The sequence below is a fragment of the Lepisosteus oculatus genome, chromosome 2 (assembly GCF_040954835.1).
Source record: "Lepisosteus oculatus isolate fLepOcu1 chromosome 2, fLepOcu1.hap2, whole genome shotgun sequence".
Lineage (NCBI taxonomy): Eukaryota > Metazoa > Chordata > Actinopteri > Semionotiformes > Lepisosteidae > Lepisosteus > Lepisosteus oculatus.
Window position 1 is genome coordinate 5,448,642 of NC_090697.1, and position 120,672 is coordinate 5,569,313.

At 43.2% G+C, this 120,672-nt stretch overlaps 2 protein-coding genes across 5 annotated transcripts; both read right to left on the reverse strand.

Moving 5' to 3' along the window:
* Positions 1-2,809: 2,809 nt before the first annotated feature.
* Positions 2,810-90,277, reverse strand: fynb (FYN proto-oncogene, Src family tyrosine kinase b). Of its 4 annotated transcripts, XM_015354186.2 has the most exons (14): positions 90,068-90,275; positions 69,576-69,681; positions 68,231-68,297; positions 26,977-27,233; positions 24,337-24,433; positions 19,498-19,596; positions 17,168-17,271; positions 16,226-16,375; positions 12,979-13,143; positions 10,666-10,845; positions 8,882-8,958; positions 7,907-8,060; positions 7,175-7,306; positions 2,810-4,508 (listed from the first exon to the last, which is right to left on the reverse strand). In XM_015354186.2, the coding sequence occupies exons 4-14, from the start codon at positions 27,221-27,223 to the stop codon at positions 4,300-4,302; spliced, it is 1,614 nt and encodes a 537-aa protein (XP_015209672.1). In that variant the 5' UTR covers positions 27,224-27,233; positions 68,231-68,297; positions 69,576-69,681; positions 90,068-90,275; the 3' UTR covers positions 2,810-4,299. The 4 variants fall into 4 exon arrangements, with proteins under 4 accessions (XP_015209672.1, XP_069052332.1, XP_015209682.1 ...); XM_069196231.1 differs by lacking the exons at positions 12,979-13,143; positions 69,576-69,681 and adding an exon at positions 12,322-12,477 and having other exon boundaries at positions 90,068-90,277; XM_015354196.2 differs by lacking the exon at positions 69,576-69,681.
* Positions 90,278-101,202: 10,925 nt separating this feature from the next.
* On the reverse strand, positions 101,203-111,710 carry LOC102693133 (organic cation transporter protein). The gene is made up of 10 exons (XM_006626236.3): positions 111,143-111,710; positions 110,675-110,778; positions 109,016-109,170; positions 108,244-108,412; positions 107,711-107,834; positions 106,914-107,023; positions 106,400-106,611; positions 105,936-106,044; positions 103,684-103,896; positions 101,203-101,671 (listed from the first exon to the last, which is right to left on the reverse strand). Exons 1-10 carry the CDS (start codon positions 111,518-111,520, stop codon positions 101,614-101,616), a joined length of 1,632 nt encoding a protein of 543 aa, XP_006626299.2. The 5' UTR covers positions 111,521-111,710; the 3' UTR covers positions 101,203-101,613.
* Between the last annotated feature and the right edge of the window lie 8,962 nt (positions 111,711-120,672).

The following is a 120,672-nucleotide window of genomic DNA, read 5'->3' on the forward strand; positions in this document are numbered from 1 at the left end:
GCCAGTACTTCACTGTAATTCAACAGCATTTTCTTTTTTTCAGGACAGCAGCATGTGGGTACTCTGGACCACAAGGTTGGGATGTGGGCTTGTTTCTGTTGTACCACTGAGCAAAGAACTTCACTTATATTAATCCAGAAAATGTCTTGCTGGGAAAAAAATGGGTCACAAGGTTGTCATATTAAATTACAGGAACTGTAAATGAGAAGTTAATTGGCTTACCTGGTAAAATACATGAATTACAATTAACAGTGATCTAGATGCTGGTATTTAGTAAACTGTCAAGTCTGTAGACAACATCAAAGAAGGAGAAATAGCAAATGCAGTAGAAAGTATACAGGAAATTCAAAGGAAAATTCAAAGATTTAAATAGAATGAAAGGCTGTTAAGACATCTGGCAGACAATATTTAATGTTGACAGGAAAAGAGTGCTACATGTAGGAAGCAGAAACTATAAATATAAGTGGGAACCTGAGCTTTAAGGAACCAATTAAGAAAGACTGAGATATCTATTGCATGTGGGCATCGATTTTTGTCTTCTACAGAATGTGAAAAGGACAAGAAATAGTAAGTGTGGAATCAAGAATATAAGTGATATTGTATTTAATATTCTGCTAGTGGATTATAAGGCCATTCATCATCCTCCCAGATATCAATTTAATAAATGTTAAGAAAACGTTTGAAACAATTAATACTTCAGTGATTACACCATACAAGGTGTAAGATGATTCACAATACATAAGCTAGCAGATCAGACTCAAATGATCCAGGTAACAGATTAATTAATGGTTAATCACAGTATATTACAAAACAAATCAAGCTCCAATATCAGTACGGGGTTAGTGTTTTTACTTCTTTCAGATTCCTCTGTACACAGCCACTGCATGCTGTTTTAGGCTTGACGTATCCAAGAAAAAGAGCTTAAGGGGCTCACTGAACCAAGGAAAGCAATTTTAGTTCGTAACAGAATTCAGTTTTATGTAGCCCTGAGCATACTGCGAAAACAGCCTTAAGTATCATCACGACAATGGGGACACTCCATCTAGCACAAAACAATTACGTGTCTCGTAGCACCTCTGTGATTGTACTAGCAATACAAAAAAACGTGTTTCGGCTGTAGGTTGTGCTCTATAACAGTGTGGCCTGGCTAAATCATTTCAATGGGATAAAAACTGAGAGGTGAGAATTGAGGTCTTGTATCTGTCTGTCAGTCATCATCAGGGGTGGCTGTCATCTTGGTTTGCTCTGACTAATTGCTTGTTTTGAGCGTGCGGAGTGAGGGTTCCTATCAGTGCAGCCCACTAGGTGCTGTAACTCCCAGTGGGCTGCCTGTACGAGATGAATGCATCTGAAAGTAAGAGCGATGTTTTGAAAGAGCATCTGAAAGAGTACTTTTGCTTTGATAATCCTTTCAAAATCCCGGTGATGCTGTCACAGATGCTCCTCCCCATGAGAGGAGATGTACGGGCCCATGAAGCCGATGCTCAGTAAAGCTTCAGGCTGCGCGACGCCTTCTTTAAACTCCGGGTCACGCAAGGCTCTGCTTCTTCCAGGTGGCCGAAGGAAACCTTTTACAGGACTGTAACTATTAACTGAAAACACACTCGGCATCCCACTGAATTTGAGATCCATGAATCTCGACTAGAAGAGGAACAGGGGGCACTGCCACAGGATCAAGCAGAAGGAAAGGCAAATTGTGAGTTTTAGGGAGGTAAAGAATGTAACAAAGGTTATAGGCAATAGGAGGCCTTCTGACCCGCTGCGTAGTAGTTAATAGGTCAAAGCATCTCATCATCTCATCTTCTCATCTCAGCATCTCATCTTGTCAAAACATTATGGAATGGGTTCAACAGCATGGTTGGGCAGCTTGCTCCAGGCTCCCACCACTCTTTGTGTAAAGAAGCACCTCCTGCTCTTGGTTTTTAATGGACATCCACCTTCAAGCTTGTGTGTCACTGTTTAACCAGCAACCACACGACCCTGCAGCTCACAGCTGGCAGCCCACTGAAGCCCAGCAGGTGTGAGCCTGGCCAGTACCTGGATGGTAGACTCCTGAACTAAGGTTGCTGCTGGAAGTGGTGTTAGTGGGGTCAGCAGGGGGCGCTCACCCTGCGATATTTGTGGGTCCTAATGCCCCAGTATAGTGACAGGGATACTAGACTGTCTGTGCTTAAGATGAGATATAAAACTGTCTCTCTTTGGTCATTATAATCCCGGGGTGTTTCTAAAAAAAAGTAGGAGTGTTACCCTGGCGTCCCGGTCAAATTTCCCCCTGTTTACCAATCATGGCCTCTTTATAATCTCCATCTCTGAACTGGCTTCATTACTCAGCTCTCCTCCCCACTGATAGCTGGTGTGTGGGGAGAGTACTGGTGCACTATGGCTGCTGTCACATCATCCAGGTGGGGCTGCACACTGGTGGTGGTGAAGGGGATCCCCATTATTGTAAAGAGCTCTAAGTGGAGTGTCCAGAAAAGTGCTACAGTATATCAGTGTACGGTATTATTATTATCCTGTTTATCCGTTAGTGGCGGTCAGTGGGGGCTCTCGCCAGCACGAGGTGAGGGACGCGCCTCTCGCTCTGTCGCTGCCGAGGCCCCAGCGGGCGCAAACAGAGCTGCAGGGTGGGGGATCACTATTCCATAATAACCACACAGCCAGGCCGAGGCCTGTTCCCAAGTAAAACTTTGTCTTGCTATGTATTCGATATTTCAGCAAGCCTCTGAGAAAGTGAGGAGGCCTCCCTTCCATTTTTGAGTCGCACAGGAAATGCCCTGTACTGGAAAAACAAATTAATAATAAAATTGGAAACAATGTAAAATGTTTATTGTTCTTATTTTTAAATGACAGTAACCGTGTTATCGAAGGTTAAAAATGAAAAAAGAAACAACATGGCCATAATGGATACCCCGATACCCCTGTGTGTGGGACTGAAAAACAAACCGACAAAGAAAGCAAAACAGTGTAAGAACAAAACTGTGCTCCCTAGAAATGTCAGATTCGGTTAAATGTGTATAATGTAACAAAATTTAGATTTGATATCCATGGTCAGTGAAGCAAAAGAAAGTCTGATGAAGGAGTGCATAGTACTGTAACTCAACGAGAAACAGGATGGCTGAGGTGCACAGCAAAGAGAACCCACTGCCTACAGCAGGAGACATTATTTGTAAACACTTCTCTTTTTTACATCGTTATGCTTAAAATTAAGTAAACAAGGACGTAAGACAAGTTGGAATGACTCTAAATGTTACTCTGTATACAAGGTAAAATAAGACCATTAAACTGTAATAATACATTATTTTAAATAAACCACATGTCATTTCAGTCTACATGACTGTTGCAGGAAGCAATCTTCCATCATTCCAGTTAAAATGGTGGCCATTTTACCAGCCAGGCTGTGTTTAACCTTCTAAGAGAGATATGTTTAAAAGAATCATTCTTGCACATTTGGCTGCTATTACAAAATGTAACATACATTATTTGTAAAATAACTTTGTTACAGCATTAGCCTAACACCTATGACTTTAAGAAGTAACAGCAATTCAACAAAAACAAAACGACAACAAAAAAACAGATCTTAGCTTCTTAAAGGCAGTGCAAAACGAGGGGAGGGCGTGGGCATGCTTGGCCGGGGTCTGCGCCAGCGAGTGTGAGCGGCGGCCGAAGGAGAAGCAGACGCGACAGGGAAAACCCGTGCAGCACGGCAACAAAGCTTAACGGGGGAAAAAGGGTACTTTCTGTTCTGTGAAAATGCAGCATTATTATTTTTGAACCAAAGCGACACCCACCCCCGCCGCTCGGGAAGGACACGAGGGTGGCTACAAGCCGAGGAAGAGCACTGGGTCTGACTCGCCCCAGGACTGTGGGTCTCCCAGAGGACTGCAGGCGCATTATTTTAAAATTATTATTATTAAAAAAAAAAGACAGGAAAAAAAACACAAGGGATAAGTAAACAAGCAATTAATATTTACACTGAATACAGGCATCTTGTCATCCCCATCACTGCCGTCCTTCCTCCCCTCCCTCGAACGCACCTCAAGCACCTCGCGATCCCAGTGTTTTTTAAGTCAGTCTCGTCGGAACAGAATGGGTCGGGTGTCTCCGGACAGTGGCAATGGTGTGTGTGTGTGTGTGACACTGGAAGCTGCGCACGTCCGATACACAGGCAGTCACTGTACAGGCAGCCCTCCCTGCTGGGGACGGTCCATCACGGCCCCGCCAAGCGACACGATGCACCTGGAGCCCACGGCTCCGGGGCCCAGCCAGGGGGGCGTGGGGAGGGGGGTCGCGGGGGGGGGCTCAGAGGTTGTCCCCGGGCTGGTACTGGGGCTCGGTGGCTGTGAAGTAATCCTCCAGGAAGGCCTGCAGGTACTCGAAGGTGGGGCGCTCCTCGGGGTCCTTCTTCCAGCACTGCACCATGAGCTCGTGCAGGGAGCTGGGGCAGTCCTGCGGGCAGGGCATCCTGTAGCCACGCTCCACCTGCTCCAGCACCTCCCGGTTGTTCATGCCTGCGCACAGGGGAGCAGGAGAGCTTTTTCAACAGCCGCCCAAGCTACAGGGAAAGGCCACGTGTATTGAGACTCGGCCGACCCGCCCCCCCCCCCCCGACGCGCCAGCCTGTCGCCCTGCCCTGCCGGAGGCACCTCTCTTGCTTATGCCCGGCTTGTGCTCCGGCCTGACATACCTTTCAAAGCTCCCGCTGCACGCAGGGAAATCCGCTGCGCGAGAAACACAGTGCTGAAGACAGAATCCGCCCATAAAGGCACTTGCAAAAACCAGTACTGGGACAAAACACATGATTTCATTCAATAATGAACCAAGAAAATAAAATAAAAGAGACAATCGGTCTGGCAATAAATCGTAGTGAAAAAAATATTACTGACTTTGCTTTGAAGTTTCTGTTGTCATTTAAATTTAACCCACGAAAGTGTTGAGTTTCAGAGGTTGTGATAATCCAACCGTTTTCTAACTGCTTTATCCAATTCGGGCTGGGGGGGGAACTGACGTCAAGGCAGGCAAGCAACAGACAAACACAGAGACACACACAGACACACACACACAAACACACAGACACACAGACACACCAGGGCCAATGATAACCACTGCACCACCTTACTGCCCCTTTAAGCATTCAAGTTCTGATTATTTCATGTTATAAATATCAATATGTTACAAATGTTATGCTTGAAGTTGCCGTTTCATCAATAACTAATGCCCAGCTTAGACAGCCTTCTCCAATTAATCTGAGCTCAAACCAGCAATCTCTGGGCTATAGTCTTCTCCTGAATTGAAGATACTGCCCTGCTCGCTGGGGTATGTAAATCCACACTGAACAAACTACAGTCTGTCCAGAATCCCGACCAGGTCTAGTGCAATTCCTTCTGTACTGGAGTCCCTGCACTTCCTATCAGATTTCATGTCGACTTCAAACCCTCATGGTCCTCTATCAGGCTCCGCGTGGCTCAGCGCCTCAGTACCTGTCTGAGTTACAGTTGCCCTACTCCCCACCTCACAACCGTTGTTCATCTGACTCTGGTCTCCTGTCTGTGCCCCATGCCCGTCTACACTCGACGGGTGACTGGGATTCTCCTGCTGTGCTCCAGAGCTCTGGAGTCCTATCCCTAGGGATATCAGAGAGTCGCCTACCTGGGGCTCTTCAAATCCAGACTCCAACCCTTCTGCTTTAGAAGAGCTTTTACTGAACTGGTTCTGTATCCGCCCTTTTGCTTTCCTACTGTATTCCAAACACTCACTGTAACTGTGTGATTCTGTCTCCTCTCATGGTATATTGTTTTCTGTAAAGCTCTTTGAGGTCCAGTTTTAAATGTGCTATATGAAATAAAGTTTATATTATTATTTTATTACACAGCCCAGCCTGAGCTTGAGCAAGAGCCACTGAGACATGCAGGAGCCCCCAGATCAGTTTACTTTGACTGATTAGGCGTATACAGTATATGATATAGGTTCTGTGGCTCAGGATCTGCGCCTGTGGCTGGAAGGCTGCCAGTTCAAATCCCGCAGCCAGCAGAGGAATCCTACTCCTTTGGGCCCCTGAGCAAGGCCCTTAACCCCAGCTGCTCCAGGGGCGCTGTACAATGGCTGACCCTGTGCTCTGAACCCCAGGCCTCTCTCCCTGTCTGTGTCTCATGGAGAGCAAGCTGGGGTATGCGAAAAGACGAATTCCTAATGCAAGAAATTGTATAGGGCTAATAAAGTGATGTTATGTTATGTTATGTTATGTTATGTTATGTTATGTTATGTTATGAAAAACAAGCACACAACTTAAATAGTCTAACCCTAAAAGTAATATACAAGCTCGGGTAATTTATGGCTTAGCAGAATATGTATCAGAGAGAGTGAGCAAAGAGAGACAGAAAGCATCTTACGACTGAAAGACATGAGGGTATTTTTAAAGGATTCCTCCAGAGCACTTTCTAAAGAGGACTACTCAGAGGAGAGGTTTATTAGCTCAGTAGGAGTTAAGTATTATAAAATCAAATGCAGAAGTCAGGAAAAAATGTGCATGTCTCAGTCTGTTAGCTTAATCTTTCAGGTCCATTGGAAGCTCTTACAGGTGTCTAATATACTATTTCTATCAAACTACATATTTGAAAAATAAGTTTAAAAGTGCCTATATTTAGAGTTCACTATCAAGGACATCAGCTCTGTATCTGAAGGTAAGTATTCCTGCTGGTGTCTCACACTCATAGACACCTCCATGGCCGAATCGTTGTTTTCTTTCTTACTTACTTTCTTACTTGTTCAATGATAAAATACAAGACAATCCCCAAAAACTATTAAATTTACTTTTTTGGGAAATAGCCATTTATACTGCCACAAAACATTAGACTATGATATATACACATTTAATACATCCAATAAAAAATGCTACAATCTATGTAACCTTTTAAACTGTCCACATGTCTTTGGATTGTGGGTGGAAACCGGAGCATTCAGAGGAAACACACATGAACACGGGAAGAACATGCAGACTCCACACAGACAGCACCCCAGGCCCAGGATTGAACCCTGGGCCCCAGCGCTGCAAGGCAGTAGTGCTCACCACTGCACCACTGTGCCGCCCGGAGGGGAGATGCGTTTTATCTAGCGATTCGGATGTATTGCAGCTGCTCTGCAGCACCACACAGAGAAAAGCAGACACTTTGATGCCCACCTGGGTAGGGGACTCGTCCCTTTGTCACCAGCTCTGTCAGCAGGATCCCAAAGGACCACACGTCCGATTTGATTGTGAACTTCCCATACAGCGCAGCTTCTGGGGCCGTCCATTTTATTGGGAACTTTGCCCCTAGAATAAACACAGGGAGCGTCAGAGGTGCAATCAGTAAACCAGGGGGAGACGTGGAAACAGTCCCATGTAAAACACACTTCGAGAGCTTGAATTAGCAATCAATCACTAGAAGACAGTGGGCTTCCACTTTGTGTTCTAATGCAGTCTGTTAATTCAAGAGCCTTGTCCGCTAACGAGGCTGATTGTGAAGATAAATTCAATTTGGTTTTGCGATGATGACATAACCTTGAATAACGATGCAAGCCAAATAAAATTCTAATGGCATTTTTACACAGAAGTCTGGAGATCCATTCTCAGTTAATCACAGAAGTTCATCCAAAGCTGGAGTCTTCATGGCTCTGCAGTGTGCACAGTACATAACTATACAGTAGAATTACATGAAAATACACAGAGATAAGACTACAAACTCCATCTTAATTAGTCTTAAGATTTGATTGTCTAATAGAATTAGAATCTTAGTATTATAGTTTGCGAATATTCACATTTCATTAATAGACAGCACCAAGACGTAGATGAATGTCTCCAACAGCACGTAGCAGAGCACACAACTGACTCAGATACCCGCGTTTGGCTGAGAATGAAAAGCACGACCCTCACCTTGTCGAGCGGTGTATTCATTGTCCTCGATCAGCCTTGCCAAGCCGAAGTCCGCAATTTTACACACCAAGTTGTCCCCTACCAGGATATTGGCTGATCGCAGGTCTCGATGGATGTAATTCATCCTCTCGATGTAAGCCATGCCAGCCGCAACCTGCGTGGGGAAACACATCGGACGCACCACATTACCTCCGGAAATACCGATTATATTTGGAGATCTGAAAAGCCTGCGCTAAACAAGAAGGAAAACTGTGGGAGATCTTAATGTTCCCGCCGCAAGCATTGTGTTAATAAAATCAAGATTGAATAAAATGTACAGTGCAATCTTTCCTGACTGTCACAATGTTGTGCCATGCCTGGAGGTGGGAGAATCTGCAGGAAGGAATACAGAGCACAGAATGAGGTGCTGTCTACAGCACTTTACTCACTAGGTGATCACACATGTTTTCACTTACTGTACACTGTAACGGTGCTTTCACTGTGATTTACAATAGGCAACCGTAAGAAAAGGAACAAGTAAAGGTTTACTCCATGTTGAAAAGATGGTATGGTATACTGTTAAATATGCCAGTCTGTTTTTCTGGCATATTTAACAATGTTAGTGAACTTGATCTTCTTTGGTATCACATCTCCATTGGTATCTATTTCCACATGGGCCACTTCCAAGAAAATATTTAACAGAGTTTGTGCCTAGAATGGTACCTTGACTATAACGCAAGGTGTAAAAGTATTTTGTTGCAAGGGAACAAGTTAAGGTTGCTTCCATCCTGAAAAGAGAAGAAAAGAAACAAAACGTTTCAGCTGTGGAGCCTTCTTCGGGTGTGTCTTTGGGTGTCACGCCCCCGAAGAAGGCTCCACAGCCGAAAGGTTTTGTTTCTTTTCTTCTCTTTTCAGCCTGGAAGAAACCTTTACCTGTTCCTTTGCGGCCTACGCATGCTGATGCAGCTCCCTACTGGAACAGTAAGAAAAGCCCACCTGTGCTGCCATGTCCACAAGGTTTGGCAACTTCAGTGCTCGTCCTTCTCCGTCCTTTAGGAAATCTAGCAAGCTTCCTGAAATTGCACAGGTGTTTTTAAATGATCGCACCAACCTTTCCTTAAAATATGTACTGTTCTGTAGACTGTCTTTGCTATGCATAATATGGTATATTTGTAAAGAAATTTAGCAGTTAAGTTAGACTTATTTGCATGTGCATTTTCGACTCAGTAAAATGTGACAGATCACGAAAATCACTTCAACAGCAGTAAAAAAGCTTAGATTACAATAAGTCTCTGAGCAGAAAGCCCCAGAAACATCTCTATACTGATAACACTGACAGTGACAATAAAGGTGCCTCAGTTTTGAGACCAGCAGAATCACAGCTGCTTAAGCCTGATTTGTTAAAACAGTTATTTTTAACATTAAGTACCACTGTTCATGCACTTCTAGTCAAAAGAATGTAGACATAAATGTCTGCTTCAGTAGCTAGAGGCTTTACTAACCTCTGGTAATTTTGATGTTCAACATCCAGATGCTGCAGAACAATGTGTTCAATGTAAAACATATCAGAGGCAAAACATTTAAATCCCTGAAGGCTGACTTTATTTTTATATATCAGTCTCTAAGTCTCTCATTTAAAAATGTTTTGCAACATAGCACGATAAAAAAACACAGGCCACATACACAGAGATTAGTCGTGCTTGTTACACACTTTATCTGGAATATTCTATTTTGTATCCCACAATATGATCATTCCCAAATGTTTGGTATTACGCCATTCTAAGAATATGAAAAAAAATCACATAAAATTTCCTTCTTCACATGACTGGATTGTAAAGAAATTTAGGAGCCTGAAATTGTTTCAGGCCCGTATATACAGATGCAAAGTATTTTTTCAATCCCAGGTACTTCAACTTTATCAATCTGTACTGGTCATGTCAACATGACACATCTTGCGGTGAAAATGTTTGTCCTTAAAATCATTTTAATTTGTTAGACATGACTAATAGGTACAGTACCTGTTTATAAGATGTTTAATAAAAATCAAGATAACATGGTAGAAAGAGAGGCATTCAAAGATGTATTTTAATTCGCTAAAATACATCTTGGGAAACTCTATGATGTATCCTACACACAGACAGATTGTCTGTGGACAGATACATACAAACAGGTACATACAAAGAGAAAAGGAAATACAAAAAACTAACCTCAATCCTGCTTTTTACACATTCAGCAAATCCAGCAATGAACAAAATGGAAAACTAATATAACATAATAATCAAGAAGAGGGAATAAATTACTGAATTTGAGAAAGTTTTTCAATAGAAAAAGGAAAACAGGGCAGAGGACTAGTTTTGCTCTCGTATCAGGTTTCAGATAAGCTGCAAACCAATTGTTAGTTAAGAAAATTAGACTTGGTTTTTAAAAAAGGCCAGCCCTTTTTCATTTTCTATGGGGTTTTATCCATCTCTCGATTGTGGCACATTATTTACATTATGAGACGTCTACTTTTCTTGACCGTTCTCTTCACAGGACACCCTTACATTTGACATATTTTCTCCCTTGACGCCACGGTAACTCCCCACATTCCCTTTCAGATTAACTGCCATTTTGTCTGCGTTCAGAATCTGGCAGCTGGTCCCCAGGAGCGTGGTGTTTAAGCGGACTGGTGAAGAAACGATCTGCCGTCCTTCGTTTGTCCTGACACAAGTCTCCGCTGTTGTCAGAGCTGCGCGGTCAGGCAGCTGCGCCGCTGACGGCAGGAGCGCCTGCACACTGACCTTTGCCCATGTACTCCGTGACGATGTAGATGGGCTCCTCCGACACCACAGCGTACAGCTGCACCAGCTTGTCGTGTCTCAGCTTCTTCATGATCTGGGCTTCCTCCAAGAACGACTCCGGGGACATCGTGCCGGGCTTCAGCGTCTTCACCGCCACCTTCGTGGTTCCGTTCCACGTCCCTGTCATTCACCACACGTGCAGCGATCAGCCATGCTGATCACACAGTTCGCAAGCCCAACACCACGGCGTTTCATGCTGGACGACTCTGAATTTGCTTGCCTAAGCTTCAGATGCACCATTTCTGGAACACAGTGCTGATAATAGAAAGTCTTAGCTGTTCCAATGAATATGCTGCCCAAGTGTTTGGGTTTAAGTACTGAAACATGAATCATTGCTGTCTTTCTGCACACTGACAGTGTGACTAGATACTGCAGAGTTGACTGTATGTTATGCAACCACACCTCTTTAATTTACGTCTCGGCTCTGAAGTAAAATACCTTCAGAACCGCTCTATACAGCTTTATACAAAGGGATGTGGCAGTGTGGAACAAGCTATCCCGCCAGTTGCCTTGGACTCTTTCAAGAGATGGCTGGATGAAACCCTGGGTTCAAGTAGCTACCAGCTATCAAAGGGGACAGTGGACGGGCTTAATGTCTCATCTTTCTTAAGCGCAAGAAATCTTTCTATGCTATAATCATTCTTTGAATCTAACTGCGATAGGGTAAGAAAAGCATCATTTGACTAGCGCACATTGTTCAGGAAAATAAAAAAACTGCATGCTAAACTTTAAAACTTGTTGGGAGTAAAATATCTCCATCAGATGAATAAATGCAAATAATTAAAAAGCTCCTCCCTGATACAGGGCCGGTATGTACTGTAAATCTGGACAACACTGGCTGGGCTGTAGTGGTACTGTACTGTATGTACAGTAAGACACTTGCTGTGAAGATGAATCTACAACTGACTAAAAATCATTCCTCTGTTTGTTCTCTTTGTTATCCTGTAAGAAAGCTGCATCAGCTCAAACACTATATGATGATATAATCGAGCACTGCATGTTTCATACCATTATAAGCAACTTCTGGTCAGTCCATCTTTAAACTTTTAAAATATCTAATCCCTTAGGCAAGCAAAATCATACGATGGTTTAGATTTAAAAGGAGTTCCTGATGTTTCAATGCAAGGCAGAAGGTTGGTGCGCTAAGAGGACTGAGTCATGTTTTTATTTTGATTTCTACAGAACTGCTGTATCCAGTGTAAAAGTTAAGACTCATTCAAGTCAAAGATCTAACATGTCAGTGACCTTAGCAGGAGGGGCTTCAGAAAGCTAAGCAATTGCTTGCGTTGTGTTAGACTGTGTTTCAATTATGGAACACAGGAGTGATTTGACTCACAGGTTACTAGAAAATGCCAAAAACATCTCTTATTGGGCCTTAATAATAGAATAAGAACAAAAGTGAGAGGAGGACAGATTGCTATGAACTGGGCAAATGACAGTGACAGACAGAAACATTTATAAAAAAAGTGATTAAGAAATATCAGAAAAGGTAACTCGGAGGTGTTCTGACACTGTCAGGTATCTTGCATTTAAACACCGTCATTTAAAAATGTAACAGCAAAATGCTTAGAAAAAAGGAACATTGTTTTGCCTTACCACACCAAACATCAGCAAAACAGCCTGCCCCCAGCTTTGTTTCCAAATTAAGAGATTCCCTGGTGATTTCCCATGCATCTCGAGCCAATCCCGAAATATGTGGCATGTAATTCTCGCAGACTGCAGTTAAATTATAGCACAAACCATCCGCACTTTCTACAGGGAATGAAGGTGAGGTAGAGAGGATTTATGGTCATGACACAGGACATGCGCAGAGGAAGATGGAAGGTGAGTCAGCTCAGGTGCTCGGTGTGCACCCGGTCTAAAGCATTCCCAGCAGCCTTTTCCTCCTGGCAGGATATTCATATTGAGAAATCCCCAATAAAAAAGACCTTCCATTAAAAATGCACTACGCATATTAAAAGCTGAGCTAGTAAAAGTGTTGCTTTGGCAGTGGCTTTTATTTGATCAATTTCAAACCACTGAAGATATATACCCCCACCGGTTAAAAACTGTCGGACAGTTTCATGAGTATTTGCAGACTCTTTATTCGAGTTATTTTGAGTGCTCAAATTCTCCACTGACGAGCTTAACAGTGAAGGCGCTGGGTATGCACAAGCAGCATGGCCCAATTTTCACTTTGTATTTTTTTTCTGAGGTCGCACCACCTTCCATCAAGCCTCTGGTATATTACACAGTCATGGTTTATAGGCATACCCATCCAAACCTCCCCAAACTGCCCGTTCCCGAGCCTTTTGATGAGCTGCAGGGACTCCCTTGGGATTTCCCACACGTCTTTGGTTTTGACAGACAGGTCAGCTAGCCTGGGCATCCCTTTGTGGCAGGGAACCACCAAGCGACAGCACAGACCTGCAGCTCTCTCTGCACAGAAGCACAGTGAAGCACAGAGAGCCTTAGAGGGACAGAAAGGCACAGAGCGAGGCACGCCCCAAGCACAGACAGGAAGACTTCACAGAGACGGTCAGATTCTCCTTTCCCAGCCCGGCCTCGCGCCAGCAGAGCCCGCCGTACGACGCCTGACCAACACTGCAAGTTATTCTTCGGAATCGGCGTTTCTATCCCAGTGCATGACTCTGAATTTGTCTTGGTGAGCTTGGCGCAGACGGCAGGTGTGCAACAGAGAAGATTAAAACGTAAGAAGCAGATATTAAGTCTAAGCAGAAACACCGATGTATTCTTTTGGCCACAATCCTCGGTGCAGATGTAGTTACTGCGATGAGAGTTTCAAATCTGGGCTCTGCACAGGGGGGCACTTAGTGCCAAGAGATCAGGCCCGTGTAGCTATCCCAGTGACAATATCATTTATCACGCCCGACATACAGTAAAATGAAAATCTGTAACAGGGGCTCCAGCTCTACAGCGCTGTCATGATTGATTCAGCCTATTTCATATGTTAACTGAGGTGAAGCTTAGATGGGGGGTTTGGAGTCAACCAGGGGGCAGAGCTAAATCATTCTTTGTTTGGGCAAATCACATGAATTATGTTTTGTAAATTACAGAGATCAGAACAGATATGAAGAGTAGATGAGAGATGATTACTTTTTCCCCTTGCAAATCCTGACCTGTTTTAATTTTACTTTAGTTTTTTTATTAGCTATAGTGCCTCCCTGCTCTGTCTCATCACACCCCCCTTTTCTATAAAGCAATTCACAAATATACTGCACACAAGTCTTCCACACATATGTAGAGTGTGCACTATACTTTGGTAGAGGCACTGCTGTCTTTTCCTTTTTTAAGGTTGTTGAAATTCAAACTGAATTAAGTCCTTTAAACTCAGAGACCCAAAGGAAGCGACGTCTGACCAGGTGGCTCTGTGTTGCAGGAAGGAAAAGACAGCAGCGTGCTGTGTTCAGACTGCAGCAGCAGCCCTCTGAAGCATCGACACATCAACAGTGCGAAGGTAAAGGGAGAGGAAACTGATCAATGCACTTGATCACAAATGGGATTTTACTGGATCAGGGTAGACAAGGGGGAGGTGGGGAAGTGGAGAGGAAGAGGAAGAGGGAGACAAAAGCAATTACACAGTGAAGACATCTCCCCCTGTCAGCTTCACCTTAAGCTGCAAAGCTGCAAATGCAAAGCACCATTCCTGATTTATACAACCCTCTTTCAGAGGAAATCTGGAAATCTTTATCTTGGAGAAGTGCCACGTAGTATAGGAAACGAGTTCAGTTAATTTCTTGAGGAATGTCTGGGAGCTCCTACAGACAGAAATCCTACAGTGCAAAAATGAATGAGGCAGTGGCCTGCTTTTTGGTTTTTAAATGCACTGAGAAACAGACAAGGTCTTTCAAGGTAATATCAGGTATCATTCAGACGGTAATGCATGCTTTGTATTTTTTTTATCTTGTGTGGAGCTGGAAACAAATGAAACAGATGTGGGGGGGGGGAGAAATCAATAGAGATTATTTTCAATCCATTTAGGCATCAGTATGGTAACTGGAACAGTGTAGAGAAAAGTCACGCGTTGTGATTACCTGATCCTTCTGTATGCAGCACTGAAGCATTCAAAGTGAGCCCATTATCCCGCTGTGACAGTGCAGATGCTACTGTACACCATCTACCCACAAATCTACCGGCACACGGGCTCCTCATAAACCGGCACATTAGATATGAAACCAAATAAAAATAGACTTGTTGAAATTCGGGTGAAGCTTATAGCTTTAATGCTCTGCCTTGTATCATATGAAACTTTTAAAATGGTAGTGTTTCCTTTTCAGTCATACAGTTGTTACCTAAGTTGTTCTTCCGGTAGTCTTGGTTATTATTCTGCAGGAGTGAGGAGTGCCCTGCGGTGCAGTGCTGTGGTCATTAGTTACACTGCAATGTCTCCTTTCTGTACCTGAAGCTGTGGGCACTGCCCAGCGCCAGCAGCCCCCCGGCCTGCCTGCGCTCACTGCTCAGAACGGCGCCTTTCTCCGTGTCGGGAGGGCGGTCAGTCCAGCGAGATCCGAGCCACACAGAGCGGAGGACCACACAGCCCACCGAGCAGAACCTCAGCAACAACCCCTCTTCCCACACCCCCAGCTCAGCAAGCAGCAGTGCTGATAAAAATGATGCTTATGTTATACAGGGCCTTTTAAGACCTCCCTGGAGGTGCCTTAAAACAAAACAAGCAAAAAGATTAAAAACTATAATAATAACTTTTACTCTACTCTAGTAAAGACTTTGGGGATCCTTCAAGATGAAAAGCACTTTCTAATTGGGAAAAACTAAGGTTGCTGCTGGAAGAGGTGTTAGTGGGGCCAGCAGGGGGCGCTCGCTCTGTGGTCTGTGTGGGTCCTAATGCCCCAGTATAGTGACGGGGACACTATACTGTAAACAGGCGCCGTCCTTCGGATGAGACGTAAAACCGAGGTCCTCTGTGGTCTTTAAAAATCCCAGGACGTTTCTCATAAAGAGTAGGGGTGTAACCCCGGCGTCCTGGACAAATTTCCCATTGGCCCTTATCAATCATGGCCTCCTAATAATCCCCATCTCTGAACTGGCTTCATCACTCTGCTCTCCTCCCCACTGATAGCTGGTGTGTGGTGAGCGTTCTGGCGCACTATGGCTGCTGTCACATCATCCAGGTGGGGCTGCACACTGGTGGGGGTGGAGGGGATCCCCATTACCTGTAAAGCGCTTTGAGTGGAGTGTCCAGAAAAGCGCTATATAAATGTAAGCAATTATTATTATTATAATTGCAGATCTTCTTCTAAGTTTTAAGATGGGATTTAAAAGCTCTGAGAGGACACAGGCATGTGATCAAGTGGCAAAGTGTCAGCGGAAAGCATAAGCGTGCTTGGACACAGCTGGTATATCTTGCCTCAGCTTTCTTGGGATTTTTATCCCCTTCCTTTGAGCTCCAGTACAATTGATATCATTTTAAGAACAAGAAATCATAAACTGGACGGTCACAAAAAATACAAACTGAAAAACCGAGTAAACTGTGTGAACCTACCTGAATAATGATGCACCAGCTGCTGCAGAGTTTCAAACTGGGCTCGGGTTGTTATATAATACCCTCCACTGTCTAACTTTCTAATTTTATAGTGTTTCACATGGTCTCCTTTAATATCATCCCAGTCCCGTATAGACAGGGAAAAGGCACCTGAAAGACAAATCAACCGAAGAGAGAATCGTGCTCAGAGATTATACGCTCATAATCACAAAACGCAAAGTTGGCGTCTTTCACGTTTTTTTAAAAAATCCTGGGTTGTCTGCATTGCTGCTACTTTATCATCCTAAGCTGGCACTGTTTATCATATGCTGATAGGAGAGATTCCCCTCAGCCTCTCATGTCACACATCTGAGAACACCCTGCTGCAGGGCAGTCTGCACAGAGAACATGAGAGGCATAAAAAAGTACAGACCTGCATTTGTTAATTTTCAATACTGAAACTAACATCACCTTGACTCGATACTACAACTGTCCGAGTGCCATTTTTTTACAGAGTCCCGTTGTAAAGGAAAACAGACCTTTAAACAGTCTGCATGCTGTAATGTGTAGATAAAGCACTTTTATCTGAAGGAAAAAAAAACCTGGCTGTGGAAAAATCCTGGCATATAATTTGGAGAAGAAAATGGGAATGGTAAAAAAAATCTAACGCAAGTAATTCAGAAGTCCACACAATTTCTATTAGTACAGGACCAGCTCTTTACTTTGGGGTTTTAGAGAATGACGTTCTTTGGAAAAGCCAAAAATGTGCAGCTTTGTAAACGTGTTGTTTTTGCAATGTTTGGACATACTGTGACGTGCAGAATTATTTGTTCTGCAACTGGTCAGAGGGGCACCTTTCTCCATAATCTGGACAGATTCTTCCTAATATCCTAATATATGTGTAGGGGTACATTATAGAACCTTGTAGTTTTATTTAATTTACACCTTATGAAAGGATATTACCTTTGGTGGTTTCACTCTCTCGGATCAGGAAGGTACCTCTGGAGTTACCGTTGGACAGAAGCTGTCTCTCGGCATCTTTCCGGCCAAGTTTACCAAAGTACCAACTGCAAATAATAAAGCATTAGCCTTGTTATTCAAGCGCTACACACCTGAAATCTAAAACACGCAAATGGTGTTCGATTTCTAAGGAGGTCCCCTTTACTGCTGCCTGCATTTAGAAAATCCTTTGCTTTTATCTTCTTACGTCACAAAACAGTGCAGCTTGTAATCCAAATATGGCAGACGTCTGCTCACACGTTTCCCCCGAGTGCCTGGATGAATGTTTTCCATCATTTTTTCACTCACACCTACGTTTCCTGTTTCCCGTGAGGGCTGATACAGGACACAGAGCCGTCACAGAGACCTCCGCGCAGCAGAAGACGTGCCTGAGACCTCAGAGTCCCAGAGAAGGGCTGACCTTTCGTCTCGCAGGGCCAGAGGTGCCAGAGTGGCTGGGAGATACAGTACCAGACTAGGGGAAAATGGCTGCCAGCCAGCAGAGACGCTGGGAAGGCGACTGCGTGAGGCAGACCGAGTATCTCCTTCATGCTGTGTTCTTCTGTCACAGATAAGGGTGTGCAGCCCTGTAACTACTCCGCATGATGGAGGAATTACTGGAGACAGATACAATGCTTGTGAGTAAAGACTGCCTGCTTCGTGCCTCATATTTACAACAATTGGTTTTCCAATGAAGTGGCGAAATCAATGTGGGTTAATTTTGATTTAACTTTTTACATTTTTTAACCAAAAGTGAACACATTTCTGAAAATAAAACCCTTTTTCAGAAAAAATGATTAAAAGACAGAAGGTTAAGATGACTTTCATTACAACGCTCAGAATTAAAGAAGATCTGAGGAAGTAAATTACCTTCTATTTTTTACATAAGCTAAATAACTGAGGCAACGGTCTAATTTCTATGCAAATGAACAAAACTTCCTGCAGTGTAAACTCTCTCTAGGTACTGAATTTCCTCTTTGTTCAATCTTTCTCCGTTACTCACATGACATACTGATGTGCTGTGCACCAGGAGAATAATAGTCTTATTTATCACAGCCTTTGACTATGGCATTTCAACAGCACAACATGAACCAAATGAGAAAAAAGGTAACTCCTTTGTGTGTAACATGTGACTAAGACCTCACATAAAATATAGCCTGGGAAATATTCTCATTACACTTTCAGAAATAAATCAACTAATGGCGAATTCATCCAATATTTCACCATCACGCTCTTTTAAAAGCAGCAGTGTAGCCACCCTGTGTCAACAGCAACATTACCGCCTTGAGGCCGGATGGCGTCAGATCTCAGAATGAAACCTAGGCAGGACCGGGTCAGTACTGGGAAGGGTAAATTTAAGGAAAGCCAAGTTCATACTGTAGTGGTGTTGCTGGACCAGTAGGTGGCACTGTTTCCACAGTACTGGAATGTAAGGAACAATAATTCCTTTTACCTATATAGCACTTTTCTGGACAGTCAACTCAAAGCACTTTACAGGTAATGGGGATCCCCTCCACCACCACCGGCGTGCAGAAACATCTGAAGGATGTGACGGCAGCCATAGTGCGCTAGTAAACTCACCCCACACATCAGCTCTCAGTGGGGAGGAGAGCAGACTGATGACAGACCCATGGGACTGTCTGGAAGAGTTTGGGTGTTAACCACAATTGCAGGGCTAAATCCTGCTCTAGGTCAGCACAGTCAGGCTGACCTAAAATTCCTCTTGAATTCAAATGGTGAAGCAATTCACCCTTCGGCATTTGTGTTCTGCTGTGTAATAGGTCTGCTGGTTCACAATGCCTGTTGTGTGTCACCAGGTGGGGGCCGTGGATGAAAGGGGCCCCTTCCTATATGTAAAGCACTCACTCAGGGGTCCTTCAGACTGAAAAGGAGCATATAAATATAAAAAACAACAACCCACCTTGTGCTGCATTGCAGAATTCATAACAGTTAGATTATGCCAAGAATGTATTGGGGATAGTACTAATCTCTACACTATATGACATTTACTAAAAGAGAAAAAAACGTACAGTACTGTTCCCAATTAGAGAGAGAGCCCAACGATCGCCAAGAAATTTCACGGGGGGGAATAAAACAAAGAACGTCAAACAGAATGTCCCTCTATGTTATGTCAAGAGGGTCCATGGAACCAACTGGCTTTCATTATTTTCTAACCAGCCGTTCCATTTGTTATTAGAGCTCAACGAACATCAAAAAAAGCCTCTGGTGTGAGACGTGTGAGATATGCCCCCTGCTTTCACTGAGGGTGGTAACCCTCTGCCAGCACCACTTACTCCTCCGCCTGGATGGAGTCCACAGGAGCCACATAATTACTGGGAATGTAGCCGGTCAGGCCCGTGGACAGTGAGCGGGCCTCCCACCAGTCCCCTTCGCTGAGAGAGGAGCAGAGGGGGAGAGAGGGGAGAGAGGGGGGAGAGGGAGAGGGGAGCGAGAGAGGGGAGAGAGGGGAGAGAAAAGGGGGAAAGAGTGACATTAATATATGCCATACATACATAGGCAGTAAGTGCTACATCAGCAAATAAAAGCAGTCTTTTTCCATATGTTGCCTCCTTTCCTTAAATCACAACAGTCACAAAACAATGGCTCTGGTTTTCCACTGTGGGTTAGCAGCGGGCAGTGTGCCCTCTTAATTCATTTATATGTCTGCCCACAGTGGAAAACAGGGCCCGCTGCGTCTTCAGAACTTCACGGTACAGTACATAGTCCTTTCATTTTTCTGTTCCGAAGAGCAGCATGTGACAGCTTTAATACCCACGAGATAAAACTGATGGAATGTTCTACCAATGTAACAGACACCTACACCTTTCAGGTTTGCAGGTTTATGTCTATAACAAGGCGTATCTATGAGATATGAAAAAATCCTTCATAAAGTTTAAAGTCCTTTTGGTGCCTACCTTTGAAACCCCTCAACATCAGGAGTCCCATATACTTTTATAAAACAGTGTAAAATAGAACACAAATACTCTTTCTGTGCAGAATCTGATCTGGTGACAAAGCAACAATAACACCCCCCTACTTCCACCACTTCATTCACATCTACAGCAGGAAGGACTTACTGCAGTTCTACTGCTGAAACTCCTCTCGTACACTGGCCACACGCTTAGGTTTTCAAGAAAGTAGCCTCCCGCAGTCTATAAAGCCAGTACCGCAGCCAGAACCCTTTGCTGCCTTTGTGCCTCAGCCAGACATATCGCTTACAAAGCTGACCACAATTCACACAGTAAAACACACTGAGGATCATACTGAAGCTGAACAGCTGGATAATATTCTAAAATAAATGCAACTGATTAAGAAATGGTTTAAAGAACCTTCTTCACGCAGATGATGATTCTGACTAAACCGTTAGGTACTTTATATGGAAGGCAATATTCTCATGAAGAAACCTATGGAATTTTTAATTGACAGATACTAGTTGCAGGTCAAAGGTCTCATGATTTTCCACAAATCAATATCATATTGTGCCCTATGATAAAAGATAGCATAGCAGAGAAGCACATACAGTAGCATGTCCTGTCAGACTATTTGAGTTACACTGTTCCCTGTATCACCTGTTTATGTCGTTCTGTACATACAGAGCACTTCCGGCTATGAGTGTAGCCAAATCAGATTGGCCTGTAGTGTCCTACTGTGTACATCACAGTTCCAACAGCCATATGACAGTATTTGCAAAATCCATCAGACAACGTTGATAAAACCCTCCCAGGCAGACGGCAGTATTTCTGAGTTTGTGTCATCTGAGCTTCAAACAGACTGAGAAAGTTAAATGAAAACAGAGTCTTACTGATGGACTAAGAAGAAAAGCCAGCAGTCAGGCTCTAATTGACAAGGAAACAAGCTGGCAAGGGACTACATTTCAGAACATATTGCAATTCCATTGTTGTACAGAAAATGTGTAATTCTTTTGGAAACAAGCCACAGGCTTGAGAAATAATGCAGACTCTACAGCAAAATGATGTAGTCGCAGGCTCTGCTCAGCCATCTACAATGCAGAGATTCTCTCTGCAGAAACACTTTTATTAAGTGTAGGAAAGTATTATAGGTGATATTTATGTTAAAGAACTATATCTATTTAACAATGCACTTTCCATTAAAAGTAGCAATAAAAGAAATCTCATATTCAAAGACATAACATACTTTACATGAACAGTAAAACTTTTTTTTTTAATGGGAAAACAGGCCATATGTACTTAATGAAGCTTTAGGGACAAAAAGACATGTTCTTCATTAAGTTTCTTCTACTGCAAGTTTAAAAATCTTTACTTATAGTTTGGTAAAAGACTTGTGAAAAAAATATCTCCCAGAGATTTCCATGGGTTTCAAGATTTCCCCTCTCATAACACAAATGATTGATAATTATTAACAATTTGGTTCTCAATACTGGTTCTCAGTACTACATATATAACATTAATGAGACAGCTGGCTAATGTAAGTGATATGTGTCCTTGTTCCAGTTATACAATATGAAGGCCGGTGTCTAACAGCACAACTAGCTGTGTCCTTGTGGGAATTATGATATGGAATCGCTTATGTCTCTAGTAAGTACCTTCAGAATGATGCTTTAATTAGTTTTGTACTTTGTTAAAATATCTCAAGACTTATTTCAGTCATATTCTGTGGCATCTTTCCTAGTTACTGTACAGTATTGTGTGACACTGCAACACACTGGGTTAATTCAAAGACGACCGCGTACAACATGTATCGTCACTTGCTTTGTTAAGCGGCTGGGGGCAACCTTGTTGTGAAAGGCGCTATATAAAAATAAATTGAATTGAATTAAATAATATATACTAAAGACTTCCTTTCTTCACAATGCATTTAATAGACTCTGATGTTCTGGGATCTCCAGTAAACTAGGACTGGTGAAAGGACCTGTCAGATCCAGTGAGGCAGGTACTGTAAGTATAGCCCTGCGGTCCTCTGGTTCTCTTCCAACTCTGACTTGATTTGACTACTTATTCACTTAATTAGCACACGCCAACACACTGATCCCGATTCAAATCATTTGTTTTTTATAGCTTCCTGCAAAACCTGACATTTTCTCTAGGATTAGGGATGGAGAGCCTTCGGTAAAGGGCATGCAACACTGCTGTGCACCAGCAGGTGGCCATACATAACTAAAACTGTGCTGCGTTTCCGATTAACTGGGTGGACTGAAGCAGAAACACTGCTTTGTTTCTAGTCTCCTGTGGAAGCCTTTAATTAACTGATAGTCTCCAATGGCATACAAAGTCTCAAATCAGCTGTGAAGGTATTATGGAAATCAAATTTTGAAGTGCTCAGACTTGACACTTCAGAAACCATTCTACTTCAGAGCAAAGCTCCATGTTTCCTCTCAGCAGGACAGAGCAAGGCCTGAGGCAACAGACACAAAACAGCAGCTCTTGTAGCAGCTGTGTAGGAGGTGAGTGACCCAACGCCTACCCCCTCAGAAAACAATTCAGCACAAAACGGTAAAACTGGCTCTGGAAACAGGCATGTTTCACACATCTAAAGTTACCCTTACTAAAATATAAACAAGCAAGCTTTAATTAACAGAGTGATTTTTTTTTACAGGCAAGGTGTGATATTCTCAGACCTTTATGGTAACTCGCATTCCAAAATTAGTTTTTCTGCAGGGCTCTGCAGTTGCTGTTCTTCTGTCATGCTCACCCGGTAAAACTACAGGAAGTCTCACGCTGCCACTTCCTGTCATGATGAAGTGAGCTCCCACTGCTGCTCAGTTCCGGGAAACCAAGACACTCCAGTGAATCATGCGTCTTTGTTTCCATGTGTTGATTTATGTCCTGCGTGGGGCCACTAATAAACCTCGAGTCTCATCTGACTGCACTTCACATTCCTGCGGAGCACGGCTACAGGGCTACAGGACTGCAGGGCTACAGGGCTGCAGGGCTACAAGGCTACAGGGCTGTGTGAGGGCGCGTCGCTTTAGTTTTCACTGTTTTAACAGGGCTGTCCTCTCTGGGATCCCTGATCGAACACGCAGGTTCTCTCTCGGGGAAGACAGCTCGGTCCCTTCATCTCTCCCTCAGATCAGAACCAACACCTGCGCTTCTGTATTTGCTCACGTCACACCCATGGCCTAGTACTCTTCATCCTGACTCTCACTGAGACAATCGCTTTCAAGCAAAGGAACACTGAAGCCTTAAACCTGGCTTAACCCTCAATGCCCAATTTCCAATCTTCACTTTTATAAACACTACAGCATACTGTAACTCTTCATTCCCACTCCTAGCCAAGCTTCATGTCTACATTCACACCAGTGCTCTTCCCCGTCTCTCACTGCAGGGGGCGCCGCTGCTCGTGTGGCCCTGACCCGGCAGCTGCCAGCACGCGGTTTTCTCTCGCGCTTCCTGACCGGCTGACGGCGAGAAACAGGGAGTAGGCAGGATTCAACCGCTGCCTCTCCCACCTATCGTCACCTGGGAAGAGGAAAGTGCGCTGCCGCACTGACGAGACAAGAGCTGCCCCACTGCTGGAGGTCCCAACGCCTCCCAGCAGCCCCTCTTCCTCCGCAGCGCATTTCATCGTCGCCGAGACCCGCAAGCGACCGGCCTCATGGCCGCCCGACCAGCACAGACACGGCTGTGTCGTTCCCAGGACCCCACCCTCGCTGATCCTCAGCCCATTCCTGTGACAACCCCTCCCACATTAAAGCTCTCAGCAGACCTCCCCTGTCAGCCTGGAGTCCACAGTGGCCCTCTTTCTCCTGGCGCCTCTTGCAAGCCTCTCAAATCCCCCAGAGGAGTGGCCCGGGCCTCGCAGAGCCCAGCCCAGGAGCTCCTTTCCCTCACGTGGAATTTCACCCCATCTGAGCGCTGATGACTCTTTCAGACACGCTGCCCACCCTGACACAACTCCCACCCAAACTCGTGTCGCATGGGCCTGCCACCAAGTCATAAGGAACATTTGACTATTAACTCGCAGTACAGTTATCACTGCAAGCACAGGTTAACACAGTACATTTCAGATTTCTAAGAGGTTTTGTAAAACACGAATATATAGGCATCAATGCTGTGGTCTTTAGTATCGCTATTTTAATAAGATGATTATTGCAATAATACAAAACATATCTTATTTTAAGACAAGCGCGGTCCGTGTAACAAAATACTTACGTGCTGTTCAATATCTGAAACTTCTCTCCTTTCCTGAAGTTAAGGTCATCTTCTGTTCTGGCCTCATAGTCATAAAGTGCCACGAACAGCGTAACGCCTGAAGGGAGCACGAGAGTAAAACAGCAGCGGTCAGCAGGGAGCCAAGAATCTCCAGTATGATTTACACTTTCCTCAGGATCAAGCAAGGCCTTTCAGTGCTCTGAACAATGGCTCTGCACTCAGCCTTTCTGCTTTCCAGGCACAAGTGCTAGAAAACCGTAAGACGTGACGAATTCCAGCCACGATGCAGAGTCCCTTGGTCGTGGTCAGACTGGTGTACACTGTTCTGACTATAAACCAAAACATGGAAATAGGAAAGACTGCCTAAATCACTTCACGTCACTAAATTACTTTATTCTGATACAAAAGCTATATGACCAGACCAGAGGTTGTGTCAGATATACTATACACTGAGCGCACCAGTCAGTAATGTCAACATTTCTGGCAGTAGGAGCACAAACTACAGCTTGAACAAGGAAGCTGAAGTACAGACAACACAGACAAATAACACTGCAACAAATATAACAAACACACCAGCAGCTATATCACCCTGCAGCTCACAGCTGGCAGCCCACTGGAGCCCAGCAGGTGTGAGCCTGGTTAGTACCTGGAGGAGAGACCTCCTGGGAAAAACTAAGGTCGATGCTGGAAGAGGTGTTAGTGGGGCCAGTAGGGGGTGCTCACCCTGCAGTCCATGTGGGTCCTAATGTCCCAGTATTTTTACAGGTGTAAAAAGGCACTGTCCTTCAGATGAGACATAAAACTGAACTCTCTGTGGTCATTAAAAATTCCAGGGCATTTCTCAAAAAGAGTAGGGGTGTTACCTCACTGTCCTGGTCAGTACCAGTGGAGTGTCCAGAAAAGTGGTATGCAAGTGTAAGAAATTATTAATTATTATAATTCAATCACCCCCCTAAGGGTGATGTGGGGCTAAGTGATTGATATTCTGCCTTTCCGTCAGACTGAGGTACCCTGCTTGACTGGAAGATGGAGAACAGGGTTCGATTCTCCTTCAGACCTCCATATCCCTGAGCCTAGCTCCCTTTAAGACAGACCTGTCATTTCCCTCAATTCACACCTTCTTGTTTTCCAGGTTACGGAAGACGATCAATCCTTCTGTACCGACATTAAGATCATGCGTGTAGTTTCCCTGAATTTCCTTCGAACCAAAGCTATAAAAATTAACATTCAAACTTCAAACCGCGAAACAGCAGGAACAAAACTCAAAGACATCTATTTGAGTAAAGCCACATAATGCATTTTCCATAAAAATGTCTATTTGTAATTCTGGCTTTAGCATTGTTATTTAGGGTATTCACCCATTGTCAGAAGCTGCTATACCGTCGAAGGGCTATAGTGAGTGGGACTGTGACCTGGCAGGCACAGGGCTGCAGGTGGACTGTCCCCAGACCCACTGTGCCACTGTCACACCCAGCCAATGGAGAACAAGCAAGGCGGCAGTGAAGCTGTGCTGCCCTGGTGGCTGTGCCTCGTGCCACGATCTCACTTCAGCACGTAAACGAGCTGTCTTATCATCCGAGCCGTCTCTTAAAGAGCGATCCCAGAATGGCAGATCTGAGCTGAGATTGTGACAAAAAAAGGCTGAATGCGAAACCGAATATGTTTTACCCACCCAGTGAAAAAGTGTCTGCCCTGAATATATTGAAGAGCTCCAGTCCGGATTTAATACTAGAAGTCCAAGGCTTTAGACAGAGGAAGTTTCTTAATGAAAAACACAATGGAAATGATGAAGCTGCTTCGTTTCAGGTGACGCAAAAGGTGAAATGATGTGGTATCATGTTTCACAGTCGACAGATGAGCAAAACCCTCTGCTGCAGTTTTTTTGTGGCTGGTGACACTGACCAAAAGGAAGGCCTTAATCAGAGCAGAATATGGGAATGTGGTTTATGTACGAAGACTCTGGATAGATGTTTGCACATGATCTGTGTCTTATAGCTCAGTCCCTGGGAAATGGAATGTCTCTTAGCGCTTCCCAAGTGTTAGACAATATTTGTTGGGAAGACTGTCGCATACATTGTGCTGCCATTTTGATAGGATTATTTCTAGTGATGTGCCGTAAATCTTTGGCAGGCCGATTCATTTCCCCAACAGTGCTTTCTTGCTGCACAGCCTTCACCTATTAAACTTCCGTGAAGGCAGTATGCAAAACGGAACATGACAATTGCCTTTCAAAGCCCAGACTTATTGAGGATATTTCAGTGTGGTCTACTCAGAAGGCTGGGAGAATTTCTGCCTATTGAAAAAAAAAACACTAATTGAAATCCATAACAAGATGAGTAGCAATTATATTCTAAAAAGGGAGCCTGCTCCAAATTCACCCAGCGAGAGCAACACGATGCTCTCCAAGTCTTCAATTCTGACATTAATGGTAGTCCCGAGAATCAGACAGCAGTGCTGGATTAATCTTGTAATGAAGCTAAAATGACTTTTACATCGGTTTTCATGGAGGTGAGCTGTGAGTTCAGTGTTTCCTGCAGCACCCAACAGTGATTTGCAGTGTGTAACTGAGCGCGGGGAGAGACGGCGGCCGCCGGCTGCGACCTCCAGCGACTATAGGAAGGCCGCTGTGTGCTCACGTACCTGCTCCGCCCCGGGAGCGCAGGGTCCCAGTCTGAGAAGAAGAGTTGACTCCCCCGAAGACGGTCATCCCCTGACCCCCCGGAGCATGGAAGTTGTTGAAGTTGGGAATGGCAGTGACTCCGAAGTTGGGATAGTGCTGTGGTGTGGGATCTGCCCCATAGCGATAACCCGCGTTCTGGCTTATACTGGCGTCCCGCTCGTCCGTAAGTTTTGCTGCTCCCTTATCCTTGCATTGCACACAGCCCATTCTCTAAATTCTGCAAAGAACGAAGAGGAAACGGTCGGCGTCAGTCAGCGGTGCCTTCTCCTACAACTTCTCCAGTTGACTGATCCCTGAGGCTCAACTGGGTGTCAACAATGATCACCGAGAAACGACATCAGACTTTCTATGCAATTAGGACACTTGAACTTGTAAGTTTTATCCTGTATGTGCGTTTATTCGTTCACTGTGAAGAATCCCACCTCAGTTCACCATGTCCTGGCCCGAGCTGGTTTTACTGTTCACAGTGCAGTGGATGAGAGTTAGCACGGAAAGGAAAGGCTTTCTCATCTAGGACTCACCGAGAGCTACTGTACATATCTGTACACAGACACAATATTTGTCACTGATACCTTTCCCCTCTTCAAGTGTCACAAAAAGTTGCAGAATATGGAAGGGCTTGAACAGAGCAACATAAGAAAAAACAAAATAAGACAGGGCCACTTGGTCCGTTTATCCAGTTTAATAGGTAATGGATCCAAGGATCTCAATGAACTGAAAGAAGCCAGCGTATTGGCTTCAACAACATGGCTGGGGAGCTTGTTCCATCACCCATGGTGCACAGACATGCCCCCTGTTCTCGGTTTTAAACGCATGTTCATGTAGTTCCCATTTGTGCCCTGGAGTTCGCTTGTCACTGTTGATTCTGAAGCACCCCATTGGGCTGCCTGTGTCCATACACCACCGCCATGCTGCCCCTGCAGACTAAAAAGGCTCCGTCCCTCAAGCCCTGGAATGTACAGTATCTGCCTGCAGTTCCCTAGAATGATTCCAGAGAAGCAACATCTCTTTTTATAATATGATATAATTTCCAAACTTGTGCACAATCTTCTAAACTGAGTAGTACAGCAACAACATGTGATTTCAATCTCTGCTTTTAAATATACTGTATATCCTAACATGTTTGTTTGCCCTTTTTATTGATTCCCCTCATTATCTAGAAGATGTAAAAGATGTTGCAACATAAACACCTAAGTCCTTTTCATAAATAGTTCCTTGTAGCTCAGTGATTCTCATTTTGCATTTATACTTTCTGAGTACATAAAGCCTTATCTACGAAGGCATTGGACAAGTTAATTAATGGCTAAAAGACTATCAAGGAAACACCAAAAGGTAATTCTGGTAACTGAAATTTAGGTCAGACAGAAACAGACCACACACAACTTGCTTTGCATTACTGTATGATCACAGAAACATGACCCTGCAGTCCGGGCCTGCTTTTACCACAGACTCAACACCACATGTGTGGAGACGCTTCTTAAGGTCAGTGTGGATTTTCTAGAGTGGGAGGAAGTCATATGCTAGACCAGCTGCTTAGAATTCAGGTGCATCTTATGATTCACGTGGTCATTAGAAATATTAGAAAACGAAGCAACTGAACAATTAAGAAAATGCATAACCGATGCCTCTACCAATGTGATTTGTTTATATAGCCATTCTAATCCAGGCACTCTAGCCAAAAGATAATTATAATCTGATTTTTTCATTTTTTTAACTTTAAAACTTACAGTTTTTTGGGGCTTTTTATTATGATTTATAATTGAAAAACATTTAGACAATTCATATTGCAAGTAAAACCATATCCCAGTGTTTGCCATTAGAATTGTAAATGGCTTGACAAATTAACCAGACTAATTTCAAGCAAAAGTTAAAAGAAATTGCACCAAATATTTTTATTATAACTGGAAAGCATGTTGTATATATCGTTTATATCTGTTTTTAGTACACGGCAGATAAAGGCTACTTTCATTTTTAATAATCAGTATTTAGGTGTTTGAAGTGTGTAATAGGCTTGTGCTGAATATGAAGGTCATACTTGGATGTATCTTCATGTTATTCAGTGTCCTGAATGAAACACTGACTCAGCAGAAGCACGTGTGTGTCCTGTTAGCGTGTCCTACATGAGAAATCATGATGACACACTCCACGTCCTCCTCTCTGCTAGAGCTCTTCAACTGTTTTATAAACTGTTTCATAAACCACAACATCAGCATCTCCCAAGATGTGATGAACTGAAGCTGGATTCTTCACAGTGAAAGAATGTGAAATTCCACTCGCATGTATGTAGGATATCCAACATAACAGAAAATTACAGCCTTCTGCTTGGGATATATTTTGAGAATTCAAGCTATGTAAATGTACCGAGTGTAATTCAACTCCTTTGTGAAGAATGCTGACAAAGCAATTCAGCTTTGTTCTTTTCCATAGTTTGGCTTTTACTTACAGCTTCTTTAGACACATGAATATATTCTTTCACAGTGGCAAAAAGGACACTTGATACTCTCCATACACTCTCGCCTCTTCACCTACTGTTTTATGCTGGACAAGAATAATAGTAACAAAACTTAGTCAGATTGTTGGTTATGGTTATTCTTGTTTTCAGAATGATTTATGTAGTCTTAAAACTTGAATGTTCAAACTGAGGCCTTCCAATTGTAGATACTGAGATAAAAGGGAATGTGTTGACTGCATAAGTATTCCAACACAGGAACTCCATATGTGCTGAAAAAACACCTTTGGCCCCAATTACATCTGCAAGATCATTTTGGCCAAGTCTCTACCAATTCTGCGCACTGCCCTGATGCAGTTATTCCACACCCACAATACTCCAGCTGTTGTTCGAACCGTTTCATAGTTTTAATATTTTCCAGCACTGTCTTGTTCACACGGTGGAGCAGCCCAGTACCCCACCCCAGCAGCGAGACCACTCCGGCAGCCAGTTACTTCATTGTGCTCTTCATCCTCTTTCATCATCTTGTTTGAAACTCGCGACCAGCCTCTTCCAACGGCCTCCCATTCCGACACGTTATTAAATGATGCGTGCACATGTTTCATAAAAAAAACACGAATGCTCAAGCTGAAGATTTCTCGGGGTATGCTGTTACAGTACGTTTCCAAAAACTAAAGAGAAAAACAGAAATGGCGGCTGTGTTCAATTTCAGTCACATGACATTTTGAAGAAGTACCAACTCTGCACACCAGTTTGGTGCAATTGTGGCCCACTCTACTTGACAGATCACCTTGAGATCTCTCCCGCTACACGGGGATTGTTAGTTGGTCAGCAATTTTCAAACCTTTCCAGAGCTTCTCACTAGGATTCATGTCAGTACTGTGACTAGGTCTCTCAAGGACACCGAGCCTTTTCAGTCCTGACCGGAGAAGATTACGAGAGGACATGATTCGTGTGTTCCCAGTACATTCTGGTATCCTTCCATAGAGCTGGGATTATGAGAGAGACCTAGACAGAGCACTCTGCTCAAATGTACAGCAGCAGTTCCCCTACATGGAATTTGAACCCAAAACCCAAACCTAACCACTACACCACAGCCCTCTCCCTGAGCTCCCTTCCCTTGAAGAGACTATGAACATGTGCTGTGGCTTGATTTCTAGATTGCCATTTGTAATATACTGTATGAGCTTTTAAAATTTCTTTCTGACTGGATTAACTGAACCAAATAATTTGCTTTTGAAAATATGATTCAGGGTATTATTGTACTGAATCGCGGAACTAGGGCACATGATGAAATCATGACTTGCTTCAGTCCGGATGCCAGTGTCCTCCAATCCACAAACAATTCAAAAGTGCAGTGAAGTCCATCCATCATCAGGAGGCTGCTGTACTGGTCTGAGAGTCTTGAAAAGCTGATCTTCTGTTGAGGCTGTTCACCTCTGGAAGACCTGGTTAGCACAGAACGCAATGCCCTGATCTATTAAATCACACCAATTAATGCAGCCCAAAGCACTGAAAGCTGAAGTCTTGTAACGTACAGTAATGTGTGATTTGAACTTGTTCTGCTACATTACCATTTTGTTGCGGATCACTGGGTACATGTGATTGAGTTCATATTAAAAAAAAGTTTATTTTACTCAAATCAGTAGGCAGCCACAGGCAGAATATGGCCACTGTAAACCTCGCAGCTATCAGAGGCAATGTTAGAGGCTACCTGCTTTAGGTCGCACAAATTATAACCACCGGCTTCAAAATTTTTTGGGACATTTCAGTTTTAATTCACAACAGAATAACTAAGACGCAAACAACCAGGTGTGTTGGAAGTATCCTTTGAACAGGTGTGTCCTTTTTCCAGGTGTGTTGGAAATAACTGGAGATTTTCACTGTGAATTACCATATGCAGTTTTATCCTGAAGACAAAGTCTAGAACTAAATCATACAGAAAAGAGCAAGTTGTATGAAAACAGCTATAGGAAGACTAACAACAAACACTCTGTCCGAAATGAATACAAATATTGAAGACACCAATGTGGAGCAGTAGTTAGGACTCTGTATACCAGAACCACTCCAGTCATTAGTCCAGATCCGAGGCAGGAAGCTGTTCTTATACCCCTGAGTAAGAGACTTCACTTCGTAAACTCCCTGCTGGAGAAATGGGTACTTTCCAGGTCATCAGCACAAATGAGACAAATTAATTATTTTAATCTGCAGCAACGGGGCTGTAGGTAGTTTTCAAATACTGACTGTATTTTTTCTACTGTTTCAGTTTAACCTTGACAACTTCGTTAAAATATTGATCCACAATTAGGACAACTTGCATAGCACAAGGCTCGCTGAACCGCTGGTGTCTGCAGGACGGCACAGTTAAAATGCTTTTATATATCAACCATGCTTAAGTAGTAGTCTGAATCTAAGTTCTAAAACACAGGTATAATTTTACAGTAATAGTAAAAAAAAACAAGAATATATAAATGTATATATAAACAGTAGAATACACACGCTCTGTAATATTCTAAAACAAATTACTGTACATGTTCCCAGTGATATGTACGAATTTGCGACTTGCTACTGCAAAGTCGATCATTCTCAAGATCTTTTGACCCATTTCTTCAACCCATTATAAGGTATTCTGGTGCATTCTGTATCCTTGTAGTAGTGGAACGGAGCATTTTGCATTTTAAATGGGACCAATTAACTCAGGCTACAGTCTGTGGAAGGCATGCTGGTAACTTGTCCCAGATCAAGACACTGAACTCCAATTCTTGTGTTTCGCAACCTAGCACAGCTTATTTACAACTGCAGAGAAAGAAACAGGGCGGATGGGACTGTACTGAAATACCACAAAGACCCCTGCCTTCCAGGACACTGACGAGTCTGAGGCCGAGAACAAGGTGACACTCTGTAAACTCCCCAGGGTCTCTGTGGATGGACAGATCAGGCCAGATAGATGGAGTCTGTTAATTAATACTTCCTTTGAACCTCTCACACAGAGGCCTTTTCATCTCTCTCGCTCGCTCGGCATTAATTATTCCTCCCTAATTAAACACAAAAACATAAAAAAACAGGAGCCTGTTGCCATCAGAACATTTTTGTAAAACCTCTTGTGGTAAAAACAGGAGTTTAAGGCCAGCAGCCATATCACCCTGCAACTCACAACTGGCAGCCCACTGAAGCTCAGCAGGTGTGAGCCTGGTCAGTACCTGGATGAGAGACCTCCTGGGAAAAACTAAGGCTGCTGCTGGAAGAGGTGTTAGTGGGACCAGTTGGGGGCGCTCAACCTGCGGTTCATGTGGGTCCTAATGCCCCAGTATAGTGACGGGGACACTATACTGTAAACAGGCGCCGTCCTTCGGATGAGACGTAAAACTGAGGTCCTGACTCTCTGTGGTCATTAAAAATCCCAGGGTGTTTCTTGAAAAGAGTAGGGGTGTAACCCCGGTGTCCTGGCCAAATTTCCCATTGGCTTTTACCAATCATGGCCTCCTAATAATCCCCATCTCTGAACTGGCTTCATTACTCTGCTCTCCTCCCCACTGAGAGCTGGTGTGTGGGGAGCGTTCTGGCGCACTATGGCTGCCGTCGCATCATCCAGGTGGGGCTGCACACTGGTGGTGGTGGAGGGGATCCCCATTACCTGTAAAACGTTTTGAGTGGAGTGTCCAGAAAAGCGCTATATAAGTGTAAGAAATTATTAAATTATTATCATTAAGGAGACATGTCGGCATGGAACTTAATTGGGTTTGATAACCTTTCTGCTCGGGAGAGAACCACAATGAACCGCAGAAACAGAGGGACAGGCTTTGGGGAGAAACCGCCAGATCATTCCTTTTGCGACCTCAGAGTTCCACGTCAGGCAACAGTGAAAACCCTGCGCACAGCACTTGCACTTTCTTTGATAAAGCAGTCTATCATGCTATCACCAAATCATCAAAGCAGAAAACACATGACTTTGAACATATCTTTGTGGAATGTGGAAGAGTTTACAACACTACAACGCAAACAGCATAAGACAAAGCTCGACACAGAAGCAGAATCTCATTATACAATAACACAGTACACCATCCTGTAAACCAAAATAGTGTAGAGATAGTGCTTGACAGAGCAGTTAAAAAATGTCAATACCTCAAACAAAAGCTACACAGAAAAGGGGGAAAATAAGTACTTCTTTAAACAAACTTTATGAAGTCCATTCATAATGCTTGGGACCTCTGCAACCCACTGTCTCCCTCAGTTATGCCTCATCAGAATGCTTCGATGGTAAGTTTTGGTTCATCAAATCATCATTAGTCTGCAAATATAGCTGGCTTGCAAGCAGCAGCTAGTTTGCGGTTATAGTTCATATGTGTGACAAGCTAGCCAGTGGAAAAATCGCAGAGGATTAAATTAGCATGTCATCATTTCCACTGTGATTCTCCTCTTTCCATTCTCTGTACTCCACTTGCTATTTATTGCTTTACTCCCTATACAGCACTGCATTTCTATGAACTCCTGTGGATTGCAATACCTGACCAAAATACTAAACAACTTATTTACAGAAGGTTGCATTCATCTCAGACCAGACCCCTGCTTCACCTCAGCCTGCGTTTCATCTCGTCTGCGTGGCACAAACTTTCGGTTGTTTCACTTTCTACTGGTGGAAGAGTTATTTTGATTTTTGTCACCCCAGATATAGATCAAACAATACTACCGGCTATTCCAAACTGTCACCATTTTGATTTGAGCGCAACGATTACTTCTACAAAATAAGCAGACGTTCATTTGCGAAGCAACTTACTGTAGGTGAATTGAAAAACAAAAAAAGGCTTAGGGCCGCGAGGCACACAAAAACAGTGCCCTTCCGAAAGACTTTAGCGACATTAAAAACAAGAAAACAAAAGGCAATTACATTTCCCCGTTGGCCTGAATACGCACAGATAAGTATTGACTGAACAGCTGTGCACTGAAAAGCTAACAAAAACACTGCCTCTGAACTGACAGAAATCCCTAAAAATCAACCCTGCATCTATCTTTGTTCCTGGAGCTACAGTGGCCACAGGTATGGGCAAAATACCACCCTCAGGTATGGTTTGTGGATTCACAGCTTTGCTGACCAGACTGTAGTTCTACTAGTTTTCTGGCCAAGTCTGATCGGTGCTCCTGTCGTCAGGAAACATCCCCTGGAAGGACGGAGAAGGCAACACTCCAGCTGGCGAGGGGTCGGGGCCCTGCCTTCTGCTACAGATGCTGAGGCACCATGTCCTCCAGGCTCTGCCACGCCGTCCTGCGCATGCTTCAGACAAACCAGCCAGGGGTGACCTTCGGGTCCCCCTTTGTTTCCCACGGCCTCCCTTTCAATGCACCGGCGCCGACATCACCACCATGATCTCGCGGCACGAGAAGATGACGAGACGTGCAGCCCCGGAGTCCGCAGAGACGGCTGCATCACAGGGAGTCAACTCCGTCACGCCAGGGAGGAAAACAGACCGGAGCTGGGAGCAGCCTGGGGAGATACGGCAGCTGCTGTGGATACTTCAAGCTTGGGCTGCACAAAACCACACGCTGAAGCAACCTAATGGGTGTCACCTTACTGAGCGGCGCTCTGCTCTGTGCCCAGGCACCTGGCGATGAATCCATCATCAAGGAAAGTCAGGTTCAGCTCCCGCTTCACTCACTGTGACAAAAGCCCTAATGTTTTTTATTCTGGCTTAGAAAAACAGCTCCCAGTCAACTGCACTACAAATGCAGTGTTTATGATCGCTTGCCCTGCGCTTATAAAGGGCCGGGATTCATTTTATTCATTAGCAGCTCGGAGGGAAGTGGAGGACAGGGCTCCATCCGGCCACCGCGCCGCAGGCTGGCCGCGCCGGCCGGGCTCATCTGAGGCGCACTTGTTCTGCCGCGGCTGGCCCTGCGCCTGGGGGTCGCGGGGTCACCTGGCGTGGCGGCGGGGGAGCACTTCCACACAATGCTGCTGCTTGAGCAGGCGTAGTCAAAACCTCCCCCAGCGGGCGCCCTGTGTGGAGAAGCGGAAGGCTCGCCCCTCCGGCCGCCGACAACGGGAACGCTTTGCCGAAGAACAGCCTCTGCCGGACAACACAGCCTTCTCCCCTCCCTGCCTTGTGAAAGTCGGAGCGGAAGAGGGAAAAGGAAAAATGGCAAGCACCGTTCTGTGTCCGGTCAATGTCTCCCAGAGCGGATTCCATTACATCATATTTGTCGATAGGTTAGGTGCCCCGTAGGTAGAAGTCTGGAAAAGGGAAGAGGCCCTTTCTTTACCAGCACTTTAATGAATGATTTACAGCCCATACCTGAGCACCAGCAGCGCTGATTTTCTTTCCAACTCAGCAAGCAGACCCCCTCCAGAGCTTTCAGAGCTCCTGGTCCCTGGAATCAGCTTGATTCCAGGCTCTCGCCCGGTCTGGAGGGAGGACATCTCCGCCTGTGAGATCTGGTGTTTCTGACAACACGCGCCCACTGGGAACCCTGCCGGCTGGCGCTCGGCATTACCTAATTAAAAAGCAAGCGGGGACCATCCTGTTCCCACAACCCAGATTATTCATTCTCCGCCGCTTCCTCCTGGAGCGCGTGTGAGAAATATCCAGCTTAGTGCTGCTCTAGAAGCACACGATGGGAGAAAATTCTGAAAGGGTGTCAAAAACTTGAATCGCTTGTGCTACATATCGTAAATTAGTGATTACAATCTACATATTGCACACAACAGCCTCTAGCAACCTTATGCTATATATAGTACAATGGCTTCTCTAGCTATTGGATATAGTATCATATAGATCTAAGGGCCAAATGCAAACAAACCATTAACAAGCGAATAAGGTTTAAAGGCTTTTTTACCCCAATATGACTAGCAGATTTACAGCATAATGCCAGCAAAACAGGAGTTTGAAGACCGGCTTCTGTAAGAGCTGTCTGCTCCTCATAGAGAATGCAACAGTGTGCAGACATTGATTGGAGTCCCATTCCCCAGAGATCTCTGTGACACAGACAAGTAGGACACCAGAATACGGGAGTCTGAAAGTGAAATTGTACCGTCAGCACTGTCAACCAGGAAAGCGGGTCTTGTGTGTACCATAACCTCCATGTGTGACACCATTATGTCACAACAGCTCAGCGTTGACAGAAGGAGCCGAGTCCTACAGAGAATTGCATCAGCACACTGGCAACAGACAGAGGGGTAAAGTGTTGTTTGCGGAAGGGATCGAACCTCGTGTATTTCAATTTGAAAATGCAGCGCTATTGTTTTCTGAATTCTGTTCAGTAAGGACGCATTCCTTACACAGTAATCAGTTATGCCTTGATGTGTTTTGAATGAGCCTACTGACTCTTTTAATAAATTAATATTGCACTATAAAACTATCATATAAAAAATTGCCCAAATACAGTAAGTCCTTTATCCAAATCTTAAAGAATTAACTGCTGAAACACCAGAAATGATTAATTTTGCTGACACTTTTATCAAAACTGAATTACCACGGTGTATATAATGGGCCCGCATGTATCCTGCTGAAACAAGGTGAGCGATGTACTTTGCAATAGCACAGAACAGACTCATCCAGGATTTGAACCCACAACCTTGCAGTTCTAAATGAAATACTGGTGTAGGCAATAAGCTGTATGCTATCTTTTCCAATGTCTTTGATTATGCACAAGTCAGGGAATTGAATGTGAAGAGATTTACACAAGTCAAACCGATCCAACAGTCCTGGAACTGAGAAGAATTGATAAAGAAACAGAGGAGTGTCTTGTCAACAGGCAGTTCTGTAATTTTGTAGATAATCCTTTTGTTTTTCATCAGGGAGATACGAATCATAGCGAGCTTAACTAGTATTTAAAACAAAAAATAAAACCAAAAGAGAAACAATGACTTGTTATTCATAATGTCCTCTGGATCCAGGGACTGAACAAGTAACCTACTATCTAAGATCCTCCTAGGACGGGATGTAAGTCAGTAGGTTGGAAATTCCCTTCCCAAAGCTTCTGAATCTCCTAAATATTTAACAGATCTGTTGCATACGACAGATTATCAAGAAATCTTTCATACAGGCCTGAAATGTTTCGAAATGTCTCCAGCCCTTCAGTGGAAAGGTGCACCTGAGGGCAAACAAATACAGAACTTCCTCCCCAGACGACACCAGTCCACTTCAGAGACACGCAGGGAAGGGCGGTTTAGGACATCCAACCAAACCTAGCCAGCACGTCTCTGGGGCTGCGATAAAACCAGAGGAGTGAGGAGAGCGCTCCGGCCGCAGCCAGAATCACACCCAGGAGCTCGCCCTGTGGTGCCATCCTGCCACAGCACTGCAGCTCGTTTCAGTCCTGGAACTGAGCTCTTCCAATCAGCAGCACTGGAAGGGCTGGGGGAAGCAGTCTAATTGCTCCAGTCAAGCCAGTAACGAGTGGATTTAGCTGGTTACGTGAAATGAAAATCCTCCGTCACGTGGACGAGAGCTGGACAGTCTTCCTTTAGATGAGTACGTCACTTTAAAAACGCAGGACTGCGTGTCTACACCATGACAACGATGCACGGAAAGGAATGGCTAAAGGCTTATTCCATGCTGAAAGGAAAAACATTTCTGCTGTATGTGCGCACACACCTGAACAAAGCGCCACACCCGCAACGTGTCTTTTTTATTTTCCTTTCAGCATGGAATAAACCTTTACCTGCTCCTTTGCAGCCTGCGGATGCTGACACAGCTCCCTACTGGAACACTGTTGCATGCACATTTTGCATGTACCTCAACAAGATTGTCAAAGTTCAGGTGGGGAGCTGGGTTAGCCTGCATAGGCTGCAAAGGAACATGTAATAGGTTTATTCACTGCTGAAAAGAAAGGAAAGAAAACAAAACGTTTCGGCCGTGGAGCCTTCTTCAGGTGTGAATTTGTAAAGTTGTTTACTTGTGTCAAAAACGTCTTTCTCTATTTCGAATTACAGATTAACTCCACACAATTTTCCAGCACTATACAGAATATAAACACATGTCCAACATATACCGTACACAAACAATGCTGCATATAAAAATGTATTGCATAAGACTATACAATGGCAAAATCAATTGTACTGTGCTTCAGCCTGTGCATGCAAGGACACGTTCTTTGCTTCACTCGTGTTCTCACAGCTCATGGGACTGTGGAATGTTGTTCCAAACGACTGCAGCACTTTGCACCAGGTGTATCTCAGGTGTTTCTCGGATGGTCCACTTTCCCAGTCCCCTCCTCCCGATGCTCATTCCCGGATGTGTCATGTTGGAAGAGCACGTTCCAGAGGGAACGGCGTAATGGATCAGAACCAGCCTGCGCCCAGGCGAGATCAGAGTGAGAGTTTTTCTGAATCTCCAACACCGGATCAGTATTACTTTGCAGCAGACGTTATGCACCGACTGCGATATTGCTCAGCTGTCTCCCTTTAAAGATGTGACCATGGGTTACGGCCGAACAATTCTGACTTGGAACTCGGCACCCTTTTCCAGGTCTGGTCTCCCCGCTATATTGACACTTCTGTTGTCCATCACAGCCTTTTGTTCAGTTGGCTGGCCTCAAGACAAAGTTCGTCTAACTGTGATCCATGTGCCAACAACATATGTTCTAGGAGTACCACTAACATATGTGTCGGCAGGTGGACTGTTCTCAAGATTTCTGCGGCCTTGCTGTTAACAGGCAACGTACCCTGAATTTCTTACCATCCTACTGACACACGGAGTACAATGTGCGATCTGCCACACGGGGTGGCCTTCGCAAGTGAACACTTTGATTTCTACATGGCGTTTGTGTTCTTTGCAGGAGCTACGGTGCCCACTACACTTCACAGACATTTCCACTTTTGACAGAGCATGACAGAGTCACACACCACACGAAAACATTAAACGTATCAAAGCACAGTCATACATTGCTACCTTCGACTGTGATTATTTATTTGTATGTCATATCCATTTTTTCCTGGCTTGCACAATTATTTCCTATACAACATTCAGTATTAGCTGCACTCCTGTTTTCTGTGCTTTCTGTTCTATTATGTTGTATTTGTTCCTTGAAAATCTTACAATAGTACTGGAAAAAAGGGAGACTTGCTTTGAAGCAATAAGCTTTGAAACTCACTTTGCTAACGTCATCATTTAGTTCACTTTTAATACGAAATTATCCAAGGCGATGTCTGAATTACTACTGCTGCGAATGACTGCAGGAAAGAGCAGTGATAAAACCATTCATTCCTCAGTATATAAACACTCCGGGCTAGATGTACTAAAGATGCGTGCCTGCTTTAAGAGTCACAACCGTTTCACAAATAAATCAAACTCGTTGGGCAACATCCTAAACAAGTGCAACAATGACGGTGAGGGTTTGAGAAAGTTGTTGGGGAAGTGATTTGTCTTTGTGGCTGAGCTCTCAATGTTGCTGGGAGTTCCTGTACTGAGCCACAAAAGTCGAGTGATGATAGGAACGAGATTAAAGCTGTTGGAAGAACTGGGATGCTTATAGTTGCGGAACTTTGTTAAGAACTCGGGAAAGGCTTCCGTGACCGGCACAACATTAAACACGGGAATGTGGGAAAAACTCTGTCCCCTAAGCCTGTCCTCTCGAATTAGCAACAAGAGACAGACGCTGCCTTCACCAACAGTGGGCAAACAGCAGGATGAGAAAAGAGAGCGTTCTGTGTCCTCAGTATGCTCACCATCAGTATCCACTCAGTGAGAGAGTCCATCAGGAGGACGTATTGGGTGATCTGAAAGATGAGTGGGACCCTGTCACCCAGAGGCTCCTAGCGATGGTGAAACGATTACGCACCCGCCCGGCTCTCTTCACAAACCTGTACGCAGGAGACCTCCCAGCCCACAGACTCGCTCGCCGTCTGAGCTGGACAGTCGCACAACCAGACTAGAAAGCTCGATTCTGATGAACTCACACACTTCCCTTTCCCCCAGAAGCAGGTGTGACTTGCCTGCCTTGACTGACCAAGCCTTCCTGAGCACATCGCGAGAAGCAGGAAGACAACATCTCTCTGACTGTGCAGCCGGCGTGTGATTCATCTGTAATCATTATTAAAGTCATAGTCACGTATCCCAGGTAAGGTCACAGCTCTTATGGTGACCAACAGCCATACAGTGTGGCCGTTTAACACCAGCTGAGGGAGGAGATGTCAGGAATTTTCAACTCATCAGACAAACTAAACTTTCCTTTTATTAGACTCTGGTTCACTGCTAGTGTTAAGCTGATGACTGGAGATTGGGCCATTTCTCTTGGGCAGTTTTGTTTCTGCTCAGCAGCACGATAGTGAGCTCCAGTATACATGTAAGGCTAAACACTATTTAAATATATATATATTTTCTAATATGTTTGTCTGTCAAATGTGTTGCAACAGATATTTCAATTCAAATATTGTAGCTCTACTCATTAGCATTTTATCTTGGTATACTGGGGGCAGTGTTTACTTTCACACAATCACAAACTGAGGCATGTTTGTGCTGGACTGTGTGACTGTGTCACAACTGGGTCTATCAGCCATGATGCCAAGAAAACAGTATATCACACACAGCAGAGTCTCATTTAATACCAAAAGCAGTTTTAAAATGAAAAGATTAAAACGACTAACAAACAATCCAAATAAATTATGAAACGGACAAAAGGTCCAGTGTCCTGTTGTGATGAAGAACAGAAAGGAACTCCGAACGGCTCAATGTGCTGGATGTTCAAGTCTGAAGCAGGCAGACGGATACAGTTGTTCTTACTGCACACCGACAGGTCCAGTAGGCTGAAGGCTCTGTTCTCACTTTTTAGAACGCTGTGTTCATATGCCTATTTTATGTTAGCTCTAGATGCCTCAAACAACCTCTCAATGTTTTATCCTGAAACAATCGATACATTCATTTTACAAATTTCCACAATTACATAAATTCAGCGTTTGCAAACAGAAGAAAAATGTCAATCTGGTGCCCTGCACCAAGCAGGAGGACAGGGCGCAGGGCTGCGGACATCCACAATGCTGTAGTTCTGCCGGAACACTGCAAAGCATTATGTCAGCAGGTGTAAAACAGGCCCGATCCAGATCTCACAGTGCTTGAAGCCAAGTATGGATTCTTCTACAGTCAAGTTGGAAAAAATATCCAGATCTACTGTAACACCATTTTTACAAAAAAAAAGTTAAATCCAAACCCATTGCTGCAGAAGAACCTGAATGCTTGGAAAGACAGATAAAGACGTTGTGCGATTTATGTACAGTTCAGTACTATTACCAAGGCAGTTCAGTTGAACAGCTGAAAAACGAAGATCTGCTTACAAGCTGTATGAGGGTGACCATCATAAAAGTCTTACGTGATGAGGGTCACAGGATGGTTTTCAGTCAGATACACTACTAATGTGACTCATGCCTCGTGTGCCCTATATTAACCTGAACACAATCAGGCAAATTACCTGGCACACACTGACATAAATATTGCACATGTATCACAGGAATGTTTTTATGGCAATCTTTTTTTGAAACAATATCTTTATTGTTTTTTTCATATTAAATGTGAAATGAGAAAATATGAAGTATGTCCAAACAACAGAAAAGAAAAAAAGAAAAAGGAAGAATGTGATAAAACATCCAGTTTGCATATTTACGAATAACTCATACCATGGCAGTGATTGAAAACACAAGTCACACAGGTGTTTGTTTTTTAACATAAATACATGTTATATACAGGGCTTAAATGTGATACCTTTCATAAAGTAGTTCCCCTAATTAAAGCCTTTACTCTCTAGATGTTACCCCTACGATTCTCTAGAAAATCTAGAAATGAATTCCATATCTCTCTGAATTCCCCCATTTTTGGTTTTAGGAGATAAGTCATCTTTTCCAATGCAAGGCATGACGTCATCCCCTTCAACCACTGTGACACACAAGGACTTTCTTCCTGTCTGCAAACACAGGTATCACTCGTTTCGCTTCTAAAAGGCAGATGGTTACCAATGAACACTCCTTTTTAGTCATCCTAAGCTCTTCTGGGTATATATTAAGAACGCATAACTTAGGGTAAGGAGGCCATGTCTTACCAATAATCTGTGAAACTATATGCAATACCTTCTTCCAAAAACCCTGAACTTTCGGACATTCCCACATGCAGTGAAATAATGTGCCTTTGTTATCTTTGCATTTAATACAGAAGTCAGGAATATTAGGATTGAATTGTTGACATCCATGTGGTGTGATATATAGTCTTCCTATCCACTTATACTGTAAGAGTTTTAAGCTAGTATTCACAGTCTGAGTCTGAGCTTTCAAACAAGTTTCCCTCCACTCTTCCTCAGAGATGTCTTCTTGTATATCTGTCTTCCACGATTGAAGCCTACAGTCAATAATACCCTGTACACTAATGAAACCTGTCCCCTTCCTTTTGAGTATTTTAAGGCATAATTCTCTAAGGTGGATAACGGAGGTTGGTCCAATGAGTGATTCTGTTTTGACAGGATATACCTTCTCAGCTGTAGATACTTAAAAAAGTGGGTTTTTGGAATATTGTAAGTGTTTCTAAGATCCTGAAAAGTCATGTAGTACCCATCGTCAAAGGCAAATTACAGGTGAGATACAAACTTGTTTATGTGTAAAAAAAATACTAAGTTGTCATAAGTTGAAGAGTGCTTGCTTTGATAGAAAAATAAAGTGAAAAAAAAAGTTTTCAATGTTGTATATCACTTTTTACAGGCAGTAGAATCCCAAATGTCAATTATACCTATGTTGAATGTGCTGATATTATAAGGTTATCAAATGAGTATTTTATATAAGGCGTCGTCTGTCTATGCATTATTTTATGACAAAAAATTGGTTAACACTTTGTTCAAGCATGATGAGTGAGAATGATGACTCAAACAGTTCAAAGAAAAAACACTTTATTCAGGTGTGAAACTCAGACTCACACGAATAAAAACTGAAGAAAGGGCATCTTGCATGTGGCAGGGATTCAATCTTTGTGTAATTGCTACACGATTCCCTTCGGGTCCCCCAGGAGGTGACCTCTGGCCGGGGTCCACCTCCAGTTTGCAATATGACTTTGTAGCCCTTCCAGGCCAGAAGCCCAGATTCAGAGTTCACAGACTTCCTGTCCCATCAGGCTGAGGGACTGTATTGGCCTGTGAGTTGTGTTTCAGTTGGAGTTTCCCTCTGGTAGTATTGATCTCCACATTAGCAGATAAGCCCAAAATTGTTCAAGGGGCTGATCTCACGGTCTTGTCACCCGTCATTCCTAGCATAAACTAAGTAACGTTACTTCACAAAGCCAGGCGCTGTGTGGCACTGCCATGTGCAGGCCGCAGATGTCCAGACACCAACTCAGTGGACTCAGAGGACTGAATCTGCTTCCCTCTTTGAGTGCTCAAACCTTGTATGGAACCAGCATGTTGACAAGGTACAAAAAAAACACCTGTCAACTCCAGCAGCTCAACATGCAAAGTACTGTAATAATGCTTCATACAACTGAAGTCACTTAGCACACAATGGTGAACCTACTTTTTTTTGTTAAGCATATGCAATTCAAGCAAAAGCAACAACAGACAGGATGAAACTGCCGGCTGCTTCAGGCGTTAAAGTATTCAAACAATGGCTACAGATTAACACACACATACTGTATTGACAGTGAATGGAGTAAAGTGTTCTACTGATTGGAAACAGAAAACCAGCAGAACCAGCATTTACTCCCTTCAAGGCCCTCTGGCCAAAAACTAGCAGTTGCATGCTACTGTACGTTCCTCCAGCATGGAGAAGTGAGTTAGAAATTCTCTGTATCTTTCAGCGATTCCCAAAAGTACCCAGCTCTTGACTCCACCTCCACTGAAGAGTGGGGTCTAAGTCAAGTCTGCCTGTGTGGCTTGAAATGCAAACGGATTCTTGGTGAAATGGCCATGCCGTCACAGGAAGTTCCACCAGGAAAAGCAGCATTGTTAACACACGGCCGTCATTTCCTTTCTTTTTAGGAAACTAAGGCACACGGACAGCTGTACCTCAGGTTCAGCTAGATCTTACATGAAATGAAAAAGGGTGTTAAGAACAAAACAGGAAAATGGACAAGTAACCTTTCCTTCCAGACGAAACTTACATCTAAATTCGCATGTAAGATAAGATAAGATCACTTTATTGGCCATATCCAATTCCCCGCATTAGGAATTTGTCTTTTCGCAGACCCCAGCTTGCTCTCCAGGAGACACACAGACAAGGAGAGAAGCTTAGGGTCAGAGCACAGGGTCAGCCCTTTACACGGCGCCCCTGGAGCAGTTGGGGTGAAGGGCCTTGCTCAGGGGCCTTGCTCAGGGGCCCAACGGAGTAGGATTCCTCTGCCGGCCGTGGGATACGTACCGGCAACCTTCCAGCCACAGGCGCAGATCCTTAGCCGCGGTGATAACCATTAAAACCTACAGTGCCTTGCGAAAGTATTCGGCCCCCTTGAACTTTTCAACCTTTTGCCACATTTCAGGCTTCAAACATAAAGATATACATTTTTTATTTTATGTGAAGAATCACCAACAAGTGGGACACAATTGTGAAGTGGAACGAAATCTATTGGATTTTTGAATCTTTTTTAACTAATAAAAAAATGAAAAGTGGGGCGTGCAAAATTATTCGGCCCCCTTGCGTTAATACTTTGTAGAGCCACCTTTTGCTGCGATTACAGCTGCAAGTCGCTTGGGGTATGTCTCTATCAGTTTTGCACATCGAGAGACTGAAATTCTTGCCCATTCTTCCTTGCAAAACAGCTCGAGCTCAGTGAGGTTGGATGGAGAGCGTTTGTGAACAGCAGTTTTCAGCTCTTTCCACAGATTCTCGATTGGATTCAGGTCTGGACTTTGACTTGGCCATTCAAACACCTGGATATGTTTATTTGTGAACCATTCCTTTGTAGATTTTGCTGTATGTTTGGGATCATTGTCTTGTTGGAAGATAAATCTCCGTCCCAGTTTCAGGTCTTTTGCAGACTCCAACAGGTTTTCATCCAGAATGGTCCTGTATTTGGCTGCATCCATCTTCCCCTCAATTTTAACCATCTTCCCTGTCCCTGCTGAAGAAAAGCAGGCCCAAACCATGATGCTGCCACCACCATGTTTGACAGTGGGGATGGTGTGTTGAGGGTGATGAGCTGTGTTGCTTTTACGCCAAACATATCGTTTTGCATTGTGGCCAAAAAGTTCGATTTTGGTTTCATCTGACCAGAGCACCTTCTTCCACATGTTTGGGGTGTCTCCCAGGTGGCTTGTGGCAAACTTTAGACGAGACTTTTTATGGATATCTTTGAGAAATGGCTTTCTTCTTGCCACTCTTCCATAAAGGCCAGATTTGTGCAGTGTAAGACTGATTGTTGTCCTATGGACAGACTCTCCCACCTCAGCTGTAGTTCTCTGCAGTTCATCCAGAGTGATCATGGGCCTCTTGGCTGCATCTCTGATCAGTCTTCTCCTTGTCTGAGCTGAAAGTTTAGAGGGACGGCCAGGTCTTGGTAGATTTGCAGTGGTCTGATACTCCTTCCATTTCAAGATGATCGCTTGCACAGTGCTCCTTGGGATGTTTGAAGCTTGGGAAATCTTTTTGTATCCAAATCCGGCTTTAAACTTCTCCACAACAGTATTACGGACCTGCCTGGTGTGTTCCTTGGTCTTCATGATGCTCTCTGCGCTTTCAACAGAACCTTGAGACTATCACAGAGCATGTGCATTTATACAGAGACTTGATTACACACAGGTGGATTCTATTTATCACCATCAGTCATTTAGGACAACATTGGATCATTCAGAGATCCTCGCTGAACTTCTGGAGTGAGTTTGCTGCACTGAAAGTAAAGGGGCCGAATAATTTTGCACGCCCCACTTTTCATTTTTTTATTAGTTAAAAAAGTTTCAAAAATCCAATAGATTTCGTTCCACTTCACAATTGTGTCCCACTTGTTGGTGATTCTTCACATAAAATAAAAAATTTATATCTTTATGTTTGAAGCCTGAAATGTGGCAAAAGGTTGAAAAGTTCAAGGGGGCCGAATACTTTCGCAAGGCACTGTATATGGTGCAATTGTGCCAATGACAGTAGAAAGCCTCCACTGTCTTCCTCTCTGTTTGGGGATACAGGCGGGAGCCCATCGCTGTGGTGAGTCTGGGGCACTGGAACCAGTCGGTCCCGGCAGCAGCCACGCGATTCTCCCAGGGCAAGAGGCGCTATCCCGCCATACTGTAGGTCCTCCTATATCCTTGGCTGAAGGGGACAGAGTCCGGGGTCCTTCCCTCTTCCACCATCCTGCAGGGCGCTCCACGTCCCCCAGCGGCGCTTGCTGTTTTGCGTGCAGCACCACAGCCAGCTGCCTTCTCAGCTCCTCCCAGGGCAAGCCGGGGGGGAGGTGTCCTCCGCCTCTCCTCTCCTTTCCAGGTCAGGGGTCTAGCGTCCTCTTCCAGCAGCCGGTGTCTCCAGGGTCATTCCAAGACCGCCGTGGCCTGTCTCCCCCCCACCTGGGTAGTGACTTTCGCCTCGTGCCTCCGGCGGGGTGCGGGAATGGTCCGGTCTGGCAGGCAGTCATCACCGTCGCTCTCCGCCGGGAGCTCCCGCGACCTGGACCGCGCCTCCTCCCTCACCACAGAGGAAACCGGAGATAGGAGAAACTCTTCCTGACTCACCCCGGGGGGACGCGACCAGTTCCCTTACTTCTAGGGGTCTCGGGCTGCCGGCGGCGGCCCCCTCACCTCCGTGAACGCTGGGGCCGTCAGCTCCCCCCTCTCTGGGAACGGCGGTGTTTTAGGGGCCGGTGATCCCCTGGGTCCTGGCGTCACCAGTTCAGGGGACAGCGGCCCGTTCCCGCCGGTCGGCTCCTCCCATTCCAGCAGCGCTGGGAGCTGCAATGCTCGTCCCGGGGCGCAAGCTTCCTAGCGGATTGCTTCCTCCTCTCCTTATTGGGGGGGGGGTGGATTTCTTTTCTTCCTTTGGCTTTGTAATGAGTTTTAGGGCCTCTGGCAACACTATTAACTCCCTACTGGAGGATATTCTCTCGGAGCCTGGAGTGGATTTCTGTCTTTCAGATCTTGGGTCTACCGGAACCTTATCAAGCCCTCCTTCACGTTGCTGTTTCCATTCTCACAAGGGCGGGCCGATGCATGAGCAATCTGCATTTGTTCTTCTGCTTCCAGTCCCGGACAGCAGGTACGGAACTGGGAGAGCCACAGCCTTCTGGTTTTTAAACTGCCACCTGGTCAGTCCTCAATCTTCTGCAACCGATTGATAAAGGGGGTGACAGGCGTCAGATCGCGCCCCACAGCCACCTGGGGAATGCAGCTGAGGTAAGGACGTCAACCTTGCCTCTGCCCACTACCCTCCTACACTAGATTATTCTGGAAAGATCAAACACAAACCACACGAAGAGAGAGAGAGACAGCACACAGAGTCTGACGTTTTTAACAGCTCACATCAGCCACATTCCGCTTTAAAGAAGAGTCACTGAGCACATCAGCAAGGGCCAAATTAACTCAGACATAGACATTTCATTATCCACAGGAAACAGCTGTATCTCAACTCTGGATCTGAGTTCCAATTTTACATACAAGCGATGTCACATCTCAGAAGAAATGTAACAGAATCAGCTCTACCTACATTAAATGGTCTTCCTCTGCAGCATGAAAAGCCACCAGGATTAATACCACTTTCTCTGCTTTTTTTACTTCTGAAAATCGCAAAGCAGTAGCTTAAAAATGAATCTTAAACAGCAATGAAATATTTGACTTCTGCTCATGAGGACCCAAGTTTTTCACTTTTCAAACAGGGCTAGATTAAGTGAATGTATATACTGTATAATATTCAGTTAAATAATGGTGCTGAATTAAAACAAAATCAGTGCAGCAACCCAAAAGCTAAAAATCAGTAAACAACCCACGGAAAATTATTTTTACACTCCTTGCAGTGCTATTGCTGTCAATTCTTAAAAATACTACTTGAGAAAGCAAACATTTTTCACCTTGAATGAAGCAGAACATGTTGAAATGCCCACCGATACTGAAAACACAGCGGATACTCTTATGAAGCTTCTAGAGAAGAATAGCAGCATCCGAGTGGCTAAATCTTCTCCCAGTATAGCCCATTTCAGTTATCAGAACCACATCCCCTGCAGTAAGAAATCACCTGCTTCCTTTTAATTGTGTCTAACTGTAACACAGAAGCTGACATTACAGCAGCTTCTCCTGTTCAGTACTTCATCCATTTTTTTGCTTAGTCTTTTGCTGCTTTCATGCAACAAAACGGAAGCTGTAAGATGTTTGTATGTTTGCTTAACTGTTAATAAACAGCGGCTGTCTTTTAGGAAAGAGTCATCAGAGATTAGTCACAGGACTGTTTGTCTCTAAAAAGAAACGTTTAAACTCATAAACATTCCCACACTTCGGGTTTCATCCCTGGACTTCCATCCCTGGGAAAAAGTCTCACAGTTAAAATGCACAAAAAATTATGTTCCTAAAAAAATCTAATTAGGCTTAATTGTAAAACAAGTATGACCAGCAACACTTGTAAAACCGAGAAGGCTAATGGTTCAAGTGCCTTTTGTTTTTACACCTGAAGTCAAAAACTGAATTCTGTACTTTGGTAGGCATGACTGTAGCTCTGCCACTGGATGGAGAACCACCTCCTGTTTCACCAGCAGCATCCAACAGAATCATGTGAAATTGTGATTTTACACACATAACTAAAAAAGAGACACATCTAATTTAGCTCAGGTTGGTATACAGTAAGACTTAACAGCCTACGCAGAGAGGATTCTTTAAGCATTAGTTTCCCAGTTTTTACACAATAAATGATTCACACTATGAATGATGGGTCACTATTAGAGTTTCAGTAAAAATGTGAGAAAAGTTAAATACAGAACGCTCTTGTAAGATGAAATCCAGTAATTACACAATTTAAAACAAATCTTTGTAATACAAACCTTTTATTCAGGATTACAAATTGCCTTTTTAAAGAAGAAAAGACAGAAGCACAGTAATGTACATCTTACTAGTATACTAAAAGAAACTGAATCTATTTTTTCAGCATCCTCTTTAAAGTTAGGCAGGCCTTTATTTTTGCATCTGCAAAACAACACCTTTTCTACCCCAGAGCAGCACAATGAGCAGACCTATGGGTATGTCTGAACGAACACTTACTTCAAGAGAGCGCAGGAAGGATGTGGTTAACCTGCCTTCACTGTCGTCCACATTAACTTTCCATTAGCTAATTTTATACCAAATGTCAGTTTGTAATAAAGCAGGAGAAGGCATAACTATGTGGTGAAATATGCAAGGAAAAAGCAGCAAAGAAATCTCAATATATTTTTCAGCTAAACAAATACATTCCCCAAACAAACAAAAAAAAGATCATGGACATGTTTTGACTGACAATGTCCATATGATGACTGATTATTTCAACAAAGACAACAACGTCACAGCTCTTGTGGATTCATTTGGTCTTTGCAAGAACATGGAAAGATTCACGATTAACAATGTCGAACTGCCACTTAACCGTAACAATCATTATAGCCCTAAAACACGAGTGATTTCCACCAAAGCAAGTGCTTGTGTGTGGCAGAAAACATTCTGTACAGTACACGCTCTGTATACATGGCTGCGGACTCCACTTATATTCTTCATTGAAACAATAAACTGAACTTTTGCTTTGGGTTCTCAAACAAGCATGTATAGACTCGCCTTCTCCCGCAGGCCTAAGAGCTCTGGTACTTTGGTGGAAAGCCCGTCAAGAACTCTGGCTGTTTCACTGCAGGATGCTAAGTGGTGCTGAGAAAACATCTAAAGCTAGTTTTTATTTACACTACTGACTGCTATTTAAAAATGTGGCTCTAGAAGCTGTGTGACGGTAATATGAGGTAGGAAAAAAAAACAAAAACTGAATCCCAGTTCAAATGGGCCTTTAAGAGTGGATGCGATTCGAACTGCGTTACAATTAAATACGGTATACAGTACCTGCATGTGTTTCAGAAACTCACAAATAGTGACATTTTGCATGTCACTACTCATGCATTAGTCACCCCCCAATGATAGTGCTTTGATAGTTTAAAGTTACTGAAGCAATTAAAAAATAGGACAGTAAACTCAGGGAGTACCTTATGACTGCTAGGAATCAGAATGAACAGTGATACATAATATTCGCATACTGTGCATATATCAATCTGCCATGATACAAATGACTGCTTAATCGTTTAGGGATTAAAACACAATCACAAGAGGGCTAAAATATGTATCTTATATAATATGTATCTTATATATAAAAAAAACACATAGCACATGGTCCCAGTTCTATGAAGAAGCAATGGTAACCACAGCACAATCATGCTGCCCCTATAATACTCCATATCATACAATTACATCAATACACGTGCAATAGAAAGACAAGTAAATATTCAATTACTGTTAAAGTAAACTAATTCAAGCATAATGCTTGACCAGGCTGCTGTGATGAGTTATGACGTGCCCCATGGGAACTTCTATATCCGGCTGCAGCACGTACAGTCCTTGTCTGCAGCCTTTGTGTCAAAGGATGTCCGGCTGACGCAGGAGAAAAGAGAGCCTCCTGCTGAAGACAGCTCCTCAAACGGAACAAGCACAAGATCTAACTTGGCTCTGGCTGCAAATGTGGCTTTGAAGGGGAGAAGCTAAGTCTACTCGCCTATAGTTTATAGCTGCTACTCTGAACATTCTGCAATATTCAGTGGTGCCAACAAAAGTCCAACTGTATTATTTCACTGACTGGGAAAAATTACAACTGGGAGCCTGTCTGAAAAAATCAGAAGCCTTAGGCAATATTCTGGTACTGTATGTAGGTCTCTCAGCCCAGTGGTTATTCTCAGCCAGTGCAGTTCCAGTTGAAGACAGGACAATGGCGGTTGCCGTTATGCAATTCTTTCTGTTTTCAAGTCGCCAGGACTTCCAAGAGACAGAGCACAAGTCGTGCACAGTTTGAAATTGTGTCTCCAAGGGTGGCGATTGGTAATGATGTTGTCTCCACGCTCCTCAGCGGTGGATCACTTTAGCCCTGTCAGCAGATTTCTGATGAGTGAACTTCATCTGGGGTTCAAATTCGGATGTCTCTCTCTCTTGAAGTGGTAGATGAAGAGGTGTCAAAATGGACAATTCATTATTGAAGGTGTCATAAGTTCAATTTATGATGTCCCAATTCATGTTAACGAGCCAGTATATCTTAATTGGCTCTGAATCTCCCCAGTTCTCCAAAGACACTGACTCAAAGGAGTTAAACAGTGCCAGAATGATTTTCCATCCAAGGCGACAGAAATGGTCTTTCTTTCCTGACATCTCCAATGCCACACCAAACAAGCACAAGCAGAAATGTGAAAAAGTACATATTTATATTTTGGAAGTTTTTTGTTCATTGAATATAGTTTATTCTGTAAAGCTTTGTTTTAAGAGTGAATGAAAAAATCACTCTGCACTAATTCGTGTGTCTGGCAAGTTTTTTGGTGGTACGTCGACCTGGCGAGCTTGTTAACTGCATTGTGTGGGATAACAAGGCTCCATTGTTCCTCTAGTTTAAAAGTGTGTTGGTTCAAACCTTGAGTTCCGTCTGCAAGATTCGGCAGGTCTGTTTTCATGTGGTTTGGAACATTAAGACATCAAGCAGAATTTAAAATATGTATGATTCATTTTAGAAGGTTATTCTTTGAGTATAACAAAGCTTGCAGCACACTTTTACACTACCCTGGCACCTTCTTGCCTGACCTCCCCATCATTTCGTATTGTCCACCATCTAATCTGTGTAACCTTGCTCACAGCTGTCTTATCCACCCACAGCAACCATCCACACCAGGCACTTTCCCCTGCAACAGAGCTCGCTGCATCGCCTGTAAATATATATCCAATACCAAGCTCCTTCAAAACCCCTCTGGACAATTCCAGATCACCCAGGTGAAATCATGTAATTCCAGTAACACCATTTACTGCATCTCATGCAGAAAATGCCCATCCTTTTACATCGGTGAGACAGGAAGGAGACTGGCAGACCAATTTAGGGAATTCTGTCAGAGGTGTGAGGATCAAAGATCTCTCCAAACTGAGAGTTCCCCATTTCAACTTGAATCTTTCTGATCTGTCCACCCGCGTTCTCACAGAGGGGTTTCGGAGCTCCTTTTGCAGAAAGTCATCTGAAACCAAAATTATTCTTCAACTTGGATCACACCCTCCCCCTTCTATCAACGACAGACTCCTGAATCCTCTCTATTCATTCGCAGAATTCAGCTTTTCACACCTCTCCTCCGGCTCTCCCGGAGTTTGGACACTCATCCTCACCTGCGTCATGCCCACTTCCTCCTGGCTCCCCACCCCTTCGTGACTCCCCTGTTTTCCCTCTCCCTCACACCTGTGTTTCTTTACCTTTCAGTGTGGAATAATCCTGTATCTGTTCTTTTGCAGCCTACGCATGCTGATGCAGCTCTTCTTCAGGCCAAAATAATGCTCTTCAGCCTGCGAGGCCCACAATGGCATTAGTTTGTATAAATAATGATACACACCTTATTTCTTTTATACTGTACTACTTTAAATTAAGGTTTTAGTCCCAGAAAACCCGGACATTTCACATGTTTTCTATCACTGCATCAGATCATCTACATTGCAAAGAAATTAAAGCCTCCTTTTTAACAGAGCTATCCAAAACAGAGGTATAGTAAGAGAAACACTATTCCCGTGAGAAACATTAACAATTGGTTGTTCCAAATCCCAAGATAGCAAACGGACTTCAAAACTAGGAAAAACTTTCTTTCCAGTGCTGTGAAAGCAGAATAAATCGGTGAAAAACTTGCCATGACATGGTAGTGTATCTTATTTTCAGGCAACCTGTAAGATGAGGATACTGGAAACTGCTGTATAGTAAAGGAGGAGTCAAAGCAGTCACAAATACAAAGGTAAAAAAAGCCTTTTTCCTCCAACCACTGTAACATCTGTGAATCCTATTTGCTCTCGTTATTTTAATGGGCCAGGTGGTCTCCAGAACAGGTGGCCATTGTAGTAGGCATTTCTGTAAAGGTTAACAGGAGCTAAGCAGAGACACCTCAGCCAGATGCTCTAGTGATCATGGTTTGGATACTGCACTACCTACTCAATCTTGACCCGATTGCTTTCTTTGTCTGCAGGCAACATACTGTGGCAGCTGCTGTCTTCTCCTCCAGCTGCAAGAGACTGGATAGTCTCCGGAGTGGCACAGATACTGCACAGATACTGCAGCATCAGCGAAAGAGATCGGTTCTCTGGGTCCCTGGGGCAACCCACAATAAAAAGCCCCCAATGAGCAAAGCCGGGGTATCTCAATCACGCGAACTCCCTGGTGAGTCACAACAGGAAAAGCCTGGTGTCTGCAGTTGAGATCTGCCAGAAGCCGTTTTCTAGTTTTCCACCTAGCCCTAGATTCTTATTTTACTTCTCTTTAAGGTTTGAAATGCGCACACTTACACATGATGTAACCTAGGACGGGAATCCACAACCTTCAACCTCTGAGCAGAACTCCTACTCAATACTGATGACATTTTTTCATCTGCTTTCAGGTTTTAACTGAAAGTGTCAGATTTAAGAGAGGTAAACCCCAGGAAGATCACGAAATAGCAAAATCAATGAGGCTGCAAGAAACATTAAATCATACCTGCAAGTAGAACAATCACACCCTATGACTCTCAAACAAATACCTATTACTGTAAATATACTCCAGAAACAGACACCTTACATTTGTCATGACAGCCATGCACGTGGAGACGCAATGCTGCAGCCCCAGAATAAACTAAGGACACCATACAGTGCCATGACTCTGGAGAGGAAAACCCTACTTTGCCCTTTGCTTACACACTGGTGCAGCGATTACACTGTCCTGTCAGTCTGAAGAATGCCCAACACTCGTCCAATAGGCACTTGTAACAGTGGAGGACTCTCACCCAACAAGCAGAAAGTTCTTGAAGGGGGATGACCACAAACCAGACATTAACCCAGCTACAAGCACGGTCCAATTAATCAGAAACCAAATTAAGCACAATTACAATAAATGGCCGTTTTAAAACCACATAACCTATGCTATGAGGAGAAAAGAATACTTCCTTATTATGAACACACTGACTTTGGACCACAAGCTCAAAAGTACCTCCACATTGACCACTCTCCCTTATTATGGCAACTGATTAAATGAAGTAGCCCAAAGAGGTTCACCCGTATTTATGGATCAATTTCATATATCCTGTAAATAGAGAGGCGTGCTGCTGCCTCTTACAGCTCAGTGGCCATACAAGGTCTTGGGTTGGATTCTAGACTGGGGTGTTCTTTGAATGAACTTTCCATATCTGTATGTCAGCCAGCAGCCTTATCACCCTGCAACTCACAACTGGCAGCCCACTGAAGCTCAGCAAGTGTGAGCCTGGTCAGCACCTGGATGGGAGACCTCCTGGGAAAAAGTAATTTTGCTGCTTGAAGTGGTGTTAGTGGGGGCCAGCAGGGGACCCTGGCTTCCTGGACAAATTTCCTCCTGGCCTTTACCAGTCATGGCCTCCTAATAATCCCCATCTCTGAACTGGCTTCATTACTCTCCTCCCCACTAATAGCTGGTATGTGGTGAGCATTCTGTCGCACTCTGGCTGCTTGAACTTGAACTTTATTGCCATATGTGACCAGTACATGTACTGGTACAATGGAATTCTTACTTACAGAAAGTCTCAAAACCAGTGTAAAAACACAAAGTGCAGCCAGTGCATCAATACAATATACAAACAAACAGCAGACAATGTACAAGTAAACAGTTTGAATGTAAACAATGCAGACATGTAAACAATGACTGGAGATGTGCAATAAATAAATAAGAAATCATAATGAGGTAGATGGTGTAGGTGTGGTCCGAGGGGCATGGCTAAATGTGTTTCCCAATCTCAATGCTTGTGGGTAGACACTATTGAGGAATCTGGTGGTACAGTAAGTGTCCGTATGCTCTTGTATCCCTTGCCTGAGGGCAGTGGGGTGAAGAGCTCATGCCCGGGGTGGTGACTGTCCTCTGTGATGGACAGAATTCTACCACGGCAGCGGTCCTCATAGAGCTGTTTCATCTCGGTGAGACCACAGCCGATGATCTTCTGGGTCATATTGACCATTCCCTGCAGTGCCTCTCTCTCGAGAAGAGTGTTGCTGTACAACACAGTGATCCCGTTGGTGAGGACGCTCACGATGGTGCAGTGGTAGAAGTTCACCAACACATGTATTGGCATCCCCCAACGCTTGAGGCACCTCAGGAAATAAAGGCGCTGCTGAGCCAGTGTTCACAGTCCAATTTAGATCTTTAGAGATGTGAATTCTCAAAAACCTAAAGCTGGTGACTGTTTCCACTTCCGTTCCATCAATACTGAGTGGGCTGTGAGTGTGTGGCCTGTGTCTCCGAATGTCACAGGCCACATCACCCAGGTGAGGCTGCACTTTGATGGTGGAGGGGATCCCCATTACCTGTAAAGCGCTTTGAGTGGAGTGTCCAGAAAAGCGCTATATAAGTGTAAGGAGTAATTATTATTATTATTGGGTTTGAGACAGCTACTCAGGTTTCCTCCCACTTTCCAAAGGCTAGTTAGGGTCTCCACATTGCATTTTACATCCTTCTAGAGGATGTGCTCCAGGTTGTGTTGTTCCTTACCAGAAACGACCTGTTTTTTTAATAATAGATGAATGCCGGCTACAATTTATTGCTTTAAATAACAGCATTCCTAAATTACCCCAGCACTAGACAAAACAAGTATTTTTTCCTCAGACTATGAAGAATACTGCGATCCGCCAGGTTCTTTTGCTATTTCTAAAGATATGCAGAGAGCAACATTTGCATGCATTATGTGATAGTTGTAAATATGCCAAGAAGGAACACAATTTCAAGTATTTAAATCATGCGTCTCTTGGATGTCTGAAAGACATTTTGGATTTCCTCTGTCCTTTAATTCAATGACTATCACAGCATGCCCAGCCAGTTTTAGATAATAAAGAGGAACTGGTAAGAGCTTTAATACAGATACATGAGTGATCCAGGATTTAAAACAGTTATATCCTTGGCAATAGAGTGTGTAATTTTAAATGTGTTCATAATTTAACTTTTGGTAAAAATCAAAGACCAGGGCATAATTTCAATGGACAACGCCCTCTCTCTGTCGCACGAAAACATTAACAGTCACCTCAGAGATCTTTCAGGCAGTTATGCTCCGGTATACTTTGCTCTGCTCTCATTCCACAGGCTAGCAGAGCAAAAGACCACATGACAACTCCTGTTACACATCTGCATGGAAATTAATAATAATACACTTACACTTACACTTATATAGCGCTTTTTCTGGACACTCCACTCAAAGCGCTTTACAGGTAATGGGGATCCCCTCCACCACCACCAATGTGCAGCCCCACCTGGATGATGCGACAGCAGCCATAGTGCGCCAGAACGCTCACCACACACCAGCTCTCAGTGGGGAGGAGAGCAGAGTAATGAAGCCAATTCATAGGTGGGGATTATTAGGAGGCCATGATTGGTAAGGGCCAATGGGAAATTTGGCCAGGACACCAGGGTTATAGAGTCAGGACCTCGGTTTTACATCTCATCCGAAGGACGGTGCCTGTTTACAGTATAGTGTCCCCTGCTGGCCCCACTAACACCTCTTCCAGCAGCAACCTTAGTTTTTCCCAGGAGGTCTCCCGTCCAGCTACTGACCAGGCTCACACCTGCTGAGCTTCAGTGGGCAGCCAGCTGTGAGTTGCAGGGTGATATGGCTGCTGGCTTGCAGGGTGATATGGCTGCTGGTTATTAGTTGAGAATGGAAGGCATACAATTTTTAGGAAGTACTGAAGGCAATTAAGTAAAACCCAATCAAACAATTACATTATTGTATGCTTCTAGATATATAGACCAGTAACCTGAACATAACATTTTCAAATAAAGATACAGGGGCCTGCAAAAGTATTTGCCCCACTGCAAGGTTTCCACAACAGGACTTCAAATTTCTAACCCATTCCAAACTGAACAAGCTAAACAAAAGCTAATGGAATGGGAATGAGATTCTCAGTTACATACACTAAGTGCTACTCAACCTTTTAAAACATCAAAGGTTAAAAGGTCAAAGAAATATTGTAATGGTCTCCTTGTAATCAAAGTGGCTTAACGTGACTTTATTTACTTGTGCACAGTCAGTCAGAAGAAGACTACAAGAAAAGTGTAACTTATTATTATTAAATACAGAAAACACAAAACATGCAGTAACGAAACTCAACAGTTTCAGTAGCAGATTATATAAAACCAGTGTAAAGCCAAAGAAAAAAATAGAAAATAAAGGGGCCAGTGTGTTATGTTTAGCTTTAGTCTGTGGGTTAACCTGTTTTTTTTTCATGGATTGACACTGCCCATATGAAGAAAGAGCATTCACCGAATTCATATCAACCATCAAATATCATTGAGCCTTTTGTGGTAAGATGGTAAAGAACTTGTCTGCCTCATTCTAAAATTCATCAGAACACAGTCTGCTGCCCTTTTCTTTCGATTCAGATTTACATCTGCCCTTAAAACCCAGAATAGAATCTAACAAAGGTAACCACACCCACAACCACACACCTGATTTGGGTTTTAATGCCCTGACCACCTTGAGAAATTTAGTAGCTGGTTGAAATGAAAAGTACTTTCTTTTTTAATTGACCTTGGCTGAAGGATACAGTTAGTTTCTCAGTAACCTTACTTAAAAGTCTGTTAACTGTGCTGTCTTAGCTGTTCTTCCACTATGTAAATGTTAGGTACTGTATACATTTACTAATTTCACCTTTTTTAGCATGTTTCAGGAGTAACCTTATAAGGCTCAAACCACTTCATCAGGCAGACTCTTAAGTCACATGTCACAATCTGAGAACCATGTTTCCAAAGCCTGTACTTCCTTCAGCACTGTTTGTAGCTCCTTTTACACTACTGTGCTTGGCGAAATGTCCATTTCCACAGTCCTGGGCAGACAACTCTCTCACTGTGAGTGGTATTCTGTAGCAGAACACCAGGTGCACGGCTCAGGAAAGCAGGCTTATTCTTTAAGTGCATCTCTCCGTCACTCTTTAAATGTATTTTCCTGCTTTGACAATGTTTAAAAAACGTTTCACAGTTGCAACAAGCTTGCCAGCTTTCAGGAAGCTATTGACCCATGTATTACTACTGGACAGTATGTATGGGCTACTATGTGGGTACTGCATATCAAACAGAATGGATCGTTCAGCAAGTCAAGAATGTCATTGTATGCCTTGATATTGTAACTGGCAATTAATGGATTTAAAATCCACTTCAAACATATTTAACATTTTTGCCACGCTTTGTGCCTCAAGCTGTAGTTCACAGTGCAGATTAACTCCATCTGCCAGAACTATGAGCAGCTCACCAGCACCTGTCCTAGTAAAACAAAATGCGTAAAACCGACTTCTGTGGGTTTCTCGTGAACCACAGACAGCAGGTGCCCTGACACACATTTTGATCAGGTCACTGATTTTGTTTGATCAGCTTCTTCCAGGGGAATATCAGAGCACACCACTGCCCCTGTCATACTGTGAATAACACTGCGGAGACTCAGGCTTTCTTCTCCCTTGTCTTATCTTTCACTGAGGAGACCTTCACTCCACTGTCAATCTCAAGCTTTTGTTTTGTGAGCTTTGGAGATGCTAAATGGCAGTCTATCTATAAACGTCCCAAAACAATACAAAATGGCCCTAGATTTTTATTTTACTGCTCTTTAAGGTTTGGAAATGGCCACACTTACACATGATGTAACCTAGGACTGGAATCCACAATCTTCAAACTCTGAGTCCAGACCCAATGATACACTGCAGGTGGATATTATTGCACTTGTTCACCCAATTCAAAGGTTTCTAATGCATTTTGTATGTCTGTTTTTTAATTTTTAACTCTTTTCTTTAATTGCATCAATTTTATTCAGTGGTACCGATAATCTCACCATATATAGTTCAGAATTGTCAGATGACTTACAGGTCCACTGTTGATTACCTGCTGACTGCTAAGGTGAGACCGCCTACAAGCATGGCTGGAGAACAACGATTAAACTGTGGGATGGAAGCGCCGAGGGTCACACTCCATCCAGCTAGGGCCCCAGGTCTGGCACTGAACCCAGGGCCCCAGCCCTGCGAGGCAGGCCACGCTAGCCACTGCACCACTGTGCTGCCTGTTCAGTTAATACAGTAGCTAAAAAAAAAGAGACATTTCTTAGTAGTTTTCAAGAAACTTTAAAAATCATCTTTAAAAATTGCAAACAGAAGTGGATAGTAAGATTTGTGAACAAAATATCTTTATGGATTTATGAATTATGTTTATATAAACTGAGATCATCCCTTTTAAAGCATAGACATAATTCAAATCTTTCTTCCTTAACAAAGAAAGTAAATAGCTTGGCTTCCACACTCATTGTTAGCGTCTAAATCAGGGATCTGCACTCACTGAATGTTTAAAAACACATTTTATTATGAGGATAACAGGTCATCAATCTCAAAACAGGCACAAAAGAATAAAAGTCATTTTAAAACCTTCCTGAAAATGTATGGTTGTGCAAGTTGTTTTTTTACATTTGAAAGAAAATGTTATTGTGTAAGGCTAGATTCTTTGCATAACTACATTAAACACCTACTTCTTAGAAAGCAATAGCTACAGTGCTGAATACTATACCTTTGCTTCTAGTTTTGTAGTAAACATGCATAGGAAGCTTTTTAACTTCATTTACACATGGAGTTAATCTAAAATGTAGGATGGTGATGAATTCACCAGAGTGTGTAAATCCAGGGGTGATCACAGGAAGCATACAGTAAAAACAGCCACAAAAAGATTGTATAAAATGGTATTCTGTTTACTTGAAGTACCCTGTGCAGGAAAAATATATCCAAAAGGAGCAAAAGACATTTGACACCCATAAACTGCAGTCTTTCATGGCAAAGTCCAGCTCAAAGTTCAAGAAGATTTAAGCCAACGCCAGGCTGTGTTTCACTCACACAGACAAGGGTAGCACACTCAGTCAAGAGCTCTTTTCCTGGTTCCAGCTGATGGACAAGCAAGACTGCTTTTAACCCAGGGGTGACACCATCTCTCTACCCCCTGACACAATATAGTGGAACAAACAGACAAGGACAAGTCTGTGGATTCAAACCAAGTAAAATAAACACAAGACAACTAATAGAGAGATTAATTTAACTACAATAATTCACACCATACAAAAGTACAAAGATTGACTTTGTTCAGGAATGAGGACAACAGGAGTAAGTGAAAAGGTTTGTGACAGACTCGAGAGAGGTCATATGACAAGGGTATGCACCAGCCCTTCATCACAAGGGTTCTTCACGATCCCCACAAGCACAGCAGCAGCACACAGTGTCATCCTGGAAAATCAACATTGTTTATTATACAATAATCCAAGCTGGACAGCTCACTCAAAGTTTCTGTTTCTTTAAAGATGAATACTAGGTTGAAAAATAAATCCATCTTAACACTAAAAAGTAGATGGAGCAGTTTATTTGCCATATGGGGGAGAACATGCAAACTCCACACAGACAGACCCTCAGGTCCAGAATTGAGCTCCGGACCCTGATGCTGTGTGGCAGCAATGCTCACCACTGAGTCACCACAACGCCCCCGCAACATTTCAACTGAGTGCCACTAAAATGTCTAACAAATACAGCACGCATGCACAGTGAGAAAGAACACATACATCCTGCAGGGTACCAAATTTGCAATAACTAAAGAAACTAAAAGAGGATCATGAAAAGATTTTTAATAACTGGAAGTTAAATGAAGTCATCATAATTAAATGACATTGCAACTACATTTATAAGTGAGGCCTAATACTGTATAAATGAGGCCTAATACATTTCTACACAATTTGGAAAGAAAACCCAAATGAAAGAGCAGAAGCATGTCATTTTTTCCAAAGGCTATTCCACGAATCTGCATTGCACCCTGAAACTAATCATTTCTACTGTAGACACCTCATATTGACTTATAAACTCTTAAGTTTACATTTCAAAACCTGAGATCCAATACCCCTTTTGGGAAAGTCCAACATACAACCATATACAAATCAGGTCCGAATTTCAAAACTCTCGCGTCTTTTCATATCATACAGTTATCAGATACCTCAGCAGCACTTCAGTCTTGGTTTCTGCTGCTTGACCAAAACCAGATGAAGATTCTGCCCATTAATCTGTAAAAAGAACCGCGGGCCCACGCATGGAAGGCTGATCTGCTTTCAAGAAAAGCGTGAGGTGTGAATCTGCCTGCGCTGAGGAAAGGATTATAGTGGATGTCTGACAATGTACCTGTCCCAGAATTCCGCAGGGCTCACAACAGGTCCTGCGGAAAAGGGGGCCAAGCAGTTGTTAACCAGACTTCAGGAATGAGCAAGAACAGCTTTTCACATGAAGTTCTAACCCCATCAGGAACAGACGCTTGAGAGCAATGGGCAAACTGTACTGGTTGTTACAGAAGGTGAAAAGGCATCTGCAGTCCCGTGTGAAAAACGGGTTTTGATAACTGCTCAGCAGTTTTTAGAGGATGATCACACATACCAGTAGAACTGAAAAGCCTTTTTGTCTCAATTGTAGCTTCTTCTCAAAAGCTCATGGATATGAGCAGACATTAGGGTCTTTGTCTGGTCCCTTTTTTTTAACTCGGTCCCAAGGCTCATCAAAGGTCAGGGTCACATATTTAGAGGTAAAATGATTGCCTGAGGCTCCAAGCCATAGATAAGGAGAGGAACATCAGTCTCCATGGGATACGGTAGACTGCCAACACATGATAAAACTACTCGAGTGAAAATATTTGCAAAACATACATTGTGGCAGAAGCACCCTTCTTAAGATGTGGCTTCCTCATTGAGAACAGCATACACTGTGATCTAACTTTTGCATTCTTTAGGAAAACTAAAAAAGGAACAACTGAATTTACATTTCTAGTAAATAGTGTCCAATAATGGACCATGCGGTACAATACACACGAAATAGCAAAAAATGCTTTAAGTGGTAAGGATCAGGTCTGAACTCTAGAAAGAACTCCTCTTCACTGTATCACTTCATCGTTGCCTTGACATCAGTTACTCAAAGGCCTCAAATGAGTCCTATGCTGACATTAATTACCCAACCTGAACAGTGTAATACTTCATCCGCTACTTCATGCTGTAATACAATAAATCAGGCAGAAAAAACAGATTTTTTTTTTGCATCCAGTCCTGTCCACACTAGTTTAAAAGGGTTTCCTGACTAAGTGCTTCATTGCTTGAAGACATCAAGTAACGTTTTTTTCACTAGTCCAATCGAGCGTACAGTCTGCCCCTGGAGAGCCTCAAGGCAAGCGACTGCAGCATCCTGTCCTCCCCTCTGATGTACACTGAGCTGACAGGTTTCAGTAACTAACACGCGTCTACTCTTTCATTCGCTAATGCCTAGTCTGGCCTTCCAGAAGCTCACGCCAGACGCCAGAACAAGAACACCAACGCCGGATTCCCATCAATCCTGGGCACAAACAGCGCGATGACGCCCCGTGCTCAGCATGCATGCCTGGACTGACTCCTGGGGAAATCTTTAAATACCGATTTAAAGGGCAAGGAAAATGCCACATCTAAAAACCGACCTCTGTGACAGTGCCGATTTTCACTCGGAATGGATGACTAGCAGAAGAGAGCCGAGAAAAGCCAGTGGTGTCCAGTCCTGGTCATGGGGAGCCACTGTGTCTGAAGAGCTGGTGAGCTTATCCAAATCGGTCCAATCAAGGTAATAGTGAACTAATTAAGGACCTGAACTCCTGCACTTCTTGATTAGGCAGGCACCAGTAGTTTGAACTTTACTGCCCAGACTTCCAACTTCTAACTCGAAAATAATAAAAATGTAATTAGTCGTTTCATTTTCCATTCATTTCTTTTTCACATTAAAACTGATCTGATGCTGGTAAAATGGAACTAATTGCTTTCAAAGGAGCCACAGTACATAAAGCTCACTCTTCTGTTATTGTGATGAATCGCTAGTGTAATTAATGTGGAAAAGGGATAAGGCAGAGCGAAAAAGTTAACAACAACATATTCTCAAGTGCAATATGTGTGACCTTTAATACTGCATATAATTCATAGGCATGTTGCCACACTACATTACGAACAAGGCAAATCCACAATATACATTAATACTCAAGTGTATTACTCAAAATACTTGTATTACAAAATAATGTATTTCAACCATATTACACACAAAACAAATGTACTGTACATGGAAACACAACTTTATTAAAAAACAATAAATAGGCACGACAACGAAATCTACCAAATAGAAAGACAAGGGTATCAGAAAGATTTCACCATAAAAAATGAAAAAGTTAAATACTTATTCATTTTTTGTAAAATCATTATTTAAACATTTTATGTTTCATTTTATAATGTACGGTATCAGATCACTAGAAAATACGTCATATTTTCCATACTGATAAACTTATACTTAAAAATTGTGTGGCTGTTGTATTATTCTGAGTGCCTTTTTAAAATTCACTGTTGATCACTGACCTAGATAACAGACAAGAAAACATATCTTCTATGCTTTCCATCAGTGTTTGCTTACGCTGTTCTGTTCTGATTAAACTGTCTTCCCACTTAAATCTCAGTTTCAGTAACTGTGTTTAACCACTCAGCACTGGCGTAGTAATAAACACAGGTTAAAAGCAAGGCAGTGAACCCTGGTGCCCCAACACAGGGCCTTACGAAAGTATTCACCCCCATCCGATCAAGTCCTATTTTTTTTAACGTCAATTTTTTTGAGGTGCTGTTTTTAATAATAATAATAATAATAATAATAATAATAATTGCTTACACTTATATGGCGCTTTTCTGGACACTCCACTCAAAGTGCTTTACAGGTAATGGGGATCCCCTCCACCACCACCCGTGTGCAGCCCCACCTGGATGATGCGACGGCAGCCATAGTGCACCAGAACGCTCCCCACACACCAGCTCTCAGTGGGGAGGAGAGCAGAGTAATGAAGCCAATTCATAGAGTTTTAAAGTACTGTCAATATTTTTAAAATTGAAACTTGAAAGAGCACACTGAACACTGCACTTCCCCCCAAAAAAAACACATCTGGCAAACGAAAGCAACAAGGCAGAGGAAGAGACCCACAGAGGGATACGTGTTCCCTTGTGACAATGGCAGTGCACATACCATGGGTACGGACAATACCGTTCTCCACTACAGGGGGCGCAGCGAGCTTCCAAGCCTGAGGTATAAGAATTAAGCGTGTGTCCAGTGTGTATAAAAGCAGTGTCCCTAACAATTAAAATTCACCACTTTTAATCAATTTCAGTTCACAGGCTTCACAGTGAAACACAGACCAGAGGACAAGTGGAAAACATATGGAAGTGCACTTAAATCACAAGAACAAGAGGCACCTTCCTAGGACAAGGTTTTCGGGAGCATGGAATATTCTGCCAAGCCCTGTTGTGGAAGCCGATTTCCTGGCTTTTCTCCAAGACCTGGCTGGATGAGATCTTTAGATCCACTAGCTACTTACTACCACAAGGGCTGGAGGGACCAACTATTAATACAGGACAAGCAAATTACTGAAGAAGGACTTATGAAGAGATCACATACATGAACGGTACATTGTTACGGTTACCCAAGTCAAGAGTCCCCATTATCTGACCCTTTATCAGTCTACTTTTTGCGTTTTCCCGCTAGTTACTGAGGACATTTAGAGCCTGGATCTGGGAAATACTGGACCCTACTCCCATTTCTTCAAAGCAGGCAGTTTAAAACAGTTGACCTCATTGCAGCACTGGACAAGAACTTAAATCCCACGCTGACAGCTATCTGACAATCAGCAAGCAGGTTCTAATCTGGACCATGTCTTACACAAGCAAAGAGCACAAGGCAGTGAAAAGGATAAAAAGCCTAGAGCACAAGGTGAACCTGTGAACCAGATCAAGCCTCAGCTTTCGAGATGCGGGTACTGGAGGGATCAGCACATCATGGTCTGGTGAATCATTCCCCGACACGGCGATCCTTCTGTAGTTGCCAAAACTGGGCACACCAGGGCTTATCAAGGCAGGATGCTCCCCTACACCCTGTGCACTTCTGGAAGCTGCAGTGAGCTCTTGGTCTAGATTCTCCTATGTCCTTTGTGAACACAGCAGGGCATCCTGGGTTCCAGCCTGTGGTTTCTTCTTGGACCACAGCCCTGTGGCAGCCCAGCAGAGAGGCACCCCTGCAGGAGGTGTGGGTCCTGTTCTCCTAAGGAGCCCTGCTGCTTAAAACCACCCCTACAGGTGAATGGGGTCTTGTGCACATCAGTGCACCCATAAACGAAAGAGAACGTCATTTCTCATCGTCACAGGGGAAAGCAGAAAGGAGCATTCTTGTTCTGCACGGGGAGATATCTGTTTAAACTTTCTGTATTACAACAGAATCCTACTGATGTTTTTTTTTCTTTTACAAGCTGGTGCGGTTTTTGTTATTTTGTCTTCAGTGTGGGCTCTTGCATGTTGTTTATTTGCAAGTTACAGTATTGATCTGCCACTTATCTGGAGACAGGCAATGTTCGCGGGCTGGTGGTGAGCATGAGTGTTTTCTGTGTCGGGTTATGGCTTCGACAAGGGGAGAGGGGACAGGAGTTTTACTCTCCTCTCATGCTGTTCTCTTTGGGGGGGGGTGGTCTTGTCCCTGTTTCCGTTGTGCTTGGGATGGGAGAGAGGAGGAGGCAGTGCTACAGTACGCTACAATGGAGACCGGCCTTTACCTCGGCCATTCCACTTTCCTACCTTATTATTTTATACACACACACACACACACAACCCCCACTGGAATGAAAAATAAACAAATTAAAACGACCATAAAAATAAATTATGACTAAGAGGCGACACCTGTGAAGTCTCAGAGGAAATTCTGAATCACTTTTAACCTTCCATTCGTATTCCAATCAGGCAGTGGGAGTGTGGGCATGATCACAGAAACGGCCAGGACAGACTACTGAGTGGTAAATGTGAAATGGGGCCTTTCACTCTTGCGTCTCTTCGCTACCAGAAATGTTCTGAATATAGGTCAAAGACAGAGTGCACCCACTGGAAATGTTATACTGTTACAAGAAAATCTAAACATCTACTGTAACGTAGCCTTTCTTGTACTGAAAACTCCTTAAGGTAAGTTTTTCAGACAAAAAAAAAACACGCCTTAAACAGAACACAAAAAGTGTTGTCAATATTTAAGACTAATTACAATAAACGCCCCCACACAAGTTGAAAGACATTGTGCTCTGTTGTAAAAACATACCGGTATCTCATCGACCAACTTTTTACACGTCAGAAAATAAATGCCGTCAGGTAGCACCGTTTGTTTCCGGAGTCACCATCTCCCTGACTCCAATCTGATCAGCTTGAATTACACTGGGCATTTTTACCTTCTATACCCATCAAGACTCCCACAACAACGTAACCATTGCCTGCGTTATTAACACAGAGGCTCAAATGGTTTAGCAACGTTTTTTGGGAATACATTTCGTCAATGCAAACTGGCGTACAGTACCCCGATGCAAACCTGTGCACTCGTCTGTTCTGTCTGACTGGAACACGAGAAGAATTTCAGACGTTTCAACAAATAAGATTCCAGTGTGCAGTTCCAATATGCAACTTCATGTTATGTGGCCCAAAGTGATCTGGGTGCATGTTGTGCTTTATGATGTCTTAAATGTCTGTTTCAGGCAGAGTACAGTATCTGCACTATGTAACAATGTCTCGCTTTAACTTGCTGCTCGCACAATGTCCAAACCACAGGCCTTTCTCTAATTAATTATCTGTACAAACATTTTAATTTTCAACTGCAAAGTTGTTTCTTGTGCATGAAAATTATTATTTTTTCCAATGTACAGTACATGCATTGTTCTAAACGTAGGCTGAAGACAAGCTGTATAAGGATTAAATACTTTTGTATCAAGGTGCAACAACAGCCGACTGGCTTCAAATGTGCTTCAAATTCTGTAAAATGCAACAGATCTCAACACAGTGACACAAATCAGCGGTTAACAACAATTTTTATTACAACATTCAAGGACACTGTGTGGTGAGAAAATACTTTCACACAAATTAGACTATATCCCCACCTCTACAAATTCATAAACTTGTCTGTACCAAGATTAAGTTGTAATAAAGTGCGTACTGCTTTGCTGATAATCTGATGTTTTAGTTTGCACATCACAAAAAAATATATGAGGTTTACATAAATCTCAAAATAAAATATTGAAATAGTTCACAAGACATGTAAAAGCAAGTGATAAACCAACAATCTGGTAATCTGTCATCATTTTTTTTCCTCTTGAAATATAACGTTCGAAAAGCAATTAACACAAATTTGACTTTTGGACAATGGCAGACTATAACAGAAAGACCAGCCTCAGGTAGAGAAAAGATGAAAATGTCAGCACAAATGAAAACAAGGCCCAGCGAGGTACAAATCAACTCCTCTCCCCTTGTTTTACAGAATTCAAAGAAAACTCCACCCAAGAAACGAAGAAGGGGTTTGAATATTTATGAGCTTTCTTTCATCATCTTTGAACAATACAAACACATGAACGCAAATAAGCCTCAGATATCGTATACTTCTACATTTCATTAGCATTTCACCATACAGAACGTAATGAATTGCAGCCGTTTTTATAAGTAACACAGTTTACGGACCTTAGCAAATTCCTTTCCAGGGTCCCAGCCAAACGAGTGCCACAAAGCCATCAGTGTGCAAACAGTAATTAAACAGGCTGTTCTTACCTGCAGTTTCGATGTATCAGGATCTTATTTGCTCCACATTGCTTTGTGCACAGCAAAAACAGAAGCCCTTTGGGAAGAAAAATATTAAAATATTCATTGAGTTTTGAATAAAATATGAACATCAAAAATGTAGTAGCACCAGAAAGTTACTCTTCTGTCCAGACAGACTCTTTTCTTCCTCCACCCCCCCCCCCCATCTACAACCTTTTCATTTTCACAGCCCCCAGCTTTGCCTCATTTAAACGAGCATCACCAAACACAGCGGAGTGATTCAATTTTCTTCTGAATTTACTCTTTCACACACGGGTACATTTCCTAGGAATTATCACCTTAGTCTTTATTTTAGGAACACGTACAAACAAGCCAGCAATAACCTTAATGAAAGAGGTATACATATAGGACATTTACTTCTTACTGTCAGGACTAGAAATACAGGGATATCTTATATTCAGTTGACCCATGCTAACACGAGTTTTATTAAAAATGCTGGATTTCAAATTAAAGGGCCAGGTATTGAAGTGCATGATTTTTTCCCATCATTAATCACGACCAATCGAGCTGAAGAAAGGCACAGTGGCTGAGTGGATGCAGCGTGGGATGTGACATCGTGTTTTGTTTGTTCTCAAACCAGATCTGAGCAGCGATGAAAACTCATTTCAATCATCTCACACTGCTAAATACAGCAGCATTAAATTTTCGCATCTTAACCAACAGTGGCACGCCCTTGCACAGTGTTCATATTTTGTTGGTTTAAAACTCGCAGTCATGAGTCTTTGAGGAAGAAATGAGCATTTGTTACAGACACAACCTACTCCACACATGTAGTAGTTCAGGTGGGTAGCTGCGTCAGCATACGTAGGCTGCAAAGGAACAAGTAACAGGTTTATTCCAGAAAACACAACGTTTCGGCCGTGGAACCTTCTTCAGGTGTGAGGGTCACACCTCAGCTCACACCTGAAGAAGGCTCCACGGCCGAAACGTTGCATTTTCTTTCTTCTTTTTTTCAGCATGGAATAAACCTATTACTTCTTCCTACTCCACACATTCCAAGCGAAACACAGAAAGAAACTGATAAAGTGAAAGAAAAGTGTAAAAGTCACGATAAGTATTCAAACCCTCAAACGGGTCACTCATTTAGTGGAATGGCCTGTGTATAATAGCAGTGATTCTCACTATATCACAATAAAAATACTCGTCTTTGCGAGATTCTTCGGCCAGGCAGTGAACTTAATTCAAGATCCGTCATTGAAAAGTTCAGAAAAGCAGAAGGGTTAAAAAAATATTCTCTGAATATCCCTGTGAGCACAGTCTACTCAATCATCGAGAAATAGAAGGTGTATCATACTTCCCAGACACTGCCTAGACGAGACTGTCCCTCCACACCGAGCAGCCAGGCGAGGAGGGGACGGGTGAGGGGGGCCACAGCGAGGCCAACGACAACTCTGGAAGAGCTACAGAGTTCAATGGCAGAGATGACAGAGAATGTGCATCAGTCAATGATATCTCAGTCACTCCACAAAGCCAGCCTGTAGAAAAAAAGGCAGAGTGGAAAACACAGCTCGCCCATCTCGCATGGATCTTTCCATTTAGCACCCGAGTGATGCTGCTGAAATGTGGCAGAAAACATTGTAGTCAAATGTGACCAAACTAGAAGCTTTTGGGCTAAGTGCCTGAGCAGACCCAACACTGCACATCTGTCCATCAACACCATCCCTACAGTCAAGCATGCAAGTGGCAGCATCGTGCTTCAGGGTTCCTTCTCCTCAAGGGGGACTGGAAAGCTTATTAGGGCTCAAGTTAACATGAGGAAACGATGGACAGTGTAAAGCACAGACAAATACTAGAGGCAAGCCTGTTTCAGATTGAGAACTGGGGCTAAAAATCACCTCTCAGCAGGACGATGACCCAAAGCTACACTGGAGTGGTGGGTTATACATACAAAAGTTTTTAAAAAAACGCAGCCCTGTCAAAGTCTTGACCTGAATCCTTCTGAGCTGAGCAGATATGCCGTGGCGAACAGGCAAAAACAAGCAGGTGGGCAAGGTTGACAGAGACTCGAAACGACTTGACAGTAATTATAACTGAAGGTGTTTCTACAACATACTGGGTTCATGGGTTTGAACACTTATGCATCAAATATTTTATTTTTTTCTCCTTTAGTTATTGTTGACATTGATTGTAATTTAATCTAAACTTAGAAGTTTTAAGTCTGAGCATTCAGGTTTTCAGTAAAACAATTTATTTTTTTTAATTAATTTGCATCACATTGTAATTTGCTAAAGGTGACACCATAGGAAGGGTCTGAAAACCTCTGCAAGGCTCTCCACGTATTCAGAATTTTACAACACTCAAATTCAAACATGGTTAAAAATTCTGTAGCAAAGACACAAGGGTGCGAATCGAAACCCTTCCGTACTCCAAATGTAAGAGACAACTCAGCTGCATCTCAAAGCTTCATGTGAAACAGGCTTTGCCATTGACGGATTTAACTTAAATTACACCCTGCTGGAGGGTGTAGACCTACTTCCTGCAGCATGTTCGCTTTATAATCATAGGGAATAGTTTCAGGATAGAAACGCTGCCCAGGGCAGGATGTTAAGCAGGCCCATCACTCGGTGAGGCTAGAGGAGCTGCAGGGTGCAGGGAGCACGGAGCACAGAAGCAGGTTGTGGCAGCGTGTCGTTCCTGCTGCTCCTCTTGCTCCTCTTGCTGCTTCAGCTGCTCCAGCTGCTCCTCTTGCTGCTTCAGCTGCTCCAGCTGCTCCAGCTGCTCCTGTCTGGCTTTCTCTTGGCACTCACTCAGCTAAAAACCTGCTCACTCCTTCATTACTGATTCTTCACGCTCAGCTTGCAATCTTCATCCTTGTTGATCTCTCTGCTGCTTTTGACACCATGGATCTTTACTCTCCAGTCGCTGACTGTGACCTGCTCAAAGACGCTGCTCAGACCTGGTTCTTCTCTGGCTCCACTTACTGCACCCATCCGGTCTCCATGGATATATCCTAAGACCATCTCTTAGGTCCCCCAACTATTCTAACTTTAACTCAGATGCTGCTGCTCAAATTTCAAATTTCAAATCTCTCTTCCCTTATCCCCTGCCTGTTTCACAGTCCGCTTCCCCTCTCCTTCCTCTCCCACTCAACATCAACACAGCTCCACGTCTGGCCCCCGTTCTTCCCTTCCTCTTCCCCCATGGACCCTTGACCCCTGGGGTTTGCATGATGACTTTCCTTACAATAACAAACTCTGTGCAGACAGTACGTTAAGACGTTCCAGGTACCAACTACTGCCATGGTGTTCTGGACCATGAACACATTAAGTAAGAAACATGCTACTTTTATTAACATACAGTGGCTTTCAAATGTTTTAGCCCCTTTCAATTCTTACACAACTAAGAAGGAGTTTTGAATTTTTCTGTGCGTTTTTGCTGACATTTAACTTTTGACATTTAACTGACATTTGACATTTAACATTTAACGGCCGTCACTCATAAATGTGTTCCGTCTCAGCAATCGGTTTTTGACAAAAAGTATTCACTTGAAGTAAAGTGGATATGCTATTCGTGATTCACTAACGTGGTATTATATCATTGTAAGGGAGTGAAAACGGTTTCAAATCAACAAAATATAGCAACTTGACATACAGGTCTTTCTTGCTGGACAGGGCTTACTCTCTTGGGAGGAACTGGGAGAGAGGCAGAGCTTTCGGGCTCTGAAGCAATCACACTTTGCTCCTTTACAACAAGATCTCCCAGGAGGAGCTGCGCATGCACATGCCCCTTACTTATCTTGTCAGCTCGCATTTTCATCGGAGTTTTGTCAATGTCGTGCTGACAGTGTTATTACATGGCACTTGCAACCAAGTGAAAAAAATACAATCCTATTATTTGTGTATAGACTGTATGTCGAATGTAATTATTATGGTTTACTGTCGGGAGCTGATCATTCCCCCTCCTCATACCCCTTGTCAAACAGTTAGAGCATAGAATGTTGTTTTTTTCAGTGTAATAACTAAATGCGAAGGCGACACTGAAGTATTCTTCACAAACACGATGCACTTGAAGGTGACAGTTCATTAGGTTTTAAACGGAACAAGGCTTATCAACGACACCTTTCACACCTGTGAAATGATGTGCAATACACAATAAATCTGTATTTTCCACACAAGAGGAGGGTATTTTTGACAGTGAAAAGCAAGGGGCTTACAGGTACACCGTGAAGATGATGTTCCCTCTGAGGTGAGAGCTCCCGCTCCATGCGTGTCACACTTATGTATAAGCAAAAACACTCAAATACCTTTGTGGGAACATATGTTTCCAAAGCCAAGTTGGAAATGGACAAAACGTATTGATCTTTGTTCAAACCTGCAGGTTTTTCAACCTTGCAGTGTTACAAATTTACACCAGCTGAATATTTTCTTGCTAGGTGTTCTCCTGTATCCTATGAGACAAATTAATTTGTTTTTAACAGCTTCTTACAGTACATAAGTGAATTTATTGTAAATCGCAGCACCATACGCTTGTCTTGGCGTGGAACCAGGGAAAAGAAAACAACTCTTCACCTTGAAGCACAGAAATAAACCCATGACAGTTTCCTGTCTCTGTTTCCTTGCCTGATCTTTTAGCCTCTTCTAAGCACTGAGAACTTGTTTTTCTGAGCTCTGTCCAGTGCGTCAGCGTGCCATATCTACAGTGTACACTAATCCACAGGGGACCCGCAAGGTACACTGCTCAATTTGATTTAAGTTCACAAACACACACGACCAAGTTGAGACAATGGAACATTAGTGATAGTCTGACAAAGCAGAATTCAATAAATGTGTAAACAGAGACATTGTGAAAATTAAGAGTTATGCTGTAATATCATCTGGAAAGCACTTATCTAATTAGCAGAACAATTTTTCACACACGTGAGCATTTCTGAGCATCGGGGCCTGAAATGAAGAAGGTGAGCAGAGAGGAATAGAAAGCAGTCGTGTCTGTAATCACCTTCTGCCAATCCTAACACCCCCCAAGTTACAGAGACAGACTGGCTGTTGCACAATGAACCGCAGGGCAACTACTGCTGATCTGGCAAACAAGGCACACGATTACACCTCTGGAAATGGCTCGCTCTTCTTTATTGACGATAAAGCAGAGTGAATTATGAGGTTTGCAGACAACATTTCATCTGCTCAAGTGGAAGAAAAGCTTCCACGCTTCTTGGGCAGTGCTTCACCATGCAGCATGACAAGGAAACACACGACCATAAGACACATGGATAATGCATCCAAGGAGCTCATCTGGAGACATAAAGAGCAAAGTTTAAGACTGGGCAAGTCCATCTCCAGAAAAAGAATGCAATTGGTGATGCATTTTATGCATTACATATTACATTTATAACAAAGTTAGAACAGCCCAGGAATAGGCAAGAACTCCAAGTGGCTGCAGGAAAGCTCCTTAAATGACTTCAGGTGCATATTGACCCAAAGGGGTATGCATTTGCTTTTACACTCCAATTGCTTTTACACTCCAAAATTTAGGTCTGCTTAAAGGTCTGCTTAGGTCTGCTTTAGCCAGAAGCCATATCACTCTGCAACTCACAACTGGCAGCCCACTGAAGCTAAGCAGGTGTGAGCCTGGCCAGTACCTGGATGGGAGACCTCCTGGGAAAAACTAAGGCTGCTGCTGGAAGAGGTGTTAGTGGGGCCAGCAGGGGGCGCTCACCCTGCAGTCCATGTGGGTCCTAATGCCCCAGTATAGTGACGGGGACACTATACTGTAAACAGGTGCCGTCCTTCGGATGAGACGTAAAACCGAGGTCCTGACTCTCTGTGATCATTAAAAATCCCAGGGTGTTTCTCGAAAAGAGTAGGGGTGTAACCCCGGTGTCCTGGCCAAATTTCCCATTGGCCCTTACCAATCATGGCCTCCTAATAATCCCCACCTATGAATTGGCTTCATTACTCTGCTCTCTGCTCTCTGCTCTCTGCTCTCCTCTCCACTGAGAGCTGATGTGTGGGGAGCGTTCTGGTGCACTATGGCTGCTGTCGCATCATCCAGGTGGGGCTGCACACTGGTGGTGGTGGAGGGGATCCCCATTACCTGTGAAAGCGCTTTGAGTGGAGTGTCCAGAAAAGTGCTATATAAGTGTAAGCAATTATAATTATTATTAAAGAGTAAGTGAAAACACAACGTATGTTTTTTATTTTAACATGTGCAAACATAAAATGTCCTAAAACAAAGCATTCCACTGTAATTATCATTCATAAGAAATTCATGATCACAATTTGAAACTGCCTGACATGAAAGAAATAAAAATAGATTTAGCTTTGCTGTACTAAATCTTCTGAAGGGCACTATATCACTGCAACTAATAGTTCTAAATTACTTTCATCTAGGAAGTAAGAGCACAGAACTCTACTCATCAGCACAGATCTCTTTGAATAAACTAAGGCAACAGGCTGGCCTGAGAGAAGAACTGGTGCTTTTTGCAGTGCAGTCACAGGACGCTGATCAGGAGGCTCACAGACCCCTGTAGAAGACAGTGTTTCATGTACGAATTGAACCCGGGGCCTCCTGAGGGGCTGAACCTGTAAAGGTGCCAGCAGCCACGTCACCCTGCGGCCCACTGGAGCCCAGCAGGTGTGAGCCTGGTTAGTACCTGGAGGAGAGACCTCCTGGGAAAAACTACAGTTTCTCGAAAAGAGTAGGGGTGTAACCCCGGTGTCCTGGCCAAATTTCCCATTGGGCTTTACCCATCATGGCCTTGTAATAACCCCCATCTCTGAACTGGCTTCATCATTCAGTTCTCCCCCTCACTGATAGCTGATGTGTGGGAAGTGTACAGGTGCTCTCTGGCTACCGTCGCATCATCCAGGGGGGGCTGCACACTAGTGGGGGTGGAGGGGATCCCCATTACCTGTAAAGAGCTTGGAGTGGAGTGTCCTGGAAAGTGCTGTATACTGCAAGTGTGAGGATTATTATTATTATTATTATTATTATTATTATTATTATTATTTCTCCACGCAGCCGCGGAGGCCAGGGCTCTCTTGGGGACATGGGGACCCCTGCAGCAGGGAGCCTGAGGGCTCGTGGTGCCGTTACAGAGGGCCCAGCCTCTCCTCCAGGTTTCGTTAGCCATGCCAAACCACTCATCGCTCATCGAGCCCCCTGCTGTCTGAAGAGGCTGTTGTTCCCATGTGCTCAGTGCTGGAGCCACCACTGCGTCTACAGGGGTCTCACATGGCACAAGCGCTGGGCAGGATGCCAGCGATCCGATTGAGCAGGGAGCTGCGTCAGCACGTACTGGCTGCAGACAGACAGGTGGATTTATTCCACGCCGAAAGGAAACAGCGTTTCGGCTGTGAAGCCTTCTTCAGATGGGTGTCAACTCTTTTCTTTTCCCTTCAGCGTGGAATGAGTCTTTTCCTTTGCAGTGATTAGGTAGTGTGATGAGGGCCCCCATTAGGAGATGTTTCTCAGCACGCCGGCAGCACTGTGCCTTGTCAGCTGAGGTCTGGTGGATCCGCTACCTCATGTGGTGAAAAAAGAAACTTTCGTTTTTCAAAGTGAAATCAAGTATTCTTTGTTGTACTTTCTCTATTCTGCGAATTCATTAGTCACCCATCCCTGACCGTCCGTCACGGATAGGCACGATGAGCTTTTCTGGATGAGTGTGAAAAATAGCAGGCAAGTTTGGAATTGTCCCCCTACCCAGTGCAAGTGCAATACAACCACGAGAGCACTACAAGCGCCATCATTCTTGATTAATTGGATGAGACACACACAAAATGGCTGGAAGGCTTTGTTAGCAGGGTGCAGAAGCAGCACCAAAAGCCTCATCTGAAAGTGTGAATAGAGGTTGCGAAGATGTAGAAATACTGCGACTGTTCCTCCCCCATCTCTCAGAAAGTCGTCTCATGAGCTAACAGCTGCAGTGATACGGCCTCCCTGCCTTCAAAGCAGCCTTCTTACTTGACAAAGACATCAGCAGAGACAAAGGTGGACATTTAAAAAAGATCTTGGTGCAGTCCACTGTCTTTTTTATATATTAGCTTTTGTTAGCTAATATTAGCTAAAAATCTAATGAGCTAAAAAGACAACAAACCCAAGATAATTCCAGGGGGATTTTAATTCTATTGCTTTTTATATTATTAAATACCTGCACGGTTCTTCGTGCTTTTTTCCAGCATAGGATGAACAAGTTATTTGATTATATTTGCTGACACACTGTTACCACTGACACTGTAATGTTGCCTGACCCACATTCTGCAAATATCAGCCAGTGCACCATATGTGCATGCCAGGAGCTGTGGGCGAAAGATGCTATGCGTTCAAAGCTACAAAAGCTTTAGCGCAGTCACAGGAAAGCCACAAAGTAGTCTTGAAGGCTGAATTGCCGAAAATCTCATCTAAATATATGCAGATAACATGTAACAAGTCATGACAAACAGTATACATATTAACAGAGAAATTACACATGCTGCATTATTAATAACTCATACTGTAGCTTCACAGCGGTGTCTATTAAATATAAAAAAACACTCACATATGCTGGATTTATTTTCTGCACATAAAAACACTAACCATTTTGCCACTCAGCAATAGGAGCTAGGGCAGCATACAGAAAGTAGGGGAGACTGACCGAGGGTTGCTGGGATTGAGTCTGTTAGAGGATGCTCTGTACATCATGCAGAAGTGACCCCCCCACGAGCTAGAGGTAACTGGACCCCTTGAACAGGGCCTGCGAGTTCCAGAGGACAAGTACATAAGTAATCACAGCAGCACTTGTAAACTATATCTGGCTATACTGTAAGATCAGAGAAATCAGCATACTGGCAACAGGGCTAAACTTGACAGTGTCATTTAAAAATTATTCACCCCCTTTCAGATTTTCGGACCTTTTCCGTTATTGCCACCTTATATTCATTTAACAGAACTGTTTCTTCATGCAAGGGTCATTGCAAATCTAGACAGCACCACTCTGAAAATGTGACAAGGGTCAATGAATCAAATGGAAGCCTGTCCTGCGAGAACAAGTACTTATGGGGTGTATTTATAACCGGTACTTTGTTGCAACATGATCACAGTACCTTTATCAAGGTTATACAGAAGCAAATCTATTTGTTCTGTACACACTATTTTACTGGAGCAAAAAGAAGGTTTAAGATCACTATATCACTATGTTATTGATGTATGTGTTGTTGATGTCAAGTGTACCGACCCGCAAGATGCACACTACGAGCAGGATGACAAACTGAAACTGTTGTGCCACCTACACCTTCCCACACAACAAAGAGCCGAGACCTCCCTGAAAGTGATAACATAAGAAGAGCTCAATTGGACACTGGCAAACAGCAAAGCACCAGCAGTCTCGCGTATAAATTCCCCCATTACTCAATCTAAAGGCCATTCTTATTTCTGTAAGGAAAATAAGAAAACTCCTCAAGTAGTATACTTGAAATATTATGATAATGAATACTACAGCCACAAAGTACTGTGCATACTTTCTCTTTAAGGTTATATTAATCTGAACAGACCAATTCAACGTTCATTCATCCATTTTCTAACTGCTTGTTCCAATTCAGGAGCCCATCTTGGCAAGCAGTGGGAACAAGGCGGGGTAGACGCTGGACAGTCCATCGCAGGACACACACAGGCGCACATACACCCACACCAGGGCCCATTTTCCCACCAGCAAATTCACCAGAAGCCAATTACCCTACCAGTACTTCTTTGGACTGTGAGAGGGAGCTGGAGCACCCAGAGGAAACCTACGAGAACATGGGGAGAACATGCAGACTCCACACAGACAACACCCCAGGTCCAGAATTGAACCCAGGGCCACAACACTGCGGGGCAGCACTGCTCACCACTGCGCCACCATGCCGCCCGTATTCAGGATGCCATTGGGACATGACAAAAAAGCAAAACTCGTTCTTCGTAAGAATTTGCCTTCACTTAAACTGCTCGATTTAAAAGATGCACACTGCTTTTCTCACCTTCTACAACAATGCAGATAATAGTCATGCAGCCGATACCTTGGTCTGGATTACAATTTCTCACTACTGGCCAGTACTGGGAGGCAAACCTGCCTGTTGCAGCTGCAAGTGGTGCCGGTTGACCAACAGGTGGCGCTCTTCCGTCTGGCCCAGAATGTGCAGAAACGGTTCTCCAGCACGGGGGATGGAGAGACAGTTCTATTGGCACTGCTCTCCTGCAGATAAAATGTTAAACCAAGGTCCTGTCCATCTGGTAATTAAAAATCACACGGCATTTGTTTTGAAAGAATCCGGGAGCTAACCCCCCCAACGTCCTGGCTGAATTTCACCTTGGCCCGGGAGCATCTTGGCCTCTCTTGAGATGCCCCTTAATTCAAATCAGTAAAGTCATGTCTCACTTCTTCACTGTATATGAAGTTTTTGAGAAAAGTCTCGGACTGAGTTTTAAAAAACAGTGCAAGAAATTCCTCACGAGTGGTCTTGACCAAGTGCATACAGTATGTTTCCTGTGTGAACAAATCCTTTCTCAAGGGACTGATTTTCTAAATAAAGCACTGCCTACAGCTCCCCACATCCTGCTCCAGGACACTGCGGCAGTACAGGCACTCTATAAGGCACGTGCTGTCATTACATTTAACAGTCAGACTCACTCACCTGAGTTTCCTTTTAAGTCTTGCGAAGGTACTTGAAATACATCACCAAAGTATACCAACCTTATAGGAAAACTACACTTACTTAAGGAACCTCTTCACTTAGCACATATAACTTGGTTTCATCAAACTTAATGTCAAAATAAGAGACTAGGAGATATTCAGCCATTTTGAGAGGGACAGATGCAAGCAGTGTATATAATCAAAACGAACTCAGAGCAGGCAGAAGGATTTGTCCTTGATTCAAAGGACGCTACAGAAATAAGACGTGGAACTTTTACAATTCAGCTCCTTTGAAGAAATTCTCCCAGGGAGAATAGTGATGTCAGTGGCTTCAGCTTCATTTTGACAATAGTTGACGCATTGCAAGCATATCCTACAAGTCCCTTAAGATAATGAATTCTGTCTGCTGCGTTTTTATAAATATCAAGCATTTTGGCAGAATTTCAAATAAACATCACTCAACACCAGTCTATAATTATTCTTTGCAACCACACCAGAATTTCTCTCAGATTCAAAAACATACTTATGCCAACAACAAAACATTTGAAATCTTCTGAACTTCATTTGTCATCATAATACTTGTGGTGACTGACTTGACTATAATGTTTATAAACGTACTGTATGAGTAAAAAATCTCTTATCTATAATGTACAGTATACCACCAGCTTGTCTTATTCACTCTAGAGAAGAAACAAGACTGTTGCAATTTCAAACTTCTCACACAGCATGGTCGAAGACCAAATGAAAAGATCAAGGTAGAAAACCCACAATAACAGGATTGTGATAACTGGAACAGGAACGCTGAGGCACACATGGATCATCATTACTGCTGTTCAAATTACTTTCATTAAGCGGGTCCAGGTTTTCTAGGAGTGAAAGTTATATCACAAAATAGTCTCAAAGAGGGAGTGTTTAGGCTGCACCTCAAAGCTTTGAGCCCAGCCTATCTCTAGCGTACAAGGAAACTGGTGTTAACAGCCATTTAGAATTCAAGTACAAAGAACTTCAAGTTAAACACCACATCTTAGGTATTCTGTAAAAAAACATACCCAGAAATTCTCATTTATGAAGTATAAGGTTCCTGAACATGCTGCAGATAATGGAAAAAACTACATTACCAACTCTAGGAAGACAAACCCCCCCATCATGTGGTGGTGGGGGGCTTTTTTACAATGTCTCAAATTGAAACTAGCAAAAGCTGCACAGCCACTAATGGAAACATTTCAGTTCTTTGCGCTGTGCAAGCCTGTGGACCTACACCTTGCAATAGCTAGTCCGCATCCCTGGCACTGATCCGACTTGGTCTGAGGGGTTCGTTTGGCCAAATGGCCAGACGTGCAGGTGTGCCTCAGCAGAGCACACGGGAGGTTAGCCTGCTACCTTCATCGCCTCCTGTCCTGGTCTCTGGGAGTCTCTAAAGATCTCTTCCAGTCAACAACGCCTGAAGAGCAGGGAGATGCTGTGAAGTTACAACAGTAACCAGCTGGTTTAGACTGTTAAAAGCCAAGGTGGAATGAAAACCTGCAGATACACTGGCTCTCCAGGACCAGGACTAGACCTACCAAACCTTCATGTCAGCATCATCCAATGAGAATGTTAGACAGTGCCTCATATAACTTGCTGTCTGGTAAAAATATTGCTTTAAAAAATGTCATTTCAAGAGGTTTCTTTTCCAAACTCCATGGAGACCTATCTGGACTAACCAAAACCTAACGATCTATTTTAACATCTCCACTGAACTACATTGCATTGTAAAACTTACGTTCCAGGATTTGGGCACTAAAACAACTTTGGGATCTGAGCAGCACCTGTCCACAATTAGAAATTCCACATGTGCAGAGACTAGCACCTCATTAGAGCACAGAAAATAACCTCTGATGAAAATGATAAATCAGACCAGTCAGACGGAAAGTGCCTTTGCATGACTAAAGTGAAAAATGTATGACAATTCAATCCCAGAGGTAATTAATTTCTAGTTAATCTACCATCTTCTAAAATGTTTTTGAGTACATTTATCACATTTTCTGGGTCACAGCACTGTAACACATGGCTTTGGAAAGCTGGGAAAAGAAAAACGAGAACAAAACATAACCAAAGCACAGGCAAGAGTTTCTGTCATTCTGTACCCTACAACAATCCTTTATTATTCAATTAAGAAATGCAGGGGTAATGAAAAGTATTCACATGTCATAGTTACTGGATCACAATTCTTAATGCGTGCTTATAAGAACTAACAAAGGTTGCGTCAGCCTGTTACAATAAGAAACATTTCCTCTTCTGTCCTAAATGGATTCCCTCTCTCGGGTGCAGGCATGGTCCCATGTTCACTTGTTTCTCTCCTAAGTGTGCGATAGCTCCCTTAGCTGACCCCGTCTATACCCCCTCGGATTTCATATACAGAACTTGCATCAAACATTCTCTCAGTCTGCTTGGTTCTAGGCTGAAGAGAGTTAGCACCATTCACCTGTCCACATGTACAAATGCCCTGAGCTCAGGAACCATTCCTGTTGCTCTTCTTTAAAACTCTTTTCTGCACAATAAACAAATAACAGTGACCAAACCTGCGGACAATGTCCCAAGCCAGGCCTTACAAGCCTTTGAAAGCTTGAGCTCTAGATTTAAATCGCACACCTCCTGCTATAAAGCCGATATTTTTTTTTTATTCCCCACTTCCCCCACACGGTCATCAGGAGGTCTCAGCAGAATCTGGTCGAACACCCAGCTGTTTTGCGTGTCGGTTCCTGCAGAATAGGTCCCCCGGGAGATTCAGCCGGGGGTCGCGCCCTCCAGCAGCCCCACCTGCCCGCGCGTGTCGGGGAGGCCGAGAGCCAGGAGGGCCCAGGCTGACTTCTCCTCAGAATAGAGCTGCTTATTCGGCTCTGCTGGGACAGGCAGCTCGCGCCTTGAGCCGAGGCTCGAACCCACAACATCTGGATCACACCTGCTCCAGCCTCGGAAGAAGCACCTTCATGAGCTGAGCCACATGGGCGACGGGCCCACGCTTCAGACTCTGATACACAGCACAGTCATTTGCAAAGTGATTCACGCAGGTGGGAGGAACCTCTCATGAGATGCGCGATACTCAGCTCATGGGTGACCTGAGGTGCACTTTGTCTAGGGCGGCACCTCCGCTCGGAGCTGCGCCTCACCCGACACAGGGCCGTGGCGACTCGGACGAGGCCGGGAGCCTTGAAGGTGCTGGATCAGGGAATGTTTCCCAGATCCTTGTTGCTTGTCTTTTGTTTCACAAGTTTCAGTCTGACTTTGCTCTCTCATTTTCACCTTTCACATCAGAGATAAGGTAAGTCTATAGTTTACTGGCTCCGTTTTTGTTCTCCTTGTTATGCACTAGTGATGCTCTTGCAATTCTGCAATCCTGGGGTAACACACTCATTCAAGAAAGAGCAGAAAGATCCTGGCTAAGGGTCTATGAGTAACAGGCCTCATTTCCTTCAACACGACCAGGAAAAACACAACACAACTCATCAGAAATGTATTATTTTTTAACTATAGCCCTAGTAACATTAGCATAAACTGAGAATAAGATTACACACTTCTACTGAATTGAATGCATGTCATTCTAGAAATAAGGAGCATGCCACTGTTGTCTTCAGCTTTTTTTCTATCCATTCAATTTCTAGCCTATTCATCCACTTCAGGGTCGCGGGGCAGCCAGAGCCCATTCATGCAAGCGACAGGCACAAGGCGGGGTACACCCAGGAAGGGACGCCAGGCGAGACGCCATCACAGGACACGCGCACACTCTCACACCAGGGCCAGTTTTCCCAGACTCCAATTAACCCGCGAGTCTGTCTTTGGACTGTGGAAGGAAAATGAAGCACCCACAGGAAACCCACACGAACACAATGAGAACATGCAGACTCCACACAGACAGCACCCCCCAGGTCCAGAATCGAACCCAGGGCCCCAGCTCTGCAAGGCAGTGATGCTCACCACTGCACCACCACGCCCCCCTATTTCTGTACAATGACAGGAAATATTTAGCTAAATGTTTTTCTTAAATTATCATATTCTATTATTAATCTCCTATTACTGCACATTGGAAAAACTATTTCTGGGTATAATGTGGGCCAAAATGACTAGTGAGTGACATTTAAATACCACTGGTTCATGTGTAAAATCCCCTGCTGAAACAGTGATATTATCTGCAATCAGAACACCGTTTGCAGGCTGGGATACAATGCAGATAGGCCGTTAACCACAAACGCACCACAGCCACATTGGTCCAATAGTTTTAGAGATACAGCACAGTGTTGACTAGGCTACAGCCAGTTTGCAGCATTGGAGCCAAGAGCTGTCTGTGCGTGACAGAGAGAGAGAGGCAATCAGGAATCCAGCACGCTGTTCCACAGGCAGGGACAGAAAAGGGACAACATCACATCACTGCTGTCAATAATTCTCCTGCCATCAATACAAAGATCCATTCCATTCAGGTAGTAAATCGAAGGCTTTCACTAGGTCTCACATACACTACCATGTTTCTACTGTTGTTCCCAAACCTGTGCCCAAAAGCATGAACCACGCAAGAACACCCAAAGAGCAGATTGGGAAGATGGATATATTATTCCCAGCGATAGAGCAGCTCTCTGAAAGCCCGCAGCTGCCTGAAACAGAATCCAGTAACCAGCTAGGCCGCACATACAAGGTTCCTATCTGTTTAACTACATTTACTGTAGAACATTACAGCAAATTTCAGACACACAAGGAAAAAAAAAACCCTCAGATTTAACTTGGACAGACTTAGGGCGATACAATAGACTTCAGCCGACTAGGTTTTCTCAGGACAGGTCACATAAAAGCAGGGCATGCCATGCTGAGTTTGAAAAACATCTAGCAGGCAGGAATCTGGCACTTGGCCACATCACCCCTGCTAAGCATAAGAAAGAGCAAAAGGATGTGCTGTTTATCCACCCACAACTGACTGGGTTTAAATCTCCTGCCTGACTGAATGGAGTTCACTGTTGGGGCCCTCATCCCACCCTTCCCCCAGCACACCCCATGGCCTGGTGTAAAGCAAATGTTCGGCACTTAAAATGTGAAACACGAGATTCGTTTTATAGCCATTCAAACAACGTACAGTATATACAGTATACAGTTGTCACAGGGATGGAAAAATAAACAGGGAAAAGGTGGCTAATTAAACAGGTTCTGAAGATTTAAAAACAGATTTAAAAGTTGATCTCACCACTTTCATAATCTGGCCATGCTTATTTCCATCACAGCAACTTCCCCAAACGAACGCAATAAAAAAATGCATTTCTACCTCAGCTTCCAACTCGCCCGTGGAAAATCTGTTTTCTCTGTCTGCGGTAACATTCACAAACGAAGAAAAAAGGGCATGAAGATTGTAGATAGGAACTCCAGAGTCATCACTGTGAAGGAGCAGTTGAGTCAGCACCACCATCACGTCAGAAAGCACTCTGGTCACAAACACTGAAAACAGCGCTCTGTCACAGGACCCTCACGCTCACTGTGTAAGGAGATGCTTTTAGGAGTGCATCTATGACAGAGGTCAGGAGAGCTGTCCAGTCCAGAGGCCAACAGGGTAGCAAACTGTACGCTACATGCAGGTTTAAATGGATTTGTTGGTGTCCTAGTTTCAGAGGAAAACATACTAGGCCACATGCTACCCTTCAGCATATACAGTTCACGATCTCATGTGCAGGTAACTGGGAGAGTGACCAATTTTACACAAGAGAAGTAAGCCATTCAGGGCGGAGAGATTCATTTCACCGCAAAACCCAAGAGCAGCACTTAAACACACCGCGGTGGGCAGAGGAATCCTACTGCGTTGGGCCCCTGAGCAAGGCCCTTCACCCCAGCTGCTCCAGGGGTGCTGTATAAATGGCTGACCCTGCACTCTGACCCCCAGCTTCTCTCCCTGTCTGGGTGTCTCCTGGAGAGCATGCTGGGTTATGTGAAAAGGCTAATTCCTAATACAAGAAATTGTATATGGCCAATAAAGTGATCTTATCTTATCTAGAAGCACTGACTGCAATTAAAATGCATACACTGATAAATGAAGCTGAAGTATCATTTGACTCTCCGGTTAAAGAGCAACAAACACAGAGAAATATTTTCTTGTTATGGTGTGCATTGCCGTGTTGGTCATCAGTCCTTCAAGGGGAAGTCAGCAGGCAGGGTGTAGATAGTATTTCTGACATCATCTTCCTTTCAGGAAGACAATCAAAGCCTAGACAACCCTGCAGAAACACTCAACATACGAATGTGGAATAACAGCAAAGCTTTCTCAGAATTATTATGCTAAAAACAAAAACACTACGCGCATTGTTTTTTTTTTTTTACTCTGCGCTTGGTCCAGCTTCAGGGATTACACTTCTGCACACATCGTCTAAACAACAAAACCCCTCTGGAACTTGAAGGCCATGTGAACAATTATTCCCAGTAACTTTTACCGTCCGGCACAAACATCTGCAGGCCACTTACAGACATGTTGAGAACGGAAAAAAATCTGGCAAATATTCCAGACGTTCCATAATGCAGCTCGTCTAAATGTCACTTAGAAACAGGCAGATCTGGGAAGTGAAGAAGTGCCGTGCTAGAAGGCTTCTGATCGAGACTGCTCCAGCTCCAACTGGAACTCTGTCCCTCTCCTCTACCGCTCAAAGTCGGTTTTCTACAAGTCAAGCATGACGTCTCAAACTGCACCAGACTGCCGCACTGGGGTATGTTCTTACAACGACAGCCAGGGAGAGGACGTGCAAGCTGACGGCTTACACTCCCCTGGTGTATATTGGTCTTCTTACATCAGCAATGTGCTCCATATGCTCTAGGGCTAATTAGAAACTTGTCACCTGGTGAAAAATGTGTAATGTTGAGCTTAATTTATCTAGTGCTTGGTGAAGCATGTTTATTAATAAACACTGTATACTGACCTAAAGATAAACAAACAACAGCAAGTTTAAACCCGTCTACAAATGTGCAATTCCTTATCTGTGATGACAGCTGATTGTATACAGTTTGTAAAAACTCTAACGCATCACACATCTTTCGAGAGATGTGAACAGTAAGGCTGAGAGAACTGTGATGAAATAGTGTGGAGCACTTTCCAGTTCAGAATAACACAGGAAGAGACAGGACTACCGACAGTAGTCTAGAAAAAAAAAAAGAACCTTGGAATATGCATTTAATATGTTTTTTAAAATTCTTACAATAAATATTTTACCATGAACAATCATTAATATGTTTAATTTGTTACTGTGAATGAACAGTGATGGAGTTCTAAATGATTATGTCCAATAACTAAAGAAATCAAACAATAATCTTAAATTCAGGGATGAATTTAAAACACTACACATATGCAAGAACTCAAATGTCCATATTTGAAGGAAATACCCCACTTTAAATAGACCAGGCAAAAGAGAACTGAGGTTACTCTTTAAAGGCACTGACTAAGTTAAACCATAAGACTTTTTCAGAATTGACAGTGAAATGTGAACCAGAGTTCACAAACAGAAACTACAGAAAAGTGCGTTTAAATCCAAGAATAGACGTCTAATAAGACCTCACACAGAATACTGTGTGAAATGTTGGTGACAGTCTTACAAAAAACACATTGGTGCCGAGGAACCAATCCAGAAAAGATCGACCAGAAATATCTCGAGGCTTAAAGAATCCAACCTTTTTAGTCTTGAAGAGAGAAGACTATGCAAAGACCTGATTCAAGTATTTCAAATTCGCTAAGCCATTGTTCATTCTGAAGAAGAGCTGACTTTGATAATGAAACACGAACCAGAGTCCACAAGTGGAAAACACAGCGAACGGTGTCAAAACAAGTAAACAGAACTTGTGTAAAAACGGTGAAGAGAAGGCACCTTTTTAATTCAAAGTGTGGTCGGTACCTGAAAAAAACTACACCGTCATTCTGTCAAAGTCGATGGATACCCTGGCTGCATTCAAGAAAGGGATGGATGAGACCCTTCAGACCAATTCACTAGCAGCAACTAAACAAGCTACATGGGCTGAGCGGTCTTCACTCGTTTATAGTCTTTATTACTTTGCAGAACTATCTCTCTCCTGATTCAAGGCAGGAAGGGGTCTCAAATTCTTACAGCCAAGATCAATTTCCATCCTCCCCTAGTATAGGAGCTGGGAGCCGGGCCACTGTCATGAGCAAAAACCCTACTTTTCTGGACAGATAATCATCGTCACAGGCAGAAAACCCCCTTGAAAAATCGTAGCGCATGAGGTAAAAAAGGGTCTTATTACTATGGAGAGGGGTGCAGCAGCTCCCAATGCAGTATGCGAATACAAAAACTGGAAGAGTCTGGGTCATCTCTGCCCTGACAGAGCCCATCACCAGTCCAATCCCAGCGAAAGCATTTTGCGTCTTGTAAAATCATGCTATCTTTGCACCCCCCATTTACACTACTACTTACCGCATGTGAAAATGTACCCGAACAATAACTGGGATAATAAGGCAAATTCACAGCCACAGTCATCAACTAAAAAAAGGCAAATATTCCAAATTTTGTCAGCAGTCTTAGTTCCATACATCTCCTTAATGAAAGACATTGTGACTCTTTCCACACAGAAAAATATTCAGTAGTAAAAAAAAATCAGATTTACAAGATGTTCCTATCAAAACAGCAGATGGTAACATACCGTTGAGATTCAGAATTATTTTGCAAATGTTATGAGACTGCAGCCGCACAACACTGCAAAAATAACCAACATAATTCGGATAATTCAAAACAATTTACTGCACGCTGGAATTAGACCCCTTTTACTGTCACATACACACAAAGTGACACGATTTCCACTCCTCCAGAGAATGATACAACTCTGACAAGCAGGGCATTTAATACAGCACTGAAACACACAAGTGAAACTACAGACATCCACTGTTCACATAGCCCAACTGTTTGTCCTGCTCTGGCATTTTACCAAGGAAATACAAAGAGGACATCACAAAAGTAACATGTTGCATCTTAGTACACTAATCTGCATCAATATTTTATTTAAAAAAATATTTGCTTCTTTAATATGGCTCTTAAGAATAGATGCAGCTTCGCTTGGGGACGCAGTAAACTTTTAATCTCAGCGGGCCAGGCTGAAAGATATATTTCTCCTTCGACATTACGCAGTGGTGAAAACATCCCAGCGTCGCTGATACACTGCACGGTTCACAGGATTGCGCCCATTAGTGAGAGAAAAGCACTTCTTTGAAATCAAACCTGAGCCGAGATGACTAAAAGCATCTGGTATGTTCAGCAGGCTCACATTGCCAGTGGGTACATTTCAGATGATAAGGCCGGTTTGAGTTGTGGAAGCTGAGGAGATCTTGTGAACTGTGGAGATGTGCAATGAAATAAACAGACCATAATGACCAGACCTGCTAGATTCATTATATCCTTTTGACTGACTTCTTTTATAGACATTGCAATAAAAGTCTAAGCTGCACGAGGGCTGTTTGGCCACAGAAAAAAAAAAAAGAAGATCATCCTGTGGAGATCTGGTAAACACAAACACTAAGAATTAATTGCACAATAATGCTTTTTAACTTCTTTCATATCATTGGTTTCCATTTTCAGTGAACTGCTCCTCAGAACCATATTATCAACGTTTTCAATAGACAGGCATCTTCATCAAGCACAGAGCTGAGAGCACAGCAGAGCACCTACTGTAAGAGTCACCAAATTAGATTTCAAACAATAAAGTAGAGAATTCGATAACAAGACGCTCCGGCTTGTGAGACCAGCCTTTTCTTTCAGTCACCTTCATTCACTTGACCAAAAAAAAAATAATCTTATAACAACAACACTAAAACTCAAACTTCATCCAGAACACAGACATCTCTCCAAACATTAAGATGTACCGGATGTGAGCTAGCAGTGCTCTTATTTCTCATTCCTTTCTGGGAAAGAAAGGATGTGTGGAGGATGTGAGGTTCAATGTTTTGAATGACCCCAATTAAAAAGGACAGGAGCTCCTTCTACAATTCAATCAACATAAGATCCACCTAAACTCATTAGGTCTTCCAGTCTTCCAGATACTAACTTAGAGGTGTGACTCACTCCAGGCTCTCCTTTACCCCTCAAGAAGCAAAATTAAATACAACCTTGAATGATAAACAAATGGTTTCTCCATATACATACGTGAAATTACAAAATGCTAACAGTGAAGTTATATAAAATGAGGTTAAGGTGTTTAGCCTCCTCTGAATGAATATAAATTAAAACCATCAATCAATTCGATTGAACATGTCAGTCAACTGACGTTCCTCACAGTAAAACACTCTGAATATCAACACCACCAACTCAGGTCTGGTGAACGCGATTATGTGGGTCATAATTTAGTCAGATAATACACAGTACATCCATGCAGTGCTGGGCAATACAGGCCACGTAATCAGAGAGAATGTTTAACCAAACAATTCCAACCGGCTTTGTTTTGACCACTAACGTCCAGACGGGTTAGAGGTTTGTTTGTTGTTGTTTTTTTACACGGAGCAGCTGGGAGCTAAGAAGAGCGTCAGGCAGGCCAAGGGTAGAGAGACTGAAACTAGCGCTACAGCATCCAAGAGCCAGTTTTTGCACTCCCTGTCACATTATAACCATCAGCAGACTAGCAGCGGCGATAGGATGCTTGTAGGTGGGACCGCTGCTCTCAGTGACACCAACAAGCAGTCGACCCGCAAAGCCAGGGACCGACCAAAACATGCATCTGGAAACGACACCAGTGCTGGAAAGAGTCTCCGCAAAGAAAAGAAACAGGCAAGACGCACGAACAATACACCACGAATTGCTGTATGCGGTAAAGGAAGACGAGGGCAAATCACGGTTCGCTCCCGCTTTTTGCAGACACAGCACATTGACTGAGCTCCCGTAGACACAAATACTGCACTTTCGTTACAGCCTGCCTTGCCGAAAAGTCGAGTGGCATCAATTTTGCGCGGTGTACTCCATCTGGTAGCGCATCAAACGCATCCGTAATAAAGCCCCCAGCGTTTTTAAAAACCTAGGCGCTGGGGAAACGGGCATCACCGCGTCCGCCGCAGAGATGCACCTTCAGGCTCTAGCGGACGAATTTCACGTGTCCCGCAACGTATTTTGCGTTGCACTTAAATTATTTGCCGCTTAATTACGTTTTCCCTTCACCCATCATATGCTACAACAAAATTTAACTTGTTAAAATGAGACGCTCCCGCCATAATACTTTACCTGAAATGAAAGATGATTAAAGCATCACACGTCCCATGATCGCCGTCCTCACAGCGATTTTCGTCTTTGCTTGTAAACAATATTTTGTGGAGACGGCTTAATTATAATGCCCCCCCACCGGTCCCTCGCCTCCTCTGCTCACTGTAACAGATGATGGCGCAGCTGCTGCAGCTCCACAATGAAACTAACGGGACCAGCACTGTGATTGACGGCTCCCGGAGCCAATTGGCGGTTTCACAGCCTCACCGAGGGCCAATAGTCGGGTACAGCCGTGAAGAAGGGGGAGTTGGGGGGGGGGGGCTGATGTGTAAACAGGTTAGGTGGCGTCTGCTGGTGACCTGAGCTGAGATTGTGTATAGGCAGTACGAGTCCGTGTAATTAAATTAGAAGCGCCCCATGGGCAGGAAAAAAAAAACCCGAGCGAGCGTGGACTTTAGTACCACGTTTTTAAATCCAACAAAAACACCAGACAATTCTGGATGTCTGGCGACGTTCTGTACTCTGCATCACCACTAGGGCATTGTACGGACTCCCACCCCAAATGTTACAGTGTAACATATTCGGTTATAAAAGTATCCTGTGAATACAGTGTTCTCCCGTGCACCGTGAGGGCACTCTGATTCAGACGCAAACACGCTGCGCTTTTTACCGTCTCCAGTCGCCTCTCCCTACTCGTGATGTCCAGGGCATGAACATGCACTGGCGAGAGGTTTTTCGACTGCGAGTTACTGTACAGTACATGTGCCTGAAAGATTCGTGTTCTTCATGTGGACATCAGATTTCAGCATTCCGTTCTTGGCAAGCTTAGGGCAGTGAACTATTCTTACATGCGAAAACAGAAAACTACCACTACGACCGCATTGTTACAACAGCTGCTAAGCCCACGACAGCCGGGCGCTGCAGCTAGCGATATCGCGATACTACTGCACCACATTTTGCATGGGACTATAATGATTAAATGAAAAGGCATCCAGTCCCCCTGTTATTGTCGTTGGCTCAGCTGGACCAGCGAGCCGCGTTTCTCTCCAGGATGGGCAGGCGGCGCTGGAATGAACGAGAGGAAGTGCGTCAAAACTCTCAACAATTGAGCTCAAGAGCAGCAGCAACCGAATCAGATGCTCTTGGCGAAAAGTATTGTAAACGTCTGAACAGAGAGGGTTATTACGACACTTCCGCAGCATTAAGAATAGTGATTTCTTCTAAGAAGAATAAAACTGTAATACATTACGAGTGTCACGGTTCGTGGTCCTCAAAGCGGGAATCTTTTGACTTTGTAGCCGACAGCACCACCTAAGCCATATTCAAGGTGTTACTGTATAACCTCCCCCAAATGGTTCTTTATATCCCCCAGAGCCATTGACGTACTCGCAGGCAAGACGGTTCACCTACAGTGCATAACTGCCCTTTTCTGTTTGCCAGCAAGCACAACATTCAGCACTGTCTACCCATCACGCAGAACCCCATGACACAAAATAGCACAGGAAACCCATGGACCCCAGTAACAGATTATAGCTGTTAAACCAACTTCCAAACATCTGCTACAGAAAAGGCAATGTCCACAGCAAATCAATGTCAAAGCACTGAGGGATCCGTCAAAAAGGGTTTTCAAGTACAGTACGTATTAGGTAAAACCCTCAAGCCTAACCCAAGAACGGAAGAAAAAGGGTTCACACCACTTACTAAGACATCAGGACGAATACAAACAGTTCCTCTGAAGAGACGCTTGAATTGTAGACCAGGAAGCACCAGCACTGATCTGACAAAAATGACCAGGTGATAGATGAGCTTATTGATTTCCGTATGTGGCTGAGTCACCCAAACTCCAAGCTGACGAAGCTAAGAAGCTGACCCGTCAATCAGTTAAGGCAGGGGTTCAAAGGAAAACTCATGTCATGAAGAAGAGAGATTGCAAAGCAACTTGGGGACAAAGGCCCAGATCAGGAGACGGGTATAAAACATTAGAATAAGACACCTAAAGTCTCCTTGAACATGATGAGGTTCATGTCAGTAGAAAGTGGAAGGCACCCAGACAGGGCACGGATCAGACCGTCCCTCTGAAACAAACATGCAGATTCACTGACTCACACTGGTGTTTTTTTGCCCACTACCTGTGCTGACTTTTATTCTAGTTGAATGATGTTGATCTTTTGGTGTTTCCTTAATGTCTTTGTATTGGATCACACATGCAAATAAGCATTTAATTGCACTTGTACAGTAAGCAGCAAACTGGGTAGGGCTCTCACTGTGAGGCCAATGGGGACTTTAAAAGAGTTGCGGAGTTCAGTGGCAGAGATGGAAGAAAATATTCGTAGGGCCACTCCACAAAGGGGTACGTACAGAACTGAAAAAAACATTTCAGCCATGGGATACGAACTGGCAACCTTCCAGCCACAGGTGCAGAGCCACCGCTCCACCCACAAAAAAATAATCATAGTGGGAAGATAAAGAAAGCACAGTACTAGCGAATCTTAGAGGAGACTGTGCTTCAGGTGTACAAGTGAGACAAATCTTTGTACGTTTAGCAAGGCAGTGATCCAGACCTACACTGGAGGGGCTTGAGAGTAAGAAGGGGAATGTTTGTGACTGGCTCACTCCAGGTCCTGTCTTGTATCCTATTGAGAATCTGTGGAAAGGCTTTAAAACTGCAGTTTGTAGGTAATCCCCAAGCAGCGTGGAGGAGCTCGGACAGTTTTGCAGAGAAGGAGGTTTTACACAAAGGCCAGTGTGCACTGCTGGTGGAGACTTACTGAAAAAGACCTGTGGCTGTAATTGCTGTCAAAGGTGTTTCCACTGATTATTGAGTTCACGGGTCTGAAGACTGATGCAATCCACATGCCATATTTCAGTTTTTTCTCTCTAGTTTTTGCTGACATTGACTGCCACTTATCTGGCCCTGAGAAGTCTTCAGCTGGAGCCTTCAGGGTTTGAATAAAACTACTACACATCTAAATCAATTGCAGCCACATGTTCTGACTTCACTAACCCCAACTGGGTGGAAAATATGCACTATATTGTAGCATAAAGTAGCCTTAAACTGAATTGTTAATGAGAAGCGAGCCTGGTTTCTTGCTATTTGTGTGTGCTCTGCTTCGTTCTTGCCCTGTTACTCAGGAAATGTGTTTAACTTTTGAAACAAATGACATTCAGTGGGTTAAAAAAAAGTTAAAAAGAGCACAGACTTTTTCATTTAATAAAATAGGAAGGTTTTTGCAAGGCACTATACGGTAAATGAACCCACACAAGTCTATATATTGAAGTTACATACTGTACTGGTGGGCTGGCGAGAAATCAAACCTGCACTGGAAGCAGTGCACACAAGTTTGTCATTGCCAACAGACAGACTGTCTGGCAAGGCAGTTATTGGCTGCTACTTGCATACATCCTCTCTGAAACTGTACCAGATGGACACATATTATATCATTACTTGTGTGTTCAATTACAATTTCACATATCTTGTGTTGTTTTTGCATATAAAAATGTAAGATTGCTTTCCAAAACAGTTACAATAAATAGCACAGCCTATAGGAATGCTTTCCCTATGTAGATGTAATTGTACAGTTGATATCCTTTTAAAGTGCGCTATATAAATAGCCCTCTCTTGGAGACTCTTGCACATGAAAGCGCACCAGAAATACCTAGTGAAATTCTGTTCTCCTGTTTAAACTACATTTCCAAACAGAACACACTTTTTCTACTTCACATTAGCCATGCACTTATAGTGAAAGTGGGTATTGCCACCCTTAAGTGGTGCTGCATAAAACACCTTAACAAGTCTTATGAATTAAATATTCCAGGCCCACAGAATCCTTCAACATCAGTTCATCCATTTTCTAAACACAATACAGGCCAGTGCTGGAGCCTATCCCAGCAAGCAGGCCTTCAAACATTCAATTAAAGACTAAGAGAGCACTTACTCTATTTATACCTAAAAACATTCAATTCTGGAATAATAAAATGATGGTTTGCAGGTGTGGGGATCTTATTATTGTTGCTGTATTGTTTTTAGACACTTTACCAGCTAATGGTCTGTTTTTAATCTGATGATATTTGATTGAGTTCTGACTGAGCTATGTTGTTAAATGTTGTTTTATATCTCAGTATTGAGATGTTACTGTATCACATTATTGTCAGATAGAGTATATTACCACCCTGCACCTCACAGCTGGCAGCCCACTGAAGCTCAGCAGCTGTGAGCCTGGTCAGTACCTGGAGGGGAGACTCCTGGGAAAGCTGAGGTTGCTGCTGGAAGTGGTGTTAGTGGGACCAGTAGGGGGTGCTCACCCTGTGGTCTATGTGGGTCCTGATGCCTCAGTATAGTGATGGGAACACTAAACTGTAAAAAAGGCTCTATTCGTCTTATGAGATGTACTGTAAAACTGAGGTCTCTGTGGTCATTAAAAATCCTAGGGCATATCTCAAAGAGAGTAATGGTGTAACCCCAGTGTCCTGGCTGGGAGAGCAAGCTGGGGTATGTGAAAAGATGAATTCCTAATGCAAGAAATTGTATATGGCTAATAAAGTGATCTTTTCTTATCAAATTTACCCCTGGCCTTTACCAGTCATGGCCTCCTAATAATCCCCATCTCTGAACTGTCTTCATTACTCTGCTCTCCTCACCACTGAGAGCTTGTGTGTGGGGAGTGTACTGGCGCACACTGGCTGCCTTCACGTCATCCAGGTAGATGCTACACATTTATTATTATTATTATTATTATAATTCCCTTAGGAGCAAAAAAGATTTCTTCAAAATTCAACAACATACTGTATACCACAAAAACAAAAACCTCTCCCATCTACTCAGCAGTGATGCAGCCTTCAATATGCAAAACTCACTAATTTAGCCAACGTACAAAATGTGGACTCTCCCATATTAAACCCATGTGACAAAGCACTCTAGTCAATTATTCAGTAATCCAATTAGTAGGTTTAGGCCCACGCAACCTAATTACAGTACGTCGTTAGGCTCTCTCTAGTGTCCTCTAGTGGCGGTCTGGAGCAATGACAGCCCTGCAATGGGACAGGCTGCCACAGCTTGGTTTAAACTTTACAGAACTTTATTCTCCATCCAAAAGGGATGGCATCACCATAAACAACTACAATATCAAACAACACCCAGCATAAAATAAATAAACGTTGATAGCAAACAATAGTCCTAGCCACACACAATACATATATACACATCTCGCCTTTTCCCATATTACACTATAATTAATTGCTTACACTTATATAGCGCTTTTCTGGACACTTCACTCAAAGCGCTTTACAGGTATTGGGGCCTCCCCTCCACCACCACCAGTGTGCAGCCCCACCTGGATGATGTGACAGCAGCCATAGTGTGCCAGAACGCTCCCCACACACCAGCTCTCAGTGGGGAGGAGAGCAGACTAATGTAGCCAATTCATAGATGGGGATTATTAGGAGGCCATCATTGGTAAGGGCCAATGGGAAATTGTGGCCAGGACGCCCTACTCTTTTCGAGAAACACCCTGGGATTTTTAATGACCACAGAGAGTCAGGACCTTGGTTTTACGTCTCATCCGAAGGACAGCACCTGTTTACAGTATAGTGTCCCCATCACTATACTGGGGCATTAGGACCCATGTGGACCACAGGGTGAGCACCCCCTGCTGGCCCCATTAACACGTCTTCCAGCAGCAACCTTAGTTTTTACCAGGAGGTCTCCCATCCAGGTACTGACCAGGCTCACACCTGCTGAGCTTCAGTGGGCTGCCAGTTGTGAGTTGCAGGGTGATACTGCTGCTGGCAAGCATTACACTAAGCATTAGCATTACACTAATCCAATACCTTCATCTAGGAAACAGTCACTTACTTGTGTTTAATATACCGATTGCAAAGAGAAAACTTTGTAAGCTGCCTCCCTGAAACTAGCAGAATGAAGAGGGTGGGAGGGGACATCAACAGTACGCTGAGCTCTCCTTTCAACTGCAACATGATACAGCTCTGTTAGCTGTTTCTGTGGTCCAACAATTCTTTTACCAACAACATGACCAATTCTGGCCAATTCCCTCCGCCAGCTAATTCTCAGCCTACCACACCACACCGTGACACTGAAATGTAAGGATGCTTTCTACCGACACCCAAAACATCCCGATTCACCCTTTCAACATCCCGATCCAAATTATACGCTGGCTAGCCTTTTTAAAAATGCAGTTGATATTCTCTGCAAAGTTGAAATGTTCATCAATTATTGTTTCTACAGTAGGTATTTCGAACACTGAACAAACCTCCTCGGGTTGATTAATAAGGGAGAGAGGTTGGAAATCTAACGTATATATCTAACAGTTCTACTGTATATACAGTACTCAACTAAATAATAGATTTTTAAATAGAAGGGTAAATATAGAAAAACAGGTCGCTGAAATAAGACTGTAATGTTTCTTAAACTAAAAATGTTTGATGAAAAAATGAAAAAAAAAATTGAAATCCTTTTTCTGCTGCCAGCTCGGGCCTTGTCGGCAGAGCCACAGTGCACACAGAGAGCCTCTGTTTAGAGCAGCACTGTCCACAGGTCTGAACGCCATGACAAGGGAGTCAGCATTGCTCTGCTAACATACAGTAGCCCTTCAAATTGAAAAGATGTTTTGGTCCAAGATGAAGAGAAATTTATTATAATTTCTAATTTCAGCGTGTCTGGCCCAGACAGCTGACTGGCAGATTTTTCCCCACAGTCTTTTTCCGCAGACAATTCACTGGGTACACTGGCAGCAGCCACCTCAGTCCGTGCCACTGGGAACAGTCCTGCCCTGTCTTCTGGCACTGAGGTACCAGCCGAAGCAAGGCTGCTCTCTCTCATGTTGGGAGAGTGTGGTCTCTCCCTCCCATGTTTTTGTTCTGTGCCAGTGCCGTCTTCACTGGGAGTAGCACTGGCGCCCAGGCCTCTGCCCGTCTCCCCTGTCTTGACAGGTTGGCAGAGTCTTCCTTTCCTCCGCCCCCATCATCTTTGTTCGGGCAGGTCAGGTCGACTCTAGCCCTTCTTAGAGAGATCACTTTATTGGCCGTATACAATTTCTTGTAAAATTGTATTTGTCTTTTCGCAGACCCCAGCTTGCTCTCCATGAGACACACAGACAGGGAGAGGAGCTGGGGGTCAGAGCACAGGGTCAGCTATTTATATGGTCAGGGCCAGGGGAAGGTCAGGCCCGCTCTTTGTCTGTGAAGGGGCACTCCCGTCTTTCTGCGACACGCACCCTAAAACCGTCTCCACCTTTTTAGCCGTGTAGCCTGACAGTGAACCTGTCTGGTCCTGTGTTATGCCCGTAACTCCAGTGGATCGTGCACAGGAGGTCACTGGAGAGTTAGCAAGGGAACCTGCTGCAGCCTCCATTCACTTACCCGCTCCACTGCTGGTCATGGAGCAGGAATGCTTGTTTCATTTGGTGTTCAGGGTTTGGGGGGCAGACTGACTGGGAGGCCAGAGGTCACTCCACTACCAAGTCCTTAGCATTTTTGGTTTTGTACGGTCCAGCCCATCTTCGAAGCCCGCGCCCTTGGAGAAGGTATTATCACCCATCACCCGGGACCTCACAGACAAAGGGGCATGAACGGCCACGATCTCGATGTAAGGAGAGGAGCAAGACCGCAAGACAGCAGATCCCTGGCCAGAGAGAAGAGCAAACGTGAACATGTGTCTTGTCAAGCAACTACTGGCTTGCAATGTTGTCAGTGAGACACATACTGTACCACTCCTCCCGTTAGAGGTTCGAGCAGGGAGCTGCGTCAGCCTGCATAGGCTGCAAAGGAACAGGCAAAGGTTGGTTCCCTGCTGTGAAACCTTCTTCAGGTTCGAGGGAGAGCGGGAAGTGCAGTGAAGAAGGGGGCAGAGAGCACGGGGAAAATGGAGAAATAGCAGATGAGAATGAGTGTCCAAACTCAGGGAAAGCAGGAGGAGAAGTGTGGAAAACTGGAATCTACAAATGAATAGAGACGATTTAGAAAGAGTCACCCATGTAAAAGGCTGGGCATTTTCTGCACGAGATGCAGTAAATGAGGTTGCTGGAGATACACTCCTCCTGTTGGTATGACAGCTCTTATAAGACAACGTGGAGATCGCAGCCTTCACACGATGAATGGCTTTAAGAAGAATGCAGCATTGCAACAGTAAGCTAATCAGGTCACCAACTGTCAAATCCAAATTGTGAAAGAACATAAAAAAGAACAACTCTTGAATCAATATTAGATAAAATAGAAGAAAAATCACAGAAATATACTTTCCATTCAATATGTACTGTATAACTGTTTAACAACTGTAGATGTTAACTGGTGAATAAGCATTCAGTATGTTAAGTTCAGCCAGAAAAATAATCTCCACATCTCATAGTTTGCTAAGCCTGTTTTTACTGAGAAACATGTAAGAACATGTAACTGGTAACAGAAAAAAATATCCTAATGCTGCCACACCTTGGAAGCTCCCTCCTTTTTTCAAAAAGTGCCTGAGAAATTAATATTAAAATGCAGTAGTTTTTCTATGATACAGTACATTTTGTGACCATTCCACTGACTTTAAGGAAAATGAAACAATGCACCTCTCTTCTTCCAAAAAAGTGTGTTCACATTGCTGTGAAAGGCTAAGCTTTAGGTTTTATGATCAGGAGCACGTTGTAAACTAGGAAAAAATGACATCCCCAGTGGAACTGCAGCTGTTGCCTTTTGGGATCTTCTGTTGTTTCCTAGCACATATGCCAGTTGTTGTCTAATGTCAGATAGTCAGTAATTCATGGACATTCACATCTGTGCCAACTACAGAAGAGACAGACTCTTCAGTTGTTGGTGTAGGCAAAGAAGCTGAGCATATAAGCGCTGGCAAATATCCAACACTTCCTTAAAATGCAGCTTTTAACACAACAGTTGCTCCATACGTATTACAAAAAATAGCAATAGTTTTACGTCTTACATGTACCTTCATATGGTGCAGTACACACCACAAAACACACATCCTCCCTCAGAATCCTGAGTTTAAAGTCTTTTTCTACAGCTTTATAAGTGGTAACAAGACTGTAATGGGATCCATAAGTCGATTTAAGCATCGGATTCTGATCAATTATTGTTGAAATATATCTGACAGCATGCTCGAACAATTGTTCTGTTAGAACGTAAGGACGTAAGTGTCACGCATTCGACACGGGCTCACGAACGCCGTCACATTCCCATGCGCAGCCACTCAAACACGCTCACTCCGCAACTAATCTTCCTATCGCCTGTCACTCCCGTCACTACTTTAACACTCCTCTTTTGCCTGACCATTCGTCACTATTTCGGATTTTCCTTGGCGCGTGTACCCTCCTCCTATAGCTTGTTCTATTCCTTGCTTCCTGACTCTCGCTCGATTCTGACCACGTTTCTGCCTTTGCGTTTTTTTGAAACCCACCACATCTGTTTTAGATCCCATTCCCACCCATTATTTGAGTCCTGCTTCTCTTCTCTCTGTCCCATTGTCCTCAATATTATAAATGAATCCATGAGCACTGGCTTTGTACCAATGGTCCTCAAAACTGCTGCCATTACCCCTGTGCCAAAAAAACCTAACATGGCTCTCGACAATCTTAACAATTTCCGCCCCATCTCCAACTTACCCTTTCTTGCTAAACTTCTAGAATGTGCTGTCACACTTCAGTTACATAACCACCTCATGACAAACAACCTTTTTGAACCCCTCCAATCTGGCTTCCGTCAACTTCACAGCACAGAAACTGCCCTGGTCAAAGTCACCAGTGATCTTCTAACAGCTTCTGATTCTGGTTCTCTTTCCATACTCATCCTTCTTGATCTCAGTGATGCTTTTGACACTGTTGACCATGACATCTTACTTTCTCATCTTGAGACTGTCTCTGGAGTTTCTGACACTGCTCTCAAATGGTTAGATCTTACCTCACTGATCGCTGTCACTTTGTCTCTCTCAATGGGTACAGGTCTGAAACTGGTCTTGTTAAGTCTGGTGTTCCTCAGGGCTCAATACTGGGCCCCTTGCTCTTCAGTATTTACATGTTTCCACTAGGTCAGCTTTTAAGATCACATGGCCTCAGCTTTCATTTCTATGCTGACGATACTCAAATATACATCCATACCAAACCTGACACTGATGTGGCTGTCTCTATTCTATCTAATTGCATCTCTGACATCAAAATTTGGATAACTCAAAACTTCCTTCATCTTAACTGCGACAAGACTGAAGTCATGCTTATTGGCACCCCCATCACCTTCGTAAAGCCAGTCCTGTAACCCTGTCTGTAGATGGTTCTGTACTTGAGGTTCAATCTAAATTGAAAAACATTCGACCCACATGTGCAGCATACTGTCAAAACATATTTTTTTCACCTCAGAAATATGCTATGCTATCACTAACTGTGGCTGAAAAGCTGATCAACACATTTGTGTTCTCCCGAATTGACTACTAGTGATGTACCAGATGTAGCTTTTCACCATAAGATGGCAATGCTGAGGCCAGAAGTGAGCATAAATTAGGCCTGTTATAAACAGAAGGAAGAGCAGAAAGGCACCAGCATTCTGGTGAAGCAGGTCTGAAGTACTGTATGTAATGTATCATAAAGCACCATAGCTGTGGTAGGTAGGCAGGTATTCTCTTATGTCAGGTGTCTTATCATTTAAGATGCACTAAAGCTCAATTGTTCCCATGAAAAACCTTGTTTGAAGTATAAGAGTATATACTGTAGTTGATGCAATCTTGACTTACAGAATCTATGCTCCATTTTAAAACCAGGCTTGATTACTGTGAATATTAAGTAATGCTTCCTAGTAATTGCTATTAACATGCAAAATACGTGCCCTCTAACAGTTTGGACACTTGAAACTGTGATTTTGTAGTTAAATAAAATGTAGCAAATAAAAAAAAGAATGCATTTCTAAGAAAAAAGGACATGATCATGATGTGAAACCATAAACATGAATTAATGACATAGTATGTGTTAAGGAAGTAAACTGTGCATGATACAGGCAAAATGCAATGAGTAAAGTTGCAGTTTACCAGTAGTTGTAGTATTCTGCAGTTCTAGAAAAGTCTGAAGGCATAAAACGTGTGGGAATGTTGTATTCCTACAGTCCCTAACCAAACAACATGTAGTGCTTTAGATCAATCCAATAAACTTTTTCTTTCTGTTATTTTAATCTCTCATTTTTAAATGAAACAAAAAATACAAAAACAGCATATGGAATAGATTGATGAACATTATCAACTTAATATTAGGGACAATTTAAGAGTGTTAAATGAAAAACACATTAAGAAACATTTCTGTTTTCCATGAAGTGTCTTGAAATCTGAGTACTAGAGTACTATATATCCTGACAAATACCACATGCTTGACAAGTAGAACTCCTTTCACCCAAAACCTTCTTTGTAAGAGCTGCTTTCTGTTTTCAATCCTGAAATTAGCTGCACTTAATTTCCATTTGTACCAGTGTTCATTTTGGAGAAAAAAAGGAAAGGGACTTTCGAACATATATTCCTGAAGCCTTCTTTGCTCCAGCCAAGTGATGTGCAATTTTTTTTAAACTGGTTTGTTTGAGTCCAGCGTTTAGATCCTGGTGCAAGAGTGTTTTTCACTGTGTGCACTTTTTCCGGTGCTCTTTTCCCTGGAAAAAGAAGAATGCATGTCAATTTCCTGTCGAAATGGGACGAGTCAGGACAGGACACAGTACACCATCACTCATGATGTGCAGAAGAGTAGCTCTAAGACTGTGAAGACAATCAAAGAAGTTGCTGTTGGACACAAGATAAAGAAAACAACTAGGCAGTGGAATAAAAACAATAATGATAATATTAGTATAGTTAATGATAAAGGTAATGGTGGTAGTGATTGTGGCAGTAATGTTGGAGATGTATTTACAGTAGTGCAGGTGGGCAGCTGCATCAGCATGCGTAGGCTGCAAAGGAACAAGTAACAGGTTTATTCCCTGCTGAAAAGGGAAGAGAGAAAACACAACGTTTCGGCTGTGGAGCCTTCTTCAGGTGCTCACAGCACAGCCGAAACGTTGTGTTTTCTTTCTTCTCTTTTCAGAATGTATTTGTAGTACTGTGTTTTTTGTAGGGATTAATGTTTGAGTTCTCTTTTCACTGTGCTGTACTATTGGATGGTTGTGTTTATGTGATGAATGTTGCTTGAGTAGGGTGAGGAGGGATTAGAACAAACCAGGTGAGACAGAAAAGGGAAAATGGGAGAGACACATGAAGTATCCGATTTGTGCCAAATGTTCTAGTTGCACAACTACAAAGAGGATTTAAGCGAAAACACATCCCAAGTGCCTTCATTTTTAAATCCTACACTAGTGCCAGCCGTGTTTTGGATTAAGAAAAAACACGTCTTTAGAGAGATCTTTTCATTTATTGCCTGCTACCTTGCTGGATGTGCAGTACTAATCTTAAAGGGACTGAGTTGGCAGTCTCCTTATATACAATACTGTATGTAGTCGCCATCTTCAGTGTTTTTGCAGAATATAGATGCAAGTGCCTTACTCCTGCTGTAGAACATGCAAAAACTGTTACTATTGGTGGTGGTGGAGGGGAGTCCCCATTACCTGTAAAGCGCTTTGAGTGGAGTGTCCAGAAAAAGCGCTATATAAGTGTAAGCAATTATTATAATTATTAATTAATTAATTAATTAATTAATTATTACTGAAGAACACATGTCACCTTTTTGATTGGTTAGGGGGAGCTATAGGGAGTTCATCAGTTCCGACGCGGACGTAGAATAGGAACTGGTAGTGAGGCACCACTTGCTCAAGTTTTGCTACAACTGAATGGGTGAGGGCGGTTTCCACACGGAACCCCCCTCCCAGAAAGTAAAAAAAAAAATCAGCTACGGTCCTGAAGACAAACAGGAGCCTGTCGAGCTGGAGAAGCTGCAGCTGGAAGGCTGGGGGGTGGTGGGAAGAGTCGAGAGTTGACACCGCACCTGTTGGACGCCGGCGGAAGAGAGGGGGGGAAAAGGGAGAGGGACCTCGTTGCTGTGGCTGCCTGGGCTGTGACTGGGGCTGTGGGCACCAGCGAGAGTGAGGGCTGTGACTGGAGAGGCCCTAACCTGTTACAGCTGACGACACACTCTCCACCCAGGGGGGTGCCGATAGGGGATGGTGAAGAGGAGCTTTGGCACAGGAGAGATGACCAGAAACAAGGAATGAGCGGGGACTGATTTAACAGTATAGCCCAGTTATCGCTAACATCATTTTTATTTATTTTGGCTAATGCTTTGATCCAGTGCAGCTTATTTTTGTCCCCATTTATGAAAGTACAGATTTTACGGAAGATATACAAGACATTGCTAATGTATTTCTATTTACAGCTTTCCGTTTATCCAGTCCAGGACCCTGACTACTACGCTGCACTGCTGACAACTAGTCCTTATAGAAAGTCATATGGAGTTTACCAAATATGAAGAAATCTTGAAAAAAAGACAAGAGCTGGATCAAACCTTATCTTCATTACTTTAATGCCAAACATATGTCCGAACCAGCTTCAGTTTTCCTCAAGACGATACTGAATTCTTATCCATCTCATAATGTATTGTGGATGCTTCCCCCAGACAAACACATTCTGTCCTGGGACTGTGCATAATGTGGAAAAATGAATCCAATTATTGGAACTTCACCTGTTCGAGCCTTCCTCCACATCCTTTATTGTGTCAGGCAGAGGTGTGTGCGCGGTCTCCGGTAATATTAGCGAGAGCGCCGCGCCAACGAGCGGACACACCCCGAATATGACCATGGGGGCCTCCTTATTGTGAGCTCTGAGCAGGTAGATCAGTGGGGCGATGACTCCTCCTACACGAGCGCACATCGACGACATCCCGATGCCGTTCTGTCTACAACCAGAAGAAAGACATTCCAGCAGTGTTTCAAGGGTGTTACTTTTTGCATTATTGATTCAAAAAGCGTGATACAATTATTTACCTGGGATTTTTGCCAAACACCTTTATTTTAGAATAAGGAATAAAATATTGTCTTATAAAACATCAGCAAGGCTCTTTCTTTCTCTTTATGAAGACTTCACCCTTTAACATTGCACAAATGCACACTATTTGTGTACTTTTCCCAAATTTTCGTATTTTATATCAATCTTCCTTTTATTCTGTGCTGTACCATGCCGAATGCTTTTCTCTCATTGCTTTTCAACACTTTGTTCTACTTGTACAGCGCCAGGAAACAGATCTGGCATATTTGAGACTAAAAACATAATCAGATCAGCATGAAAGTTTCAATAAAAGATAGTCCAATTAAACATACAACACAAAAACATAAGACATGATTGGACTAATTAACAATATGATCCATCAGTAAATATCCTTGTGTAAATAAGTATGCAAACTTTTATGTGAAATACTCTTTTTCTCAGGTTTTCTGACAATCCTTTTTGATTGCAACATTGTCTTTCCACTAATCTGGATGGTGTCGACCAAAGCCACAAACTTTCTGTTCCTTATATAGAATAGGGCCGTCCAGACCCAGTCCTTGTTTACACTAATATGTAGGCACCAAACTAATTATCCACTTAATTGTGCAGAGAAAAACTAGGGGTTTACTTAATATTAGGAATATTTTGACTATTATTGTTTTTTATATTTATTATTTTGTACATCGTTGTCAGAAACATTGAGGTAGTACACATAGACCCATGTTACTTTTTAAGAGAAGGCTGGTTTAAATTAAACAAGGGTATTGTGGTCAGAAACTGCAGACTTTTTCTTGGTGCTGGAAGTTGGTATACCACAGTAAATGTGTGTAAGGGGACGCATGGAGCTCTCTACTCTTTCAGGACTTCAGCTTTCTGATCTTAATCTTCCTCTGCCCCCAGTAATACCTCTGACTTAATACAGTATATTGACTCAGCCTTCATGGTCCTTCTCTGACTCTCAAGCAAAGAGGCCTGTGACCCGAGATTTGTAACACTAATACATTAATAATTTGTAACATTTGTGGACTAACTGCATGTCTGTGTCTGTTTCCGCTGCGATTTTAAAAACTGGAATGGAGTGGGTATGATGGCTGATTAAAATGCTTCATGTTCAGCTTTGACACCGAAATATTGTAATCCAGACTATCTGCTAATAAGCAAAAGCAACTAAGACGTGGAATCAGTTTAAATTCAAGGATACTAAAAACCTTACAGGTTGGGACAGCTTGCTCTGTATTCCCTTCATTTACTGTACATACAGTACATGTACTGCATGTGCAGGTCTTCTTACTTTTCTTCTGTTGTTGCATAATTCTCACAACTACTACAATTCTGCCCTTATACACAAATAGGATATGAGCAGGTTATGTGTGAGCGGATTCATTGTAAAGCACTGTATTCCCAGAACACAGTGCCCTGTGCACAGCTATATTTTATTACACATGCTTCCATCCACACTAACATCTTGCCTTACTGTCAGTTTTTACAGACATTGCCCCGGACTTTGATAATCATTCTGAATTTTGTCCTGGCAGACACACTGGCCAGTAAATAGCTGTAAGCTGTTTTGTGCTGAATGTGCAGCTGTATCGTTTTTATCACCCATCTGTAGCTCAATGAAGTACAAAATTGCTTTGCCATCACTTGCCTTTCATTTTACAAGTTAGCAAACCATGCATAAAAATTGTGGGCTGAAATTCCTTGTTCTTTGTTATTTAAAAAAAATCTCAACAAACACTTTTTTTTTTGTCATTTAACCAGAGGTAAGGGCTAGCTCTTGGAAAGGAAAGAATGCGTATGTTCTTTCGGTTTCCACATTGCGATGATGTATTGGTGAAATGGTCAGCTTTATGTGTCCCGAAAGTTTAAGTATGAAACACTGGGTGCTGTGGTTGATAGATCTGACAAAGTGGGTTAAAGCAAACAAGACCTCCAGCGCGATGTGATTACCTGATGACTGTGGGAAAGATTTCAGCCGAATAAATGTAAACAATGGATAAAGACGCAGTGATTCCAAACTTTCCTGCCATAGCCAAGGCCGTCCTGATGGTTGTCTGACCTGTAACAAACCAGCAAATCGCCTCTTTGAGCAAGTGAACACAGCTGAAAGGCGACGTTACGACGCTGCACGTCTAAGGACAAAATCGATTTCTGCACAAGAAACAACAAAAAAACAAATTCGAAGTAGCAACATTCTCAACAAAAACAATAAAAAACAAAACACGTTTTGTTCATTTACGTTGTTTTTTCTAAGAGCTACTGTAAGTCATAGTATTTTTTCCATTGCACAGCACCACCCAGTGATACAAAAACCTTCTGTATGCAGCGCTCGTTTTTGATTGATTCTGTACGTGCTCTGTAGGTCTGTCGTAATTGCTTTATGTTTATGAGTGTCAGAGTGACACAGGTCTTACCTTCAGGGACAGCGATGGTCAGCAGGCATGCCATCCCTCCCACAGTTAGGAAGGAGAACTGGGATATCTTTCGTGAGCGATTGAGGGTAAAAAGAGTTATTGTGCGAGCCGGCATTTCCACAAGACCAAAGATGAACTGGGTGAGGTAGATATTTATTCCAAAGTCAGAAATATTCAAGGACAGGCCATAATAAACCAGAATATTGACGAACCTAAAACAAACACAAAACAAAGACGCTAAAACAAGCGCAAAATTCACACCCCACACTGAAACAGAGAAGTGTTTTTAGATTATATTTTATTGTACTAAAGATAAATGTGTTGTGTTGGTGTATTTGCAAAGCTATTATACATGAAATTCTCTGATTTTTCACAATAATACTGTTTTCATGTTGAACTTTGTCCTGGTCCTAAATGTTTTCTGGAACTCACAATTAATGCCTCTTCTTCTATTGCACTGATTACTTCGAAGAATGTCAAAAACAGCTGTGCAGATTCCCAAAAGCAGACTTACCATAGGTAGAACAGTATTAATGACTGTATCCTCATCTTTGGTGTACGAAACAGATCAATGACTGTATACCGTTTCTTCTCCTCCTTACTGTTAATGGGGCCATTGGATTCCTGCAGAAAATAAGTGTGTGTTTTACTGCACTACAGAAGCAGTTATCGTCCATCAAAAATTCACCTTTAATTCTTCTGAATAGCAACTTCCTTCGAAATAAGTATGATGTGTAAGTCTATGTTGATTTTTCTCCAGAGAACAAAATAATATACATGTGTATTCTTTTCCCATAGCCGAAGAGCATATTGTAGCACCCTCGGGTTCACGTGGGTAAGCTCCCTCACCGCTGCCGCCTCAGGTCGGCCCCCCCACCTCTGGGGACTCGAACCCGGGCCTCCGGCGTCACTTAACAGGGACCCAACCAGTTGAGCTAAAGGGAAATCTCCCCTCAGCCCGGCGGCTGCGGTCCCTGCTATTCACAGGGAAGGGCGGTGACGTCACCGCGCTGGTAAGCCGGCTCGCACAACCTGTAATGTCGGCCATATGCGTTACAATATTTATAAAAACGAGATGAGGGCTTTTGTGCCCTAAACAAAGGTTTAATTACCTAAGACTGAAATTAACATTCTGAGAGTTTTTTTTTTTACCAGTATGATCAAATCTAATACACCTGAAGTACTGTAAATGACATGCTTCTAAGCACTGTGTCGTCTTCTGCAACAACAGAGCTCTTGCTACAATGCCCAGACTATAAAAATCAGAACTGAAAAGGAGAAGTCATTGGGCTGTGGTTCAATTTGCCTAACCTGGAGAAGCTCTATGTCCACTGGAACTGTTGTCCCATTGTCTGCTGCTGCCTTGCGAATGAGAAGAATCGCTTCGTCTTTCCGCTGGTTTGCCAAAAGCCATCGAGCAGATTTTGGCAACACCCTACGAGCAGAGGCACTGATTCAGATCCCAAAATCCACAAAATGCTGCTGACACCAAAATAATAGAACGACATGGTGGAAGACACTTCCGACATCCAAAGCTTTGCAACCCTACAGTTTGACCCATTTTATGATGGCAGATCAGCTGTTCAGAATGAGCACCCATCAAAACTCACCTTCCCAAACAGTCAAGGATCAGAAGGAAACCGTTTAGCTAAACCTTTTTAAATAGCCTGCTTCAGATGGGATTAATCATTTCAATTTTGATAGCTGAGACTTTGAAAGCCTGCTGTACTTCAAGCATGGCCTGTTTTTCTTGTTCGGCCCCACGCCTGTTTTTAGACTGATGCTACGTTTGTATTTAAGCTTAGAAGTCTACATGAAGCCAGGGTTTCTTTGTCACCACTTACCAGATGTAAAAGATAAGTAAGAATCCAGGAGCTGAAATTGCTAGTTGTAATTTCCGCCAGTCTCTGAAAAGATATGCAACTCCTGCTAGAAGTATATATCCAATGCCAAAGAAATAGTCAGTAATGACTCCAGCAAGCATGCGATCCTTTGTGCCTGTCCATTCAGTACCTGAAAGGTCACAAAGAAAGTAAGTTGAGCACTCAGGATGCAAAGAGTGTTGTTGAACACAAATAATCTTTTCATCTGTTCTATTCTGTGGATGTCTAAGCAGGCGATTTCAGAGCTTTTCTTCACATGGAGCAAAGAGAACATATTTACTTAGTCCACGATTTTTATGGTAAATATGGGCAAGTATTGTGAGAAAACAGGACTTTAATATTTATTGACTGAAGCCTTTTTATGTATTCTTATGTTCTCTAATTCATTCTACCTTGATTTCCATAATAGGAAACTATAACACTGCGAAATTTTCATATTGGTGACTAATATGCAGAAATTGTAATGTTAGAAAATAATTCCAGTAGACCTAACCAAATTTTCAAGTCCTCAGAGTTTTCAACCTGATTTCTGGTGGGGTTTTTTTCTTCTCTGCATGGATAACAATTTTCCATGTTTTGTAGAGTTTACCAAAAAGTGTTAACGTGCCCTGTTTGCTCCAGCAGGAAAAAAAAGAATATCTGTAATACTTAAATAAAACACACAAAAAACACCTTACATTGGGTCTTTCTTATTTAAGAAATAAATTTGCTTCTTTGTTTTTATTTGACTGACCTAAAACAAAGGCATTCATGATGACAGCAGAGATTGTTGTCCCAATCACAAAACGCAGGAACACATAGACATAGTAGTTGGGAGAGAAGGCTGCACCGACTCCAAAGACAGTCTGGACGGCTAAGCCAAGCAGAATGATACATCGTCGGCCATACCTGCACAAACAGAAATCATTTTATCACACTCCAGCTACCATGAATCACGTACAGAAAAGGAAGATGGCTGGCTCATAATCTAAATAATTAGTTGAGCCAAGTGTGGAAAGCCGAATTTATTATGACTAAAATTCCTGAGTGTTGCTATTCCTATTGCAATTCGAAGTGTTAAAATCAGAACCGCGGGTAGACCCCAGAGTGTTCGTTTTATAAACTCCTCGAGTTAGAGAGTTGAAAATGATTCCTTTGCACCTGAAGACCCCCTGGACAATCTCTGAGGACCCCTTGCTGAAAAGCCCTAAGCTGTAATGAGATATTTTCAGATTTTCTGCATGCTGTAGCCAGTGGATGATGATAATGCATCACCTTTGTGTGAATGTGTGGTCAGAACATGAGCACATTTTTGCTGGCTTATTATATTGATGATGATTACTGTCAATTATGTCATTAACCAGCACCTATTTTGAACTTTTTGATCTAAGAGCCCAATATACAGATGAAACCTAACTGGCACTTTACCAGCAGTGATCAGTCTCATAGTCAGACATGATGTAGACTGATTACTCACACAATACCACAAACTACAGACTGGTTGATTGAAAATGCCTGTACCCACATGTTTTTCTGCATTAAGACTGAAAATATGAAAGGAATACAATGATTGTCACAGTGTCATGTTCTGCACATATACAGTCCATTCATGTATCACATACAGTACTGTACAGGAGCTTCATTGCTTGCAATTGCTGTGCATCCAGCTTTCTGGTTGTGAATATCACACTCAAAATGCTCTCTGTATTTCACAGGAGGTGGAGACACTTGTGGATCCCCAGAAATTGAACCTATGACCATCTCTACTTGAAGGTGTATTAAATGTAAGTTCAAAAGTGCAGCACTGACATTGTCCTGGTAATATTCTCATGTACACATTTAAAAGGATAGAAACAATTATGCACACGAAAACTGCCATTGACTGCATATTATGAGAAAGTGTTGTCATTGTGACTTCATTGCAGACTATGGGCGATTGGATGCAGACCAGAAACCAAAATTGGAGCACTGATTTAATTACCTGAGAATAATGATTCTATTGGAAGAAACTACAGGAAGAATGTTGATTGCAGCCTTCACAAGTAACACTGAGAAACATGCCTGGCACTGCTTTTATAAAAGTGGAAAGACAGGTATTTTCGTTGAATCAGGCTCTGGAACATTTCACAACACACCTGAAAATAAAATCTTAATTTTGATTTCTAACTTCGAGGAATACAGTATCAATACCTTTCTTTGTGTTATTTACGTTAAGTCATGTATCAATATGTAATAGTGAACTTGATTTTGTACTGTACAGTATGTACTTCTTAAGCTTTTCTTTGTTATGTTGTAGCATAACCTTTAACTGAAATGAATTCCTGTGTCTTTCACGTTATTTCACATGTGTTGTCACAGGTATTGCAGTAAAAAAAGTTTTTCAAGAAGCAGTTTTCAACAACGGCTTACTTACTTATCTGCTAAAGCCCCATAGACCACTGCTCCAACCAGAAGGCCAAACATGTAAATGGAAGAGCCAATGTTGTTCAGCTTGGCATTATCACAGACAAGATCCCACTGAGCAAAGAGAAGAAACAAATAAACTGCAGATGCAAATAGCCAATCTGTTGCTCATTTATCTCTAGAAGCACAAATCTCTTTTTGCTTTTCTTTGGTTAACAACGTTGTTTGACCTGAAGTTGTCTTTTCTTTGCATTATATAATTTAATTTTGGCATTCCCACTCCCAAAACATGTTTCTGGGTCTTTTGCTTGTGTCACAACCTCCCTGTTTCCGTTGTTTTGCCATAGCTAACCTGATCTTCTGTTCTCAGGCCAGGTTGCCCTGGGCTGACAGTCAATAATTAGAGGGTGTCCTTGATAAGCCCTGAAAGACGTGAACACACAATGAAAGTCTCACTTTGAAAAGACAATGGTCCTACCTCAGTCACAATGGTGCTTTGAAAGGTCTCCTTGCTGTACTCCCAGCCTTCAGTGCAGGAGGTGGCAGTGGAATTGTCTGTTGGAGGCCATGAGTGATTGTGGTTGTTAGGAGCAGACTGGGGGCTGTAAGCTGAGCAGGACAGGTCAGATCCCTCCGAGCTGGCTGTCAGACTGAAGTTCAGGATCTCGCTGGTTCCAGGGCTGGAGGAGAGCCCAACGGAGGGGGCCCGGCACCGGTGAGGGGGGATGGCTCCAGTGAAGATGGACACCAGCATGTGAAACCCCAGCAGGATCTGGGGAAGACAAATCCACACATACAGGATCTTCTGGAACTTGCCAAAACCCCCAATGTGATTAAGCACATCATCAAAATTCATTCTGAGGCTCTGAATCCAATTGTGTGTGTATGCAAGAAACGTTTTTCTTTTAAATTTAACGCAAAAAGTCAGTAAGGCTACTGAAAAAGCAGGCCACAGGTGAAAGAACTAAAAAACGTTATCTGTGGAAACACTTGATCAAACGTTAAAGACCAAGCAAGCCCTTTATTAGTTATGCAAGCTTCTTCTCTGCAAACAGGATGAAAAAAATTGCCTGCTGTGAGTGATATAAGCTCTCTTGGAGGAGTGAAAAAAGTCTTGAGGAGGGGCTATCAGCTCAGATCTGAATAAAAGGTGGAGTTTCATGTACATGTGACACAGCTGTGTTACAAAACATTCTTAAAAGAGGGTTTTAGGTGGTCAAGGCTTCTTACATGTGATTGTACATACTGTATGTCTTATAAAACAATCGACTGATGTATCAGGTTTTATCTATCAGGCAGAAATTTAAAGCAACAGTTCTGACACTAGCGGAGAAGTCTAGAGAAGTTTTGCACAGGCTTGGCTTCTCCACTTTTATGAGGAAAAAGCTTTGCAGATGGCTTCCCTCATGGGAGAATTACAAAGCAGAAATGAAACCGTGAGATAAAAAGGAGTTTACTGCTTTGATTTTAAATTTACCACTGCATGTGTCGTCTTTCTCTGCATACATAAACACAAGGCACATACTGTAATACATAATGTCTATCATTATTATTGGTTACATCAATTGTTCTGGTAATTCACTAATGGGCGACCTGTATTTAGTTTTTACCTGCAAAATTGTGTGAATATCTGACTTTGAGGAATTGTGCAAGGATTTAATAAACATGCTGGAGTGCGAGGAATAATTTTAATATAGCGTAAACATTTTTGTAGCAGCTCTTAATCCCTCTCATAATCTCAGTGTCCCATGTTGGGCGCCAGGTCCTCCATGTTGGAGGTTGGGCACAAGGCTAACAACCCTGTCCTGTAAGACACTAATGTTACGGAAACAACAACAGGATGTTGCTGCCCCTACATGCCCAGGAGACATAACGGACAAACATCCATCCATCTTAATCCCTCTATAGTACATACTTTATATGTTCTTTGAAAATATACTCAACTCCTTGCTGTAGAAAGCAAATCAAATATTTGTGTAAGGTTGGAATGTCATGTGTGGTTGACGACGCCTGTCATTGAAATCATTGCTAGAGGTGAGCATAACCACTCTTCCAGTATAATTATTTTAATGTCAATTCCAAAAGATTTTGTTTTCCAAGATTACACAACTAAATAACTCTCACTCGGCCCTATCGTGAGATATCGCTTCTAAACCTGAGTTCCAGCACTGTAACCCACAGCTGCCTTTATCAAAGGCTAATAGAAATTCTAACCTAAAGAACTTGTAACTTCAGAAATGGTTATATCACTGCTATCTTGTTTTAAAAGGTGTTGAGCACAAGCATGCCACTCCTTCATTGTCACCCATTGGTGGGGCGATGGTGTGAGATTCTAATACACAATGTGTGATACATATATGTTTTTAAGTAATAAATGCTTCAGAATCTATATTTGAATTAAAGGCAAAGTGACCTGTCCTGTGATTCTGAAGCACATTGAATGAATTAAAAGTAAACAGTAGAATAAATCCAAGTAATAGGCACTAATCCAGTGAATGTGTTTTGTAACAGGTTTACATCATTTGTTGTGTCACCTTGGCCGGAGAGCTGTTGTCATTACTGTTCACTGTAACAGTATCCTTCACCTTTTCAGATCTAGCCTTTCCTCATCCGTCTTTGCTGACTCAAATTCCATGTGAATGAGTTTACACCGACACATTAAACCACGGCCTTGTTCAAACGTCACAAAAGAAAGAACCTCCGAATGCTGTTCATTTGGCTCTAGTAATGTTCCTCAAATACTGTACTGCTCATTCCTCACTGTCAAGCTGAGTTGCACTTTGGCTAAACAGGAAGCAATTTAGATTTACCTGCAATCCTTACTGGACCCAGGGGACACTACTGTGGAGCTCTCAAAGCAAATTGTAAAAGAAGATAAAACAACAGAACAACCGAATGTGTAATACATTGTAGGTTCCTGGCGATGGACTGTCCTATGACCTCTGCCTATTCCCCCTTAACAGACTCACTCTTTCCTCTTCTCCTGTATTCTGTCTCTGTGTCCCCGTGTCCATCCAGTCAACGATCTACATACTGTATCTCCCTGAAGTGACTAGCACTCCCCCCTTCACAGTACGACAAATGTGTGTGAACCTGCTTCACATTGATCAAGCCAGTCTTTTCACACCACCTACACTAGGAAAACCAGAGTTCACGCATTTAGTAGCACCAATGAGGCAAATATTAGAAGAATAATGAGCTCCCATTATAATTCCAGATTATGTATCTAAACAATGCAATTTATAGCAAAATGACTATGGCAGGAGAGTTAATATCCATGAGGAATAATGCAATTAACTTGAGATCAGTTCCCACCACATACAGTATACTGTAGGCCAGACAAGTGTAGTATCTGCAGCTGTGTAACCCATAAAAAGCAAACAGAAGTAGGGAAGACAGGTATGTTATTAATCTTACCTTGCCAATGGATTTGATGTGCCTGACGGTGGAAGGATTGATATTGAAACTCTATCCCCTGTGTAGCAGCAGCCAGTTGACCAGTATCTGATGCACTTTCTCATGTCTCCTTCCACAGTGAGACTCACATGTGCACGGTGCTGCTTATGAATCGCACTTAGTTTTGCACTAAGACCTGATTTCCCAGTCCCACAAGTACGTGCACCCGCAGCTCGTTCACCTCAAAACATCCTGACTGTCGGCTCAAACTATGTGGTGTAACGGCACATTGCTACGTCTGGTGCCCATCCGCTACAAAACTCACCTGACCGACGCCGCTGGCGCTTGGTGCCTTGCAAAACTGGGTAAGTGCAGATCTGTGTGATGTATAATGAACTTCATTTCCTTAATTAGTTAATGCGGTACAGTACATGCAAAATGACATATGTAGAGGTAAATAGTTTGGAATCATCACAATTACACCTTTACGCCTGGGCTCATTGTAACAGCTCCTGTACTCACGTGGGGAGTATTAGATTAATCTGATCTGCACACCCATCACACCATTAATCTTTTGGCAGGCGACAGCCTCCACGATGACACCCAAACCTGTGAGAATTGACAGAACTTCCCATCGATCAAAGAAATCTTCCTTTATTGTAGTTACTAGATCGGGTTGGAAGTCAGTACCACCTGTATCTAGTTAAATCATTTCACGTACCCGTCATCACATCACAGTATTTAAGATCAGCATCAGCATTATTTCTCTGCTTAGTCTCAGTGCTTGTCACAAGTCTTGGTGTCCTGCTCTGTGCATGCTACTTTAATCCTCTGGTTTCACTTGGCTTGTTGTTGTGGGCTACTGTATCTCTGAGCCCTGCCTGCTTCTCAGCTCTGTCTTTGGATTTCCCTGCTGGTACCTCAGCTACATGTCTTCTCGGCTTGAACTTGGTTTGTGACGACTATGGCTTGGACATTCAAACGTTACCATCATAGTTCTGCGCACAAACTATAGCCGCAGCCCACTCTCTGATCAGCAAAAACACAGGGTCCTCATCTGGCTTAGTGTTTTCTTCTCCTTTGCTGTGTTTCTTTGTAATAAATGCATCTCCCCACCGCGAGCCAGATCCCTGCTTCATTGCAAACACATCCATGGAGGAAAGAGTCTGCTCATATGGTAACGGAAAAAACACCAAACCGTCCCACATTGAATAATGAAGCAAAAAATAAGCCCAGTGTTCTATGTATTTTATGTCAGATAGTAATATAATGGGTTAGATTCAGTCTGTTGAAAGATTCAAATCCTTGGATCAATTAATAGTGTCCCAGTAGTGTCCCCATGTTTATAATTTTTCTGTTTATTGTTGTATGGACCCATGCCGAATAGTCTGAGGTTATTAGGCTGTCTTAGGATTGTTTTACAGAAGGTGGGCACACAGTGTATTGTCTCATTAGATCTCAAGGATGACGAGAGAGATACATTCATAGAATAATAATTTAATAATAATAATAATAATAATAATAATAATATCCTTTATTTTATATAGAACTTTTACAGTACCATTATTCCTCTTCCTTTCAGTGGTTTTACAGAACATATAGACTACAAATGTCCCACTCTAGGCAGCAATGTAATATGAATGTGATGATGCATATAATTTTCATGTATATTTATCATTATATATACATGTAGTATGCATAGTCAGTACACCTCCTCTCGTTTGTAACCTTTCCTGTCTTCTTATGTGTGTCTCTGAAGTTGGAGGTGCCAGGAGCAGGGATCTGACTCGCGGTGGGGAGATGCATTTATTACAGAGAAACACAGCAAAGGAGAAGAGAACACTAAGCCAGATGAGGACCCTGTGTTTTTGCTGATCATGATTTAGAGAACTGATGCTTTAAAGCACAGCGAACTGGCTGTGTAACCCACATAACCCACAGAGAGTGGGCTGCAGCTATAGTTTGTGCACAGAAATATGATTTTAACGTTTGGGTGTGTGGTGCCTTTAAAATAACTATAAACTCTTATTGTTTAGATGTGAATCCAAGTCCTGCACCGCAAGACTTGTTCTTAAAACTGTCTGGTGGTAAGAAAAATCACAAAATTGAATCTGACGCTGGCCTATCAGCACTTAACTTTGGCTAATGATGCAAAACCATATATGCCTATAAATACTCACAAGAGTTTATTACAGTTAACAGCATGCCTTATGGTGCTGCTCTGTGCTTTTGCTGACTTTCAGAAATCTGTGTATCAGATTTTGTAAGGGCTACAGTGACAAAAACAGTTTGCAAACCCCTTAGGATTTTCATATATTTCACATCTTTGTAACCCGAAGTGTTATTTGATATTAATCCAAGCCCTACTAACAGATAAGTGATCCTGGTGAAACTAATTACATAAAACATGTACTCTAAAATGACGCAACATTCAATATCCATGTGTGACGGAGTGTGTGAATCTTTATACGCAGTATCTGGTGGTGCCCCCTGTAGCAACAAGCACTGGGACTTTGCTTCCTGCAGCCGTTGAACGACCTCTCACAGAAGTCTGACCCCGTGCTCCTCACACGCCTCTTTCAGCTCTGTGGCTCTTGAGGGCTGCCTTGCAGGGACAGCTCACCTCAGAAGGTCACTGGTGCTGATCTCCCTGCCCTCTCCACCGCCCATCATTCACATGTTTTGCATAAGCAAATTCCATCTGTGACGATCCTTCACACCCCTTGTTTAATAACTTCTAGTCCCGCCCCCGTCAGAACGCAGATACCGACTCCCCAACTCCAAACCCAATAGATTTAAGTTCTTGTTCATACCTGTAGCCATATTGTTACTTAATACTTGATTTTCTATGCAAATATGTATGCAAATTGTTGTTCTTGTCATGTTTTTTTTTTCTGTCCGTCTGCACACCAACATTGCCCCCTCGGGGATGGTAAAGACTCTCTCTCAGGTCCTGCCACAGCATTTCAATCGGGTTTAAGTCTGGAGTTTCTTCATCTGTAGCCGTTCTTCTGTAGATCTGCTTGTACAGCGTGTTTAGGATCATTGTCTTGTGACTGTAACTGTAGCCGATGCCATCAAGTAAGCAGAACCCTGTGCGGTGCTTAGTCTGGTTTCGAGGAACAAACAGGTGTGAAAGGAAGGTCCTAAAAAAGCAACAATCCAAGAGCCAGAGCCAAAAGTCAAAAAGCCGGGAGAGCTCATCAGGAGAAAGCGCGCGGAAAGACATTGCCGTAGCAAAGTGCTCACCAGGGTGAGTGACTCCCATACCAAGCGTCGGGAAGTGGGAAGCGAAAGTTTAAATCGTGAAGAGGACAGGTGCGAGGGATTAATCAGATGATTAGATTAATTAGGTACCGTGCTTGGTGGTAACGGTAACAAGAGGATCTTTCGGTTCAGCTTCAGGTCACAGATGGACGCCTGCCACCTTCTCCTCTAGAGTGTGCTGATCCAGTGCAGCATTCCTGGTTGTGTTGATGATGGAAAGCTGTCCAAGATCTGAGACAGCAAAGTAGCCTCAGACCCTCACAGTTAATAGCTTTGTAAGAGGCAGGTAGTCAGGACAGCCCACAGCAAAACCAGACCGAGGACAGCAGTGAGATTAATTTTCTTCATCTCACAATGTGTGCGCTGTGGGAGTTCCACGACGCATGTAAAACTCAGAGATGCAAGGCAAGCATCAGAGGTTAAATACACTTTTTGGGTGGGGATGGCTGACTATTCCCCCACCTGCACTATCACAGTCTATCTTAATTGATTAATAAGTTGCCGAGAGCAGTAAACTGTCACCGTCTGACCATCCCTTCTACCCTCCCAGCATACAACTCATAATACTCCTCCCTAGTCTGCTTCACCTGCATCACCAGAACTTTGGACCAAATAAAGAGGGTCTCCATAGCAACCCCAGGACACAGGGATGCTGAACTTGAACCTTCAAGGGTAGTACATTCCCCCCTTAATGTTCTCTGGAAACCAGTTTGTACCAACGCTTATCAGGATGTTGTAGTACCACCATTTCCTAGTCCCTGCCATCAAGGCTGTGTTATGTCTTCCTTGACAGTCCAATAAACATTCTCCAGATATGCTGTGGGATGCTGGGCAGCTGGTTCAGTATACATGAATGAATACCTTCTCATATAACTTTAACCAGAGGGACAAAGTGGAATGATTCAAAATGTTTCTAATACAAAAGTGTAGTTGCATACAGTATATACAGTAGATCAAGTAGGCAGCTGCATCAGAATGCTTAGCCTGCAGAGGAACAAGTACAGGTTTAATCCAGGCCGAAAAGAGAAGAAAAGAAACAACGTTTCAGCTGTGGAGCCTTCTTCCGGTGTGTTCTACAGTACATATACATTAGTAATAATAAAATAATCAACGTCGATCACCTGAGAACCAATCATTAATGGTGATTTCAGTATAAATGATTGGCATAAAGCGAGATTAAATCTTTCAGTCCCTTCAGTTTCTAACAACAGCAGAAATGAAACATTGGTTTTAGTTTACATTGGGACCAGTAGGGGGCGCTGAGCCTGCATGGATCCTAACACCCCTGTATAGTGACGGGGACACTACACCGTAAAAAAATACAAACATCCCCTTCGGATGAGACATAAAGCTGAGGTCCTGACTCTCTGTGTTCTTTAAAAATCCCAGGGCATATCTCGTAAAATGTGTAGGGGTGTTACCCTGGTGTCCTGGCCAAATTTCCCCCTTTGGCCTTGTGGCGTCTCCGGGGGAAAGGTTTATGTAAATGAGATAAAGTACTCACCCCACACTTTCCTTCTTTATCTTCCGTGGAGATTTACTCTGTTCCTCCAGTCCGTTTAACTTCCAAGCCAGTCCGCAATCCGTCCTCTCCATCCTTATTCAATCCGAGTTCCAAAGTCCACAAAGTGCCACAAATCCGGGTCGTATCTAAATCACAAACCGTAAACCGTAGTCTTTTTTTCCTTCCGTTACACAAATTTAGTCTCCTTTGTACCATCCATCCATCTTCTAGTGCTTTTTCCAATACAGGGTGTCACAGGTGCTGGTTCTGACTCCTGTGAAATGCGTAGTTTAAGACCCTATGCGAGATGGTGTAATCGGGGAGTGACTGGAGTCGGACATCAGGGAAGACGCAGCAGGGTCAGGGTGGGCAGAAACACAGTGGTGGTGGTGAGGTGGTGAGGGCTGTGATCTGGTGCAGGAGGGGATCGCAGGCGCACGAGTCCAGAGGAAGTCCAATAGGGAAAATCAGGATGCAGTCCAAGCTCAAGGTGCTGGGAGACCCATCCAAGACATACTCAGGAACAGGGAAGTAGGAATACGGATAGTTAAAACCTTGACGGGACGAGGCCCTCCGAGCCCCGGACTCAGTAGGGCAGGGCGCCGGGATGAAGCCTGTGCCCGGTGGTAGGCGGGCTTCCAGGTTCTTCCAGAGCTGAGCCCGGAACTAGAGACACGCCGGGCTTAAATAGGGAAAAGGGGATAAGACACAGCTGGGACAAATAAAACTGGGAACACAACGAAAAAGGTAGGAGCACCCTCTAGAGTAGAGGAGGGACGACCACCGTGACATTGGGTTGATGAGTGGCCGGTATCTATCCCAGCATGCAACAGGCTCAAGGCAGGATATAGCCTCGACAGGACTCCTATCACAGGACACACGCACACACACACACCAGCGACAATTCCCCCAAAGCCACTTAACGTACAATACCAGTACATCATGCAGGAAAAACCCAGGGCCCCATGCTAACCAATGCGCAGCTGTGCCACAGCCTTTGTAACATATTTTATGTCAGTCTGTTCTTCCGTGAGAAACACCCTGATTTCAGGATAGTCGGAGAAAAGCCCCAGGGCCTGGAACTATGATATGAGCCACACATTTGAATATTACATGTGTTTTTACTCCTTTATTCAGGAAAGCAAATGCAGTATGTTCCTTGAGGACAGACATTTTAGTTTCTGCAGACCGTGAGGTTTGGTAAAGACACTGATTTTTATGTTGTTGTCAAATATAGATAAAAAGTTGTAAACTTAAAACATAAATCATAGGAAATTACCATGTTATAAAACCAAACCCAATTAACACAGCAAGGTTTTTAAAATATGTCCAGCATTCATGTTTTAAGCACGGGGATAAATGCTGTGAGAGTAAAAAACAAGATTTAATATTCGTTACGGTTCTATTTTCTATTTTCTCTTTACAAAAAACAAATAAACATATTTTACAGGAACCTGACTTACAGATTCAATTTTAAAATTATTTCAATTTGCATTTTACAATAATTGTTCTGTGTTCATAGGGTTTAACATCAATACGCTGTTTTCATGTCCTTAATGTACACATTCTTCTGTTGCATATTTCTTTACTCTTTGTAGTGAAATATCGATATACTGTACAGTATGTATTGTGTTCATACAATCTGCTAAAAAAGCGAGGCACTGAAAACAACCGTTTCCTCGACTACAGCTGCAAGAAGTCCGAGGCGCGTTTCCTGCGCACCCGTGTGGTCAACTGTTGTAACTACTTCAATAATCGAAGGGCTGGAGTCCTGCAGAGATCTGACACGCTTCAGTCGCGAGTTAAAAACCAATCCCAAACAAAGTTCACATAAAACTGGA

Excerpts from the sequence above, each read along its gene's own strand:
- fynb (XM_006626168.3), bottom strand. The coding sequence starts at position 27,223 with ATGGGCTGTGTGCAATGCAAGGATAAGGGAGCAGCAAAACTTACGGAC. Across the intron at positions 24,434-26,976 it reads GCGCTCCCGGGGCGGAGCAG|GCGTTACGCTGTTCGTGGCA; the intron begins GTACGTGAGCAC and ends TGCTCCCTTCAG. Across the intron at positions 10,846-12,978 it reads GTTTGGGGAGGTTTGGATGG|GGACGTGGAACGGAACCACG; the intron begins GTATGCCTATAA and ends GGTGAATGACAG.
- LOC102693133 (XM_006626236.3), bottom strand. The coding sequence starts at position 111,520 with ATGAATTTTGATGATGTGCTTAATCACATTGGGGGTTTTGGCAAGTTC. Across the intron at positions 110,779-111,142 it reads AAAGCACCATTGTGACTGAG|TGGGATCTTGTCTGTGATAA; the intron begins GTAGGACCATTG and ends CTCTTTGCTCAG. Across the intron at positions 103,897-105,935 it reads ATCTTTCCCACAGTCATCAG|ACAGAACGGCATCGGGATGT; the intron begins GTAATCACATCG and ends TTCTGGTTGTAG.